We start from the raw sequence: 144,179 nt of genomic DNA on the forward strand, positions 1-144,179 counted from the left end.
AGCCCTAAGGGGCCCCACCCAAGACTTCCTTTCCACATGCATAAAACTTACTGGTGAAGTTTCTGTAAGCCCCTGGTTGGGCATTTATTCTCAACAGAAATAGCTGATGGCAGAAGGGATCTAGCATATGATAAACTCTCTCACTGCTGCTCTATAGTAAGACCTCGCTATAAATTTGACAAGAGCTCTCTCTTCATTTACAATGAAGGACTGTAGGAGGAAAAAAACCTACACTTGTTAAATGCATTTATGTCCCCATGGATTCCTTCAGTTTCCCCGGCCCTGGGCACAGCACCCACGTCCACCTCCGTTAGGTGGGGGCTCCTTACCCAGCTGTTGCCTGAGCACAGCTGAGCTTTCTGCTCCTCACTCATCCTTGGCCTGGCCTGCTCGTTGGACCGGCTACTCAGTTTTGGGTAGCCTATAAAATGGCAAAAACCTCGTTTCACAAAGCGGAAGGGCTGTGTGCGCCATCTTGCCCTTTCCGAGGCTGCCCCTGAACCAGCATTTAGCAAACTTGTTTCTTTCCCTTCCCCAGCTACACCGCACACAGTTTTAAAGTCCTCACACTACATTAGAAAAGTTTCCTTCATTTTTTGTTCTGCTCTGTTCCGCTTTTAACTTACACGGAGTTTCTTCAGAAGCTTTGCACGGAGCATCCCACCCGAGGATGCAGTTCTGGCCTCGCCCTGCACACTTCCCGCCTACGGTGTCCTGAGTGGCCCGAATCAAAGGAAAGCTTCAAATTAGAAATCTCCCGAATCCTCGCCTGACACAGTCCCCCTCTGGTCTCTGGCCTGGGCCCCTTCTCTGCACACCTGGGTGTCGGCGCCCCGGAGTCTGTGCGCATGCATGGGGGGAGGGGCGGAGGCGGGAAGGCCGGAGGCCGCAGGTGCTTTGCCACAAAGTGGAAGTGGCTCCTGCGAGCACAAGGTTTGCTGGGGTGAGTGATGTGAGTGTTAAATTGGGAGAAAATGAGGGAAGAACGGTTATCGAAGCCCTGGCATAGGATGGAAAAATGATGAAACTGGACGATGCACAGTGGCCAGGACCCCCACTTCACATTGTACCCCTCAAGTGTTTGCTTACACCCGCTTATCTGAAGCAGGTTTGTGGGGCTTAGGAGTCATGGAAATATTTCTGTTTGCGTAGTGGGTATCTCAGGCTTTGCATTTTTGCCCAAGGTGACACTGGGAAATCCAGTTCAGTCCCCTCCATCTGCACCTGATGTTCTGGACCAGCCCCCTGCAGCCCCCTCCCTGCCGTACTTCCATCAGAACTCACCCAGCCAGGGGCCACTGCGTTCTGGGGGCCTGGCCAGGGAGCCGTTCCTCAGGCAAACAGCTTCTGTATCAGCCAGCGTGAGCCCCTTCCAAATAAAGGAGAGGAAACAACCATGGAGACAGGAAGCCCCTCCTTCAAATAGTAGAACCTTCAGGAACAGTTAGAGAATATATGAGGAGGAAACCAAGAACCAAAGAGATTAAGTGACTTGCCCAAGGACCTTGCAATTTAGAAGCTGAGTCAGCCCTGACCGTTGGCCTACAGACTCCCAGTGCAATTTGTCTGTATGCAGTCCAGTTTAGCTGTACCCTGTCATGCTCGAAGTCTCTCTGCAGTGATTGTCCCATTTCTTTTTAAGTTGGTCCTAGTTTGAGAGAGTACAGTGGAAAGAGAAAGAGGGATATGCCAGCCATCCCATTCATATCACTACATCTGTCTAATGAGCCAAAAACATATGCCTACATATACCAAAAGACAGTATTAACATAGGACCATTAAAGGGGCCCTAATTAAGAACCACCTCAATTACAGACTCAGAGGACCTGCGATGTCTGTAGTACAAGAAAAAACATAGTAGTTACCTTTTTTTAAAATATGGAATGCTTCACAAATTTGCGTGTCATCCTTACACAGTGGCCATGCTAATCTCTGTATCGTTCCAATTTTAGTTATGTGTTGCTGAAGTGAGCACAGTAGCTACCATTTTTGAGCCAGGTTCTGTGTTGAGATTTCTCATGCATTATCTTATACCCTCATAATATCCCTCCAAGATAACATATTTTCAATTTACCCACAAGAAGCTCAAGTTCAGAGAGGTGAAATAACCTGCCCAATACAGCTGGTCATTGGTTAGGTCAGGAAGCCCACACTCTTTTCCAGAATATCCACTGTCTAGGAAATTTTAGTCCAGTGACAGTCTGTAGGTCTGGGCTTTCTGGCCTCTGGGACTAAAAAGAATATGTGGTCCTCACTATATGACAAAAGAATGCAAGGCAGATTATTAATAAGAAATTATTTCCCAGCAAGAAACCAGAAAAGGGATTATTTCATGAAAGCTAAAACTGACAAAGTCAGTTCATTATATCTATCCAGTTATTCATATGGAAATAAAGGTGAAGTCCCTCTACCCCATCATTTTCCTAATGATCCTCCCAAAACATGCCTGTGATCACATCAGCCTCCCACTCAAAACTTTGAAAAGCTCTCCATTGCCTCCAACAATGCTCTTCAAATTTTGCAAAAATAGAAGGATTTTTTTTTTTCAGATGAAATCTTGCATGGAACACCAAATATGGCAAGAAACAGAAGCAAAACTGTAAGCTTGAGCAGATGGCAAAGTTTGGGAGAGGGAACAGGAAGGGTCAGGGACCCCAAACATTGCTCGCTTCCTCCTTGGCCCTCCTACCCTCTCTCAGGAAGACTTTTAATTTCTTCCCACTGTTTGAGGCTCCTTTTTAAATGTACTGATTGAGCAACAAGAGAATATGCAAAGCTTTCAGCCCCACATTCAAAGGTCCCCATAATCTGGAACTGACTGTCATTTCACTTGTTGTCCCACTACCTCCCTGAGCCCCAGCTGTCTACACAATGCCTGTTTATGCTATTCCACTTCTCTAGCTGCTCTTCAAACACATCCTAAGTTCACCTTTCATCTAACTTCTTCCAGTCCTGCTCTTAACTCCGATACCCACTCACCCATTAAATCCTTGCAATCTTTCAGGGAGCCTCGGCTTGCTCTCTATTTGCAGCCATTGATTCCTCCCCACACCAGCCATCTGACCTCCGGTGTAGCACCTACGTCGCCCTCTTTGGACCTACCCATGTACCTGTCTCCCTTCCTCATCTCTATACGACTGAACTTTCAGAAACAACCCTGGCTCTGCCCTTGCCTCCCGTGTAAGGACAATCAGGTGCTCAATGAATGTTCACGGAGTTGCACCCCTGTGTCTCCTGAAGTCCCAGGGGTAGATTGCCCACAGGTACAAGGACATATGTGGATTTTGTTGTCGCAGGCCCGCCATGTGTACCACTAGAGAGTGTGACCTGGAGGAGATCCCCATGGATGATGACCCAAATAGCCTAGAATTCAAAATCCTGGAGTTCTATGTCAAACAGCATGTCTTCAAGAACAACTCTGCTGTCTTCTCGCCAGAGCGGTTGAGAACAAGAAGCTTGTCCCAGAAAGGACTGGGGAGTTGCTCAACAAATGAGTCAGGGACACAGGTGTCATGGGCTTGCAGAAATTCCCAACACAGTGAGAAGCCCATAATCCTTGCCAAGAAAAAGTCATCTTGGTGAACATTCTTTGGAGTAGTGGAGAAGGAGGAATATTCTCTGAGGTCGTCTACAGAGATCCATTGTTGGGGTCAAAGGACAGTGCACCTTGAGGGTGGACGTCAGCGTCAGTCAGGGTCCAGGTCCCTTTCTAACGTGGAACGGTGCTTAAAGCACAAAGGTAGGTCTCAGATTCTCCTGCAGCAGAATCTCTGCTCTTTGCACGCGTGGTAGTTCCTCTGCTCCTCGCTGGTAATGCGCCCTTTGGCGGGGCTCTCACTGAACTTCAGTTTCCCAACTTACTAATATTCAGTAGCAATTACTCTCCTTCTCTCAAGACTAAGCAGGAAGGAAGAGGGTGGCAGTAAGGGGTGATGGGACTGGATTTCTCTGCTGTCTATAAATAAGCTTGCTGCCCAAATTCCAAATCCTCTATGTCAGAGGCCAATACACAGGAAAGCGCCCTAGAGGGGTTCAGGCTTTTGCTCTTCCTGAGGGAAGCCAGCTCACCTCTCTGGGCCTCTGTTTTTCCATCGGTATGTTGGGGTAGCCCACACTCTCTACCTCTTAGGGTGGATGGAAAGATCAGGTAGCTATATACAAAAATATTCTTCAAAGTATAAGCCACCCAAAGAAAACAACTCAGAAGCATTTTGACAAAATCTTCCCTCAGTGGGACAAAACATATGCTATTGAATAAAACATTTTTCCGAACAGCTTTATCACAGAGTGTTGCACTTCATCCACAAACCTTGGCAAAAGCATCCTCTTCCCTTTCAACAATGCCCAGTGACCAATCTCCAGATGTGAAAAGAAGCCCACCCTCTCCTGCTGGGCTGGTCAGTAATCAGTCAACAGGAGGCAGTAATGTCTCAGTTTTAAACTATGTCCCGGCTTAGCGGGAGAAGCAGCCCAGCTTTAGGTCATTCACTGGGATCAGAGAAACTTCCATTCGTGAGACTTAGCGTTTTTAGAACAGGAGGAGTTGGGGTTGGGATCAGGTGGGGAAGTCCTCCTTGGCCCAGCCTGTTGTGGGACCCCAGGCCCCTCCTGCCAGGGGCGGCAGCTGAGCTCTGGAGCCAGCAGAGCAGTTGGGGGGGCACCTGAAGTGACACCTGCTTCCCTGCTCTGCTACTTTGCCAGGGGACAGAGGAGGCTTGTACAGACCTCAATCTTTTGGTCTCTTGAGATAAAGGATTCTGAATTTCCACACTACTCAAGTATCACTTAGGCTTTTTTTTATTTTCTAAAATTTCAAGCTATTTCTTGAGATATAGATTTCCCTAAAAAAGTAGAAATGGGTGCCTCCTAAAGAGGCTTAGCTTACAACATGTATGTGCAGTTTATCCTCCCTCCTTGCCTTTCTCTTTCCTTGCTTTTGTTTTTCCAATTTCAGAAGTATTATTATATTCATAATTTTGCTGTCTTTATTCTTGTAGATCTGCACTTGATTTTAATGTTTCCATTGTTTTTATTGAAGTATATTTGACCCACTATATCAGTTTCAGGCGTACAACATAGGGATGTGATGGTGATACATGTTATGGAATGCCCACCACAATTAAGTGTGATGATCAGCTGTCACTGTACAAAGTTATTCCAATATTATTGACTATATTCCCTATGCTGTACTTCTCATCCCCGTGGCTTATTTATTTTATTATTGGAAGTTTGTACCTCGCTACCCCCTTCACCTTCCTTTCTTTCTTGTTCGGACAATAATGTGGGCGGTTGTGTTGTGTGTGACTCAAGAGGGCCTTGATTTCTATTTCTACTTTGCCACATGTAAATCAGAGCTTAGCAGCTGTTGTCTTTTAACCAAAGGTCACAATTTAGACTGTGCTACCATTTTCAGGACTCAAGCACCAGGCTTAAGTGAGAACTATGAGGTTATGTCCCAACACCAAAGTCTAGTAGCGAGAGGCTTTAGGATGCAGGAAAATGGGCATCAATACCAATTTTAGAAACTCCGAGCCCAGGTTCTTTTACATGTGCACCTTCTGTTGCCCCACAGCTCTGACTCACTCCATGTGGAATGTTGCAGTTAAGATAGTTCTGCAACACATAGTAGGAAGTTCAAATAACTCTGGCTTAAATAACACAGAGGCTATTTTTGTCTCCCATATAGAAGACCAAAGTGTGGCTGCCCAGGCCCGACAGCAGCTCCACCAGCACTGGGGAATTCTTACTCTGCCACCCCTCAGCTAGTGGCCTCCCACCTGAAAGTTGCCTATTTTGCAAGGTGACTGCTTTGAACCCAAGTTCAGTCACAAAGGCAGAGGAAGCAATGAAGAGACAAAGGGGTGACTTTTTAGATATTTCAGCTCCCCTTGAGAGAGCTTTCTTGAATCTGTACTCAACTGCTTACATCTCGCTGGCCACTCCTTACTGCAAGGGAAGCTGGGAAATGGAGTTTTTTCAGCTCAGTCCATTTCTCTGCTGACATCTCAGGGGTCTGTTGCTAAGGAGGAAGGAAATGGGAACTGGGAAATAGCAGTCTCAATGCTATGGAAATCTCTCAAACTCCCTGCCTCTTCTCTTTGAAGCAATGCCTCAGGAGAAAGGCTGACACACTTTCGAACCCTGCTCTCCTTGGCCCCACACTACCCCCCAAAAACAGGCCTCAAAGGATGGGCAGGCTGTCTGTCCTCTCCCTACCCCCATCCAGTGTCCCTTGCCTACCAACTCTAACAAGAAGGAAATCTTTTATTTTTTCAGTGTCTAGAATTAACGTGTTCAAATGGGAATCTTCCTTAGCGCTAGTTCATCTGAGTGTAAATGAATTTGCTTAGTTTTTCCTGCACAGGTTTCCTTTGCATGCCCACCAATTTGTGTAGATCCATATACTGTACAAGGATAGGCTGACTGTGTACTTCTGGGCCTGCTGGCCTTATGACGGCCCTGCCACACGGTGGGGCTGGAGTATGAGGAGACGCAGCCTCTGGGGCCCTCATCTGCCTGAGTGTGAGCTGGGCGCAGGGCGGCTCCTGAAGGAAGAGCATGTGCTGCTCACCCCGGACAGGCTGTGCAAGGTTACACAGGCAGGGAATACAAGCTCCCCTGTCCTGTCTCCGTGCCACCCTCTGGCTTTGGGACCTAGACTCCTGCCATTTCCTTGCGGAGGCCTTGGGTGACCAGCGTTCAAGCGCAGGCTGGGCCACAGTAAGCTGATTTAAAATGGAAAGTATATTTGATTTGGTTGTTAAAATGGGAAGGAAATGCATCAATCCCTTTCTCTCCTTCTCTAATTCTCTCCTTTTCTATTTTCAAACCCTGTGGATGGAGCATGAAACATATGGCTTTTCAAAGAAGCCATTATGCCTTTTTTTAAAGGAAGGCATTATGGATCAAGCGTTAGTTGCCGTGGCTTTCCAGTGAATGTCCAGAGGGTGAAAGGGGGGCGCCAAGGCCCTGGGGAGGAATCCAGGGCGAGAGAGCCAGAGATCCCTTGGCAGCCCCGCAGGATGGCAGAGTTTGCCTTTCATCGGGCACAGGCCTCTCTTATCTATCCTGATGTACAAAGCCCAACAGTTCCCCCACACACACACCAATCTTTTAACCAAAATTCCACTGTTACTTTATTCTAGTCTGTAAATTAAATTGTTTTTCAAATATTACATGATATGGCCGCTCCGTATGGCTCAAAGACAGAGTTTGTACACGTTTCTACTAGGTAAGAACCTAGTGATGAATCAGCAATGAAAATCTTACTTCCAAATAACTCAGCACTACCACCTGCCTTCTCCACTGGACCCCATCCCTGGCCAGGGGCAAAGCTGACTGGTCTCTCACAGGCTACAACTAAGGGGACCAAAGCCATTTAAGCCTTCAGGTTCCCAAATGCATTGTTCTGTAATTAAGTGTGCAAGTCATGTGAATATTTTTCCTGACTGTAAATTCTCCAAGGCTATGGGTTGTACTTTATGCATCCTTGTTTACCTATCAGCATGAATTGGATGTTTCCCAGCAAACTTGGAGGAGCAGGGAGACACATGACCACATGAGCCACAGGAGTTCAGTGCTTACCTGGTGGTGGCATTAGTGCTGGACATGGTCCAAGAGCAGGGGTATTTCTCTTCCCTTAGTGACCAACCCCCAAAGGCTTGTGGAACTACTGAATGCCCTCCTATGCACAGAGGAGCCAGCTCTCCAAGATATAAAGGATGTCCAAAAAAAAGAGTAAAAATAATGGCATCATGAGTACTCCCTCAAGCTAAGAACTGGGCGCTCCCTTCTGTGTTTCTTCCCATGCAAAGGGGAAAGAGGACTCTAATTTTACAAGACTTCAAAAGGAGGGTGCAGACGGGTGGTTGTTTCAAGGTGGCTATCATTTCTCTGTGTGCTCCTCCATGCGTACCCACCCAGGGCACTTTCCTGGTCTTTTCATTTTGGGTAACTGCATATACCAGTGACCTAGGACAAGTTCTGGGAAGGGCTCTTAGCACCATTTTGTCTTGTTTCAGCTGTGGACCCCAAAGTTGTTTGCATTGCCAATCGAGTTGCTGAAATTGTGTATTCCTGGCCACCACCAGAAGAGCTCCCCTACCAGGAAGGAAGCTTCCAGTCAGAAGGGAGATTAATGCTCTGCCCAGGTGCCCAGCCCGAGAGCCTCCAGCTGAGAGCTGCAAGTTCTAAGAAAGGTAAACTTCCCTTGGAGTATTTGTGCTGGGCTGAGTGTTTGCTGGGCAGAGGTATACGAGCACTTACACATTTCTTCAGCTCAGGACACTGGAACTCCAGAAGCCTGGCTGCCAGGGACTGAGGGCCTGACATTGTCCTGGAGAGAGCAGCCCAAGCCAAAGGGAGTGTGCAGATGGCCAGCTTCACTGCAAAGGCCAAAGAAAAGTCTTCTGCTGAGGGAGAGGAGGAGGTACACAGGGTGCACTCCACCTTGTCCACGGGGAACATGCAGCATCAGATTTAGTCATGTTAGCGATGGCCCAGGACCAGCGTGCTCATGGGAGTGCATTGGTTGTAGGGGGAGCATCAGCCCAGAGCTTTATGCTGTTGCCTTGGCCTCCTGTGAAAAAGCAGGGTGTTGTCAGACACCGGCTCTGGTGCAGAACACGTTCCAGAACTAATGAGCAGCCACCAGCCTGGGTCAGCTGTCAGCAGAACGGTAGCTCCAGCTAGGACTGTAGGTCCCACCCGACGACAGGAATTCTGCAGTTGAGAAGAGCGGGGCCAAGCGCCACAGGAGGAGCAGCTCAGTCCTGCCTTCCCTCTCCAAGGACAGTCCTCTCGGCTCTCTTTCCCCGAACTCCAGTGGGCGGCGGGGGGCAGAGGGACTCCGGGTGGGCACACACTAAAGCACAGGGCAGAAGTTCTGTCTCCAAGTCAGAGTACTGGAGTCTCCCAGCGCCGGAAGCGGAGGGCAGAGTTTGTCCAGGCCGTGCTGTACTGTGGGGACCACCGCTGCTGCAGGAGCAGAAGGTGAGGGGCTAGAGGACAGGAGGGCCTTTCTGAGCCTGCTAAGAAGCAGCGTCTCCATTTCTGCAATCTCATGTGTGTCTGGGAGGTATAAAGCAATACCCCTAAGCCACGCAGAAGCCAGAGCTGTTTTCCGCTCCGGGCCCCTGGGGCAGCAGCTTTCTTTCCCTGAGAGGCATTGGGTAACGGAGACCCATGGGCCGTGCAGGCACGAATGCTCGCCTTTCTCAGGTGACCTGAGTATCATGCATCCTGTGTACCTGCCCTTCACTAGACCTTCTTGGGACATGATGTGCTGGATTCATTTCCTGGCCTCTCTTTCCCTCTTATCTGGGACAAACACGAGGACACCATGACTTCAGAGATTGGCCATAAGTTAAAAATTCTGTTCTCTTCGTAACTGGCTTTCCTCGTTGGGATTCTGTTTCATAGCAATGACCGTCTCCCTCATGTTCAGTTAGTAGCATGTTGTGAGGCAAGAAAAATCCTCCTCCGCTCCCCGTTACAGCACGCACAGCACACACCAGCCACAGCCGTCCCTCTCTGCCTGCCTTTGGGGTGGGAGAATTTATCCGTTTTATGCATTTATTCCCCACCTTGTTGTAAGGAATTAGCATATAGAGTATACACTTTAGTAAGATAAATTAAATTTATGAAAGATAATGTAAAAAAGAAACAATAGCAGGAAAACGAGGTCGGCTTGGGAATGAGTTTAATTCCCAAAATGCAGGCCTTGAAGATCATGTCCTCCCTTAGATGGAGGCCATGAATTTGGCTGTACACTTGCCAGCAGCTCACACAAAGCGGGTATACGATCAAATAGGGGATTTACGGTGTCCATATGGAAAAAGACCGTGTGCTCAGGAGAAGCCTAAAGACCAGAGAGAAATTTCTCCCAAACATCTGCAGTGATAGGATCGTGTGTAGTGGAACTAATGTCTTCAGCAGCATTTGTACAGTAACTAGAGTGATGAAGTTCATGGTGGGAACAGGACTCTAAGGGAAGGAGGAACGGCAGAAAGGAGGGGCCTGGGGGAGAGGGATGACTCGTGCCTGATCAGCAGAGGCGAGGTAAGATTTAATCTGCTGAGAATTACAAAGCACATGTCTTCCTCAATCCCTGACCAGGCCACAAGCCTCATCACTGGAAAAATTTAAGGTTATCTTTTTACTTAAAAAAAAAATAACTGGAATTTCCCTGTGACAGATGATGACCAAATAATAGCCAGAATTGTTGAGCTACTGAAATATTCTGGGGATCATTTGGAAAAGGAGGTATGGAGCTTCTTGAGTTAATGTGGTTTCATTCTGTGCCCGCATACTGGTACATGAGAATGGAATTGGGGTCCAGGTTGTGTTCCTTTTCAAAGTTCTGCTTTCCACTTAGTCCTAAATTTTATTTCCCTTGGAGTCAAAATTCTTCACGCCGGCTGCATCTCAAAAATGAATCATTTTGGAAAACATAAGTAAACCTTCTGGAGCCTTCTTGGAATTTTTGGAAATGAGAACTATAACTTTGTTATTGCAAAAGACACCAATAAATTAAAATTTGCTGAAGAGAAGTATGAATCTAGTTCTCCATGTAGCTGATCCTCAGGGAAGTTTAGACTGACTCTTGCATTTGCCTGCAGCCTGGATATCGGTGTCCCACAGCTGTTCCAAGGCTGGAGTCCTTCCTGAAATCTCCCCTTAGAGTGGCTGGACTCTTCTCTGTTCAAGGTTGCTCTTAGCTATTTGGCCAGGGAGGCTGGCTAGTGTTACTTGGAGAACTTTGCATATCCTGCCATTTAGCAGTTGAGACCCTTCATTCGAGGTGGGGAGACATGGGGGTGCCTTCAGATGGAGCTGGGCAAGCCCCCACTGGAGTCAGGAGGGTTTCTGAGTGTGACCTCTCCCATGTCCACCACCCGCAGACTGCTGAGTAGTCTCTGGGGACTGATGGGCTGGCTAGGAGAGCCATATCCTTGTTTTGCTATGATCCACGGGGAGGAAGTCAGGCTCCGTGGGGCTTCTGCGGGAGGGGGAAGTAGCACTGCCTGGCCGGCCGCCCTTCCCCACTGCAGCGTGCTCACTGCCTCCTGTCATGCCTGTCAGAGGTGTGACCAGAGGTGACCAGGAAGGTGAAGGGCATGTGAGATGGTGCAGAATGAGAAACAGTGAGAAAACCAGGGATATCAGACTAAAGAAAGAGGAGGGGTATGTGAGCTTTGGGGCCACAGTAGAGGTGGACAGGGGTGCAGAGGAAGCAGGAAATAGAACATGGTTTAAGGACACCCCTGTGTTTCTCCAGAACTAGGATCAGTGGATAAGAGATATGGGGCAATTTGTTTCTCCCCATTTTAAGAGTTAACTTTCTAGGACTCGGGGCTGCCCACTGGGGCCAGGAGCCGGCTGCCTTGTGAAGGAATGATCTTCCTGTCACAAGGAGAATTTCTAGCAGATGCCAGCCAACAGTTCAGCCCTTGAATTGGGAGGGGACTATCAGATGTCCTCCAGCGATCTGTGCAGCTGGAAAGTCCATGTCTCTCATGGCAACCTCCTCCCTGGCCTCCCTAAGCAGTGACTTGCAGTAGGGTGGGGAGGCCAGGGACAGGAGGTGGCATGAAGGTGACCCCTCTGGGTATAAAGAAAGACGTTTCCTTTTCACCCCACAAATGACCACTTGTGAATACCTCTCTTTGCCTGATGTGCTCTCTTCATTATTTATGTAGGAAACATGATTTTTCTGGTAGAGGCCTCTAATAGGAACCCACAGGTGTGACTTGCTGTGAGGAGGTGAGTTCCCACCAGAGTGGGACAGTGACACTGAGGAGGGGTTCCCCATGGCCACAGAGTGTCTTCAGGGGGGCTCATCCCACCTCCCTGGAGCTCCAGGGGGCATAGTGGGAGGGGCCAGGTTCCCTGTGGGAGGGGCTTCTTTCCAGCATGGGATTCTTTAACTGTTCTGGCAAAGTCTAGGCTCCTGGCCGCCCACTGAGGTTTTGAGTCTAGCCTCTTCACCTGGGTCACTGGTTAAGAGGAGCCTTTATTGGTGTGGATGACACTGGTCCTCCTGCCTCAGATATGCCTCTTATGGTGCCCAAAAGTTTGGGGGGTGTTGGCTAGGTTCCAATAAAGGACATGGCCCCACCAAAATCTTTATGGAGCATCCGACCCATCCCCAGAATATCCCTTTTAGAAATAATATTTGTTGAAAACCTGTTCAGCTCATCATTCCTCAAGGGTAGAGCTAGAGGATTTCCAAATGAACATTTCCTGGCCCACTAAGAAATTCCTGCTTTCTCCTGACAACCATGTTAACAGACATTCCAAGAATGGCTTTACATGAATGTGATATATGCCTTTATAACACATGTGGCTCTGATTTTTCAAAAGAAGCAGAGGTGGTGTTGGTTTCTCTAAAAGGTATAGCAGTCCAAAGGAGGTAAAGCAGAGATACAAGGTTCAAGAGAGGGGCACAAAGTAAGACAGATCATTTAGAAGAATGGAAAACAGTGGATGGATTAGGTGTTTGTCTTTTTAAAGTAAACACATGCTCCTCGGGGTCTTCACTGTTGTCCTTGTGCTCTTGCAACATCGTTACTAATTTCTAACATTTCCAGAGCACTTCCTCCACATCAGGCACTATGCTAAGTAAGTGTTTTACTCATTTATCCTATAGAGTAGGTACCATCATCACTGGAGTATAGAAATGACAAAAACGGACACTGAGAGGTCAATTCATTTCCCCCAAGATTGCACAGCTGGTAAGAGGCAGAGTGGGGGTCTCAGCCAACACAATCATCTCCAGGCTTCGGATTCTATCCATTTTACAACCTTTAGCAAAGCCCTCGGCACTGTATTGCAGTTGTAGGTAGACGGTGAGCCCTTGCATGAGGGCCTGGGTCTTAATCATCCACGCCACATGCCCATTGTAAATTTGGAGGAAACACTTATGAAATGTTGGATGAACGGGCTGTTCACTTTTATTATTGACTTGTCCCAGTGAAATGAATTCACAGAGCAGGTACGTGCCTGCAGGACAGCGTTCCACGGGTGAAACTACAATTCAGGGTTTTTCTGTTGGGTGTTTAGGGCCCACTGTTGAGCTAAATAATCAATCCCACTGGGTGGGCCAAGCTGCTCTGCTGAATGTTTATCCTCTTGTACACAGTTGAAGAGAGACAAGACTTTGATGAACACCTTCCAGGACAGGTGTCCTACTCTGTTTTCAAGACCATCACAGACCAGTTCCTAAGGGGAGTGGACACCAGGGGAGAATTGGAGGTCAGAGCTCAGAGCTGTAAGGCTGCCCTTGCAATAGACATCGTAGCCAAGCTCACCGCTGTTGACAATCACCCCATGAACAGGGTGCTGGGCTTTGTAACCAAGTACCTGAGAGACAACTTCTCGCCCTGGGTCCAGCAGCATGGAGGATGGGTAAGTGCATCCTGTTTAAAGATGAATGTTCCCAGAATTCAGAGGAGATGGATGGAAAATTGTTTTATTTAAGTGAGGGAACGTGTCTTTGAAGCCACTCTCATGGGGTTAGGACACTTGAGTGGCAAGAGATGTATCCCGTTGATGGGAACATACTTTTCATGATTATCTTCATCATCAATAAATAGTGAGCTCCCAAAGGGTATGTGGAGTGTGTGTGTTGGGGGAGAGGGACTGGTCAGATGTAATAGGAAATGAAGAGTTGTTGAAAATGTAAAATGTTTAGACAGATATAATTTCTGTTTTTCACCAGTTTTTCAGGCAACCAAAGTCTGGCAGTGAAATGAGAAGAGGCAGATGGTTCCCTACCCTCTCAGGTGTTGGCAGTGCACAGGGGTGATCCCCAGGCAGAGACTTGGGGCTTGTGACATTTTATCATTGCTCCTTGGACCCAGCCATTTTGACAGGGAATATCTTGATTTCAGCTAAAAAAAGTAGTTAAATTTTCATTTGTTTTTAATTACATGTCATCAAGCAGAACAGACAGCTTCATCCCCATGCCTTAGTCTCAACCCCTCTCCCATCCCTTATCCTCTTTCCTTGAGATTTCCTCAAAACTGCCATGTTAAGTGGCTGCATAAGGGCAACTTTGTTAAGATGCCTCACCCCAGAGCTTTAAATCTCAATAGGTCTAGAGCACTTTTGTCTGTTCAAGCCCTTCGCCAGAGGACAGGCCTTTGCTCCACACTATCCTTAGTCCTCCTCCCCCTAGAATGGTCCCAGGACCAGCAGCAGGTTTAAGGCTGCCCTAGACATGGCCCGTATGGCCCTGGAGCCTCCAAACAAGCTTGATCTCTTTGCTACCAGAAGGAAAGAACAGGTCCTCTCACCCAAGGGGCTGATGTGCCCATCATGGTCTTCAGCAGCTGCCCATTGCGCTTACCCAGTCTTCCATTCTTTCCTATTTCCCACTTTTGTACCATGCTTCCAAGGATACCAGTGAAGACAACCCACAAAATGGGAAAAAAAAATTTGCAAATTTTATATCTAAAAAGGGACTTAATATTCAGAATATGTAATAAACTCAACAATAAAAAGACAAAACCCAGTTTTCACGATGTTCAATGGATTTGAGTAGACATTTCTCCAATGAAGATATACAAATGAGCAAGGAGCATATGAGCCGTTGCTTGCTTGGCAGCTTCATTTCAGCATCAGGGGAATGTAAATCAAAACCACAATGAGAGACCATTTCACACCTACTAGCGTAGCTAAAATAAAAAGACAGGTGTTGGTGATGATGTGGAGAAATTGGGACCCCCATACTGGTTCAATGCAGCATTGCTGGTAGGTCTAGCAATGGTCTAGCCCCTTTGGAAAGTAATTCAGCAGTTCCCTGAAATGTTAAATATACTTACAACTCCACTCTGAGGTACATGCCCAAGAAAGTCAAAAACAAATGTTCACATAAGAACATCGACATGAATGTTCATAGCAGCACTCATTACTCAGAATAGCCAAAAAATGGGAACAGCCAAAATGTTCATTAATGATGAATGGTGAATGGAGAGACCACAAGTGGTATATCCATACAAGGGAGTATTATTCACCCACAAAAAGGAGGAAAGTACTAACAAATATATGAACCCTGAAAACATTATGCTAAGTGAAAGAAGTCAGAGAGAAGGACCATATATTATATCACTCAATTTATATGATATGCCCAGAAAAGGCAAATCTGTGGAGTCAGATGAGTGGTTTCCTGGGGCTTTGAGGAGAGGGAATGGGTGGTGACTGATAGACGAGGACCTTCTTTTCGTGGTGATGAAAAGTTCTAAAATCAGAGGTGATAGTGGCACTGCTCTGTGAATATACTAAAAGCCACTGAATCATGTACTTTTAAAAGGATGAATTTCATGGTATATTTCAGTAAATCTGTTATTAAAAATGGGAGTTCTAATTCTAGTAAGCCAATAAAAAGAGAAAAGAAAAAAGAATACAGACGTTTTTATTTACTTATTTTTAGATTTGACTGCTGGTACTACAGAGAAAGTTAGTTCAAATTATAGAAAATAGATGGATTTTTCAGTAGAAATGATAAAGGGAATTTGGAATTTTCAAAGGCATTAGAATTTGATGGCAGTAGTTCTTGATTGTTTGTAGTTTCAATTCAAAATTTATTAGTTTACTTTTCCAAGTCATCATAAATCCTAACCTTAAGTCTTGACCACAGTGAGGTTTAATTTGGAGCACGCAGCTGGAAAGTGACGGAGGAAAGAAACAGAATGAGAGCAAGGACTCATTTTTCTGAAGTAAGGGAGAAAGAGTTGCAAAGTGAAGGATGTTGATAAAGGAATATTCATGAGTTGGTGAGCTGTGAAAGGGTGAGAGGGATGTGGATGAGACCTGTGCTCAGTCCCCCTGCAGAGGAAAGGGAGACGACACTGGGCAGCCAGCCTGCAGGAACTTTCACTGGCCCCACGTATCTTGGTGACCCTCTGGGGTGGACTTGCAGTGGTGTGGAAGGAGGAACACTATGCCATGCACAAGTTTTCCAGGAGCTCAGACTTCCCAGCTATCTCAGTATCCTGTGTCTCCTGGGAGTGTGGGACCATGTATTTGATGCCTCTTAGTATCTCTCATAGCTGCCATTACTGTAACATACATCATAGATGTTCAGCCAGTACTTGTAGAATAATAAATGAATCAATTGAATGAATAGCAACTCAATCTGCAAAGCATGCTAAATAAACTACCGTGAGATTTTAATTTACTCCTTGGCCCTATTTCCTCTCTGTGGAACACTGTCACATAGTTACCTGCCTTCCTGCAATCTCACCCATTCCACAGCACTTTGAAAGGAGAGCTTTGCCATAGTCACGAACCTTTCAGTGTCTGCTTTTCTGAATGTTAAGTACAGCATCAAAGCCTTTTCCCATCCAGGCTGTTCCCTCTGGATGTATAACATAAATCCTCAGCCGATGTTTTCCTTTCAGGCATACCAAGAATGCCAGCCACCTTTCCAAACCTCCCCCAACCTCCACAAAGTCTCCGGGCCTCGGGTCAGGCCTGGGATAAGAAAGCAGAGTTAATGGGCATATGCTTTCACTTCTACAGTGAATCAACTTGGAATTTTAAGAATCTATTTCTTTTTTCCTCTCTAGGAAAAAGTGCTTGGGATATCATGTGAAGAGGTAGACTGACACATCTGAAGGTCTGTAATCTGGAACATTCGTGCAGCAGTGGGCCGGTGTGCATCAGCCTCAGCATAGACTACAGGAGAAAATTTAAATGGACAGGCAGATGGGGCCTTGGGTTTTCAAAACCATCATTCCTGTGAGCAAGAGGCAGCAGAAGAGTGTTGCTCCTGTCCCACGGATAGACGGTAGAGGTGTGGCCCTTGACATCCATGTTTTCTAGGCCCTCCTTTGAATGGGTGAGGAAATCTGGAAAGGTAAGTGGAATTTCGCCTTCCAGATATTCACAACAGAAGCCATCATCCTGCCTCTGTTGGCCACTTTAGGGAATGTGTGTTATAGATATTTGCTGTTCCCATGAGAGGAAAATGATAAATTGTGCATGTTTCTACTCTTCAGTTTCCATTACTATTTATTTTTAAAATGAAACGAGGTCATCAACATTTTGATTTTCCTCTTACTTTCTTTATAAGAAATGTGCTGTCATTGGTTCAGATACAACACATATATAGACACATATGTTGTCTTCTATAAAAGTTTATTTGTGCCTTTGTCTTATCCCTCCAGTAGACTGTATTTTTCCATCTAGAAAGGAGAGCTGCATGTATGTAGTTAAAATTTCCAGCATTGCACATTATACACAGTCGTCATTTCTAAATTGGATTCTGTGTGTTTTGGTCTAGATATCAGGGCAGGTGTTCATGGGATGGTCTGGGCTCAAAGTAGTTATAATGAAATGTTTTTACAGTCAAGCACACACATATGCTTGATGTCACACACCTGTGTGCACGTGCACACACACACGCACACACAGACACACGTACTCAATTGCATGTGCACCCAGCCTTTTTTCTTCAGTCTATACCAAATTGCCACAGTCCATGAAGCTTTTGCATCCCAGTAGCTACTCATGATCCAGGAGGAGGCGTGCTGCCTAGGCGGGGCTAAGTGCTCCCTACGAAGGGGCAATGGGAGGGGACACCCCCAGATGATGAGGTCGTGCTTGGCAAGGCTGGAGACTGAACTCAGCTCTTGGCCTTTCCCTCCTGCGATTCAAGTATCATTCTTCTTTACTAAGTGTTGTGTAAAAGTCTCACCATACGTCAGTTGATGGACTGTTCACCACTGACCATGTTTATATTGCTTTTGCCTCACTTTGCCTCTGTTTTTTGAATTTTTTATGTATAGATGTAGTTTCATGTAAAATAAATATAATTCTATCTCACGTATTATGTGTGCTTTAAAAAAGGAAAAGATAGAGATCCAGTGTTTTTCTTTTGCTTCTTGCTTTCCCTTCTCCTACTCCTCCCACAGCAGTATCTGCCAGTGACCCATGTTAAAGACCTATTGTGTGTCATCCATGGTTTCTCCATCTCATATAGTCTCACACATACACGTATTTGTTTCCACATATGGGATGATATGACATAACTCCCTGCTTTTTTATTCTTACTCAACAAAATTCTGTAGAATTTTTTCCAAGATAACTAATATAATTCAAATTCATTCTTCTTAATAGCTCTGTGCCAGACTCGGTTGTGTTAGGGAGCCATCTCGTATTTAATACCTCTTGCAAGAGATAGTTATTAAATAGTCAACAATTTTATAAGCAAGTTATAAACTGTAAGTGGCTTGAAATAATCCACAGTAGAAGAATTTACACCATGGAAATTGGCAAGCACTGCAAATCAGGGCCTTTGTTTTTTCACAAAGCTAGCATGTCATTGGTTTATAATAATTTATACAAGCAATCACCTTGTGACTGGCTGTTCATTTTATTTCTCCTTCTCTTTTTTTCTGTCTTTCTCCCCACTGTGAACAATGCTGTAATAAGTTCAGGAGATCTGAGCAGTGCTCTAATGAAGTTTTGGCAGTTTCCCCAAAGTCATTTTGAGTCCAGGCTGGGTGGGAAATTAGGGTGCTGGAGTCAGACCTGCCTGCAGCTGCCTGTTGTCGGCTGTTGCCTCCAGTTTTGCCCTATGTGGATACTTCCTATGAGGGTCTCCCTGGTATTGGCCTCCCATCCTTCTTGCCATTTCACAGGTCTCACAGTCTTCTCCATCTAGGCCCTTCCTGCCTGCTGCCCTTACCTCCTCCCTTAACATTCTGAGGAAGATCCACATAGAATACTAAAGGCACAGTCCCCTGCATTTTGAAAGCTCTGCATCTGGGAAGGTTGTGGGTGGTGTGGAGGTTGGGTGGGGGTGGCAAGGAGTTGGCTCCTTGGGGCTCAGCCCTTTCAGAAAGTGATGGTACAGCTATGTCACTGGTCCCCAGAACTTTTTCTCCAGCCCGCATCCATTTCCCATGCTCCCACTTTTTGTTTCTGTCTGCTGAGCATCTCCACTCATGGCTCACCAGCACCTCAGCCTCAACAAATATCTCCAAAAAACCCCTCCTCTCTCCATCTCTGCCTTGAGCACTGCCATGACTTTGGGAGGTGCTGCCATTCCTTCATCTGCAAGCATCCTGAGAACATCCATTTCTGTGGGATTTAAATGCCACGTGCAGAAAGCCTTGGTGTTCAGCTTAGTTCCCTCCCCCTCTTCCCCTCTAGGTCCTTTCTTCTCCCTCTTCTGGAGGAAGAGAAAAAATATTTTTCTACAAATTGAATTTTTCTTTTTCATAGAGTTGTCAAAGAGAATGTGCTTACACTTAAAGGTAGAAGATAATACTCTTTAGACAGAGAAGCCAAGCATGAAAGTCTCAAGAGGAAAGTGACACTCAGAGCTGATATATTTACCACGTTTTTATTGATGGAGACACAAGTGAGAGGCAAGATCCCCTGGGTGATGAAGAAGTGGCAGACTGGGCTCCTCCAGGCTCTCCTGTCACCAGCCGCAAGGGACTCCAGTTCACAGCCCGCTGAAGCTGGTTGTGCCCCTTATGACACTGGCCAGGCTGTGGAGGAGGGAGTTATATAGCTGAGGCCATCCAAGTCAAAGAATAAAAAATGTTTCTTTTGAGTTTCAATTTTCCTTCCACTTGAAAATTACTGAAGGCTGGCAGGCGCACCCATCAGCCCTGGACGAACACTACCACATCCATCCACCCACTATCTCCTGAGCTGGGTCGTTGAAAAAGTTTCTAAAACATGCGATGATGGGACATAATTGTGTAATAGGCTGTCAAAAGTCTGAAAGTACCAAGGCCTGGCAGCATTCCAGGAAAACTGAATGATCACTCATGTGCAGAAGTTTGTTTTTTTGAAGCAGAAAAAACAGGGAAAAAATATGGAAGAAATACAGCTAGAATGTGGTTTGCTTTTTACAGTGAGTTAGTGCTATAAGAGGGTGGGTCTAAAAATGTGCTTTAAAACTCAGTACCTACTGTGTGCCAGACACTGTTGTAAATATGGAGATTCAAAGATGTTTAAGACACAGTGCTGGTCCTCTGACACAGCTGTCTGCCTGTGTGGGTCAGATACAGGTGGGTTTGAACCACAGCTCCACCACTTACTTGACTGGTTAAGTCATTTTGTCATACGCCTCCACTTGCTGATCTGCAAAGGGGATGATGATCCCATTTTTGTAAGAATGTGACATAATGTGTAGTTCTTTGCAGAATGGCTGATATACAGTAAATGGTCACAATCCTTAGTTTTCTCCTGCCTTCCCCAACCCACCTTCTCCCACCTCTCATATCAATAAGCCATTCTCTCCACTGCTGTGTTCCCAATGTCTGGAGGAGTGCACACTGGCATGTGGGGAGGGCTGGGGGCTGTCATGACATCATGTGCAAAGCTGTACTTCAGGAGAAATAAAGGAAGATGTTCAGAGGAGATCAAGAAGAAAACAAGAGGAATGGTGGATGGGCACTGGTGAAAGAACCCCACATCTGGTCCGGAGAAGAGAAGATTCAGGTTTGGCTAGGAAGGGGTGGAGGCCTGTATTCCTTTGCTAGGGTTTCTTGTTCTGGAAAGAGAGAGAAGTGAGTGTTGGAAAGCTGGGCCATCATTTAAACTCCCTCTTTCTACTTTAGTCTTTATACTAAAAAAAAAAACAAAAAACAGTTCTCGGTTACCCCATTGCTAAATCATGAAAGGAGATTAATAACAATAATAGTTCATGTAGAGATAATGTTCCATGAAAATAGCCCTCCATTCCATGTCCCAGGGTTCAGAGAAATGGGGCCTGAGAAGCAGTAGAATTATGAGTCATTCACTTAGAGACAGAAATAACCCACCACCTCAGAATAATCCTCTCGCTCTCCTTATCTGGGTTCTCCATTAGATTAAATTTGCTTTTCTCAAATTAAACCAAATTTTTAGTGGTGACTTAAGATAGTCCTGAAATTTAAGCCGTTAGTGCAAAAGTATCTCTACTCACAGGCGCCGGTGCCCCGGCTTATCACCCATATTCAGGCGGAGACGGAGCAGCGGCTCCCGCGCCGTCCCCGCCCCCGGAGCCTGGGCGACCCGGCAGCGCTCCGCCTGCCGCCGCCTCTCCCGGAGCCGAGGCCGCCGCCGCAGTCAGAGCCTCGGGTGCCAGCGGAGACCGAGGTTTTCTCCCTTCGGCCCCTTTTCCTCGCATTCCCTCTAATTGCGAACGTAGGGTTTACTGGGAAATGATCATCCTTCTCATCCTTTGCAGGCGCTGGTCGTGATTCAGCCCCTTAATTTTCAAAGGAGAAATTGAATCCTGCCTTCGAGTATTTTCACTCAGCTCCTCCCCAAAGCTATGACCATGAACTCTTTTGAAGGCAGTCAGAAAAGCTTGATTTGGGGGAAATTATGTGTATGGAGGGATGAATGAAGAACACCTAGTTCCTTCGTTGATCTGCATGTTACGAGATGTATGACCGGGTCAGCTGGATTGTGCGATGGCTGTGCTCTCGGACCACGAGTTGGATCCCAGGGGCGTCGCTTTCATTGAGGAGTCGCTCATAATGAGTTGTTCGCTGCAAGGCGCGGCAGAAGCAAGCCGCCTTGGGCAGTATCCGGCCGCAGCTCTTACGTGGTGTTGTTTAGGACCGTGCCCTGCACCGACGCAGGTCGGTCTCCCAGATGAGGGAACACGCGAGGACTCCTCCTGGCGCCGGCGGCGGTGTTGGCCACAGGGAAAGCAGTGCCAATCCTTTATCTCAAGAGAACAAAAGATTGAGGTCTGTACAAGCCTCCTCTGTCCCCTGGCAAAGTAGCCGAGCAGGGAAGCAGGTGTCACTTCAGGTGCCCCCCCAACTGCTCTGCTGCCTCCAGAGCTCAGCTGCCGCCCCTGGCAGGAGGGGCCTGGGGTCCCACGACAGGCTGGGCCAAGGAGGACTTCCCCACCTGATTCCGACCCCAACTCCTCCTGTTCTAAAAACGCTAAGTCTCACGAATGGAAGTTTCTCTGATCCCAGTGAATGACCTAAAGCTGGGCTGCTTCTCCCGCTAAGCCGGGACATAGTTTAAAACTGAGACATTACTGCCCCCTGCTGACTGATTACTAACCAGCCCAGCAGGAGAGGGTGGGCTTCTTTTCACATCTGGACATTGGTCACTGGGCATTATTGAAAGGGAAGAGGATGCTTTTGCCAAGGTTTGTGGATGAAGCGCAACGCTCTGTGATAAAGCTGTTCGGAAAAATGTTTTATTCAATAGCATATGTTTTGTCCCACTGAGGGAAGAGTTTGTCAAAATGCTTCTGAGTTGTTTTCTTTGGGTGGCTTATATTTTGAAGAGTATTTTTGTATATAGCTACCTAATCTTTCCATCCACCCTAAGAGGTAGGGAGTGTGGGCTACCCCAACGTACAGATGGAAAAACAGAGGCCGAGAGAGGTGAGCTGGCTTCCCTCAGGAAGAGCAAAAGCCTGAACCCGTCTAGGGCACTTTCCTGTGTATTGGCCTCTGACAAGGAGGATTTGGAATTTAGGCAGCAAGCTTATTTATAGACAGCAGAGAAATCCAGTCCCATCACCCTTTACTGCCACCCTCTTCCTTCCTGCTTAGTCTTGAGAGAAGGAGAGTAATTGTTACTGAATATTAGAAAGTTGGGAAACTGAAGTTCAGTGAGCGCCCCGCCAAAGGGCGCATTACCAGCGAGGAGCAGAGGAACTACCACGCGCGCAAAGAGCAGAGATTCTGCTGCGGGAGAATCCGAGACCTACCTTCGTGCTTTAAGCACCGTTTCATGTTAGAAAGGGACCTGGACCCTGACTGACGCTGACGTCCACCCTCAAGGTGCACTGTCCTTTGACCCCGACGATGGATCTCTGTAGACAACCTCAGAGAATCTTCCTCCTTCTCCACTACTCCAAAGAATGTTCTCCAAGATGACTTTTTCTTGGCAAGGATTATGGGCTTCTCACTGGGTTGGGAATTTCTGCAAGCCCATGACACCTGTGTCCCTGACTCGTTTGTGGAGCAACTCCCCAGTCCTTTCTGGGACAAGCTTCTTGTTCTCAACCACTCTGGTGAGAAGACAGCAGAGTTGTTCTTGAAGACATGCTGCTTGACATAGAACTCCAGGATTTTGAATTCTAGGCTATTTGGGTCATCATCATCCATGGGGATCTCCTCCAGGTCACACTCTCTGGTGGTACACATGGCGGGCCTGCAACAACAAAGTCCACATATGTCCTTGTACCTGTGGGCAATCTACCCCTGGGAGTTCAGGAGACACAGGGGTACAACTCCGTGAACATTCATTGAGCACCTGATTGTCCTTACACGGGAAGGCAAGGGCAGAGCCAGGGTTGTTTCTGAAAGTTCAGTCGTATAGAGATGAGGAAGGGAGACAGGTACATGGGTAGGTCCAAAGAGGGCGACGTAGGTGCTACACGGGAGGTCAGATGGCTGGTGTGGGGAGGAATCAACGGCTGCAAATAGAGAGCAAGCCGAGGCTCCCTGAAAGATTGAAGGATTTAATGGGTGAGTGGGTATCGGAGTTAAGAGCAGGACTGGAAGAAGTTAGATGAAAGGTGAACTTAGGATGTGTTTGAAGAGCAGCTAGAGAAGTGGAATAGCATAAACAGGCATTGTGTAGACAGCTGGGGCTCAGGGAGGTAGTGGGACAACAAGTGAAATGGCAGTTGGGGCCAGATTATGGGGACCTTTGAATGTGGGACTGAAAGCTTTGCATATTCTCTTGTTGCTCTATCAGTACATTTAAAAAGGAGCCTCAAACAGTGGGCAGCAATTAAAAGTCTTCTTGGGAGAGGGTAGGTGGGCCAAGGAGGAAGCGAGCAATGTTTGGGTCCCTGACCCTTCCTGTTCCTTCTCCCAAACTTTGCCATCTGCTCAAGCTTACAGTTTTGCTTCTGTTTCTTGCCATATTTGGTGTTCCATGCAAGATTTCATCTGAAAAAAAAATCCTTCTATTTTTGCAAAATTTGAAGAGCATTGTTGGAGGCAATGGAGAGCTTTTCAAAGTTTTGAGTGGGAGGGTGATGTGATCACAGGCATGTTTTGGGAGGATCATTAGGAAAATGATGGGGTAGAAGGACTTCACCTTTATTTCCATATGAATAACTGGATAGATATAATGAACTGACTTTGTCAATTTAAGCTTTCATGAAATAATCCCTTTTCTGGTTTCTTGCTGGGAAATAATTTCTTATTAATAATCTGCCTTGCATTCCTTTGTCATATAGTGAGGACCACGTATTATTTTTAGTCCCAGAGGCCAGAAAGCCCAGACCTACAGACTGTCACTGGACTAAAATTTACTAGACAGTGGATATTCTGGAAAACAGTGTGGGCTTCCTGACCTAACCAATGACCAGCTGTATTGGGCAGGTTATTTCACCTCTCTGAACTTGAGCTTCTTGTGGGTAAATTGAAAATATGTTATCTTGGAGGGATATTATGAGGGTATAAGATAATGCATGAGAAATCTCAACACAGAACCTGGCTCAAAAATGGTAGCTACTGTGCTCGCTTCAGCAACACATAACTAAAATTGGAACGATTCAGAGATTAGCATGGCCACTGTGCAAGGATGACACGCAAATTTGTGAAGCATTCCATATTAAAAAAAAAAAAGGTAACTACTATGTTTTTTCTTGTACTACAGACATCGCAGGTCCTCTGAGTCTGTAATTGAGGTGGCTCTTAATTAGGGCCCCTTCCTTTCATGGTCCTATGTTAATACTGTCTTTTGGTATATGTAGGCATATGTTTTTGGCTCATTAGACAGATGTAGTGATATGAATGGATGGCTGGCATATCCCTCTTTCTCTTTCCACTGTATTCTCTCAAACTAGGACCAACTTAAAAAGAAATGGGACAATCACTGCAGAGAGACTTCGAGCATGACAGGGTACAGCTAAACTGGACTGCATACAGACAAATTGCACTGGGTGTCTGGAGGCCAACGGTCAGGGCTGACTCAGCTTCTAAATTGCAAGGTCCTTGGGCAAGTCACTTAATCTCTCTGGTTCTTGGTTTCCTCCTCATATATTCTCTAACTGTTCCTGAAGGTTCTACTATTTGAAGGAGGGGCTTCCTGTCTCCATGGTTGTTTCCTCTCCTTTATTTGGAAGGGGCTCACGCTGGCTGATACAGAAGCTGTTCACCTGAGGAACGGCTCCCTGGCCAGGCCCCCAGAACGCAGTGGCCCCTGGCTGGGTGAGTTCTGATGGAAGTGCGGCAGGGAGGGGGCTGCAGGGGGCTGGTCCAGAACATCAGGTGCAGATGGAGGGGACTGAACTGGATTTCCCAGTGTCACCTTGGGCAAAAATGCAAAGCCTGAGATACCCACTACGCAAACAGAAATATTTCCACGACTCCTAAGCCCCAAAACCTGCTTCAGGTAAGCGGGTGTAAGCAAACGCTTGAGGGGTACAATGTGAAGTGGGGGTCCTGGCCACTGTGCATCGTCCAGTTTCATCATTTTTCCATCCTATGCCAGGGCTTCGATAACCGTTCTTCCCTCATTTTCTCCCAATTTAACACTCACATCACTCACCCCAGCAAACCTTGTGCTCGCAGGAGCCACTTCCACTTTGCGGCAAAGCACCTGGGGCCTCCGGCCTTCCCGCCTCCACCCCTCCCCCGTCCCTCCCCCCACGCATGCGCACAGACTCTGGGCCGCCGACTCCCAGGTGTGCAGAGAAGGGGCCCAGGCCAGAGACCAGAGCGGGACTGTGTCAGGCGAGGATTCGGGAGATTTCTAATTCGAAGCCTTCCTTTGATTTGGGCCACTCAGGACACCATAGGCCGGAAGTGTGCAGGGCGGGGCCGGAACTGCATCCTCGGATGGGCTGCTACGTGCAAAGCTTCTGAAGAAACTCCGTGTAAGTTAAAAGCGAAATAGAGCAGAACAAAAAATGAACGAAAGTTTTCTAATGTAGTGTGAGGACTTTAAAAGTGTGTGCGGTGTAGCTGGGGAAGAGAAAGAAATAAGTTTGCCAAATGCTGGTTCAGAAGCAGCCTCGGAAAGGGGAAGATGGCGCACACAGCCCTTCCGCTTTGTGAAACGAGGTTTTTGCCGTTTTATAGGCTACCCAAAACTGAGTAGTCGGTCCAACCAGCAGGCCAGGCCAAGGATGAGTGAGGAGCGGAAAGCTCAGCTGTGCTCAAGCAACGGCTGGGTAAGAAGCCCCCACCTAACGGAGGTGGACGTGGGTGCTGTGCCCAGGGCCGGGGAAACTGAAGGAATCCATGGGGACATAAATGCATTTAACACGTGTAGGTTTTTTTCCCCCCTACAGTCCTTCATTGTAAATGAAAGGAGAGCTATTCTTACATTTACATAAAAGTCTTACTATAGAGCAGCAGTGAGCGAGTTTATCATATGTTAGATCCCTTCTGCCATCAACTATTTCTCTTGAGAATAAACGCCCAACCTGGGGCTTACAGAAACTTCACCAGTAAGTTTTATGCTTGTGGAAAGGAAGTCTTGGGTGGGTTCCCTGAGGGCTGATTCAGAGCCCGGAGGGGAGAATTAGCACTAAGCTTATTAGAACTATGAGGCTTATTCTAATTTGATGACACAGTGGATGTAACTCTGCTCTTACTACAGTATTTACATACTCTCGCAAACCAGTCACAGCAAGGTTACAGAGCTGCCTTTGCTGGCGGGTTTTCCCTTCCTTGAGGGTTCCTTTCCGATCACCCCCTAAATGGACAGAGTCCTTCGTGTCTCCCTGTAGCCTGGGTCTCCTGGGCATCAGCAGAGAAGGTGCTGCTTCCCGGGTAGGTCAGCTGGGAAGGCCACAACCACGGGGAAGCACCTAAGGTCCCGTTATTTCCAATCACAGTTTTGGGATTTTTCTAGCTCTGGATTGTTTGTTGAAGTTAGATTTCACTTCCCTTCCTGTGGCAGGTCATGGATAAGCATACAGAGGAAACATGTGCTGCTTGGTTCCATGCACAGAACCTGCTACGTACAACTAGGGCCCAAGTAAGCTGCACAGAACTTACTCTCCACTCCATTCACGCCGCGTCTACCTGTCCCAGTGAGGGGTGTGTAGGACCCCTTGGCAACAGGCTGTTCCGTGGAAGAGATGACTTCCATTGCTCTGGATAGACAGGAGAGGCCCGAGTGTGACTCATGGGTATAGACGCTTATCCAGAGGGAGTTTTGCAGGCCAAATTATGAGTTCAATTTTGTCTGGTTGCCTTGAGCCTGCCCTTCAGCATCCTGTACTTCCTTATGCACTTCAGGAGCAGTCTGACCTTGTCCTGGTTCCCTGAACTTAAGGCTTTAGGGTCTTCATTTCTTGCCTGTTTGTCATCTCTAAGAATGACACGTTCTTTAATCCTGAGTGAAAGGAGGAATGAAGTAAAATGCCTACTTCCTACCATGAAGCTAAACAGGAGGTGGGGAGAGAGCATGAGCAAGTGCCCGAGGTCATATTAATTAAACGAAGGACTAAGTCTCTGAGTGGAAACAGAAGTGGTAGGGGAACCAATGGGGGTGGGGGAAGGAGAGGCGTTTCTCATTGCACGGAGGCCTTGCACTCAAGGAAATCTCTAGAGGGTCTGCAGGACTGGACCTTGTGCCCAGGTTTCTGCAAGGTACTCAGGACTCTAGGCTCAAACCCAGGGGTCCCTGTCCTCAGCCTCCATCCTTGTGCTAGAAAAGGAATCCAGGATCTCCATGGCTCCTCGCCATAGGCTGTCTGTCCTGTCATCGCATACCTTGTCAGAGACTCAATGAGAGACGACTGCATGATGTTAAAAATGATTCTGCCAGGTAAAGATTCTTCACTGACTTACCTCAGACTTTCTGTGGGAATGAAGAAATGAAAGAGAATCCCAAATAGCTTTTGCTTTTGTGGAAACCCCAGTAAACTAGGTTCTTAGCTGTCATCTGCTTCCTGAGACATAATAAGAACTTTAAAATAATGTCAGTAAGTGTTTCCCCTAGTTAGATTGCATTATTAGCAAAACCAAGACTGAAGACCGAGCGGTGTCTTCCCAGGAAGACAGAATGAAGACTGGCGCCTCCTGGTGTTACCTGTTTCTGAAGCTGTGAGTGGTTTCTCTGGCTTCAGATCAGGTGGCAGTAAAGGTATTTCTATACCTGAGACTCCATGGAGTTTAAGAGGGTACTGTCACCTAGTCGTCCTGGCTTCTCAGTTAGGAAGGCTCCTGTGATCTAAGACTCCTCTGGGTGTAGCCTCTTCAGGTTTAGCACTAAGGCTGAAGTAAGGCTTAGGAAAGAATTGCCACTTCCTTGTTAAGCTCCACCCCCTGCTTTTTAACTGAAGGAGGGGCTGAACTTTGCTCATGTAATTTAACTCTAAAAGGAGCTCCATATCCTTTATCAAGGACTCACAGCTCTTTGGGACAGTTTGCTGGGTTTTCCTGAGGGTTCTTTACTTTCTGTATCATCATTTTAACAAATGTTTACTGACCACCCAATATATGACAGGTAATGTACACATATTTAATCTTAACAACATTGAGAGGCAGGTGTTATGACACCCATTTTGCAGATGAGGAAACTGAGGCTCGTAGAGGTAAAGTATTTTTCCAGTGGTCCCTATCAGTTGAGCTGAGATCCAAACTGTGGTCTTTCTGGCTTCACACTCTTATCATGTTACCTCTCCTTTGAAATTCAAAGATTGTATTCAAAAGGAACTACTGGAAAGTATTTAAAAACAAAAGCTAACTGAGTCATCTAGACACCAAAAAACTCAATTAAAGACCATATGTTACAATTTTAGGGCTAGAATTCCCTCTGTATATGAAAGAAGCAGCAGCCACATATGATTTTATGTTCTATTCAGATTCTTAACTGAACTAGACACTTAATGGCCACGCATGTGATTGTGAAGGCATGAGTGCTGAATGGCTGAAATGTGGAGATGAAGTAAGTGTGAATGGTGAAAGAGGAATTAGGCTAATTTCATAAAAGTGAGGAGAACTGTCTGTTTAGATATTAGGCAAACAGGTCTGTGAGATACGAACAGTGGTTATGGGACAGTTAGTTCTTTGGTGACCAAAGTGGATTTTAGCCAGCAAACTAATATTTATTTCACGTAACATGCGCCTGTGTAGTCAACTTAAAGGGTATTAAAGAAATATTAAGAATAGTTTTTCAATTTTAAAAAACTTACAGTCTTTTTGGGAAGATGAGATGTAGTCATTTGAAACAATCCAAGAATCAACAAATGCATAAATCATACGTAAATCGCATAGTGTGGACTACAGGTGTTACTGGCATTCAGAGTTACCTACAATGATAATGGAACAATTTAGAATCCAGTGATGTGTTGGCAAGTTAAGTACACACAAAGGAATGGTTGGCACAAAGAGGCAGGCTCATTGAGGACAGAGAATGTCCCCTTTCTGGAACTTTCTAGGCTTCCTGGATCTGGATGTCTATTTGTTTCCCCAGATAGGGAAGTTTTCAGCCAGTTTCTCTGAAGAAGCTTTCTTCCCCTTTCTCCCCTTCTGGGACTTCTGTCATGAGAGTAGTGGTCCACTTGATGGTGTCCCTTAAGTCCCTTAAGCTGTCTTCACTTTCTTTATTCTTTTTTCTTCTCTGATTCTATGAATTCCGTTACCCTGTCTTTGAGGTTGCTGATCTATTCTCTGGCTTGCTATTGAAATGTTCTGTTCAGTTACTGTATTCTTCAGCTCTGTGATTTCAGTTTGGTACTTTCTTATATATTCTGTCTCTCTGCTGAAATTCTCACTGATTTCATGCCTTGTTCTCCTGAGCTCAGTGAGCATCTTTGTTATCTTGAACTCCTTATCAGGTAAATCACTTATCTCCTTTTCATTAAGGTCTGCTTCTAGAGTTTTATCTTGTTGTTTAGTTTGGAACCTGTTCCTCTGTTTCTTCATTTTTCTTGACTCTGTGTCTTGGTTTTTGTGCGTTTGATAAAGCAAACACCTTTCTCCATCTTGATGGAGGGGTCTCGTCTAGGACATGATCAGCTGGCCTGAGCCCTTGATTGTATCTCAAACCTTAGCGAATGTCACAGCTGCCTTCTTTGTTGTTTGTGGCTCCCTCCTCAGCAGTTGAGGGTGTGCCAAGACCTGTCAGTGTCCCAAAGGTGAGAATCATAGTCAACACCTAGAGGCAGGTTGATTGGAAGCCAGACCCTCAGGCAGCAGCTGGGAAAGTATGTATGTAATTAGGGCCCTCCCAGTAGAAACTGGGAGATGGGCATTTTTGTTCACTCCTTCTGCACTGGAAGTGTATGTATAGCCATGGAGGGGTGTACTTCTGTACCTGTTAAGAACCAGTTCTTTATTTGTTACAGTCTTGTGGGATTTGTGAATGGTTGCCTGGTTGGGTTTCAGAGCCAGGCTTCCAGGGATCTCTCTTCTGACATCATCTGCAGAAGCTTGGGGCCCAGATACGTATACAAGTTCTACATGGGAGATACTGGCAATTCAGAGTGGGCTGTAGGGAGAAGGCAGAGGCAAGCCCTGTTGGCTCTCAGAGCTACGTGATTTGGTGGCCCACCCCTCACGTGGCAGCCATAAAAATTGGAGTGTTAGATGTGTTGTGAAGCTCCTTCTGAAGAAATACTGACAACCTGGTTTTACTGTTGAAGCAAGTAGGAGCAAGAAGGCGCAGGAAGTGCCCACCAGCTGTTAAGGGCTCCAGGAAGGATTGCAGTTAGCACCTATATAGCGTGCTAAATAGAAGCAAGTTTCTTAGGCAGCAGCTTGTAAGTGTAGTCAAACGCCTTCCTGGAAAAGACTGGGAACTGGGCGTTTTTGCCTACTCCCTCTGCTCTGAGCTCTGGGAGAGCCGCAATGAATGTTTTCATGCTTGTTAACATGCTTCTTTGTTTCCTATCATCATGCAAACTTATTATTTTTTATGTTAGATGTTGTATAAGCCCCAAGTTCTAACCACTCCTTCAGGTTACTCATCACTGAGTTTCCCCCACATGTATGCAAGCTGTATGCGTTAATGAACTTCTTTTGTTTTCCTGTTGTTTAATCTATCTTTTATCTGTCTAGTTTTTTTCAGAGTCCCAGCTGGAGAACCTAGGAGGGTCAAGGAAAAAGGTTTTTACTTCCTCCTCTACACCTGTAAGGAAATCCTGTAAGTTGTGGTTAGAATGTTTGAATGAAGACAAAATCATGGAATTAAAGTGATGTTGGGGGTTGCTGCAGCTGGCCTCTCCATGGGGAAGACGGATGATGCTTTTGGTACAGATGTCACACTGGCACAGAGGCAGGATCTAATCATGACAGGAGATTTGCTTGACTTCTGCTAAACACTCTTGATAAGGAGAATCTTGTACTTGAGGCTAATGTCATCTCTTAGGTCAAAAGAAGCAGTGGTGCAAAATGTTATATACACTTGAATCTCACACTTGGCAAAGAGTAACTGGCTAAAGCAATGAGAACCCTGGGAGAAAGAATTAATGTTCATTTTATTTTAGAATTTTGTGGTCATTAAGATAGAATTCTGGCCTGGTCTGCCACAGCCTGTTAGAGTAAAGATAGACATGCTTTCAGAGCCACAGGCTCCAAAGAGGCACAACAATATCTGTAATTTTACTGAGTCTTTCCCAATGACTCACTCAGCTGTGCAATGGGTGCTTTCTCTTACACGCATCTGAGAGATGAGGAAAGTGAGGCACAGGGGAGTTAAGTAAAACTGCAAGGTAATCCAGCCGTGTGTGGCACAGCTGGGATTTGAGGGCCCCAAGGCAATCCGTCTTCAGATTTCAGGAACCTAACCACTAAACCGACCATCTTCTTAATACTGTATAGATATATCCCTGATTATTGAAGGTTTTCGTCTTCTTGATTTTCTGTACTCAACTTTTACTGCTATTTGACCTTGCAGTAGGGAAAAATGGAGATTTTGAAACGCAAAAGAGATTACTGGATATCTTTTCAATGGAATTCAGTGGGATGCTGGAACCTCTGGGGATTATTTGATTTTATAAGATATGCAAATTTGCTTGCTTTCCATGGGGCTATTTTACAACCCTGTAGACAGAAGTTGACTTATAGGAAACTGATGGTAATGCAAATTGTTCCTTCCATTAAAATGGAAATGGTCCCTGTGGAATGCAGTGTTTCCTGTCCTATGGATTTTGGCCTCTTTTTTCCAGTTCTGCCTGCATTTGTCAATTTATTTCACCATCTATTACCTGACTATAAAGGTGTGGTAGTTTGAGCTCTCTGAACTGGTTGTAATATTATACTGGTTCTATCATTAATTCATGAATTAGGTAAAATGTTTGGCACGTGTTCTTTTATATTATGTGAGAGTTGACAAAGATTCTCTCCTTGGCCGAGCTCTAGCTAGGGTCCTCTGAGCCCTTCCTTGAACAGGGCTCCACACTGGCCTATGAAGACTTGAATGAAACACTGACATAATTTCCAACAGCACATGGCCACAGCCCTACAAAGACATTTAAAGTGCCTGCCTGAGAAAAGTCAAGGCTGACAAAAGAACTTACTGTTTGTTCCAGCCAACACCTGAACACAGGCCCCTTGTCTTCCAGTTTTTGTGGGGGATACCTAGTAATCCTAGATGGTTTTACACGGACCAACCCGCTTCCAGCTTTTTGTAATTTATCACTCCACTGACTCTGCCGAACACCTGCTCACCCTCTTCTTATTCCCTCATTCTCCCATTAAAACACTGAGTCACCTCTGTACAAATCAAAGTTGCGTTCCATTTATGCTGGACTATTTTTCCTGTTGCAATTGTATATTGCATATTAAAATCTGCCCTTACCACTTTAACTAGGGTCTGGCTTTGTTTATCTTGATTTGACTTTTGAAACAATTATTTCCTAACATTTATTAAGCCACTTAAATTCTCTGGACCTCATGTCGCCTTCAGGCTCTTCTTTGATTGTCTAATTAATTGAGAGGTGTTTGGATAGAGATCTCAAGGTTCTGTTAGTGGTTTTTTATGTTGTTGGTGTTTTTAATGGCCTGGTTGCTGACACATTTACAGATAATACAAATATAAAATAACATAGTAGTGAGGGGCTCAAACTCCACAGGCAAACATTTTGGAGTTGAATCCTGACTCCCTCTTACCTGGTGAGGTGATGGAGGGAGTGATCTGGAGGAGGACGCAAAGGAAAGACACTTGATGTTGAGGCTGAAAGAAAGTTCTTGGATGAGCTCTTTTTATAAGGACGTATACAAAAGATGCCCAAAGGAGGTGTTAAAAAAGAAAATTATATTGTTATTTGTTAATACGCTAAGGCAGACTATATTCAGGGCTAGGTATAGGGACTCAGTCTGCACTGGTGCTTTGTAGCAGGGGAGAGAGACTGGGCTTAGCTCTGAATACAGCAAGGAAAAGTGGGAATTCACAGCCAAGGAGCAGGGTTGGGGGTGGTCAGTGGATGGAAAATTGCTAAGAGGAAGCATCATGGGTAAGTGGGAATTCTGGCTAAGGTAACTTGATAGGATTCTTGCTGGAGGCAGATCAGAGTCAGCAGGCTTTACCAAGGGGATTTTTGGGAAGAAGGAAGAATTTTACCAGATATCAAATGATCAGCTATCAAGAGTAGGAGATTCTGGCTAGTATTACTTAGCAGGAATCTTGCTAAAGCGGACTTTTTGGAGTACATGAACATCCCGGGAATGGAGCCTAGTTGGGCTTGGGAGGAGCCGGGAAAAGGTTGGTCAAGGAGAGAGTCTTTTTCAGTGGCTACGACAAAAAGCAAATGCAAAAGAGTGAAATGGGCCTGGAGTAAGTGTCAGATGGAGCTGAGGTTCTTGAAAATGTTAATGACAAGAGAAGGGATTTTTCAGATTAATTTGCAACAACAGAAGGCAGAAAGAAAACAGAACCACGGTGATTCAATTTGATGTCTCTCTTCTCTACCAAGGAAAACAGGCTTTTTTGGAACTGACAGAGAGAAATTGAAGTTTCAGATAAAGAGGAGATGGCAGAGGTGTGTTTACCAGTGCTAAATAAATCTTAGGCCTAACATAGGCAGACCTAGGGCCACTGTTGAGTGGTGCTAATGACTGGAGATGACTTGGACAGTTTTTAGGGAGTGGGCATGCCTCAGAAAACCTCACCCCAATGTTAATTCCCTGCAAAATCTACACTGGATGATTTATGAACCATTAGAATGGTTAAGTTTCATGTGTTCACTGAGAGTCAGTCTGGACGAGCTAATCCCACCTCCCATAAATCAGGGCAGTGTCTTTGATGAAGTGCATGTTCTAAGGTTCTCATGAGATGCATGTGAGCAAGTTGGAGAATTGCTGTCTGGCTGGCCCTGTAATTGGCAAATTTTTGGATGGTTTCTCATTTATACTTGGAGTGGTGCTGATGGAATGAAGGGCTTGACCTCTCTGGATTGCTTACTTTTCCTTCTTCTTTCTTCTGTAGGTGTGTGAGCTTGAGCAAATTGCTCAACTTCCCTGGCCTTTCCATATTACGCAAAAAATGCCTCAATCTCTAAGTGTTTATGTCTACATGAGTAATTGGTTTTATATGCCTGGAGGGATATAATTTACCTCTGAGTTCTGACCTTGATTCTATTGACATTTTTTGTGATTGACTTAGTTAATGGCGAGTTTATAGATGATGCCAAGAGGTGGGAGAGGGTATGGATAAGAGTTCAGGCCCCAGAGTCAGACAATCTTAGATCTGAACCTTGGGTCTGTCACTTCCTAATTGGATCTTGGGCTGGTTTCCTAACTCCACTAGCTTTGATTTCCTACTCTCTCAAGTGAGAATAATAATAATAATAGATTTTATGTAAAGGCTAAAACACTACAAGATACTATATGAAAACAATTGGCAGGGTGTCTTGCTCAAAGTTAATGCTCCAACAACTGTTAGCTGTTAATGTTATGTTACTACTAAGCTGGGAGAGATAACATGGGATAACGTATATCAAAATATTTTTAGGGTGAAACTATGAGCTAAAACCTAGAATATAGTAGGGCTAATGGAAAAGCCCAACATTTAGGACCAACTAATCAACTGTACATGAACAGAATGGGACTGCCTGGCTTAAGAGCAGCTCATGTCAAAAGCATTTTAGGAATTTTAGGTGTCTCCTAGATCAGTACGAATCATCAGTTGGTCTGCTTCCCAGAAAGCTGATGTTACCTTAAGCTGAGTTAATGAGAAGGCAAAAGAAGCTATACTGCCACCACACTCGCCCTGTTGAAGCGGAACATGCCTACAGAGCTGTTCAGTTCTGTCCTTGAAGAAGGAAAGCGGGAAGCCAGACTACCTGAGTTCAAATCCCAGCTCTGCCGTAAGATGAGCCTGTGAACTTGGTCATGTTATTTAATCTCTCTCGGCCTCTTCATTCTCATCTGTAAATGGAAATAATAAAACTTGAACCTATCTCATTGGGCTGTTATCAGAATTCAGTGGGATAAAAATAGAAATATGTAAAGTGCTTCCAAAGGTGTTTGACTTACAGTAATGGCTGAAGATGTTGATGTTGCTGGCGGTGTCATCCTCATTCTAAGAGGGACATTGTCAGTGTCCCAAAATGACATAATGGCGATGGGTGCTATATCTGTGCAACAGACAGAATAGTGAACTAATTGTCCTCCCCCTGCCCCTGCCGCCCCAGCACACACCACTGCCTTGACGTGGGCAGGCCTTTGCATGTCTGGACTCTTGCCTGAGTTAGGATGCTCGGATTCACAGCCTTGTGAGTCTCTCTTACTAGACTTTAGAGATCATCTGGTTTCAGGCCCTCATTTAGAATATGCTCAAGGTCAGATAGGAAGTTAAGAACCAAGGTTCTCAAGCCCATGGTGTATAGTCATTGTGCTCGCTGGCTGCCTCCTTCCCCACATCTACAGGCTGAAGTATTGTTGTCTTGGTTATTAAGTTTGTGTAATGTGAACTATTTATTCTAGAAGAGAGAAGATTTAGGGGGAATGGAGTTGACTCTCCTGGAGAGGAAAGACCAGATTTAAACTACTTAGCTCCAGAGAACTGGAAGAGGATCAGGGACTAGAAGTCACCAGAGGACAGATTTGACCTGACTGGTTGGAGAAAATTCTTCACAAGGATAGTCATTTAATAAGGAAATGGATGCCTCAGGAGAAGAGAGGTTCCCTCAGTGCAGGCATTTGCTTAGAGGCTTGATGACCACTGTCAGGGATTAATGTAGGATACATCCCTGAGATTCTGTGTTTAGTAGCGGTGTTTTAATATTAAAGATCATGGTGCCAGTGGGTCCACATGTAGTCATTGACCCAGCAGATGTGAGGCTCGCCTGGTTCACTAACAGGGTTGAGACGGGCCCACACTGTCCAGGTAGACTGGAGTCTCCGCAGGTTCATGCTTGGCGCTTGCCAGTCAGTGTGCAGATGAGATGGTGCCTCACTTTCCTCGCTGTTTCTTGTGGTACCCTTTCCCTCACCTTCTCCCACCTGTTTATTGCTGTCCTGTGCACCCGGAAGGGCAGCTTCAAGCTGAACTTAACTACAGTGGAAACTCCTGAGTGTCTCACAGTACATCCCCAAACCTCTTAGCTTAGCTTTAGGGTACAGTGTTAAGCAAACCTTATCAAGCACTTCTACATAGAGGCCCCAACTCTCTCTAAGCTCTTAGCCTTGGAACTATAGTTTTTATATTTCTTCTTGCCATTCCATTTCATTTTCAAATTATGACTCTAGCTATTCCTTTTCTGTTTGAGTCCCAGATATACTTATATAAGCTTCCAGCTAAAACCTTTCTGCCTTCACAGGCTCTCTACCAACAAGTAGGCACCCGTCTGGCATTGTTCTTGGGGCCCTATTTTCCAAGTTTTGGGGGCTACTTTCCAAGACTTCTCCCCAGCTTCTTCATACCAAGGTATTGATTGTGACTGCCCACTGATTTCCCCCAGCCAATCTAGCTAGTTTTCTTTACAACACAGTTTTGCTTTCTCCCTTTGGCCCTGTGCACCTCTGCCCCATGGCCTCATTCATAAGGTTCTTGCTCAGACAGGTCAGGTCAGTATCTGCCATCCATCAGCCTGATAAATATACAGTCTCCAAAGCATCCTCCTTCATGACATTCAGTTCTAGGCAGTACCAAACATAGATGTGGGTTCTGTTTCAAATGCTCATCTGTGAGGGACTTGTCCAGGACTTACATTTTCCCCTTGCAGTGATACTCTTCATGGTGGTTGGTTTTACCAGGCCAGTGCAGGAGAGCCCATTTAAATCATAGGATTAAGCTGAAGCCCCAGAACCATAGAACCTTTAGGAGTAATAATGGCTGTATAGAATACAATCACAGTGCAGAATGGTGTTTCTGTGGGAAAATATTTTCAGAGTTCCAGCTTGGAATGCTGGGATTCCTTTCATGTCTCCATCATACTAAATGCCCCGACCCACGGGACGAACGTGGAGTGTACCCGGAGACGCCTGCAGAAATGAAACAAGCAGGGGACACAAAGAAAGACCAGCAAGACAGGATGTCTGATCAAGCTGGCACAGTTTATCGTTTGCAGGCTCAATTTATACAGGTTAGCATGTAAGGGGTGGGTCAGGAGATAATTGGACCTTAGGTGGCGCCGGCGGGAATGTGTAGAGGGGTGATTGGACCTTGGTTGGCGCCGGCGGGAGCAGAGGACCCGGAAGAGAAGCAGGGAGTTCGCCATTTTGTGGGTGGGGGCCCTTTTGTCTCCGGCATTTCCTCCCTTTCTCTTCTTTTAGGAGGGGTTGGAGCACTAACTTAGGGTGCTCTGAGCCACTTATCTTCTGGGTAGATGGTGCCTGTCTTAGGTTTAGAGGTCTTATACCTGGCCTGTTTCCAGGAGCTTGCCTCCTTTCGGAGTCGTCCTGGTATTTTCAGGGGAGCTTGCCCTAATACTGGATCGGCCTGTACATAGAGGAGCTTGCCCCAGTATTAGATTGGCCCTTTTAACCAGAGGTCTTATATCTGTCCTGTATCCTTGCAGGTATATCCTCTTAATTACCCGTCATTGACTACCAGTCTTGACTTTAGGTCTTATGATTTACAAGTGTGGGGGGGCCGGGTGCAATTTCAAATAGTGCAGGTCTCTTAAGGCTTGTTGGATGAGTTTCCACATGCTGCAAAGGACATAAGGCCTTAGTAACAGCAATAGAATACATAAAATGCTTAGGGTTAAGAGAGGTGTGACAGTGTACCAGACACTATTCAGGGGTTCTTTGAACATGTCGAAAGACAGACATAACTTGAATATATATATAGGTTTTAACAAACTAGTTAAATTGCATATACACATTAACAATAGGAATATAGATACATAACAAAGGCAGACTTACAATTACTAGTTATATCTAATGAAATTAAGAAAACTATTTTTCTTAGGCATTTGTAAAAACTTATTGACAATATGATGGATATCATCTAATTGATTTTGGGTTGTTTGAGAAAAATCAGACAAATTGAAACAGCACATTTTTGGAAACTGTTCACATCTTACATGCTCTTTTAACAGCAGACTGTCCACAGCAGTGTGATTCTGAAGCACTGCAGCTCACACTTCTCTCAGTTTTTGACTGAGTTCAGATAATACAGAAGCAGTCAAATTTCTTGTTTTGCTGTATGCACAGGCCAGCTTAGATATCTCTTTCTGCATTCTAATGACAAGTCCAGGAACCGGCAGGAGGAATGCAGCTACAACTGCAACAGTGGCAGGATCTCAAAGTTTCAAGTTTTCATGACAATCAGATGGCAGAGCTCGGAGAAGCTTCTTGCGCTTATATTCAGGTGGTCTATTAGAGCAGGAAGAATGCATCCCACTTTACAAACACCTTGATAGTGTGAAGAAAGGGCTTGATATGTTTTGTTATTACAAAAAAAATGTCAACCATTTGGAAGTCTATATCTAGAAGACCATTTTACAATGATTGAAGAATTACAATAAGAGGGCACATGAGTACAATTAATACATACACAATCAGTAATTATAGTAGTATTAACAGGTAAATTTAATTGGGCATCAGGAGCAAGCACTTTAGGGGGAAGTGTGATGTTTTTTGCCTGAGATATTAGTAAACACCATAGGAGAAAGTCTTATTGAAAGGAAAGGAGCGACACATAGCAGCAATTCACCGGAGAGTTCCGCTTTATTAGGGAAAGGTGCTGGGTTATATAGGAGGGGGCATGAATTGATTGAGGTGTCACTTCTACAGGGCTGGTGGCTGTTGGCTAGGTGCTGGGATTGGGAGGGTGGCGAGAGGTGATTGGGCTTCAGGTGGCGCCGGTGGGAACTGAGGACCCCGAAGAGAAGCCGGAAGTTTGCCATCTTACTGGTGGGGACCCTTCATTCCCCCCTTTCTCCTCTATGGGTTTGTGGACGATGCTTTCTCTCTGGCTGCTTCCTGCTGAACAGGGGCGGAGAAGGGAGTGAGGGCTTGAGGATTGGGAGGAAAGGGTTGATAGGACTCCCCGCAGTAAGGACGAGTAGATGTGGACTTCTTCAGGTTTGGAAATCAGTGAAGGTTCCCTGTAACCATAGGTTGGCCAAGAGGATATGGGTGTCAGGAGCCAGGCGTCTGCGGCCATTGTTTCCAGGAACAGTTTACAGTGGAGAGAGGGGTCCATCTCAGCGTGTGGTGAGGAGGTCACATGAGGGTGAGGGATCTTCTGTGGCCAGAAGCTGGTAGTTCCTGAGTAAAAGCTGGTTGAAAGCTTGATTAGAGATTTTTCCGACTTGGGATTTGATGAACTTTATTATACAGGGTAAGAAGAGACAGGCGAGAAGAATGATTATTATGGGGCCTGCAAGGGGCCAGACCCAGGTAAGGAGGGGGTTTGTTAGTATTGAAGAGAATGGGTTGGAATTGGAAGCAGAGTGGAGACTGGAGGCAAGGTCGGTGAGTTTGGTGATGTCAGTTTCTACAATGCTGGATTCGTTGATGTAATAGCAACACTCTTTCCGGAGGAAAACGCAGGTGCCGGCCTCCTCGGCTGTAAGCAGATCTAGGGCCCGCCGGTTTTGAAGGGTGACTTTAGCTAGCGAAGTGACCTGTCTTTGGAGAGAGGCTAGGGAATCGGCAGTGGATGTCAGGGCTCCCTCAAGTTTGGCGTCGAGATCTCTAACTGCCCGTAGAGAGTGACCCAAGGCTCCTCCCAAAAACCCTGCCCCAATGGCTGAGGTGATCAAAGAGATACCGACCATGATGGGAAGGAAAGCAGCCCTTTTTGTGCGTGAGGGCAAGGGAGGTTGGAGCTCAAGGAATTCTGCCATGCTGTAAAGTGTAAGCTGTGGGATTAGGGTGACGAGAATGCAGGGTGTATCAGAGTTGAGAGGCAGTGAGTTGAAAAGACTGCCATTACACCAAAAGAAGTGTCCCGGCTGTGTAAAAGTCTTAGAGCCGGAGGTAGGGGTGTAGATAGAGAGGCAGTGAAGTGCACTGGAGGGGGGTGGAGTTGGGCCTACACAGTGGTGGATGGTGAGATTATCTGCGTATTCTGGTTCCCACAGGGGTATGTCTGGCAGGGGGCAGAGGGGTTGTCTTTCTGCATGGAAGGAGTAGTTAGAAATATTAAGGGGCACGGCGGCCAGCGGTGGGCACTGTAGTGATGCACACAAGAAACAATTGGCGGTGTTAAGGGTGTGGTTGAGAAAGATGGTGGTGTCCTGAATGAGCTGTAATGAAGAGTAGGAGAAATGGGAAGAGGGGCGGGGATAAGAAGATGAAGAGGCGCTATCAAGAGTTTGGATAATGACTTTTTCGGAATGTCTGATATCTGATGCAATGTGAGAGATTTGGGAATGAGAGGGAACATACTCTTGAGAGATATGAAGGGTACCATGTGGGGTCAAGGACCCCCCCATAGTAAACTGAGGCTGTGACTCCGGCGGCCCGTCGAGAGTCCCAGGGATCTGGGATTGATAAGGAGAATGAGCCGTTGGGATATTTCATGAAACGGTTGGAGGAGTAATACTGTGGGTACTGGAAGTTACTCATGTAGTGAATGGCGCAAGACCAGTAGGGACATCTCCTGTAGGTGTCTGGCTATCACCTGCAATAGGCTTGTTTTTGGTCATAGAGGAAGCAGAGGTAGGGATAATAAGGGTAGCTGCTAGTGAACACTTCGGTGGAGGGAGGAAAGTGGAGGTATAAAGGCTCAGAGCAGCTTTTCAAGGGCAGTCTGGTGTGGCAATGAGGGCAGTAACTTTTGTTTGATGCTGTGTGTCTGTCTGACTTTGAATTGCCATACAAAGGAGGCTGGGGTGGTGGGGAAGACAATAGGAATGAGGAAAAAAAGCAAGAGAGCAGTAAAGGAGGAAAAAATCATGATTCGGGTATGGATGGCAAAGGGGGTGAACGGGATTTTGGAGGAAAGAGGACAGTAAGGTCAGGAGTCTGGAGGGAGAGAGAGTCTGTAAACTTTTGTAGGTTAAGAGATCTTTTAGGTGATGTGGGGACAGAATGGTAAGGGGCGCCCTGAATGTCAGTTTATGAGCTGCCTTCTGCAAGAGCTGTCTAGCGGCTAATGCTTGTAGGCAGGGGGCCCATCTCCGAACTGTGGGGTCTAATTTCTTGGAGAGATAAGCTACTGGGGCAAAGGATGGGCCATAATATTGGCTTAGGACTCCTAGAGCTTGACTGGAACTCTCATGAATGTATAATGAGAAGGGATTCGACAAATCAGGAAGATGGAGAGCTGGGGCTTCCACAAGGGCTTGACGGAGCTTAATGAAGGAGTGTCGGGGTGAGGAGGATAATGGTTTCTTAGGGGGGCTCTTGCTGAGGTCGTATAGGGGTCTTGCCAGCAGGGAGAAGTTAGGGATCTACGCTCTAAAATATCTAGCCAGGCTTAGAAAGGAAAGGATTTCTGTCTTGGTTTTGGGAATGGGCAGGTCATAGAGGAGCCATTTTCTGTCTAAGGTAATGGACTTTCTTTGTTGAGATAGAAGGAATCTGAGGTAAGTGACAGGAGGGGAAGAGATTTGAGCTTTGACGGGGGATACTCGGTAACTTCTGGACGCTAGAAGGTTAAGTAGGGAGGCAGTGTCAAGTTGAGACTGTTCTCACGAGAGACTGCAGAGTAGAAGATTGTCCATGTATTATAATAAGGTGGACTTGGAGTGATCATGATGAAACTGTTTGAGGTCTTGAGCTATTACCTGTCTAAAAATATGGGGACTATCTCGGAAGCTTTGTGGCAAAACTGTCCAAGTGAGTTGTTCAGAATGTCTTGTGTATGGGTCCGTCCAGGTGAAGATGAAAAAATCTTGGGAGCAGGGGTCTAGAGGGATAGAAAAATGGGTCCTTGAGATCTAGGACTGAGAAGTGGGATGCTGAGGCTGTATGGATTTGGAACTAAGGGATGGATAGGGACAATGGCTATGTTGATGAGGCGAAGGTCTTGGACAGGGCGGCAAGATCCGTTGGTTTTTTTAACAGCTAATATGGGGGTATTAAATGGGGAGTGAGTGGGTCTGCTTGAATGATGGGTTGAAGGCCTATGAGGGCTGAAGTGGTTAGGGGGTATTGGGCCTGACAGATATACTGAGAGGGGTCACGTAATTTGATAGAGGCAGGGGGACATAGGGCCACGGAGGGGCTTGTAATGTCCCAAACTTTGGGATTTACAGGGTGTATGAGGGCAGAACCGGAGCTTTCATTGGGTAGAGGGGGGTCATCGGCTATGAGGGCCATCAGAAAGGGAGTACTGGGGGCTGTGGGAGTGGATATAGTTATGGAAACGTGGAGGAGGGAAAGGATGTCTCGTCCTAGTAAAGGGATGGGACACTGGGGCATAACCAGGAAGGAGTGGGAGAAAGGTATGGGATTGTCTTGGATTGTGCATAAAAGGGTGGGTGGGGGGTTTAATGGGAAAATCTGTTTACCTCCTACTCTGACTGTAGGAGTAATGGCTGGCGTGGTAGGGCCCCTGTATTCTCACAAGACTGAGAAGGTGGCTCCTGTGTCTAGGAGGAAGGAGATGGGGCGACCGTCTACTGTTAAAGTAACCCTGGGCTCCTGTTTGGTGATGGAAATGGTCGGGCAAGAAGCCCCCGGGCCCCATCAGTCTTCTTCTGCCAGCCCCACTACGGCGGGCTTAGGATGGGGGTTGTTCGTCCAGCCTCCCCTTCGGGTGGTTGGGCAATCAGACCCCCAGTGGCCCTTTTTTGTGGCATCTGGGGCATGGGGTGGTAGGAGATCTGGGGGAGGGGCCCGCCCTTGACCAATGTCCCTCTTTTCTGCACTTGAAACAAGCCCTTGTGGGGGCTTGTTTGTAGAGGGGCGCCCAGGTTGTGGTTTTATCAGCTGGGCCAACATTTGGAAATTGGCCTGATCAGCCTTTTGTTTACGGCGTTCTTTCTCCTCCTCCCACTTATGGAAGACTTTAAAGGCCACTGTTAGGATCTGAGTCTGTGGGGTAGCAGGGCCCTGTTCTAACTTTTTGAGTTTAGCTTTAATATCGGGGTAGCTTTGAGCTAGGAAGTATGTCATAAGGACCTGTCTTCCTTCAGGTGTTTCTGGGTCCAGGCTGGTATACTGTAATAGGGCTTGAGTGAGTCTGTCTAAGAACTCGGAGGGGATTTCATCTCTCTTTTGAATTATGTCTTGGAGCTTTTGAAAATTGACTACTTTACAAGCTGCCCTTTTTCAGACCTGCTATTAAGCAGGAGGCAAAAATATCTCGAGAGCGGAGACTCATGGCCGTGTTATAATTTCAGTGTGGGTCTTGTTCCGGGACAGCAGTGGGGCTAGGGGGATAGGTGGGGTCAGTCCCGTGGGTTTCAGTAGCCTGCATTTGGGCGAAGTCCTAAACTCGTCTACGCTCTTCAGGGAGGAGAGTATTGGCCAGGAGCATGAAAATGTCATGATGTGTGAGGCTGTAAGACTGGAGGGTCTATTGAAACTCCCTGATGTATGTCATGGGATCAGTGGAAAAGGAACTTAGGCAGTTCTCTAGTTAGGCTAAATCTCTTAAGGAGAAAGGGACGTGAACGCGCAGGATGCCTTCGGATCCTGCTACCTCCCGGAGGGGGGCGATAATTTTGGGAGGCTCTCGGGACTGAGTCTGAGGGGGACTGAAGGGTTCTGGCTCAGTCTGTGGGGGATTGACACGGTCTAGCCGTGCCTTGTCGAGCAGGTCCTGAAGTGCAGAAGGGGGGCAAAGAAAATAAAGAAAGATAGAATCGGACCCACATGTCGCCAGCTAGCAGCCCAGCTGCTTGCCTCTGCTGCTTTAGTTGGGCTTGAACTCATGACTCTGAGATTAAGAGTCCCATGCTCTAGTGAGCTACAGCAGGGCTCCAGTTAATTGCTTATGGAATGCGTTGTTTTCTATTCCTGCCACATCGGCAAGTGGGGGAAGGGCATAGCTAGAAGCAGGGGCGGTGTTTCTACACATCTTCAAAGTCTCCCTATTTTCAGAGTGAGGAGTCTTGGCAAGATATGTTTTTGTGGACAGATAACTTCTAAGGACTGCACTGGTTGTTCTCTAGCTTGTGCTTTCCCATGCTGCGTTCAGACATGGGGGGAGGTGCTTTCCCATTCTCTCTACAAACTTGTGAGAAGACAAAGGCGGTCCCTAACAGGGGAGAAACAGGTGGTGAGGGCAAAGACGGAGGAGGCCCCTGGGACCTAGTTAAAGGGGGGGCTGAAAGGCTCAGGCTTAATCTGCAGGGAATGAAGGTGGAGGAGGTGAGATGGGGGAGGAGATGGTTGGGGAGGAAGGGAGAAGGGCTGTTGTAGGAGAAGAAGGGGAAGGGAGTGAACAGGAGGCTTCTGCGGGGGCGGCGGCTTGCAGGCTAGGAGAACTTGGGAGGGGGCGGGGAGAGGAGGAGGCAGAAAGCTTCGATATAGGGAATCTCCTTCCATTTTTTCAGGCGCTGGCAGTAGTTAAAAAGATCGCGAGTGATGTTAGGATCAAGAGTTCCCCCTGCGGGCCATTGCTTGTTATTGTCTAGGGGGGTATGTCGGCCAATCTTGGGAGCAATATTTACGGAGATGTTTTGGTTTTATATCAGGCGTCAGGGAGAGGGTAGCCAGATGCTTAAGCAGGCATTCAAGAGGTGAACTTTCAGGGAGGGATGAGGAGGCTCCCATGGCTAAAGGACAGAGAAGGAGACAAACGGGAAGGCGAACGGAGATCCTCGGACTGGAAGCAGACCACAGGGAGACAAAGGGCGTCCCCGACGATCCTTGGTGGTCTGCGGAAACTCATATACGAGTCGGAATTTCTTGGGAAGTGTGGGTCGTCACCCAGACTTCCCTAAGAAGGCAGAGTGCCGGAGTCATGAGGTACCTAGCGCTAGGCGTTTTCGGCGGACGGAACAGAAGGAGGAGGGGGGGAAAGGGAGCGTTCTCATCCACAAAGGAGTCACCTCGTTTATGGCTGTTGGAGGGGGGTGCCTGAGAGTCAGCCGCAGCCGTGAAGGCCTGAGGCGGGGATTTATGACTGTCAGAGGAGGGGCCTGAGCGTCGGCCGCAGCCGTAAAGGCTTGAGGCGGGGATTTATGGCTGTTTGAGGAGGGGCCTGAGGGTCCTCCGCAGCCGTGAAGGCCTGAGGCGGGGAGAGTTCCCTCCTCATCCCCGAGCGTCAGGACCTTGCCGGACGATCATGGTCAATGGCACTACGATAGCTTGGGGAAGAGTGGCCCACCCCAGGGAAATTTTGCTTAAAAACTTTCAGCACTGATGGAAGGGATGGTGAATGCATTTATGACTGTCGGAGGAGGGGCCTGAGCATCCGCCGCAGCCGTAAAGGCTTGAGGCGGGGATTTATGGCTTTTGGAGGAGGGGCCTGAGGGTCCGCCGCAGCCGTGAAGGCCTGAGGTGGGGAGAGTTCCCTCCTCATCCCCGAGCGTCAGGGCCTTGCCGGACGATCACGGTCAATGGCACTGCGATAGCTCGGGGAAGAGTGGCCCACTCCGGGGGGAAAACTTACCTAAAGGCCAGAGAGGATTGGTGAGTGTGATGAGCCAGCGCCGGAAAAAGAGGACGAGGGCAAGCTGCTGCTGGTGTCGGGGGAAGACGGGGCCCAGTTGGGGTGTCCCGTCTCCCGGGTTTCGGCACCAATGAAAGGAAAGGAGCAACACATAGCAGCAATTCACCGGAGAGTTCCACTTTATTAGGGAAAGGTGCTGGGTTATATAGGAGGGGGCATGAATTGATTGAGGTGTCACTTCTACGGGGCTGTTGGCTGTTGGCTAGGTCCTGGGATTGGGAGGGGGGCGAGAGGTGATTGGGCTTCTGTGGCGCCGGCGGGAACTGAGGACCCCGAAGAGAAGCCGGAAGTTTGCCATCTTACTGGTGGGGACCCTTCACTTATTCCTGTTAAATTCTTCTTCAACAGTTCACTGATAGAGGAATTTCTTGCTACACAAAAAGATGACGTGCAACTTTTGGCTCATGAGTAGTTGTAACTACAAGTTAGGTGAGGAAAAATTATTTTCTGGAATGAGCGATATATTTAAATACACCTAGTTACTCTTATACAATATGACAGGAGTTCTTTTTTGAAGCTTTTCACAAGTATAACTGTCAATATCTTCTCGGGACAAAACTGCTTTATAAATATCATAATGATCACCATCTCTAACAGACCAATCAACAATATCATTCCATCTAAGTTTTCCTCTATCATGTGTCTATACATTTCTTCTGTAGTATGTACATACATAAGTGCCATTATTGCAAATAAAAAAAGATACTATTATTTAGTGGGCTTCAGTTTTCCGTGTTTGACATGCAGACATTAAAACACTCAGTAATAAAATCGAGCATTATTCCTTTTGACAGCACTTTTTAGCTAAGTATATATCAGGTAAATAAGCTAAATTAGTCAAATATTTTCTTTGATGAGAAGAAGAAATTCTACTGATATGTTCCAGGGGCCCTCTGGAAAATATCAGAGTTAATTGAGAGGTAAAATACTTTTTAAATTTGGTCTTGGGAAGTTGTCAAAAGTTTTTAAGGCACTTGCCTAAATAGAATTATAGTTATTAAATAACACTTATTATTTAACCAGAATGATAATAAGAAAGTTTAAAAGCAAATGCAGGTTACATAGTTGTTAACAACACTTAGCTTAGTCTTTTTAATATTAAGATCTTATTTTCTTTAATACTCAGACAATTCATTAAGACTTTAAGCGTAAGAAACTTTTAATAAAACAATTAGAGAAACTCTTTGCAATCTTTCAATATTAAGAGCAGACTAACAGTTAAAGAATACTTTGTCTTTCCAACTGAAAACAAAAGTCCAATTTTGCTGTGTTCTCGATATTAATACTCACTTGCTTTAATTTCACACAGCATGATTATATCTGTAAGAATATAGTAATTTATTCTTCATTTGCCCTATGGTCCCAAGCACACAAGCCGGTGAGAACTATGCCTGGGCTTGCCTGGGGCTTGACTGGGTTTATCCCGCCTTATCTCTAAACATCCCGACCCTCCCCCAAAGCAACAGGCTGAGCTGATCTGCCACAACAAAAGGCACCACACTGCTCTCTCAACCTCTGTCTCTCTGTCTCCCTTTAAATAAATAGCTGTATTTTAGAACAAATAACCTTCTTTTACTCTCAACAAAATGAATTTCCATTCTTTATACTTTCTCTTATTAAAATACACATCTTTAACATATCAAAATATTTTCCTTATTATATTAAGTAGTTTTCATTAGAACTAAAACCATTTGGTACCTTAACCTTCAAGTGAACACTGAAAAACAGGCCACTGTAAACTGTTACACCAGCATTCTTCAGATTGATACATCTATGAACATATTTTATCATTTTTGGAAATGTGCCTTACAGCACAATTTCTCATTAAGTACAAAAGATGTCTATATAACTTGGCAAACTTTAAGAATTTTGGTTACCACAAAAATTCTCAGGCTGTTTGCAGATATATACATTGTTATAGATTAATACAGTATTATTATTAAAAAGTTTATTTGCTACACTTGTTTACTTATTTTTAGCAACCATGCTAAATTACTTATAAAACTTTAACCACACATCAAAGTCAAGCCTTTCTTTAAGTATTTTCTTGGAATATTTAACAGGTAACATCAACTTAAATGACTTTAAGTAAACTATGGCAGCTAATAACTATAAAGACATGTCCATTTCATTTAAGCTTAAATTAGCATTAATGCATAATATTTTTTAATTAGATTTTCTGGAAATTTTAGAATGCCCAATTTCACAAGCGCATGTTTTTAAATCAATTTTATTAATACCCTCCGGAGGAGGTAGAAAATATGTTTCTTTTTTACACACTTAGACACACAAGCATACAGACCGAGACATAATGACTACAGTTAGTAACACTCTTCATACAAATACATATACACAGACAAACTGACATAAAGATTTGAGTTTCTAATACTCAATGGTCTTCTTTCTTCTTAGTTTATTTGATGAAAAGTACTTCAGTTTTCAAGAATACACTCTAAAGGCAAGCAGTTTACATAACTGGGTTAAGGTTTAGACAGCCCCAGACTAACAGGGCCAATGAAGGCTCTGAACTGATAGGGACTATGTGTGTCTAGGGGGCTGGAAATGAAATGCAAGTACAATTCTAGCTCCAGTCATTTAAAGCCAGGCTGTATTGCAGAAGATAAATTTCTTCTATCTCAGGGAGTTTAGTTTAAGACTTCTCAATTCTCAAAGACAATGATAAACTTAATAAATGGAAAAGATGTTCACTAAAAGAATTCAGAAAACTACCTCCACATTGTAGCAGTTCATGGAACTCTTGACTATCCTCTTCCCTTGTGGCAAAATATACTTAGCTGCATAACATTATATTGCATACTTCTTTCAGGGGCCAAGCCTCTCTAATCAGAGTTTGTACTGGGGCCAGGTTTGTGTGCAGAAGATAAGATACTTCTTTTTAGAGTTTAGGGATCGAATTGCTCTCAGTTTTCCTAGTTTTTTCTGCCTGAGCTATTGTCATTCCTCAAGAGGCCCCTGCCTGTCTGATAAATGCAGGGACTGTGTGACTTTTCACTACCAGAGCCCTGATCTGAGTCACAAGCTTGTTTGGCTTCCCTGGGGCTGCTGAGGAGGTTTTGGGATGTAAGTTATGTGAGTCAATTTGGAGAGCTCTTGATCTAAATCATGAATGGCTTGCAGGAGTTGAATCTGCTCTTTTCTGTTTTTGACCATGTGCCTGAGGACTGAGAGGTCATTTGTCATATGCAGACGCTCGCGGCAGAGAGTTGATGAGACAGTAAACACCTGGTCAAGAACAGGGAAATGATAAGGTGGTGGTGGGAGGAAGGGAGGCAGGCTTACAGGCGGGCTTATAGTTGGAGGGCGGGACGTAGCGGCAGGGATCGGCGGGACGGCATGAACAATAGCAGGGCCTTTTGATGGCCAGTGAGAATTATTATGGCGCGCTGCTCCTTCCTCTAGCGTGGCCTCATCAGCGGGACTAAGGGGCTCATCAGGGTTTAAGTCGATCAGAGTAGGGTAAATACTTGGGGGAGAAATAACAGGATCTGCAGAACTATCAAGGGGAGGGGACGGAGAAAGAGACTCTCTTGTTGGCAAGGGCGGGAGCTCGCTTGGGTCCTGGGAGGGGTTTGTAACAGGATCTGAAGGGTGTGTTTTAAAAGAAGGGGAAGCTGGCTGGGAGGCTTCAGAAGGGGGGCAGGAGCGGGATTTCAAGGTTTTTTTCTCCCTCAAAAACAACTTTCTGCAAATCGGGCCATTCGCGATGAACGTGCAGGATATCATTAATGAGATTTCAATAGCTAAATGCTGACACAGGTACTTTTCCTGGACCAAAAACTCTGTAATAGTCTTGAAGGCAATCGCCCACGTGTTGCCATTTCTTTTCACTAATTGCCCCTCCTTGAGGGAGCCAAGGACAGACATCTTCTAGAAAGACAAAAAAACGTTTCAAATCTTTTTTCTTAACCCTTGTTCCTCGTGTCCTGAGGGACTCCTTGAGTCCGGCTATAAATAATTCTGCTTGGGAGGGGGGATTCTTTCCCCATAATCACTTTACTTACCATCCTACTTCGTCGCCGGGGAAATACACACGAGTCTGTCTTACGCTGGGTTCAGAACGTGGCGACTCAGGCGAGGGTCTCGCTACAGACACCTCCTTTCATGGGTGGGCCCACCCACCCCCACCCCCACCCCCACCCTCCTGGGGGCGACGTTCCCTCTTCGGTTGATCACGCTTTCTCACGGACCGTCTGGGGCCCCACGTTGGGCGCCAATTGTCCCGACCTGCAGGACTATCAACGGGGGTCGACGACCTGGAGGAGAGAATTGAAAAATAAAAAAGAATGCGGCAAGGGACACAAAGAATGACCAGAAAGACAGGATGTCTGATCAAGCTGGCACAGTTTATTGTTTGCAGGCTCAATTTATACAGGTTAGCAAGTAAGGGGTGGGTCAGGAGATAATTGGACCTTAGGTGGCGCCAGCGGGGAGCTGTAGAGGGGTGATTGGGTCTTGGTTGGCGCCGGCAGGAACGGAGGACCCGGAAGAAAAGGCCGGGAGTTCGCCATTTTGGGGGTGGGGGCCCTTGGGAGGGAGGTTTTAAGGGAGGGGCATTCCCCTGGGGCAGAGGGTGTTTCTTGCTTAACAAAGGACAGAAAAGGCACATGCTGTGAGGTAGCCTAACCACTAGCTCTAACTTAGAAATGCATATGTTGCTAGGTAACTTAACCCCTAGCTCTAACCTAGGAGTTCACTAAATGCGCTTCTTGGTAATAGAGGAAAACTTGTTTCTAACGCATGGATGGGTTCATTGTTGCTGACTTTACAGGGAAGATTTCTAGCTGATTATACAGGAAAGATTTTTACTCAAAACATTGCTGTTGTCTTAAGGCTTTTGTGACCGAATCTGCTTAAAGGCCCACAGATTTGCTCCCAAAAACAAGCTACTAATAATAGTTCAAGGACAAATATTTGTTGAGGACAAAAGGAAATCTAAACAAAGTAAATTCCAGAAACTTATAAACATGTCCTAGGAGAGAAAAAACTATGGCTGCTTTCATCTCTGGAAGTACAAAGGGGAAGAATTTGCCACAGACAGAGTCAGGGAGAAACCAGCCAAACCGTTCATAACCTTTTACCTGTGTGTTGGCTATCATGAAGATTGGAATACCAGTAAGCTCTGGCCACACAGCAAGGTGGCCACTCTCTGAGTCTTCTGCCACAGCCTTCTCTGCGTGCATGGGGATGGTCAGGGGAAAAGCTAGGAGCAAGGTAAGAGACCTGGGAGACTTTCCACCTCCCATCCCAGCAGAATGCCCAGAGCTTCTCCAAGGGCAAGGCAGCAGCCTGCTAAAGGTTGAGGGCAGGGCAGGAAGGCTGAGAACACGCATCCAAGACCAACTCGGACTTAACCAAGGGCTCCGAGGCATCCTAAGGCTGCAGGAGGGGCTGGGGAGCGGGAAGAAATTCCTCCCAAGTTCTCCAGGCCTTCACTGATTGCTAGGCAGTCTCCCAAAGGTTGGGGACAATAAGAGAGTAGAAAGAAATGTCTCTGAGGCACCTGAGTCTTTACCAAGCCTGCCTCTGTGGCCTTCCAAAGGCGAGGGGAAGCACAAGGGTGATGAGAGGAATCTCCGCAAGACCCCTGGGTCTTCACTGAGTGCACTGCCAGGGGCAGGGAAGCCAGGTGGAGAGAGATGTCCTGAGGAACTGCAAGCCAAAGGAACAGAGAGTAAAGAAAACCCCCAGACTTGCGAAAAGCTTGTAGCAAGCTATAAATTATAAGGAGAACAGGAGACTACCATTGCTCAAAACCTAAGCACTTCTGAAAGAGAAGTCCCACTCCTGCTGTGATCCTGAAGGTAATGGTGAATTGAATCTAAGATGAGTACAAAGCCCAGACCCAGTACAGCTCTGACCCAGTTCGAGCAGATCAACTCAGCCACCTCTCTAGTGGTAAGGAAAATAAAGGAGTATACCGTTCTCTGTTGATAAATGTTATTTATCTTAATCTACTGCTCTTTGATGCACAGAGTTCAGCATACAATCAAAGTTTATAAGTGAAGAAACAAGAGAAATGTTTTTATAAACATTCTTATGAAATATGTGAAGAAAGCAGCTCATGGTCAAGAGAGAAAATAGTCAACAGAAACAGACCCAGACCCAGAGATGGCCTTGGAATTATCGGATATGGACTTCACACAATTGTGACAAGTATATTAAAGGATACTGCAGAAAAGGTGGACAAGAGTGAACAGTGGGAAATTTTAGCAGAGAGATGAAACATTTTTAGGACAACCAAATGAAATAATGCAAATAAATAAATACATATCAGAAATTAAAGTTTCATTCAGTGGGCTTAAAAATGACCCCAGGATTGCTTGAATGGAGAGAATATGCTCTACGGCAGCAGTGTATAAAACTAACTTAAGTACCAGAAGGGAAATGCTTCTAAATGCCTTGCCTCTATTTTTCTTTTTTGGTAAATAAAAGCTGAGAAAAGTACTAAGGTATAGCTTTAACTCAGCCAGCCACTTTAGGAAAATTTGTCCTGGCAAGTACTTAATGAAGCCAGAAAAAAATTACAGTCTTAACATGAAACTACACACAGGGGTGAAAATAAGGGTGTTCATATTCTATTTTTCTTAAAGAAAAGCTCAAGTCCCATTAGATGGCCAGGAAAGCTATGTTGTTAGATGGTAGATAAGGTTACAAAGGATGGTTGTTCATGTCGATTCCTTATTCTACCTGTCTACCTACCAACAAACATCCCCCCTCCAATATGGGCAGGTTCGCTCCTCCTTGGCTGAATTAAGAGGCAGGAAGAGCAAATAAGCAATGGGCTTCCACTCACAGAAGCTAGCAACTGATGAAAATCCCCAGGAAAATGATTACTGCCGTCTACCAGGACCAGGACGGCTGCCAAGCTGCTATGCTAACAGGCAGAACAGATGGAGTAACGCTGATTTATGGATTATTTATGCTGCTTCATCTATACTAACAAGATAAATAACTGCATACACCATGTCCAAGAAGCTCTTGAGTTTTCATGATCAATGCAACATCTCCTTTTATACATCAGTTGAACACTTTCCCGAACAATCCAAGTCACTGACTTCAACACAAAATTCTTCCTTAGTCCAGTCAGTACTTCCATTCCTCTAGGGTCACAAGCATGTCTGAACTATGTCTTCTTTCTCCTCTTTAACACCTCTGTCTCTCCATGCATCTTGTTGAATGTTATTACTGAGCAAGTCATGTTTACCTAATTTCACTCTGCATCTTATTTGTACCAAGAACATAATATATATACTATTCCCAAATGGGCATATTCACCTCGTAAAAAATCTCTTGAGAAACATATATTTCCTTCTATACTACTTGCCATATACAGTATTTAACCAACAATTTAATAGCATATTTCATCAAATGTAAGAAGTTAGAAGATGCACCATTATTTCAGGACCACAACATATATATAATGTATTAAGTAAGGATAGTCACATATAATACATGAAATAGACACACAGCCTCTTGTTATCTCAAAATCTGGGACTTGCCTATTTCTCCTGCCTTAAGTTGTACTGCTTAGTATGTAATACTGTAATTACAGTGTAATCTTTCTGGAGTTATTTCACATAGCAATTAAATTGAAAATTTGTACGACTAACAGGGAGCATAACCCAAGAGAAGTATAGACATTGTAAAAGGTGTGAACAAGATCACACATGTGCGGACAATGACCACGTTGTGACTTCTGCCTAGCCCACAATGTTTGTCAGACATCACTGACTCTACGACACTTCCTGATTTCACAGATGTTAGGATGAGGAGAAAAATGTGCTTTTTAGAATCCTTTCAATGTGAACGACAAATCTGCCTCCTGATCAACAGTAACAGCATTTCTCCATCTGTGTCTTCCTAAATGCTTTATATAGCTATGGAAAGATCCCACATTTGCATTTTCCTTTCTCTTCTGAAAGGTATACCCATTCACAGTTCTCTCCTTTGATGGTGGTATTTTAAGCCACGGAGTGAAATGCATGTAGAAGACTGTCAGGGGGTCTATCCCCCAAAACATAAGCTGTTATCTGTGGGTGGTTATCTATGGGTTGTGTGCCCAGCGGGTGGTTTATGTTTCCTTCTTTGGTTTCTTCTGTTTAATAATTTTCTATTTAAAAAATAAAAACAACAGTATTGCCTGGGTAAAATTTAAATTTACCCAATTTTTACCAAGGTTTAAAGGGACAAACCTAGTCCATATGCTTTTTTTAAAAATACAAAATCAAAATGCTAGCTGGACAAAAAAATACTGGCAACACATGAAGAATAATATTAAGCTCAGTACAACAGAACAGCAATTCACAGAGGAGGAAATCCACACAGCCATAAACATATGAAAAGGTGCTCGTCCTCAACCGGGAGGCAGAGAAACCCAAAACAAACCAGTAAGGAGATGCCATTTTCCCCACCCCTTGGACTGACAAAACATTTTTAGAATTTTTAAAGGAAAAACCTATTGTATGCTATGCTAGCCAGCACTTTCTCACACTTCTGTCGGAATGAGAATTGCTGTAGCAAGTTTTTCCCAAAAAACCTTTCTGGAAAGCAAACTAGACACAGGTACTAAAAATTCTAATACATATAACCTTTGGCCCAGCAACCCGCCTTTAGGAATAAGTCCTTTGGGGGGAAAAGTACAAGTCCATAACAATCTATTTAAAAGAGTATTCATTGCAGCATTAATTCTAAAGGTGAAAATCCAGAAACTTCCTGAATATCCATCAAATGGAGATTAAATAAATTTTGGTGCGTCTATACCATGGATTACTATAAAGCTACTAAGTAGAAGGGCTTAGCTGTTTTGATTTGGAGGGACATCCATAGCACACTGTTATGTGAGGAAAGCTGCATACAACTGCACATAGTGTGATCTCAGTTTTAAAAAGTCAAAATAATACATGTCTGTATTAACTTGGGAAAGGTGTAAAAAAACATTATCATTGATTACCTTAGTGGAGCAGAGGTAGAAAGGCAGAAATGATGAGAAAGATGCTTAATTTGTTTCCTTCTTTCTTCATATTATTTTACTAGTTATAGAGAACATATGTGAATTCTCTAATTTTGGAAATGGACTTTAATAGAAGATTTTTTTAAACTGAGCAGTCTATGCCATGCATTCTTATCTCTCTGGAACGACACTGACTCACAAGATGAAGTCTCCCTCCAGATGACAGAATGAATTCACCCCTGCTGGGTTGATTATCAGCGAATGCAGTTCCTCAGCTAGCCTGCTTCATTGGCTACCGGTTATATTGATTGTATATTGTATTGATATATGAATACTTTCACTTTTTTATCTTGTAAGAAGTTACAGTGTAGCCATTCCATCACGAGGCTAACTGAACATAGCACCTCTGAGTCACGCCATGCCATCACATGTATCCCAACAATTCCAGAAAGAGTGTGTTATGGCTCCATGAGAACGAGCTGTCTATAATTGGTGTGGGACACTGGGGGAGGGGTAGGCTGGGGAGGGGAGATGTTCTCTAAACCGAACATGGGACGAAGATTTGAGAACCATCTGAGTAAGACCTTTCCAGAGTCTCTCATTCTTGCGCTATTCCCCACGTCTACATGAGCCAGCACCGCAGCTCAGTCAGATCACAAAGCTGTACACCTGACAGGGATTCAAAGTGTCACCACGCTTGCCTCCTGCGCTTCCCTCAAGCTCTTCTGAAGATGCTAACAGCTGCCGTATGCTCATTAGTTAGAAATGCCCTTACAGCTGCCAGAACCATCCAGCAGAACTTGGCGTCAAGAACCTAACTGAGAGATAATCAGTCAAGAGAAACTAGTGGAAGTCTGCTGAAAATTTATGTGAGAAAACATGTGGCTTAACAATGGTCAAACCTCCCTAAAAACTACAGAATCTGGAAGAAAAACACATCGTTCTATTTCTTCCATTCCAAGGAATAGGGAGCAAAAATTGTTTTCCTCTGCTTTTCAGTAATTTGATTTCAAAACTAAATCAAATGGCCTGAGGCTTTCTTATTAGCCAACCAGGAAGCAGAACCACTGCCAGATTCCTACTTGATAACGTCATTTGCCACACACCGCACTGTGGCTCCTACGCCTGTCATCTGGGTCCAGAGATTGGAAGGAAAGAAAAGACATAGACCTTTACTGGTCTGGGAATGGTGCTAAGATGGGGGTCTCTAATGGGTCACCAAGCACCTGCTAGGAAGCAAAGATAATTTAAACACTAATTTTTTTATATGCCTGCTAGTTTAGGAAAACCCATATGCCCAGATTTCTACTCACATTCCAGCAAACAAATAAGATTGCTGTTTATACCAACCTTCTCCTCCAGTCAGGGTCTAGGAAGAGAGGAGCAGGAGTTTGGAGTTAGCCCAGCTGCCAACCAGCTTTCCGGAAGGAGCCCACACATCCTCTTCTACCCCGTGTTCTGAATTTATCCCGGATGAGAAAGTCAGAGGATCCCAGAGAACAAGGGCCTAGAACTGGTGGCCACTGGTTCACACATAGAGTCGACAGCTGTGATTTGCCTCCTTAACATTTATTAACCCTATTTCTGCCAAAAGCCCGAAATTTTGGTGAATGGCCCATCTTTCCTTCACTTCCAGTCAATCAAAGTACTGCATGCTCTGGCCACAAATCCAGAAGCACCAATGAGATGAAGTGGGGACCTTACTGGGACTTCTGGAGAAGTGACCTGTTCTCTTTTCCTCTGAGATTTGAAGGTGAGAAGAGGTGAGACCTAGTGACGTGCAGCCATTACAGCCCCAGAGGGAGGGCCCCTGAGAACAGGACCTGAGGAAGGAGGGCAGAGCCAGGGTGCGACAACAGGGAGCACTGGAGCCTGCTGACTGTCACATCAGTAATAAACTCTCTTTTCACTTAAGTAGGATTGTGTTTGTCACCTGCATTAGAAAGCATCCTGAATGATAAGACAGAAGATGGCAAAAAGCCACAGGTGAATATGAGGACAGCCACGTGTTCTCTTTCTTCCATTTAAAGGTTCTATGCATTGTGCTTACTGTTCACCTGCCTGAAGAAGGTGTCCCAGTCTCACCTGGGGAGCGGCTCCTTCTAGTCTGGTTAGACCTTCTGTAGGAAACATTTATTTTCCTGAAGAAGAAATTGTGGTGGGAAGACAAATGTGTTGTTTACTTTCCTTTTACTTTTATTCCTATTAATTAAAATGCATCTCTCCATATTCTGAGACTATTCAGTTGACTCCTCATTGGCAGGAGGTTTGCTCTCCCTGGCTGTAGACAGTTTTGCTGTGAGTCATTCACAGTCTCATATGGCCCCATGGCGACAATGACACCCTACTGCACAATGTCTTATCCAAATCCGCCTTCAGTGTCCTGTGGAGTTTTATTAAATTGGCCACTGTACAGTAGCCACTTAAAAATGGTAGGGTATTGAATGCTCTCAACAAAACGGGAAAATATAAAATGACATTGCCATATTCTTGCACACCAGGTCCCAGGGCAGGGTCTCCTTCCTATCTGGTATGCCTCACTCAGGATACATGAGACATGAAGAGGCTAATGACCCCTCTCAAAAGATGACTTGGCTATCAATGAGCCTCTATTTTTCTATCTTTATTTTCTTGCTTGCCTTCTTTTCATGGGAGATATAAACACCACAAGGGCCTTAATGTATTGCCCAACGAAACAAGACGTGCACCAAAGCATTCACCCTGCTCAGGGCTCACAACCTTCAGGGTGCCCCCACACCGCCCTGTCAGCCAGGAGAGGGCAGTTTCTGAATGGTCCCCCTCTCCATACCCATGATATCAGTACAGGGGCTGGCCTTTCATTGGCTATTTTCTTCTAAAGATCCAGTCAGAGGAATTGAGAACTAATTGCTACTGGCTTCACTAGTTTACTACACACAGTTCCTGCCCCTTCAGGAAGAGAACTTTTGAGGGAGCTGGGTCTCAGTAAGTAGGACAAAATAACTGTTAGATGAGTCATCATTAATTTCCAAACTAAACCATGTTTGAAATTGACACCAAACACAATAAAGGGGCTTTTCCTTCACCTTTTTCTGGGCAAAAGTCAAATAACAAAATTCTGTAGGAAGTTCCCAGTCTACTACAACAACTTTCTGAAACTAATATTTGTTCCATTTTCACTTCTTTCTCAAGGTAATGGCCATCATAAAGAGAACTTAAAGAAATCACACACTGGCAGGGTGAACGGTGAGGATAGGTGCACAATGAGACAAAGCAAAGAGGTATGAGGTTCTCTCCTACGTGGTCCCAATGTATCTTACCAACATTAACTCCAGTAGACATGCTCCGGATGAGTACAACTCACCTCTTATACTGAGAAGGATGGGACATAATAAAGATTGAAGCAGAAATAAATAAAATAGAGAAGAATAAAACAATAGAAACAATTAGTGAAACCAGGAGCTGCTTCCTTGAGAAAATAAACAAAATAGATAAACCCTTAGCCAGACTTATCAAGAAGAAAAGAGAGTGTACACACATAAAGAAAATCAGAAATGAAGAAGGAATAATCAGAACGGACACCACAGAAATGCAAAGAATTATTAGAGAATTCTGTGAAAAATTATATGCCAACAAATTGGACAACCTAGAATAAATGGGCAACTTCCTGGAAAAATACAAGCTTCCAAGATTGACCCAATTTGACCCAGGAAGAAACAGAAAACCTGAACAGCCCAATTACCAGCAATGAAATTGAACTCGTAATCAAAATACTCCCAAAAAGCAAAATTCCAGGACCAGTGGCTTCAAGCTGAATTCTACCAAACATTTAGAGAAGAGCTAAGAGCTAATACCCATCCTTCTAAAAGTATTCCAAAAAGTAGAAGAGGAGGAAATACTTCGAAATTCATTCTATGAGGCCAGCGTCACTCTAATAACAAAACCAGCAAAGACACCACAGAAAAGGAAAGACCAATGTCCCTAATGAACATAGAAGCAAAAATACTCAACAAAATATTAACAAACTGAATTCAAAAGTATATTAAAAAGACCATCCACCATGACCAAGTGGGATTTGTTCCAGGGATGCAAGAATGGTACAATATTTGTAAATCAATCAATATCATGCACATTAACAAAAAGAAGGATAAAAACCACATGATCATCTCAATAGATGCTGAAAAAGCATTTGACCAATTTAACATCCATTCACGATAAAAACTCTCAACAAAATGGGTTTAGAGGGTTGTATGTCAACATAATAAAGGCCACATATGACAAAACTACAGCCAACATCATACTTAATAGCAAAAGCTAAAAGCTTTTCCTCTAAGATCAGGAACAAGACAATGATCCACTCTCACCACTTTTATTCCAAATAGGGCCTAGCCACAGCTATGAGACAACACAAAGAGATAAAAGGCATCCAAACTGGTAAGGAAGAAATTAAACTGTCACTATCTGCAGACATGAGGTTATACATAAAAAACCCTAAAGACTCCACCAAAAAACTGTTAGAACTAATAACTGGATTCAGCAAAGTGGCAGGATACAAAATTAATACACAGAAATCCGTTGCATACTTATATATTAACAACTAACGGAAAGACAAATCAGGAAAACAACTTCATTTACAATTGCATCAAAAAGAATAAAATACCTAGGAATAAACCTAACCAAAGAAGTGAAACACCTAAACCCTGAAAACTGCAAGACACTCATGAGAGAAATTAAAGAAAATGACACTAAATGGAAATCTATCCCATGCTCATGAACAGTAAGAATTAATATTGTCAAACGGCCATCCAGTGTAAAGCATTTTTAAAGATTCAGTGCCATTCCTATCAACATACCAACAGCATTTATCAATGAACTAGGACAAATAGTTTTAAAATTCATATGGAACCAGAAAAGACTCCAAATAGCCAAAGCAATCCTAAGAAAGAAGAACAAATCTGGGGATATTACACTCCCTGACTTCAAGCTATATTACAAGCTACAGTGATCAAAAGAGAATGGTAATGGCACAGACCCACAGATCAATAGAACAGAATAGAGAACTCAGACGTAAACCCATGCATATTTGATCAATTAATATATAATAAAGCAGCCATGAATATACAATGGAGAAAAAAACAACCTCTTCAACAAGTGGTGCTGGCAAAACTGGACAGCTACATGCAAGAGAATGAAACTGGATTATTGTCTAACCCCATACACAAAAGTAAACTTGAAATGGATCAAAGATGTAAATGTAAGACATGAAACCATAAAACTCTTAGAAGAAAACATAGGCAAAAATCTCTTCAAGATAAATATAAATTTTTTCCTGGACACATCTCCTCGGTCAAGGGAAAGAAAAACAAAAATGAACCAGTGGGACTACATCAAATTAAAAAGCTTCCGTACAGCGGACACCATCAGCAGAACACAAAGGCAACCTACCATATGGGAGGATATACTCATAAATGATTTATCTGAAATGGGGTTAACATTCAAAATATATAAAGAACTCACATGCCTCAACACTGAAAAAACAAATAACTCAATTAAAAAATGGGCAGAGAACCTGAACACATTTCTCCAAAGAAAGAATTCAAATGATCAACAGGCACATGAAAAGATGCTCCACATCACTAATTATCAGGGAAATGCAAATAAAACCACAATGAGATATCACCTCACACCAGTTAGAGTGGCCATTATCCAAAAGACAAAAAATAGCAAATGCTGGCGAGGATGTAGAGAAATGGGAACCCTCTCTACACTGTTGGTGGGAATGTAAATTGGTGCAACCACTGTGGAAAGCAGTTCAGAGGTTCCTCAAAAAACTACAAGTAGAAATACCATTCAATCCAGTAATTCTACTTCTAGGAATTTACTCAATTAAAAGAAAATCCCCTGACTCGAAAAGATAAATGCACCCCTATGTTTATCACTGCATTATTTCCAATAGCCAAGATATGGAAGCAACCTAAGTGTCCATCAACAGATGAATGGATAAATAAGATGTGGTACATACACATAATGGAATATCATTCAGCCTTGAAAAGAAAAGAAATCATGCCATTTGCAACAACATGGATGGATCTACAGGGTATTATACTCAGTAAAATAAGCCAGGTGGAGAAAGACAAATACCATATGATTTCACTTATTTGTGGAATATACAAACAAAGCAAAACAGAAGGAACAAAACAGCACTAAATTCATAGACACTGAGAAGTGACTAGTGATTACCAACGGGGAGGGGTTGGGGTGAGGGTATAGAGGGAGGGGGATAAAGGAACCCCATCATTCATAATCACAATATAAGTTGGTCACGGGGATAGCAGTACAACTTGGAAAATATAGTCAGTGATTCTGTAGCATCTTTCTATGTTGACAGTTAGTGACTGCACTAGTGGGGGTGAGGAATTACTAATATGGGTAGGTGTAGAACCACTGTGTTGTACATTTGAAACCAATATAAGATTATATATCAAAGATACTTCAATGCAAAAAGAACCATAAGAACATGCAGATTAAAACAACAATGAAATGTAAAATACAAAAATAAAGTTGAGTAATAAAGTCAATAGATATCCAACATCATGAAGCAAATTGTAATAATAAAATAAAATTAGATCATAACAAAGGCAGTAATTAATTAAGAGGAAGAAAAGGGATACATTTCAAATAGAAGTAATGATAAGTAATAAGCTCTTGGATCATTTGATAATCCAATTAATGAGAAATGATTCATAGGAATATATTGAGAAAATATTTAAATTTCTTGCTGATTTGACACAAAATACTGGCATGGATGAAGATAACATAAAATTTGTAATATGTCAGAAGACATGGCTGACATCAATTCAAAGGATACTTAAAATAGAAGCTCACAAGAAAATCTTGAATGCCTTAAAACCTTACAGCTCCTGTATGAAAGAAGTCTGTCATATCCTATATGATAGCAGTCTGCCCAAACTTGACAATTCTAAACATTTTCTTGGCATTACAAATCACAAGTTGTGAAGCTGGAAGATATTTTTCTAAACTGTCAGTAATAAAAATAAATAGTTTTTTCATCAACCATATTAAATAAAAGACTGAATCATTTATTCTCTATAGAAAATATCACAAAATTGCTTGTATGAAAATACAGAAAGTATATAGCTAAAATAGCTTCAAAAGTAACATTATAAACATATATACAGTAGTTAATAAAATGTTCCACTATGAGTTCTGTTCTCATTCTAAATAAGCACTCCATTTTCATACCTAATTTTGCATTCTTTTACCTAAAGAGGGCTCCAAAAATTGTGTTAAGTTTCACCCCTACAGACGTGAGGTTCAGCCTCACAATGGGATCTTGGGTTTGTCCCTCCCTCCCTCTTCATCCTAACTCAGGGCTGACCCTCTTCCAGACAGACAGACAATGGCCAGGACAGAACTAGAGCAGAATGAATGGAAATTCCACCTGCTGTGTTCTCCTTAAAAGTGAGACCGATCTGTATGAAGCCCATGGAAGTGAGGAGGGCTCAGAGACTCCCGGGGCTGTTTTCACCAGTCGCTCCACACAGATGTAACGGCTATGGAGAATGTGCTCATGTTTGTTTGGTTGTTTTTAATTATTGCATTTTTTTCACAAGTAAATATTCCGCTGGCATAAGTTAGCAGAGTAAACACAGGGCTTTCCTTCCCTACCTGATGAAAACACTGGTGACTGAATAGATTTATATATTTGAGGAAGAAGGTCTGGCGATCTTCTCACTCTAATTTGGAGGATGTTATTTATTAGGACTGTGGTCTCCTTTCTAAGAAAATGATCTCTGTGTCTTGAGTAAGCATTTGTTGGTACATTAGACAGACTAAAACTAAAATCGCTTCACTATAGAAAGTTATTTTAGTTCATTACTTCCTATATTCTTATTTGCCCATAGTCAGGTCTCAGGAATTGTCTGCTATATTTCATTAAATTTAAAATGCAAAGCTCTGACAAAAAATGTAATTCTCTAGTTACCTCATTGATGTGTTTTTCACGTCAATTCAGTTCAACCCAGCAAACACCGTGATAGAATCTTCCAGGCAGACAGGCACTGTGCTGGGTACTGGAAAATACAGAGATAAAAATTAAGGATGCTTTCTGCAAACATGTGTCAAGGTGATAAATGCTGCGCTGGTGATACGATCAAACTGTTAAGAGAACAGAGAGTAAGAAGGAATTAATTCTGCCTGGGCCAACTGGGAAAAGAGTACTGGGTTCAAAGTGCAGTTTGTGGCTCCGAAGGGCTCCAGAGGAGTCCTGGGTGTCTGCCTGGGACTGGGCTCCAGGGCCCCCGTTTCTGTTTTAAGCAAAGTGTGTCTCCCTCCATCTGTTTTATTGGTTGGAATTCTGCATTAGACTTTTTTTGACAAAAAGCTTCTGCTTTGGAAAGGTAACTTTTTAAATCTAAATCAAAATGTCTTTTGATCTGAGCTTTGAAGGTTATAGAATTTACCCAAGTAGAGCTCAATCCAGGGGCTCCAGCTCCCTTCAGATGTTAAAATTCCCACACCTACATTTTAACCCTAACCTTTCCCTAGTGGTGGTATTCTCCTTCTCCAATCCCCCTCTATCCTCCATACCATGTTTTAGAACCTTTGACAGCTCCCCTCTGGCTACCAGATAAAGTCTAATCTCCCTAACATGCTATAAAATCCTTCCCAATTGGGCTCCAAATACCTTCCAGCATTCACTTTCCTCCACTTACCCAAAGATACTGTTGGAAGACAATCTCTCTGGGTCTCTCACATTTCTGCACTTCTTGCAAACAAAACACTGACAAATTTGGTTCCTGAGTATCTTTTCAAGAATGTTTGTGTAGTGACCAGATTTGGGAAATAGAGACAGGGACCCCGCTCCAGAGCAGAGGGAAAGTTCGTCTTCTTTCCAGTATAATAAAGATAGTATCTCCCTCAGACAAAAGTTGCTCAGCTTGGCTTGTAACCCTATGGATGAGGAGGGTTCCTAATCTCCACGGTCCTGTGCTGTGACACGAGCCCACTGGCCCTCTCTGCACTGCCACAGAGGGACTTGGGGGACAGGGAAATCACTGCAACAAAGCAGCTGAAGATTCTTGCTGGTGGGGAAGAAAAAAAATCCTTATTCTCTCACTTGGGGATCTCGTGTCTTCTGCCAGCCCCTCGGTAACTCTGGCAGGCTAGCTGTTAGCTTACAGGTGATATAAAATCTCAAAGCCTTCATGGTTCTGGAAAGGCCCTTGTATCAGCCAGAGTCAATTAAGTTTCCCTGCAGTAGCCAACAATCCCAAATCCCAGGGGCTTACAATAGAGTTTTGTATCTTGCTTATCCCCTCGTCCTTTGCAGGTCAGCTGGTGGCTCTGCCTCCATCACCACTGGCCTCATTCCAGAACAACGAAGGCGAACAAAGCAACCACCCTCCAGAACATTGCAAGTAGCCAAAAGAAAACAGGAAGTAGCAAAAATACAGGCATCAGCTTTTAAATCTTCCTCCTGGAAGTAACAGACATCCCCTCTGCTTACTTTCACTGGCCACATCCTCAAGCCTGGTGGGAAGTGCAAAGCTGCCACATGCCCAGAGGCAAACAGAGATGGGATATTCCTAAGCATACCTAATGACCAGCAGAGCACCCCGGCTCCAGCCTCACCAAGTGACTGGGTACTATGCAAACCTGCCATATGCTCTCTCATGCCTATGTAACTGGACACGCAATTCCTCCTTCCCAAAATGTGCTGCTGCTCCTGGCTTCTTCACCCAATCCCACACTTCTTATCACTTCAAGCTGGGTGGATTATCCTCCATAACTTCAAGCTCTTCTACAAAGTCATTCTAATCAAAACTATTTGGTACTGGCGCAAGAAAAGATCCAATAGATAAAAGGAACAGAATAGATAGCCCAGATATAAACCCACACATATATGGCCAATTAATATAGAATAAAGGAGACATGTATATACAATGGGGAAATGACACCCCTGTCAACAAATGGTGTTGGCAAAACTGGACAGCCACATGTAAGAGAATGAAATTGAATTATTATATAACTGCATACACAAAAGTAAACTTGAAATAGATCAAAGACCTGAATGTAAGTCATGAAACATAAACTCACAGAAGAAAAAATAGGTAAAAATCTCTTGAATATAAATATGAGCAATTTTTCCTGAACACATGTTCTCAGGCAAGGGGAACAAAAGCCAAAACAAACAAATGTGACTACATCAAGCTAAAAACCTTCTGTACAGCAAAGGACACCATCAGCAGAACCAAAGGGCATCTTACAGTATGGGAGAATATATTTGTAAATGACTTACAACAAGGGGTTCACATCCAAAATGTATAAAGAACTCACATGCCTCAACATCCAAAAAGCAAATAACCCAATTAAAAAACGGGCCGAGGATATGAACAGACACTTCTCCGAAGAAGAAATTCAGATGGCCAACATGCACATGAAAAGATGTTACATATCACTAATTATCAGGGAAATGAAAATTAAAACCACATAGAGCTATCACTTCACAACAGTTAGGATGGCCAACAACCAAAAGACAAGGAACAACAAGTGCTGGAGAGGATGTGGAGAAAGGGGAACCCTACTACACTGCTGGTGAGAATGTAAATTAGTCCAAACATTGTGGAAAGCAGTATGGAGGTTCCTCAAAAAACTAAAAATAGAAATACCATTTGACCCGGGAATTCCACTCATAGGAATTCACCCAAAGATGACAAGTTCTCAGATACAAAAAGACAAATGCACCCCAATATTTATTGCAGCATTATTTACAATAGCCAAGATATGGAAGCGACCTAAGAGTCCATCAGCAGATGAATGGCGAAAGAAGATGTGGTACATATATACAATGGAACACAGCCGTAAGAAAGAAACAAATCCTATCATTGGCTACAACATGGACGGGGATAGAGGGTATCATACTCAGTGAAATAAGTCAGGCAGAGAAAGACAAATAGCAAATGATTTCCCTCATTTGTGGAGTATAACAACAAAGCAAAACTGAAAGAACAAAACAGCAGCAGACTCAGACACCCAAGAAGGGACTAGTTGTTAGCAAAGGGGAGTGGGGGGAGGGAGGGAGAAGGAGACTAAGGGGTATTATGATTAGTACACGTGGTGTGGGGGGTCACGGAGAAGACAGTGTAGCAGAGAGAACACAAGTAGTCACCCTGTGGCACCTTACTACACTGATGGACAGTGACTGCAATGGGGTATGGAGTGGGGACTCGATAACATGGGTGAATGTAGTAAACACATTGTTTTTCATGTGAAACCTTCATAAGAGTGTGTATCAATGATACCTTAATAAAAAAAAAGTAATGTGGGGACCAGATAATGTCTGGATGACAGTAAAAGTGGCTAAGGTCTCCCTGACAGAGTGAATAGAGTTGGAAAGAAGGAACCTACAAGGCCCAGTAGGGTGCAGAGCCCTGTGGGACTGGATGGTGGGGGAGGGGCTGTGGTTCCGCCTGCTCCTCCTCTGTCCCCTCCCCCGCCCTCAGGAACCGTTTGTGACAAGGCCACTGCTCTGTGATGTGGGCCTGCTGTGCTGTGCCCAAGCACAGGCCCAGAGGTCAGTTGCCTGAGGGCAGCAGTGCGATTCAGATGATGGAGAGTCCTCTCCTGTGTCTGGAAACCATTCTAGCTACCTGGCTGAGCTCCAGCTCCACTTCCTGGGTGCCTACGACCATCGTAGGCATCCTGTGGGGACTCGGGCTCTTTCTTCTATTACTCCCCTTCTTCGCAAGTGATCCATCCTCATCACTACCATCTAAAAAACATGGAAACATCAGGAAGGTAAGAAAACCTTGGCCAGACCCAACAGAATGTGGTTCTCTCTTTTCTGTCTTTACTTCTGCTTTTTGGAGTCAGCTGTAGAGGCTCCTGGGATGGGAAAGAAGAGATCATCTCTTCTCAGGAAAGAATACAAGATCCTCCTCCTAGGCATAAGCCAGGCCAGGCACGAGTTCTGGCAGGAGGATCTAGCCAAAGTTCCTAGACAGGGGCCAGGTGGCTGAAGGGCTCCAGGCTCAAATCCCAAACCCAGTGGCCAGCGGCTGAAGCCCAGATGCTAAGAATCTGATGTCTGCAGGAGGACAGGCCCCTGAGCACTGATTTACCAGCTGCCTTCCTGGGGCAGGGATCCAGGGAGAAGCTTCATCCAGGCTGACCTGAGGGCCGTGCTGAGCCCGCAGTGCCTCTGAGCAGGGGCTGCAGTGGGGTGTTGGCCTCAGGAGGCAGAGTGCGGCCTGACTGAGCTCAGAGGGGCCTGTAGGTCTGAGCACGTGTGTGTTTCTTGAGCAGAGAAATACACTGATGCAAGAAAGCCAGGGCGGGTCCCACACAGAAAATCCTTTACATTCTCCAAGGAAGGAAAAGGGAAAATGTTCTCATCTGTGTTAAAAATGAGTACAAGGACAGGACACCTCGGGGCCTGTGAAGTAAATGTAGGAAGTCCTGTGCATAGACACCGAGCCTCTGCAGCTTGTCTATGGAGGTGAATGAGACTTGGTCCCAGCCTGTCATGTTTTTGGTCCCTCAGCATCACTTGGAGCCAAATGGAAAGAAAAAGTATAAAAAAAGAAGTGGATCTCTGAAAGGTGAGCTTCTGTCAGCTGGCCCTGCACACCTGAGTCAGCCTGGCTCTCCGGCTGGAGGGCCCAACTCCACGACGCCCCTGAGGATGCTGTCACCCAGAACGGACGCGGTGGGCTGGAGTGGACCAAGAGTGTCCGGATTGGGAAGAGGGGACTCCAGGTCCACGTGTAGGTGTTTAAATTACGCCAGGTGCCTCTGTGAGGTGGCCCTTGCCATGTCTCCCCCCTGAGCGTGGCTGTGAGGCTGCAGCAGGCTATGGATGTCGAATCACTTTGCAAACGGCAAAGCGTTCCCGGTCACGAGTCTTGCCATCGCCATCAGGGACCCTGTGGCCTTGGACACTGAGGCTTGGGCTCCAGACTCTAAGCTCCCCAATGTCTCCCCTAAAGGGATGTAGCCCTCAGTCTCCTATAAGACCCCTAGGTCCCTGCCTTCCCCAACATGATCATATCTTCCGCTTTCCAGCTTGCAGAGAATTCCTTCATGACCTGGGAGAGTTTAAGTAACTGTTACTTCTTCTGAGAAGGTAAAGAATCTTCCCTTCTCCTCTGGGTCCTCCTTCCTCCCAGAGCCTTATGACGGGACTCCAGGGCTGCAGGCAGCCTGGGACTGATGTGGTGGGGGAGACATGTGGACAGGTGTGACTGCAGACCTGGGGGACAGCAGTACTGTGCAGTCAGCATGGGGACCTGCAGGGCCATGGGCCTCAGGCGCTCAGCCCTGCCTGGCCTGCTCGGCCCCCCTGGCCCTGGCTGCTCCTGGCTGCAGCTCTTGCCTCCTGTCTTCTGCAGCCGCGTGAGGAGGCTCCCTGACAACGGTGACTCTCAGATGTCATCTCCAGAGCAGCCCAGTGAGGTGTCCAAAGCAGAGCCTGCGGGAGCCCAGTGGCCGTGCAGAGAGCCTGAGGACAGCACTGCTCCTGCTGTGGGCCCTTCGGCTTCCTTGGCTCCTCCAGCCACACGCTCTCCACGTTTGGCCTCCAGCTGCTCTCCAGGCCTGCTAACGTCCAAAGTTTGTGTCCATTCAGACTCGTCCCAGAGTGACTCTCAGCCGCCAGAGCCTTTCACACGTAGTCCTTCCCCTTCCCCACCAAATTCCTTGAATTCACAGCCTTGGCCTCCACCTCCGATGACCTCCTTTGTCCCACCACCAAGCTCCACTCCGACTCACACTCAGCGTGACTCAATGGCAGTCCGCCTAGCACCATCCCAAGGAGCTCGGCCCCATATGCCCACTGGCTGGCTTCGCACACCTGAGTCATCTCAGGTGTTGGTCCTGCACCTCTCCCATGCCAGCCCCTTCCAGGTGTCAGGCAGATGCCAAAGCCTGGAGCCCCTCGACCTCCTCACGATGCAAGTCGCAGCAAGAACACCTGCCCCAACACCCACTAGACGTCTCATTCTGGGAACACCCCACAGACAAACAACTAGAGGCTTGTAGCCCCTCATTTGTGAACCCTGACACCCAGAAGATGCAGGAGACACTAATCAGCAGGAGAACAAAGCAGAAGATGTGGAAGGAGAACGAAAAGGGAGATGGGTCAGACCACCGCCTGAATTCTATGGGAACTGTGAAGTCCCTGGGTGAGAGCACAAAAGGTGAACCAGAGCAGCTGGCCAGTCCTGGAAAGTCCCCAGCTTCTAAGGATTTGGGGGACCACTTACAGCAGAAATGCGAACAGTTCTTCTGGGGTATCCCCTTTATACACAGCGAGTCGCTGGAGGCTAATACCAAGGAATCTGGTTCCCAGCAAGAGATTCGCTCTGTCTCTTTCAATGGACACTCTCCTGCCTTCCAATTACAATTTCAGGCTATAGTAGGGCCACACATTTCACCAACCCAACCCCTGCCTCAGCCTGAGGCCCCATCCCAGCACAATCTGGAATGTCATTCTGTGTAGAAGCAGCGAGAAAGTGAGCAGAATACCTTACCTCCTGTGGTTAAAAAAGCTCAAGTCTTCAGCCCAGTGAGTCCCCTCCCTGCCCCCTCAACTACGTATGAGGAAATCCAGAAGACCCTGGGTGATACCCCACCTGGTGAAGGCCATGTGGCCTCAGAGGCCCCTCTGACAACACAGTTGAGCAGGCCGCCTGCTCAGACCTCCACGTGCATATCTGTGGGCCGAATATTGCACACCGAAATGGCCGTGATGGCCCACAGAACCAGCCTGGAGATGAGCCCAGGTGCAGCCACAGCCAGCAGTTAGTCAGGTGGGGAGAGTGGAGGCTGGGCCGGAGGAGACCCCCACTGCAGGTTCACCATGTTGGAGGGCAGCACTGGGTCCGCTTCTTCAAGTGCTGATGAGGACGGGGGGTCGGTGGCAGCTGAGGAGGCCTCTGCTTGGAAAGTCACCTTGAAATCCAGTGTGCCTGCCAACTCCCAAATTCCTAATGTGGATCTGAGGAGATCAGGGACTCCAGGGACAAATAAAATCCCAACACTGCCAAGTGAAAAGGGTGTGATTTCAGGATCCGGAAGAGCCACACTTTGATGCACAGCACAGTGACTCTGAGCTCCACGAGAAGGTAGATTCTGGGAAGCAGCCAGCGGACAGCGGCCCTGGTGAGCTTCTTCAGGACTGCGACGCTCACGCCCTCCATCAACACTCCCGGGCGTTTCTTCCCACAGACAGTTCGGATTCTCAGAGCTCTCTGTGCAGCTCGCAGAGCACATCAATTGGGGACACATCAGCTGCACATGTGTCAGGTGACATCACGTTGAGTAGATGGGCCTCACATCAGAGCACCCAGGGGCTGAAGGGATCCTGGAGTCCAGAGGAGCAAGATCAGAGCCAGTGCAAGATGTCTGTCCCTGCTGGTGAGGAAAAGCACTATACATACTCAGCTACCTGTGTAGCTGGGGCCCAGCTAAATATGTTATACCAGCTCTTGGAAAAACCTCAGTGCCCCCTGGGAGAGGAGGCAGTAAAGAAAGAGGCGATTCCCAGCCCAGTGAGTCCACTCCCTGCCCCCTCACGTACATATGAGGAAATCCAGAACACCCTGGGAGAGACCCCACGTTGTGATGGCCACGCATCCTCAGAGGCCCCTCTGACCACACAGGTGAGCAGGCCGCCTGCTCAGACCTCCACGTGCAGGTCTGTGTGCAGAATGTGGCACAGCGAGATGGCCGTGAGGGTCCACATAGCCTGGAGATGAGCCCAGGTTCAGCTACGGCCAGGAGTGAGTCAGGTGGGGAGAGCGGAGGCTGGGCCGCAGGACACCCCCACTGCAGGATCACCATGTTGGAGGGCAGCAGTGACTCCCCTTCTTCAAGTGCTGATGAGGACAGGGGGTTGGTGGCAGCTGAGGAGGCCTCTGCTTGAAAAGTCACCTTGAAATCCAGTGTGCCGGCCAACTCCCAAATTCCTAATGTAGATCTCAGGAGATCAGGGACTCCAGGGACAAATAAAATCCCTACACTGCCAAGTGTAAAGGGTGTGATTCAGGATCTGGAAGAGCCACGCCTTGATGCACAGCACAGTGACTCTGAGCTCCGCGAGAAGGTAGAGTCTGGGAAGCAGACAGCGGCCCTGGTGAGCTTCTTCAGGACTGCGACGCTCACGCGCTCCGTCAGCACTCCCAGGCATTTCTTTCTGCAGATGGCTCAGATTCTCAGAGCTCTCTGTGCAGCTTGCAGAGCACATCAACTGGGGACACATCAGCTGCGCATGTGTCAGGTGACATCATGTTGAGTAGATGGGCCTCATATCAGAGCAGCCAGGGGCTGAAGTGGTCCTGGAGACCGGATGAGCCAGATCAGAGCCAGAGCAAGATGGCAGTACCTGCTGGTGAGGAAAAGCACTGTAGGAGGTCCGAACAAGGAGAACATCAAAAAAGGTATGCAGAACCGAGGGCCTCCCAAGACAATGGGAAGTTAAATAAGGATAAGGAAACAGTGAAATCCTTAAGAAGCAAGTCCTGCCAGCTCGGACAGAAGGAGGAACAGGCTCCTCCAGAAAGCCACCTCACAAAAAAGAGACAGCACTTTCCACAGGGGATTTTCTGCAGTGAACTTCCCCAGCAAAAAGGCAGGTCTCCGTCAGCCACTGCCCAGAGCCAGGGACAAGACAACAGCAGATCTGTTTCAGACAGCGGGGCTGCTGAGGCTCAGGGGATTGCGACAGCCTAGTCCCCTTTGGGATGGATCCTAGGCGAGAAAATCAAACTTCAACATGGATGTCCTCCCTTGGAGTTAAATTGGCACAAAGGGCAATTCCAGGCTCCAGCAGGAGATCATGGTGCCACAGACTTCTGGTACCACAGGTTCTCTCCTATGAAGAGCAAGGGAGGGCGACGAGAGAGAAAGCCTGCAATCTCCAGGCCACCCTGAAGGGCCACACAGTCCTGGTGAGAGCAGGCTGGCCAGAGACAAGGACGGCAACAGGGCCTTCCCACCCCGTGAGCTGGGGTGCCCAGCCAGGCCCTGCCAGCACGTGCCAAGGGTGGCAGATGCCTCAGCCTGCACCCTCCACTGCCTAAGGCATCCTACGATTCAGAGAGATGTGCCATCTGTTCAGCGGGAGCGGGGTTTCCTGTGTTTCCTGGGACAAATTTTCTTCAAGAAAAGATCCATATAGTGCGAAGAACACTTGGTTTTCCTCACATCAGCACATCCCCTTAGTGCTGATGGTTTCTTCCTACCGCAACTTCCTTCATTTCCCAAAATACATGCTTTTCTCTCAGGAGAGGTGGTGGCTTCTGTCTGTGCCCTGCTGGGGGAAGGGAAGGAGTCAGGGTCCGCTCTTCCCACGCAGCCAACGTGGCTTCCCGAGTTGGAAAGGGAGGTTGAGGATGCCTGTGGTGTGGCATGCCCACCTGCACCCCTTGCCCTCGATGCACCTTAGTTTCCATGAGAGCCTCATTACAAAACAAAAGCATCTGGACTTGACAAGATGAGGAAAACCTGTAAGACGCCCCCCAACCCCAGGATCTGGCTCAGCCGGCCCCGCTGCTTGCTCTTGGGCAGCTGTGAGGGAGACGTTTACAGAGGCTGAAGTTCCCCTCAGGCTCCAGAAAGTATCTGAAAAGTTCCCTGCAGGGGTGTCCGGGGCAGTGCTTGCCTGAGAGCAGAGGCGCAGGATACTACCCCCACCCAGAGCTCTGGGTGGGGAGTAGCTGACACCTGCCGGGCAGCCCCTTCTGTCCTGATGAAGCCGAGGTTGCGGAGGGCTGGGGTCCCTCTAGCTGAGCATCCCCTCCCTCCACCCTTCTCCCACTCAGGAGCAGCAGAAAGAGGATGCACTCCTGGCTCTGAGGGTGTGCGGGTGGGGTGCACAGAGGTCCTGAGGGCTGGGCCACACCTTCCCTTCTGGGGAATCAGGGATCAAGGCTGTTGTGGCTTGTGCGCAGTCACCATCTGAAGGTGGACCCTGAACCTTTGGGGGACAGGGGAGGATGGTGGCAAAATGGCACGCTGCACCCCACAATGGTGAAGGGACTGAGGATCCCTGGAGACTCACCACCATCACAAGCGCAGAGGGGAGGAGCTGCTCAGGGCCCATGGCTCCCGCATGGTGGCCCGCCCTGGGGTCTCCACCCACACCAGCCCACGAAACCCAAGAGCTGCCACGGGGACCTGTGACAGAGGACCAGGCTCACACAGGCAGGGAAGCTTGACTTTCCCACAATATACTGAATAAACCTGCACAGGGCTGGGGTCCTTGAGACTCACTCAGGGTCTGTGACCTTTACTTCCACACGTGGTTCAAAGAAGGCTCTCAGGGGGACAATAAAGGGTAAGGGATGGGCCTGGGGTCCCAGAGCAACACTCACCTGGCTCCCAAAGCTGCCCAGCCCAGGGCTCGGAGGGGGAAGAGGTCATCACACAGGATCTGTCATACAACTGGCTGGAAGTGACCTGTCCAGAATGAGAGTGCAGTCCAAGATTGCCCACGGTGTGCTCTGCTCCAGCCTACACCCCTCCACCCTGGCCGGTTCCCATGGGAAAGCCGGAGCGATGTCAACGTTGTGCCACATGCAGCGCACACAGTGGGCCAGCTACAGGGCCGCCCCTGGGGGTGAGTCCTGCTCCGGGAGCCCTGATGCAAGGACCATGGATGGCCCTGCCCCGTGCCTGTCAGGACCCCCCACCCCAAGGTATGCCGTGGTGGAGGAGTCAAATGGGTGCAGACACTGGTGCTGCATTGTCCCCTGGAGCCGCATCTGCCTATGCGTGCAGCTCCCCGCCTCCTCCAGGGGCCCCCGTGAGAGCCCAGACAGGGCCTGTGGGACTGGGATCCCGGCCAGAGAGACCCCACCTCGGGTCAGGGGAGGGGCACAGAGGGGACCCCAAGGCTCGGGACAGCTGGGCCCTCTCACGGGCCCCTAGAGGTGAGTTCTGGGAATGGGGGTATAGGCGACAAACACCCTTGCAGGTCAAGTGCCACAGGTGGGGCTGAAGGGACAACAGGAAACAGGGCAGACAAGCCCCTGTGCTCTTCTCCTGCCATGACTGCGGTAAGGTCAACAATGGGGTCCCCCACCGACACCATTTCTAGCCCTCCCAGACACTCCCAGACCATTAGAGATCCTCCTTACCAGACCCACACAGGGCATGCCCCAGCCCCTCACATGACGTCAAAGGGCCCTTCACAGTCCTACACACAGAACCTCTAAGGAATAATCACAGATCCCTGCGTACCCTCCCAGAACCACACAGGCCCTCACAGAGACCCTCACAGACCCAAACAGAACCTCACAGAGACCCCCAAAGCACTCACAGGTATCCTCAGAGACCTTCACAAACCCTGGAAGACCACAGAAGACCAACACAGACCCTCATAGGGACCCTCACAGTGACACCAACTGACCCGCACAGAACCTCAGAGACCCTCACTGGGACCCTCTCAGAGACCCTCACAGAACATCAAGCCCTTCACAGACACCAAGACAGACCCACCCATACATTGGCCCTCACAGACCTTCACAGGGACACTCACAGACCCACGCAGATCCTCACAGAAACAAACACATTCACATGGACACAGAAAGACCTCTCAGACCCTCAAGGACCCACACAGACCATCAAAGACTGTCACACTCACTGAGGAAACCTCAAATACCCCCACAGTCCCTCACGGAGTCCCTAACTGACACTAACAGAACCTCAGAGAGTCTTGCGCACCCTTCCGAGGAACCTCAAAGTCCCTCACAGAGTCCGTTACACACACGCTCAGACTCTCAGCGGGATCCAAATGTACCCTCCCCAAACCTGACACACCCTCACAGGGACCCTCACACAGCCTCACAGAGATTCTGACTGAGCTCCACACACCTTCACAGGCCCCCCCCACCCCCATAGAGCCTCACAGAAACTCAGGGACCCTTCCACACCCTCCACAGACCTTCAGAGATGCTCACAGGCACACTACTCACAGTAACTTACAAAGAGCCTCTCTGACACACACAGGGAACCTCCCAGACCGTCCCCGACCCCAAAACCCTCACAGAGACCCTCACACACCTTCACAATGAACCCCACACGACTCCACAGGGACCCTTATCCAACAGCACGGACCCTCACAGAGACCCTCACTCACTGTCACAGAGCCCCTCGCAGAACCTCACAGGGAGGCTCACAGACCCTCGCAGAACATCACAGACCCTCCTACAGACCTTCACAACCCTCACAGTCACTCATGGACCCACATGGAGACCCTGACAGACCCTCACAGACCTTCACACAACTTCAGAGACCCTGACAGACCCTCACAAACACACCCTGGAACCCTCAATACCCTCAGGCACACTCACAGACACTCACAGACACACACAGGCACTTATAGACCCACCCAGACCATCCCAGGAACCACCACACACCCTCAGAAACCACAAACACCAACACACACCCTCTCAGTGACCCTGACAGACCCTCACAGAGGCCTTCTACGGGACCATCACAGTCCCACACAGAGGCCCTCACAGACCTAATCACCCTCACAGGGACCCTCCCACAACCTCACATCTTCTATCCCAGGCCATCCCAGATACGCAAAGACCCTCACAGACTAACACAGACCCGTACAGTCCCACACAGAACCAAGCAGACCCGCACAGGGATGCTTGCAGGCCCTCAAGACACACAAACACCAGCACAGATCCCCACAGACCCTCAGAGAAACCCGAACAGTCACACTAACAGACCCCCACAGACTCACGCAGGTCCTCACAGAAACCCTCACAGACCCAAACACAGACTCACACACACTCACATTGAGCCTCACAGACCCTTACAGACATGTACATGAACACACAGCAAACCCACATGGGGACCTCTGCAGACTGTCACAGACACATATAGGGACTTTTATAGACACTGAGAGACCCTCACCGAACCTCTAAGACCCTCAAAGAGACTCTCACAGGCCCTCATTGAGACCCTGAAAGACCCTAACAGAGCCCCTGAAAGACCCTCACAGGGACCTACAAACACCCTCACACACACACACAGAGGGATACTCATGGACTCTCACCCTCAAAAAGACACTCACAGTGATACTAAGAGAACCTCAAACACACTCATGCGGGTCCTGACGTACCCACACAAGCCCCAAGACAGACTCTCACAGAGCCACATAGCACCTCACACGGACCCTCACAGAAAACTTGACGGAACCTCACAGGGTAACTCTGAGACCTTCAGAAACCCTCACAGGGTCTGTCAAAGCGGCTCTCACAGACCTTCACAGAACCTCACAGAGACACTCACATACCCGCAAACACACCCTGAAAGACCGAGGGACACTAACCGGGACCCAGACAGACCCTCACAGGGACCCTCACAGAGACCATGACAGATCCTCACAACCCTCAACAACCCTCACCGAGAATGTGAGACCATATCTCACAGACCGTCACAGACACGTGCAGCCCCCAGCGGCATCCAAACTTACCTCCCAGCACCTCGGACCTCCCCTGGGTCCCTCACACTGCCTCACTCTGCACTCTTCAGATACACCAGAACCCCATTACCCTCCCAGAGACCCTCTCAGACCCTCAGAGGGACCCTCACCGACCCTCCCAGACCCTAAGGGGGACCCTCACAGAGACCCTCCTGGGCTCTCCCTGGGTCCCTCACTGACCCTCAGAGACCCACACAGACATGCTCACACAGCACTCACAGTCCCACCCAGACCCTCAGTGACAATCTAATATTCCCCAAGGTTTAATTTATACACTCCAGTGGGTCATTCATTATTGGGAGACAAAGGTCATTCTTCCTTCCCTGCCTTGAATATTCATCTAGCTTGAGTGTCACCATTATGCCTGATAACAAGATCAGTGGAGTCTAGTGTAGCCCAAGTGGAATTTTCTTGATTTCTTAGGGGACCCCTTCGGGTTCTCTCAGAAGCAGAGGCCAACATGGAATCAGACACGTGAGTGATTTGCCAGGGAAATACCTGTGGAGGAGAAAGAAATGAAGGCACAGCAGCAGGCGCGGAAGCGTTCTCACTCAGCGCAGGCCTGACACCCGAAAGGAGAACAGGGAAGAATGAGGATGGTGGAATACGGGACGCAGACTTTAGGGCAAATCTGACAAAGTCTCATCCAGGCCTATGGGGAGCGCCCAGCACGGGCTGCCAGCAAGGGGAGCCACACACTGGGCAGGAGAGCCCTGCTTGTCCGTCAGCCCATCACTGGCTGCGAGTGGCCTGGGGAGAGCACGACCTCAGCACAAAGGCCGTGGACGGCCCTAAAGACCCCAGAGGGGCAGTGCAAATATGCCCGCTCCTAAAACTCACAGCCCTAATTGCCCGCCACAGTCTTTGGATTCATACCAGTGTTATACAAATCTGTGCTCTAACACAAAGCCTTCACATCTCTTCAAATTTTCTAAGCTACTGGGCTATTTCTCTACAATTGTACACCGCACATGACCACTTACCACTCTAACAAGAAGCCAAAACTCAGCATCCCTACTACTAGACTTGACAAGAAGGCGTCAAAGTCCATTCACATTTTTACCTAAAAGTCTCACAGCTGGTATCAAACCAGAAAGGCCTTAGCTAACTATACTGCGTTATCCTTCCAATAACAATTATTCCACCCCAATAATACTGAATTCCCTCAAGTAACCTACATGATTACCACAACAGAGATCAGCAGAGTCCACCCTGTCACAGTCACAAGCCAAGTACCATAACTACACAAAGCAGCAGTCCCCATGGCCTCCTCACTGGAAAACCCAGAATCCCTAGTATCTAATAAATAACCCAATGCCCCGGACCATGAAACTCAAACACAACCTTTCATTCCTTATTTTTCAACACAAAATATACCAATAGAATCTCCTTCAACACCCCCATACAAGTGTCCCCAGTAGAGCCATATTAGCAATGCAAACCTCAGGGTACTCCTCAGCAGCTAGGGCTGCCGTGTATTCAAAACCAGCCAACATCCCCGCAAGATAAATGAAAAATACTATTAAAGCTACGAAAGAGTCACTAAATTAATTACAATCCTGTAGACAAACCTGCCACTTAAAATCAACCCAAGCCTACCACAAACAGAAGGTTTTGAAGAAAAATCTGAAAAACTCATTTCAAAGATCGTACTGGAAATAAACACAATGTATACCATCATGATTCCTACATCGTGTTGAACCATGGACAACAGCATAAAAAATTATCATTGTAATTCAACTCTAAGAACTTAATGACCAACATGTGAAAATTTCACCCCTAGTCCAAACTATCAACAATTCATTCACTGACCTACCCTCCCCATCTATTACCTCAGCATGATGAAATGTCGGCTCACTCTTAGGGATCTGCTTGATTCCACAAATTTTACCAGGCCTCTTTCTGGCAATGCCCTATACAGCAGATACACTCAATACATTCTCGTCGGTAACACACATCAGCCGTGGCGTCCAGTAATGGGTGAATCGCTAGATACATGCATGCTTACGGGGCACATGTAGTTTTCATTGGCTTGTTTATGCACATTGGGCGAGGCTTAGATTATGGATCCTATGCACATAATAGCACTTCAAACATTGGGAGCATCTTATTATTTACAATAATAGGAACAGCATTCCTGAGAATAAATGTTGTACCTGATCAACAGCATACGGCAAGAACACATGTCTTTCTGAGGGCAAACAGCCATTAGCAGCATCCTTTCAGCTGTCTCGCATGTTGGCATAAACCTACTAGAATGGCTCTGGGGCGGCTTTGCAGCAGACAAGGCTGCCCTCACCTGAACCTTGGCCTTCATTTTATCCTTCCCGTTATCATTCTGGGCATAGTAACATTGCTTCTATTTCTACATGAATCCAGATCCGACAATCCAACAGGAATCACACTGAACTCAGATGAAATTCCTTCCTCAATCATGTCCCTCTGCTCACTGTGGGCCCACTGATAGTGGGGCAGCTAAATCGACTTAGACACCCAGTTCTCACTTCAGGACCATCTCTTTCAGAATCACTCATTAATTCCTCTTAAGTAAGATATCTCAGTGGATTAGTGACTAATCGACCCAGGCTCACACAAAACCATGCTGTCATTTCTCTGGTATTTTTTAGTTTGGGGGATGCTTGGACTCACTGTCTGTCTGAGGCCCAAACTCAAGCAAATAACTTGTAGCTAAACTTTAATTGAACTGTGAATTGTACATATAAACCTTCAGGTGTTATTCAGTCAATGTCTACAGGACATATAGACTTTATAAAAAAATACGGATATTCTAGACATAGACGTAAATGTAGCTGTATGTATATGAGCAAGCATAGGAATAGATGTAGACATACATGTACTGTTAATTGTGGTAGCCACCACACAGTTGTAATACTTATTCTAATAGCTATAGCTGTGCTCATTAACTTAGTTAATCTAATAAACACCAATATAGTTAGCTTGAAACCTCCTACCCTCCAAATACACCCCATATGTATTAAATATCTTGTCAAACTCCCCAAACAAGGATGAGTACATGGAACCATTAAACATGCTGTTAGTAACCAGTATCAAGCCCAAAAACCCTGAGATTCAACTCCCAGGCCTACTCTCTGCCAACCTGCAAAATGCTTAGGGATCCAGATACATATGAGTAAGGAAGGGCCTTTATAACAAGCTGCACTTAAGTATGAAATTCAACTAGAATGGTGTGATTAAAGTGAATAAGACTGTTAGATCAAATCACTATGGCTTGACTTTTATATAGCTTCTTAATATAAACTGGTTTCCCCCTATATGCCCCACAAAACTCAGGTTCATGCAGTTTTCCAACAAAGCAAGCCACAGAAAATGCCTAGACTAGCAGACCTGCTCCATGAACAAATAGATTTGGTCCCAGCTTTTCTATTAGTTTTTAACAAAATTACACTTGCAAGTATCTGCCCTCCGGTGAGAAAAGACTAAATCAACTAGCCTGAAGACTGAAAGGAGTGGGTAGCCAATACGCTTTCTAAGGCAGCTCACGACACCTTGCTTAACACCCCCCTATGGGAAACAGCACTGAGAAGAATTAAGCCATCAACAATAGTTCGACTTAGTTATCAAGTTTTCATAAATTTCATGCCAACCACCACAGTCATACGATTAATCCAAGTTAATAGAAAAGCAGCATAAAGACTGTTAAAGTGAATTTTAATTAAATAAAGTTAAACACTAAAAAGTCATAACCAAGGTAAAAATTCACAACAGAAGTACCCTTAGTAAACTGATACAAGATAGCAAAGATCCAAACTGGGATTAGATGCCCCACTGTGATTAGCCCTAAACCTAAATACTTCTGTATAACACAATTATTCACCAGAGTACAACTATCAACAGCTTAAAAGTCAAAGGACTTGGCAGTGCTTTATATCCTCCTAGAGGAACCTGTTCTGAAGTCAAGAAGGCTGATTGAGCCTCACCAGCCCCTGCTCTGCTAACACAGCCTGTATCCTGCCATCTCAGCAAACCCCAAAGGAAAGCACAGTAAGCCCACACATATGAGTCATAAATACATTAGGGCAACATGTAGCCTATGGGACCAGAAGCAGTGGGCTACATTTTCTTGCAGAAGAACATAATAAAACATATGTCCTTGTGAAAGTTAAGAACCAAAGGAGTGCAGATATGATATTGTACATGAAAAACCCTAAAGAGCCGTCTCCAAAACTACTAGATCTAATATCTGAATTTAGCAAAGTTGTAGGATATAAAATTAATACACAGAAATCTGTTGCATTCCTATACTCTAAAGATGAACTAGCAGAAAGAGAAATCTGGAAAACAATTCCATTCACAATTGCATCAAAAGAATAAAATACCTGGGAATAAACCTAACCAAGGAAGTGAAAGACCTATATATACCCTGAAAACTACAAGACACTCATGAGAAATTAAAGAAGATAACAATAAATGGAAACACATCCTGTGCTCATGGGTAGGAAGAATTAATACTGTCAAAATGTCCATCCTACCTAAAGCAATCTACAGATTCAATGCAATCCCTACCAAAATACCAACAATATTCTTCAACAAGCTAGAGCAAATAGTTCTAAAATTCATATGGAGCCACAAAAGACCCCGAATAGCCAAAGCAATCCTGAGGAGGAAGGATACAGTAGGGGGGATTATGTTCCCCGACTTCAAGCTCTACTACAAAGCCACGGTAATCAAGACAATTTGGTACTGGCACAAGAACAGACCCACAGACCAATGGAACAGACTAGAGAGCCCAGATATAAACCCAAGAATATATATATATGGTCAGTTAATATACGATGAAGGAGCCATGGATATACAATGGCAAAATGACAGTCTCTTCAACAATTAGTGTTGGCAGAAACTGGACAACTGCAAGCAATAGAATGAAACCAGATTATTGTCTAACCACATATACGAAAGTAAACTCGAAATGGATCAAAGACCTGAATGTAAGTCATGAAACCATAAAACTCTTAGAAGAAAACATAGGCAAAAATCTCGTGAATATAATCATGGGCAACTTTTTCCCGAAAGCATCTCCTTGGGCATGGGAAACAAAAAATGAACAAATGGGACTACAGCAAGCTAAAAAGCTTCTGTACAGCAAAGGACACCACTCAGGCAAACAAAAAAGCGTCCTACACTATGGGAGAATATATTTTTAAGTGACATATGTGACAATGGGTTAACATCCAAAATACATAAAGAACTCACATGTCTTAACACCCATAAAGCAAATAATCCAAATAACAAATGGGTGGCGGATACGAACAGACACTTCTCCGAAGAAGAAATTCATATGGCCAACATGCACTTGAAAAGATGCTCCACATTGCTAATTGTCAGGGAAACTCAAATTAAAACCACAATGAGATATCACCTCACACCAGTTAGGATGGCCAATATCGAAAAGACTAGAAACAACAAATGCTGGTGAGGATGCGGGCAAAGGGGAACCCTCCTGCATTGCTGGTGGGAATGTAAACTTGTTAAACCATTATGGAAAGCAGTATGGAGGTTCCTCAAAAAACTAAAAATAGGAACATCATTTGACCGAGGAATTCTACTCCTTAGAATTTACCCAAAGAAAACAACTTCTTAGATTCAAAAAGACATATGCACCCCTATGTTTATTGCAGCACTATTTACAACAGCCAAGCTATGGAAGCAACCTAAGTGTCTATCAGTAGATGAATGGATAAAGAAGATGTGGTACATATACACAATGGAATACTATTCAGCTATAAGAAAGAAGCAAATCATACCACATGCAACAACATGGATGGAGCTACAGGGTACTATGCTCAGTGAAATAAGTCAGGCAGAGTAACACTAATACCAAATGATTTCCCTCATTTGTGGAGGATAACAACAAAGCAAAACTGAAGGAACAAAATAGCAGCAGACTCACAGACTCCAAAAAGGGACTGGCGGTTACCAAATGGGAGAGGTGGGGAGATTGGGTATGGAGGGAGGGAGCAGCGGATTGGGGGGTATTATGATTAGTGCACATAGTGTGTGTGGGGTCACAGGGAAGACAGTTTAGCACAGAGAAGACAAGCAGGGACTCTGTGGCATCTTACTATGCCGAATGACACTGACTACAATTGGGTATGGGGTGGGGACGTGATCATATGGGTGAACGTAGTAACCAGATTGTTTTTCTTGTGAAACCTTCGTAAGAGTGTATTTCAATGACACCTTAATAAGAAAAGAAAAAAAGACATACTTGCTGAGAACATCAGAATGCCTTATCCACTTGAGAAAATAAAAGAAAATGGAAATACATAAGATCCGTTTATGTACTTACTTTAAAAAAAAGTCTACCTTTCGTTTGTGCTTAATTAGACAATTCATAAATTTATTCTGATTCAAGAGTATCCATTATCAATGAAATTTATTTGTCATTTTGCTTTTTATTATTTTGGAAGGAAAGGTGGGAAAAATACTGCCATAGTAATTTTGCATTGAATTCTTGGGACATTTTTCAGCGATCTTTGTAAACTTCTTACAATAAATACAAATATTTTCTGAATCTGAATTTTTCTTCCTGTTCATTCAGAAGTTTGGTTAATAAAGCTCTCGCTGGAGTGTGGCACAATAGCTCCCTAAGGCTCTCTTTCCACTGCTCAAGTAATTTTTCTCCTTCCTACAAAAAGAATGACATTATGTCTTTAAAATCTTAGGGCTCTGAAAGAAAGACAAGCCATTTGATTTTAATAATTAACTACTACATTAAGGAATACAAAATAAGAGATGGAGTTCATATTTTAGAAAATGTTTCCATTGCAGAATGCAAATCAAATCTGATTTTTCCTCAATTATTTCTGTTTTTTTCTCATGCTCACCGTTACTTCAGAACTAGTGTCCTGACACTTGGATATTTTCTAAAGTATGGTCTGCTGTAGTACCCAAAGGTTCCTCCCCAAGGACATTTATGAAAGGAGCACTGGCCTATATGCTGGCGTAAACACAGGGTTTTCCACAAGGCCGACTTGGAGGGAGCACAGAGAATCGGAAATATGCATGAAGGTGCAGTTTGCATGATTCAGGTCCTGCTACTTAAAAAGAAGAGCTTTTCTTGTAAATATACAACATGTCACAGGGAAGTACATGTTGCTTTATAAACTGAAACCCCAGCAATCTAATCCAGGAATGACATGACTAGTTATAACATTCTGTTTTATCTGTGGTCACTAAGAATAGAGTAGTATCAATATTTACTCCTATCCATGTCATCAAAAGGGACATATTAGGAAATTATACACTGTGGAAATGATTCAAAATTCTATCCATACAAAAAAAATCTATGACAACAAACCCATCTCTTAGGAATTCACAATCCGAAATAAGCATGCATATGTTTAATAAAATGATAACATAAATAATGTATCTTTTAGTCAATAGTTTATATTAGATTGGAATTAAGTTACATCAAAGGTATAATCTGTGGGGAAAAGTCAGCATAGAAATATTGTGAAATAGAAAGAAAAATAGATGAGCTTCAAATACTGGCAGGGAAGGACTGGGCAGACTGTTGTAGTTTCGGGTAACTCAGAAATGGCATCTAGAAGTGGAACTATGTCAGAAGCCATTTACGCAACTCAGGAGAAATGATTTAGTGAATAGTTTTGAGGTCAAGGAGGCCACTTGGGAAACCCATGGTTTCTACTATTGGCCAAAGGACCCAATTCAGAGGTGAACAGATGAAAAACATTGGTTCAAGACCAAAGGAAAGCAAATCATGGAGAAGTTGTCCTGGGGGTAAAGATGTATAACCCTAGCAACTGACTGGAGCAGAAACTGAGAAACCGAGTCAGGAGCTGATGTCAAAGAAAGCCATCCTCCAGAGCGCCAGGATTAACATGGTGGACAGAGCCTCCGCTCCAGCAGCCAAGCCATGCACTGCTACCAGAACACAGCACTGTGCTGCCTCTGTTCTCACGGTCTCTGCGGCACACCCAGCCAAATGAAGACAAACTTCTGTCTAGGCATTCCTTTCCCTTTCAGATGGATTGTCTATAACTTTGGAAGTGCATCACAGGAGAGGTTGGTGAGGATGTGGAGGACATGCTAACTGAGCTCTACCCATTGGCTTTCAAACAGAAGAGATTTCAATGGCTAAAAGGAATGAAGTTAAAATCAGTCTTTATTAAAAAACGGAAGGAAAAAACAGCAGCAGAATCACAGAACCCAAGAACGGACTAACAGTTACCAAAGGAAAAGGACTGGGGAGGATCGGTGGGAAGGGAGGGATAAAGGGGGGGAGATGAAAGGGGGCCTTACGATTAGCATGTATAATATGGGGGGAGGCACGGGGAGTGCTGTGCAACACAGAGAAGACAAGTAGTGATTCTACAGCATCTTACTACGCTGATGGACAGTGACTGTAGTGGCGTTTGTTGGGAGGACTTGGTGAAGGGGGAGTCTAGTAAACATAATGTTCCCCATGTAATTGTAGATTAAGGATACAAAAAATAAAAATCACTTTATTGTTTTAAAAAATCTTTCAACTACTTAGTATTTAACTGAAAAGCTATACATTCATGTACTTTAAACCATTCCTCTTAAATTTTTACTCCTGGGTACCTTACCCAGAGGGGGAAAACGCTATAATGGTTTTTCTGTTGTATCCTTCTAAATATATATTCTACATTTCACATGCACATATATGTATTATTCCTCTTGAGAATCTCAAATGAGAAAATATTATGTTTATCAATTGATTGCCTGTAAAAAAGTCCTGAAGTTCATTATCATCAAATACTATTACTTCATTCTTTGTAAAGACTGTGTGTGCAATTCCATAGTATAAAGTTTATTTGTCAGGCACCAACAGATAGAGAACTGTGTCAATATATTACCTTACTATAAAAAATAGTACAGCTGATCTCTTTATGCACATTTACATATGCCTAAATTAGACTACAACTACGGGGTAGATTTCAAGAAGTACAATTGCTACCTACTAAATTGTACACTGTGAAGACCAAAAAGCCTCACTCTTCTTGTATCTTTTTTGTAAACTTGTTGTTGTCCAGCTAGTACCAAATTGCCCTCCTAGGAATCACGTCAGTGTATATCCCACCGAGCACCTAAGGCAGTGTTAAATGAGGTTGAATCATTCGGACTCTACCTTTTCAGTTCATCTGCAGACATAAGCAGTTTGTCTATCTGCTTTGTGCAAACTGCTTATTACAGACCTGCAACAGGTGAGGGTTGTGAGGTGTGCAGCCAGGCTGCTTGGGTTCAAATCCTTGTGTCAGCACTAACCAGCTCTCTGATGTGAGCAAATAACACCTGTGGTTTTTTTGCTTGTTTTCTTATTATTTGAGCGGAATATCATTACCTCCTGTAAAGCTTTGTGAGGATGTAAACACACACAAAGCACAAAGAATTCTGTCTGCCACACACTAACCACTCAGGATATGTAATGAACAATACATACTTAATTTCTTTAAACTGATTTTTTTTAAACCCAAGTCTTATGCTAAGCAAGAACATCTCTGGTGTCATAGGTGAGGTGTACTAATTATTTTAAGAGACTTTAAATTTAATACGTAACTGTGAAAGGAAAAGAATGTAAGTTTTTACTATGATATACTTTGCAAAGTATTGTCCTAAACAATGGAGCACTTTTACCAAATACTTAACTCTGTTCCTATCTAATGGGCTAAGTAGTACCCTCTGCTGTTTCAACTTTCCTCTCTTCAACTTGCATGAGGTTGAACATTATTTCATTTATTTATAAGTCATCTTTTCTTTGTGCAAACTGCTTATTAATGTCTTTCAATCTGTACACTTTTTATCTTTATCCACTGATGTGTAATATAGCTTTATAGATAAGGAAATTAACTCTGTGTCATGTATATGTGACTGCCTGTGGGGCAACTGTCTCTCTTCCTTAAAGGCATTCCACAGGTTATTTGCTCACCTCCCCCAAGGGATGCTGAAGGGTGTCTCTCTCCAGCCTAAGTCCCTCTCTCTCCTCACTAACCCTCTGGATAATCCCATCTTTCTCCTCAATAATATTTTCAATATCTTGATGAAAAGAGACCCTATAATGCCAGCTGCTACATGGCCACTTAGTGTATGTAAGCAGCCCTCTAACTCACAGAGGGCTAATTCTGCAGCTTCTGGAGTCTCCACCCTTCCCCAGTTCTGAGGAAGGTCCCACCCCTCTAGGAGGTACTTTACCCTAGACCAATTCCCCACTAGGGGCTCCCAAATTGGAAGCCCACAGATGGGGGGACAGTAACAGGTGAAGCTGCATCCTCTGCTGCTGCATCCATTGGGGCCTCCCTACCATCCACAGGGGGTTCCAGGCATCTCCCCACCATCTCCAGGGACAGCCCTCCCAGAAGTCACACCCACTAGATTTTGGGTTCAGCGGTCCTGTCGACTACTGCCACTTGTAACTCTGAGGAGAGGAAATCCTGGGGCAAAATACCTCTAAAACCAAAATCAGTCAAAGGTAGAAATAAAGTTTAAAACCCGTTTATTGCTTACAAACTGTGGTCCAGGGCCATTTCTCTCTCCTGCTCTGGCAGAAACAAGTAAGACCTCCCCCCAACCTCTTAGGTTCAGATAAGCCCTAGGTTGCCCAGGTAATTACCTATTGATATGGAGATGAACTACTTCTGTCCATCCAGTAGGAACTTCTGTTGATATGGAGATGCACTAAAGCTAGGTGAGAGATTCTGGAAATCCTTCTATTTTACCCACACCCCTCAAAGCCCTTTCACTGATGGAGACTGTTTCTTCACAGTGTTGGAAACTGTAGCCCTAGTGAGAACTGTGCGAGGATTAACTGTGAATGTGCTGGATGGCCCAGAGCATGCAGTCAGCACCTGATGTATAGAGGACTTTTCACAAATGGTGCATGGCATTAGTTCCAGATCAGCCAAAATGTTTGCTTTTCTCCTCACTCCTTTGTCAGGAAAAAGCTCATTTGTCTCAAAGGAAAAGAGTATCACCTAAGCTCCCCAGGACATTCTATGATCCAAGTCCCTAACTTCAAGCTATACTACAAAGCACAAGTTGTCAAAACAGGGTGGTAATGGCACAAGAACAGACCCATAGATCAACAGAACAGAATAGAGAGCCCAGAAATAAACACATACATTGATGGTTAATGTTAACATATGATAAAGGAGCCATGAATACACCATGGGGAAAAACAGTCACTTCAATAAATGGCATTGGGAAAACTGGATGGCTACATGCAGAAGAATGAAACTGGATCATGGTCTTAACTCTATACACAAAAGTAAACTCGAAATGGGTCAAAGACCTAAATGTAAAACATGAAACCATAAAATGTTTAAAAGAAAACACAGGCAAAAATCTTAGAACATAAGCATGAGCAAACTTTTTCTGAACATGTCTTTCCAGGAAAGGGACACAAAATCAAAAATGAACAAGTGGGATTGCATCAAACCGAAAATCTTCTGTACAGCAAAGGCACCATCTGCAGAACAAAAAGGCAACCTACGGTAGGGGAGAATATATTCATAAATGATTTGTCTGATAAGGGGTTAACATCCAAAATATATAAAGGACCTGTATGACTCAACACCAAGAAAAAAAATATTAAAAGACACACAGAGGACTTGAACAGACATTTTTCCAGTCAAGAAGTACAGATGGCCAACAGGCACATGAAATGATGCTCCACACTGTTAATGATTGGGGGAATGCAAGTCAGAACCACAGTGAGATATCAGCTCACACCAGTTAGGATGGCCACTATTCAAAAGACAAGAAATAGCAAGTGTTGGTGGGGATGTGGGGAAATAGGAACACTCCCACACTCTTTGTGGGAATGTAAACTGGTGCAGCCATTGCGTAAAGCAGTATGGCGGTTCCTCAAAAAGCTAACAATAGAAATACCATTGACCCAGTAACTCCACTTCAAGGAACTTACCCAAAAAAAACAAAATATCTGATTTGAAAAGATATATGCACACCTATTTTACTGCTGCATTATTTACAATAGCCAAGATATGTAAGCAACAAAAATGTCCATCAACACATGAATGGATAAAGAAGAGGTGGTACGTATAAACAACGGAATATTATTCAGCCATAAAAATGTAAGAAATCTTGCCATTGTGACAATATGGATGGACCTAGAGGATACTATGTTGAGCGAAATAAGCAAGGCAGAGAAAAAATATACCATATGATTTCACTTATTTATGGAATCTAAACACAACTAAACAAAATGAACAAAACAGCAGTAGACTCATAGACACTGGGAAGGGACTGGTGGTTACCATGGGGGAGGGGCTGGGGTGGAAACACAGTCTGTTCTGTTGGAACAAGGTTAACGCAATGAGCCTGAGGCCAGTGACGAAGCTATAGTCTGAATCTGTGCTGGGAAAGATGGTAATAAGCTTACAAAAGCAGATTATTCCTTAGTCAAGAGTGTTGCTATTTTAGGCATCAAAATCAGTTTCTTAAGCTAGACTTATCTTAAGTTCATCCACTCATATCTAAAGTGAATGCCTGGATGAAGGGCAGAAGCTCTACTAGGATTTAATGTTACAGCAACAATGATAACCTAAAGAACAGCCAGTATGAACACATCCTTTTAAAAATGATAATATGAGGCAATCATCCATTAGTGAACTTTGTTTTTGAAAAGTAGCTCTTACAGGAAAAATGCTGGACAAAGGGGACACACTTTGTCAAGAATATGATCATTATGACTTATCTCCCAGTTTCCAAGAGTGTACAACTAGCTCCATCATAATTTGCATATTTACTGAAGAAAGAATGAATATGAATGAGGAAAAGGTCCCTGGGATGCTGATGCTGCATTACAAGAAACTCAGATATCTGCATAGGTATTTGATAATCCAAACTTGTCACCCTGGTCTTTGAAATTTCTTAATTTCCATCAAATTCTTCATATTGTCTCTCCATTTCAGTCTGGATAGCCATCTCACATCTCACTGGCTTTTGTGGGTCTATCCATCATCCATGCTTTTGCTCACATTATTTCCCCTTCCTGAACATCCCCCTTACTTGTTTTCCAATAAGCCACATCACAGCACATTTCTTTTCAAGCCCTAAGTTCCCCCTCACTCCCAAGTCTCTGAGGTTCTGTGGCTGAGAGATAAATAAACATGCACTATTATTTTCTCCGGTTTATTCTGTGGCTTCTATCTCTTTAGTAGCATCAACATTTTATCTACCATAGAAAATTCTGTACATTTGTTTGCAGAGTAGGAAATGAATTCACTTAATGATTGCTATCTGTCTACCAGAGACAGAGGATGAACGACATGAAAAGATAGAGCCCTCCCCTCAATACCAATTTAGCTCATAATGGTGGAAGGGAGAGTCAAGAACCCTCACAGCATCACATTTAGTTCAAAACAAGTCCTGGAGATGTGCAGCGTTAGAGGGATCGCTTTCAAGGGTGGGTGTTCAAGAAAGGCATTTTGGGAGAGGATGAATTTCACTCATTCGTTCAGCATTTACTGGCATTCTCTGTTAAATTCATAAATAAGATAGGGCTGTCAACTATCACCACTTCTACTTTTATTAAACATTATTCTGTAAGTATTATTCTAATCAATTAGACAAGAAGAAAAAATGGCATGTGTAACATTTGGTGATATGATATTTGCCATAAAAATTCCCTAAAAATTATAAATAATAAGCAATTCAAGTTGACTAATTTACAAAACTAATGTTCAAAAATAAAAATTCCTCATGTATATAAAAAACATCTGCTTAGAATTTATCATGGAAGAAAAGATAAAACACACAGGTTTTGGAGTAACTCTTAAAAAACACATTAAAATCAATCCCCCCAAAATCTTACACAAATGAAAAAATAGTGTTTGTTCTTACACAGGAAGATTACACATCATAAAGATGTTACTTCTTCCAAAATTAATCTAAAATACATGTCATCCTTGTGAAATATTAATAGTACTATTTTTGGAACTAGACAAAGTGATTCTAAAGTTCATTTAGAATGAGAAAAAAGAGGCAAGAGATGCCAGGGTAATTCTGGGGAGAAAACAGTGTTAGAAGTCTACTCTACCTAGCTAAATTTTAGCTAATTAAAAGAGTATGGTACTGGTGCATAAATATAGCAACACAATAGGATACAAAACAGAGAGATTCAAATTCATATAAGAATTTTGTATAAGATAAAAGTAGAATTTTAAATCAGTGAGGACGAGATGGATTATTCAATAAATAACATTAAGACAGCTGGGTTGTCATCTCAAGATAAAATTATATTTGTATTCCAAAATTAAGTAAATCACACATTGAAATGTGAAAAATTAAGCCATAGAAGTATTTAAAGAAACCATGGGGAGATTGTTTTTATAATAATATTATAGTGGGAAAGCCCTTCTAATGTGCCAAACACTGCGAATTTTCTGTCCATCATATCCATTACTTACTTCCCCACCTCTTCCCAGCTGAATAAAACCCCAATTCTGTTCAGAGTGACAATAGGCCCATACCCAAAAAGTGGGTCACGAAGGCAGTCTTGTTCTCTACTTTAGCAGCCTCCCTTGCAGCTAGGTAACTATGTGACTTCATTTTGGTTGAGACTTGAGTGGGAATCTGCTGGGGATTTCTTGCTTTCCTAATAAAAATGGACAAGCACTCTGGCACTTCCTCTCCTTTGGAAGACTAGACCTGAAGAAATCAGAGGGGAAAGGCCAACACAGTAGAATAAGAGACACTGGTCGTGACATGGTGAATAGCTGAACCAGTGCTGGCAACCACCTACACCTAGACATCTCACTTTGAGACAAAAAAAAATTCTATTTCCTTGAGCCACCGTGTCTTAGCTTTGTCCTCTTATAGTTATATGTGACTCACAATCCTAACTGGCATGCTGAGAATACCATAAAACTCAGAAACCTTAAAGAAAAGACTGACCAAATTTACATGAAAATCTTTTAATTTTTTGCAAAAAAAAAGATACCAAAAAGAAAAGAAAATGAGGTATTTTAAAATTTACATTACAGCCAAAGCATTAGTATCTTTACTATACAAAGAGCTCCACAAATAAAAGGTAACAAATACCACAGCCCAGTAAGAAAATGGGTAAGGGACAGTTATTATCAAAACAAAGGAATACAGATGGCTCTTAATCATAGGAAGAGATGTCCAAATTCACTCTAAATAATAAGAAAATAATTTAAACTATATAACATGTTCCTATCAATTTGGTATCAATGTAAAACAAAGTTTGACAGAACACTGTATTTTTAAGGAAACTCATACTCTTGGCATTTCTACTAGGAGAGAAAACTGGAATAGCATTCATGGAGAGCAACATGTCAGTGTCACAAAAATTATAAATGCCACTGCAGCAATTGCTACCTGCTTATAAAACCAAAGGATTGGAAACAGTTCAAATGCCCATCAAGGTAGGACTTGTTATTTAAAGTATGAAACATCTATGTAATAAAATATAATGTATTTATAAAAAGGAATGAAGAACCTCTATGTGTAGTTGTAGAATCTTCAAGACATACTGTTAGATGAAAAAAAAATCAAAGTGCAGAACAAAGTGTATGGTAAGCAACCATCTGCACTAAAAATACATTGAAAGGAAAAATATGATTTTATGTTCATAGAGTACTTTTGATGGAGTACACAAGAAACTGGTAATGGTGGTTTTCTCTGAGAAGAGGAACTGAATAGTTGTGTTCCAGTTATCCATAAGCACATAATGAACCATCCATCCCAAGCCTGGCGACACAAAGCCACATCCATTTTATCATGCCCACACATTCTGTGGGTCAAGAGTTTGGCCAGGGCACAGGGCAGGGGGTGAGGGATGACTTATCTCTGGTCACTGATGTCTGCAGCTCCGGCTGTTGAAGAGCTGACTGCCAGCATGTGACTCACGTGGCTGGAGCTGCAAAACATCTGAAGGCTTCTTCACTCTCCAGTCTGGCCCTTAGGCTGGGCGGACTCAGCTGCCATTGTTATATAGTGTCTACAAGCACCCTCTCCGTGTGGCTGGGCTTTCTCACAGCACGGCAGTCTCAGAGTAGCCAGACTTCAAGACGCAACCCAGGGCTCCAAGAGCAAGTGTTCCAACGAGCAAGGCAGACATGCATGGCCTTGTATGACCAGTTCCAGAAATCACATGGCATCACTTCCACCACAGCCTAATCGCTGAAACAGTCACAGCCTGCTCGGATCCAAGGAGCCGGGAAATCGAAACTCAAGTCCATCAGTTTGGTACAGTGGTTATCTCCAGGTTATCTGTATAGTGCAGGATTTAGGGAGATTTTAATTTTCTCCTTTTGCCTACCTTCATTTCCTAATCTCTTTACATAAGCAAGTACATCCTGTTTAATAAAATAAATATTTTAGAAAAATCATGGATCTCTTTTAAGACCATCTTTGCGGAGTGAAAGCAAAACCATGTTTCCCATGCATTTTCCTTGTGGGTTTGAAATGGTGACAGAGTTCAGAGATAAAACCATACATATTTTTCATAAACTCTCTCTACACAAGAACGCATCATAGCGGGAGCGTTGCGCGGCCACCTGAGCGGCAGCACACCTCACTCTTTCGCGGGGTCAGGCTCTGCAGGCAGAGAAATAGTGCCCCAAGTGGCTCTCTCTGAACTGTGTCCAGCTGCGTGGCATAGCTCTGCGGACCCTACATCCCAAGTCTTTGTCACAGGGTGTGAAGCAAGTCTGAGACAGTGAGGGGCTGGCCTGCCTGTGTCCTTTCGCCTGGCTGTGACACCTTTAAAAGAAGCTTTTCTCCCTCTATTCTTTGTCCCTCCTTCTACCTTTATTCTTCCGTCTCCCCAGCCCCTTCACCCTCCCCAGATGTTTCTTCTTTAACCAACCCTCCAGCTCTCACTACTTGCACCTTTTATTTTCTCTCTATAGCACACCCACTGCCACAAGGACTCAACTAGAACACTGTATGAGAGGGCGGAAGAGCTACCCTAAGTCAGCAAAACAGGCTTACAAGGCCCCATTGCCTTTGCTCAGCTCCCAGTTTGGGGGTTTTCATGCCGCTTTGTTTTACTTCATTATTGGCCTTAGCATCCCCTGACACTTTCTGACTTCTTTCTTTTTTACTGTGGTCAACTATACATGAAGTGAAATTCCCATTTCCACCATTTTAAAGTGCACAGTTCAGTGGCATCAGGAATATTCACAGCGCTGTGCAGCCATCCCCACCACCCATCCGCAGAACTTTTCTTGTCCCCAAACTGAAACTGTGTCCCAAAACTGAACCTCGTGGCCCCCAGCAACTACCACCTGTACTTTCAGCACCCATGAGTTTCACTGTGCCATGAGTTTGAGTGTTTCATGTATGTGGAATCATACAGTAATTCTCTTTGCGAAGGCTTATTTTATCTAGCACAACATCTTCAAGTTCATCCATGGTGCCATGTGCATCAGAATTTCTTTCCATTTCAAGACGGAAGGATATTCCATTGTTTATACATACCGCGTGTGGTTTACCCATTCATCTTGTCACTGGACATGCGTTCTCTGCTCTCAATTTTTCCCGTGGAACAAAGCGACGTGGGCCCTTCCCTCCCCTCCCGCAGTTCCTTCCATCCTGTGGGCCCACTGCTCCGCCGGAGTGAATCACGGTCAGGTCCTGCGCTCTCATCACACCTCTAACCACACTCTCCCGAGTAATGGCACCTACTTCATGGCCTTCAATACCCCCAAGTGATGATGGCTCCAGGCTTGTGGCAAGACTTCTGCTCAGAACCCCAAATCTCACACCCACCTACACACTTCTCAGCTCTACTTACGAACAGTTCATACCTTGTTCAAAACCAGATTTCTAGATTTTTTTCTCCATCCTTTCACCTTCAGCATAAAAGAGACCAGAACCCTTCCCAAAACTAGCCAGGAGACTAGAAGTTTAATCTTCAGAGAAATTGAAGCTTTCCCTCCATCTCTGGACACCAGCCTCAGAGGAGGGTGAGAGTGATACACAGAGCAGAAAATAAGGGAACTAATAGAAAGTCTGTATGCTCCTTGGTAGGAAGCAGTGCCCTGTGCCTGCCATGCTCCCAGAACAAAAGGAGTCAAAGGTAAGTTCCTAGGCAGGAGACTGGAGTTTTCTTCTCTGGAGAAACTGAGTGGCCCCACTGAAAGGACCTTTGTACAGGGGTATTTGGCCAGTTCACTGCCTGTTCCTCTCCTGAAAGGCCTCCTAGCTCCCAAAATAGAAATCCAGCCACACACACAGCTTCAACCCATGCACTAGGGTCTCTGCCTTGAATGTCAAAAAACAGCCAAGGATCAACAGGCATTTCAGGAAAGTAGTAAGGTGTCCACATTATCTAGAAACTTAGAGATAAATACCAAGAAAAGAGCTGAAAGAGCTGAAGATGGTTTCCTCTGGGGAGAAAAACTGTAGGATAGTAGGGGACTGGTATCTTTAGTTATACCTTTTTTTAGTGTTACAATTTGTTAAATGTGTGTGTATGTACATAAAAAGCATTTTAAAAGAGCAAATATGAGCACCACCATCAATGTGGTTGCTCAAGACTGAAGAAATTTGGAAATTACCTCTGCTTCCTCCTTTTTTCTCATCCAACAGTATCTATTTTCTCTCTCAGGCCCATCAGCTTCCCATCCAAAATGGTTTTGATCCACCCATTTCTTTCCACTTTGCTACCACCATCCTCAAGCCACCAGCACCGCTTTCCGGTTACACACAGCCACTCACTGGTCTCCTTTCCACCCCTGCTCTCCTCCAAGTTACTCTCCTCAGGGCACTAAAGGTGATCTTCCTAGAAGGTCACTCAGGTCACGTGACACCCTCCAATGTCTTCTCGTTACCCTCAGACAGGAACACACGCTCCCGCGGTCACACTAAGGTCCTGCCACATCTTGCTTTGCTCACTCCCTTCCTTTATCAGTAGACTCCAGCCTCGCTGTTCTCCTTTCCCTCACTTCCTGCCAAAAAGCCAAGGCCTTTGCTGCTCTAGGTCTTTACGTTTGCTCTTCCATATCCACAAAGTCTTTGCCCTGCTCCTCGTCTGGCTGGTCCATTCACATCTCAGCATAAATATCACCTCCCCAGAGGGAGCCTTCTCCACTAGCCTATCAAAAGTCACCCCAATAATTCTCTATTTTGTCCTCTTATTTGCTTCCTTCATAACATTAAAAAATCGTTCTTATTTCTTATTTGTTCATTTGCTGTACTTTTCTGCAGCGTGGGTAGAAAATAAGCTCCAAGCAGGGAAGGACCTTGCCTTGGTTCTGGAACTGCACACAGTACTTGTCTGAATAAATTACATCCCAAACTGAGTGCAAATCTCAGTTGGCATCTCTCTGGGCAGTTTTCCAGGTTGTACTATTCTTCAGAATGAGAACAACCAACTTGGTTCAAGATCAAACATGTATGACAACAGATGCTCCCTAACATGTGACACGACATCAGCCCCACTCCAAGCTGCTAAGACATCTCCCTTCTGGGGTTTGTGTAATGAGCGGTTTATCTATTTGTATTGGAGGGAGCAGAGAACAGGAAAAACTCACATACACATTGATGGTGGGGTTTGGGAAGCGCTATTTTTCAAATGGCTCAATGAATCATCCTTAGACAATAAGGTGAAAGCCCTATCTTGATGGACTTTGGGGAGTGGGAGTTCAATGTCAGCTTTCATTTGAATCACATTAGTATGAGTGACATAACAACTTAGAACTGAAAAGCTATGATGACTTTTAAAATAGCAATAATGCGAGAGGGCGTAAAATCAGATGACAAAACAGGATAGGCAGGTAAAATACCCTCAACCGTGTTCTCCAAACATTTTAGTTATACCTAAATCATCTCTTCATCAAAAAGATGTTAAGACAGTACTGGTGACAAGGTGTTTGCAGTGTTTGACCTAGAAAGAAGTATCTACTTTCTTACCTTCAAATTCAACCCATGTCACCCCCAAACCCATCTTGTCCAAAATCATGGTGACTCAATTTCAAGCAGTGTTAGACACATATTTGAAAGGAAAGGTGTGTATTCTGCTGATGCTGACATCTTAAATCACACAATCTTCTCTCCTTCTTACCATGGAGCAGAAGTTCAAGTCCCTCTTTGAGGAAAAGGAAGAATCAAATGATTCCTCAACACCCTTTCCAGGTCTAAGAGTCATTAATTGGCTGGCTCATTATCTGCTGAAGGCACCTGGCTAAGCAGACTGGGCGGTGGTAAGCTGTGAACCTCTCCTGAGCCTGGTCCTAATGACTGAGCTGCTCAATCTGTACATTAGCATCCCAGAAAAACATCGAATTTTATATCAGCAGAAACCAGGAGGGATGAAATCCTTCTCATCATTTATTTGCTTATTAAGCAACATTCACTTAGCTCTCACTATGTCACCAGCACGGTGCTTGACGTGGGAGACAGATTTACCTGCTCCTCCATCCAGTCCTCACCACTTCCACTTCTAGGACATGAGGCCAATGATCTGGCTTGGTGGGTAAAAGCACAGGATTAGTTTGTTTTCTTATTTTCCTCCTTAACTTCTCTCAGCACACTGATAGCTTGTCCTGGAAACTAGGGAAAGAAAGACACAACTACGATCAGATACCTCAGCCTCACCCATGTACGGGGCCTGGGGATTGCATAAAGCTCCTGTGTGTGCGGTAATGAAGAAAGAAGCTCATTTAAATATCTGGGACATCGGAGGAACAGACATCAATTAAATGGACAATGGCATTTGTAGTGTAATAATGCCCTTTAAGCCTGCAGATACCCACAGTGATGCTGGTGACTCAGGGGTATTCATAGTGACAATTCATAACTCTACTGAGAATACAGCCCATTTCTGCTTATCCACCACTTATTACTCTGCTAAGTATTTGCATGGCAATCTGTTCCGGCATCAGCTACCACAGTAGGCCCCAGTCTGGGTGGGATCAGGGCTGTAGAAGGGAATGTGGAGGGCAGGAGCAGGGGTAGAATGCAGACTGAAAGGTGAGGGAGAATTTCCCCCCTGCACATGTCTGATTAAATTCTGAGGCGACACGATACTCATCTATGTCACCAAATATTTGCTGAGCCTCTATTGTAATTAGAACACTGTGCAAAAGAGTTTCAGAGCTATAAAATAGGATTCCTGCCTCAGGAACCTTCCACTAGAGTTTACGATACAAACCATAAACATCAATACATATGCATCAATATTCACCAGCAACTAATGCTCAAGGGTGTGAAGCAGCGAGGAGCTCCACTGCGCAGCTGTGATAGATGAATCAGAGAACTGAGTGAATTCTCCAGGGAGAAAGGAGAAAGCGACAGGAGCAAGAAATATTTATTAAGCATCTACTGATGATTCTACTAACAGCTTCCATTTGGACGTGTTTAATAAATACCATGTTCTTTACCTGTGCCTCCCCATTTTTGCAACCCCATGTGACAGCGTTACAGCTAACCAAGTATACAGTCTCCAGTAAATGGTTACTCCAAGGTCACACAATGTCAACGACTGAGCAGAACTCACTCGTGGGCTGGTCTGACTCAGAGTTCACACTCTTTTCTTCATAGCTGGGCTCACTCTTCTGCATCTTTCCATATTAGAAACACCTGAGAAATGCTGGTCTGCTGAACAGAGCCACAAAGGCCAAATCTAACTCCTTTCCCACAGGATTGCCCCTCAAGTTTGCAGAAGATCTCACAGTTGGAAAGAGACTGAGAAGTTGTCCCAATCGATCTCCCTTCTGTCGCAGTCCTAATGGTTGGTCACCCGGCTGCTACTAGACCAGGCTCAGAGCAGAGCAGAGACCACATGATAATCCTTCCCAGTCCATCACTGGCCAGCCTTAATTGCTAGAATATTCTTTTCTTAGGCTGAGCAACACGCACATTGCCCTGGAATAAGGCCCATCTGAGATGGACTCTAGGACTAGTCCCTTGACCTCACTGGACCTCAGTTTCCTCAGCTGTAAAACGGGATGAATGGTGTTCGCACATCACAGAGATAGAGGAGAAAATGCGTATAAATCACTCAGAATTCTGCCCAGCATATCAAAGGATTCAATAAGTGTGCACTGTCATCATCACTATTTCCCTACATAGCTTCCATGAGCTGCAGTTCCAGAGCCTATGTGTAGTGCCTCTCTAAAATCATGTTTGAGATATTTGGTAGTGGTTCACATACTCTCCACCATCTGTGCCTAAAAAACATTTTTCCCTAAACTAAATATGCCTCTACCCTCCTCAGCAGAATAATATTGAGACCTTCAGTTAATGTGTCCTTTTTCAGAAAGCCATTTGAAAGTGTATTAAAAGGTTCTTACAGAAGAACCGGAGGAATGCTACAGGATGGAAAGTGCTACGGAGAAAAGAAAAGCAGCCAAGCAAAGGAGATTGGAAAGGCTTGGATGGGTGGGGGGGATTAAGTGGAGTGGTCAGGCAGCTCAGAGGCCCCAAGGACTGGGATTTCGCATGAAATCTGGTCGGAGGACGTGGCTCGGACCCAAGCTGAGGGCGGCATTCCTTCTCCTTCTTGGACTTGCAGACGGACAGTCTGCCCTGCAGCACTAGCTTGTTTTGCCCAACAGCAGGCCGAAAGCAGGAAGAGGCTGAGCGGAGGTCTGGCTGGGGCAGCCTGAGTCTGCTCACTGTCCCGATCACCGCGTGTGGCCCAGAAGCACAACACTGAGTGTTGTGAGCCTCAAGGAGAGGGCCAGAGGAGCAGGAGGTGGGGCAGAAGGAGCCCCCCATCTTCACATCATGCCCCAGCCCCTAAAAATCAGCCCGATGGGTGTGTCAGGCTCTCAGCTACCCAATCAGCTCCTCCTCCACTTGGAGAAAGGAGCCGCCAAGGTGTTCGGCCTGATCTGTGTCCCCCTGACATGCCTGCGGTGAGACCCCCAACCCCGGGGGAACTATATTTGGAGACTGGGCCTTTATGGAGATAAGGTTAAGTGAGATATAAAGGTGGAGCCCTAATCTGATAGCAAGGATATCCTTTTAAGAAGAGGAAGGGACGCCAGAGCGCACTGTCTCCCCCGTACACGACAGAGGACGGGCAACAAGCAGGCAGCCATCTGCGGGCGAGGGAGAGAGTTCTCGTCAGGGACCACCTGGGCCGGCACCTCCAACAAGAGCTTCCAGCCTCCGGACCTGTAGGCAAATACATTTCTGCTGCAGGAGCCACCCAGTCTCCAGGATTTGTTCCCGCAGCCGAGCTGACAGACACACAAGGTGCAGCAGTTCCCGGGAAAGTGGTATGGCTAGAGGGAGATTTCTCCTTCACGGGTGAGGCAGAACGTGGGGGGGGAAGAGTTCCCCACTATAAGTAGATTGCAACAATAACTCAGTGCTATAGTTATAAGACGTAAGAATGTAAAACAAAGCAAAATTTAAATAGAAAGTTATTTATTATGCCTCTGGCTATATGTTCAATGAATTAATTTATTCTTAGAAAAGGAGGAAATGAAATAGAGCCTTGAGCAGGTGAAAGAGTAAAGAAAGTATTCATAGAGGGAAAGGAGAAAATGAAAAGAAGAAGCTGTGAAGTACTCTAAGCCCAAATGCACATGGTGCAGATCCTAACAGGTCAGGAATGTTTGTGAAGTAGTTACTGAATGTCTGATGTATTCAGGGTGCTAAATATGGAAGATAACAATTAAAGAGTAGGATATGTAGCCTGCCTGCCTTTTACAAACTTGTACGTTTTAAAATGTAAGTCCTTCCTCCCGCTTCCCTTCGTCCCTTCCTCTGTAATTTACCAAACATTTATTAAGCTAGTCTTTTGCCAGACAGCATGAAAGGTATACAAAGGTAAGTTCCAAGTCCTGCTTTGCAGGGGCTCACCCTCTCAAAAATAAACACAAAAACTAGAGATGAGTTTAAAATGCCATCAGTGAAGGGCCCGCGAGCTTCACAGAAATGAAGGACCATAAAGAATGACTACAAGTTCCACAGAGGGGCCTACGGAAAAGGAGATTCTGAGCAGAGAGACGCCTGAGCCCCGGCGCAGAGGCCTGGATGCCAAGAGTTCTTCTGAGAGGCTGAGCCCAGTCCTGCGAGCTCTGGATAAGAGGGGGCGTCACCTAAGTGGAGTTTCCTCTCTGCCTTCAAAGTATTTCTAAGATGTGATTTTTGCCTTCAGTTACTAGGCTGGAAAGCCATCCAGAAACATCGAATTTGCTAAAAACAGCCACGTCCCCCTCCCTCAACCCAGGTTCTCCCAAGCTGGTTTTGGTGCTTGTGCCTCACGCGCACTCCCATCCCTTCCGCACGCGGGACTGACGGCAGAAGCAGAGCAGCTAAGAGGGAAAACAGCCTGGTTTCCCTGCCTTGCTTCTTAGCACCCTTTTAAGTACAGTTTTTTCCAGCTCTACTCTTGGTAAGTTACTAATATCTGCTCATTAAGGTCACTTTTTTAAGTGCTAGGTGCTTTTCATATATATTTTTAACTGATACTCAAAACAAGTCCAAGAAGTATTACTATTCTATTTACAGATGGGAAAACTGAAGCTCACAGAAGTTTTATAAGTCGCCTAAGGTTATAGAAGTAGTTAATGATGGAATTTAAAACCAAGTCCATCTGCCTCTATAGATGTGGTTCTCAAAATGTGGTCAGGGTAGAGTATTCGCAAATCATCATGCTACCTCTCTGATGCTCCTCTGGAGTTAGGCATATGCTAGGCCCTAGATACACATCTCCTGAATTAATTCATGGAGGTTTATACTCCTGCTACATTTCAAGAGACAAGAAATGGTCACATTCAGCATCTTGAGGAAATTCTTGAAACCTCCCACTAGCTTTGTGCAATAGTAGCTTGAATGCAGTAGAGATGAAGTTCTCATGACCTCTTTTAGTTATAGTTCAATGAATGAAATAGACTCAATATGTTGCAATCCTAAAGTAACTTTACTTTCTCCCACTGTCCCTCCAAACCTATTCTGTAAGCAGGGTCTTCCTCTGGCAGTGCTTGTGATTTCAGGGAGGTCTAGTGGCTTTTCTGGCCATCATAAGCATATGGGTCATTTTCAGTCCCCAAAGCCACCTCATTTCAGCATTTTAAATACCCAGGCCAAATTATCAAAACTCTGAACTTTTTTCTAGATTAGAGTCTCTCCTCTTCTGGCAGGGCAGTACTTTCAGACTACCACCACCTGGTGTTGGTACCTACAGGGCCAGGCAGGTATGCAAAGCTGACCCTGCTGCGGAAGGCACTTGCAGGGGGAACCTCCATCTCAGTTACTTGAACACCAGGGTGACCACATGCCCTCTTTGCAGGGACAGTTCCAGTTTAATCCTGCTGCCCCAGCATATTGGTTAACAGCATCCCCTTTCTTTGTCACACGTGCCCCCACTTAGATGATAAAGGAGAGTCATCCTACCTAACACAGTGAGACCTTCTTTGGATGGCCAAATTTCATTTCCCTTTTCATTTCTCCCCTTTCTCAGACCTATCTGACTATCACTTCCAAACAAGTCCTCACTCTAGAGAACAGATGGAAGCTACCCTGAAGTCCCTCTCTCTTGGCTTAAAATGAGAGGGAAGTCCCCTCACTCCAGGGCACAGCATTTTAACAGCTGCCTCCAAAGGAATCCTCATCCCCAGCTCTACATTTCAACTCTTTTGAAGGTTTGCAGGTAGGTGAGTATTAATGCTACCAGATCTGGTTTTCACCATTTTTTCATATGTTTTGAACTGTGGTCCAATTTCATATTCTTTTATAATGTGGAGTTCCTTGCACCTATTGTAATATTCTCAGACTTGAAGGGCTCTACCTATCTCCTAAGCAACAAAAAGAGTTGAATTTAACATCTCTTTATGTATGGTTTAATGAAGAAGGGAGGGAAAAAAAACCCAACCACTCTGGGTCTACTAAATCCTACAAAAAAGGTAATTCTTGTAGCAGGCTGTCACCCAAAGCCACATCAACTTCCAGAAATGCAATGTCAACAATGTGGGAAGGTTCTGAACAAGCGCAGCTTTACCCAGGATGTCCCTGGAAAAGAGGGGACCAATTCCATCAGGGGTGCCTCGGTCGGTTTCCTTGCATCCCTTCTTGAAGATGCCAATGGATGTAGGTTCTGAAAATCTGAAACATGCCCATGGCATTCCATGCCCTGGTAAAAAAAAAGCTCTGTCCCAACTCTGTCTCAGTTACAAACATGGGAACAGAAAACCCATCCTAGAATCAGCCCTCTGACAGGGGACACCTGGCCACATTGCTAATGAAGCGTGCGCAGAAGTGTCAGCCTCGCTGGTCCCAGTTTGCAGTCCTCCATCCATCCCAAAGATAAACAGTAGGGTAGATTCCTCCTCTCTGTGTCTGCAGGGGGCTCATGGAGGTACCCTTGAAAGCTAAAGGTTAGAAAGCCAAGAGTGTGGTCTTGCAGAGGAAGCACTGTGCTTGTCTCCGCCTCTCCTATGTGTAACCTAAGAAGACTTCTGGGTTTGCCCAAGCCACAGGCTGGGTCAGCAGCTTAGCCAGGAACAATCTACGTGGCCTGACTTTTAGTCTGTGTCCTGTTTGCTACATAACTCAAGCTCTGTCGAGCAGTGTCCACAGAAACAAAGACAAGCTTTTTAGGGTAATCCCACCTTTTCCCACAAGCCATGTTTTTACAGGGAGTTTTTGTGTTTTCCCCAGCAGCAAGGCAAAGCAAGCAGCTGCACGGACTTGCTCTCGGATCAGTGGGTCCACTGTGCGCCTCAGGGAGCAAAAGGGGTTTTTGTTGTCACTCTTTTTTTTCTCCTTCAAATGATGGTTTGGAGCAGGAAGTAAACTTGGCCACATGCTATGAGGAAAAAGAAGTGGACTGACAAAGCTTTTCTTTCTTTGGCTGGGGTTCGGAGTTCCATAGCAATCCATAGGTTTATAACTAAAATTGTTACAAATATGTATTTAAATAAATAGAAATACTAAATACGCATTACTACATATGTAAAGAGCACACATGTACTCTTCTGGTTCTCCTCCTGCTTCCCTCCCCTTACTCCTCATAGTAGCACCAGCTGAGCTCCAGGACACTGTAAAGGAGTGCAGAGAGCATCAAGAGTCAGGAAAAAGAACTAATAAAACTTAGCTAAACCCTAACAGCAGACCATTCCGGAATAGTAAGAGATTCAATGTCTAAACTTAGAGAGAGACCAGATCAAAGGAAGAGAGAGCGAGAGGCCAGCCAAGGGCTATTTGAATCCTGGTTTACTAAATCCCCATGGTTTACAACCCTGATATCCACCCTGGCAGGGCCCTTGCTTATTTTCATACTGCTTCTCACTTTAAGTCCTTGTATCTTAAACCGGCTAATAGCCTTTGTTATGGAAAGAGTGAGTGCTGTTCAGGTGCTAATGCTGAGACACAGTATCATTCACTCACACAGCAGGAAGAAACAAACATTCCATGATTGGAATGGTCAAAAGAAAGTGGGGAAATGTAGAATCTAAGCATTAGTAAGATTAGTAAATTAGCATGAGCTTAGCCATTTTAGAAACCTAGAAACCATTTTCTGAGGGTGTGACTCAGGAAGAAAAAAAAAAAACCTGGGCCTGGGTAAGGCCTTGAAAAACAAGTTAATCATGAGCACTGGGTGGTGGGCAGCTGTGACCCTTGGTCAGCTAACCTTGGTCAGTTAATCTTACATACCAAGCTTATCGTGCAGAACCTCCCTAACCATTGAGGAGTGGTCTTATCCTGCCCTTGCTTAACCCCAGGATGTATGTCTTGCAAGAATAATGTGCAGCTGTGGAAAATTACTATGAGTTAAGTGCTTTGAAAATGCTATATAAACCCTTGGCTCTGAGTGCTCGGGGTCCTTGTTGAGACCCGCTGCGTCGGGCTGACACTTGGACCCCAGCTAGCTGGCTGAATAAAGACTTTGCTTGAATTTACATCTCTATGCCTGTGTAGTTTGTTCTCTGAAGAAGCCTTGGAAGCCCGGACCCTAACAGACACCAGAATCTGAAGTCCTCTGTGCCTGTTGTCACTGGTCAGCTTGCCAATAGAAACAGATGCAAGGTTACTGACTGTGGGTAGAATTGCAGTATTTCTAGAATCTCTTGCCTGGCCTTAGTTCATCTCCGTATCAATAGGTGTTTCACAGGGGTGGAGACAGGTAGCCATCTCCATATCAATAGGTGACTGAGGGGGAATGAGGGCTTATCTGGACCAGAGAGGTTGGTTAGGGTCCCTTTTTGCAACCACGTCATGAGAGAGCCCCAAGAGACATGGGTGAGCAGAAGTGGATGACTGCTTGTAAAAAATACACGGATTTCTCCCACTTAATTTCCTCCTTTGACTGACTTTGGTTTCAGAAGTAATTTGCCCTGGACTGGGAACTTATCCCCCTCCCACCCACCCCTGAGGTACAGTGATGTACTACCAAATGCTGGCAAAGAAAGGGAGATTCAGAAGTTCATGCCTAGCATGGACAAAGCTTCAGATCAAAATTCTAGAATGTCCTGATCTACTTACGAATTAAGGAAGGGAATGGTGTTATTTATTTCACTGTTACTCCTCTGCTCATCAAAATTTGGGGAGATTCTATTCTCGGTCCTGAGCTAGTTTTAGAGTAACTGGAACTAAGACAATTCAGCACATAGAATAGTCTTTTCTCCAAATGGTACTGGGACAACTGGTATCCACAAACAGAAGCATGAAGTTGGACCCCTTATTAGCAGCTCAAACCACCATAACAAAATACCACAGAATGGGTGGCTTAAGCCACAGGAATTTTTTTTCTGCCCCAGAGGTTGGAAGTCCAAGGGCAGGGAGCCAACATGGCCAGAGCTCTCTGCCCGGCTCGGCTCGCAGGCAGCTGCCTTCTCATTGAGTCCCCTGGGCTGGGGGTAGTCTCTCTCTCTCTCCCTCTTCTTATAAGGCCAGAGTCCTATCAGATGAGGGCCCCACCCTTACAACTTCATTTATTCTTAATTACCTTCTAAAGACCCAATAATCTTCAGACACAGTCACACTGGGGGTTAGAGCTTTAACATACAAATTTTGGTTCACAATTCAGCATAAAGCAACCTCTCCTCTTACCATACACAAAAATTAACTCAAAATGGATCTGAGATCTCAATGCAAGAGCTTAACTATAAAACTTTCAGGAGAAAATCTTCCGTAAAACCAGAGAGTAAATCTTCAAAACAAAGCCTTCTTAGAAATGACACCAACATCCCAAGGAAAAAAGGAAAAAACAGATAAACTGAACTTCATCAAAATTAAAAACCTTCATGCAATGGACACCCTCAAGAAGTGAAAAACAACCCACAGAATGAGAAATAATATTTGCAAATTAAATGACTGATAATGGACTTGTATCTAGAATATATAAAGAGCTCCTACAATAAATAAGACAAATAACCTAATTAACTCATAGGCAAAGAATCTGAATAGACATTCCTCCAAAGAAAGTATAAAATTGGCCAATAAGCACATGAAAAGCTGTTCATCATTAGCTGTCAGAACCATGCATATTAAAACCACAATGAGAAACCATTTCACATCTACTAAGATGTTATACTTGAAAAGATAGATAACAATAAGCATTGGCAACACTATGGAGAAATCAGAACCTTCATACATTGCTGGCAGGGGTAAAAAATGGTACAGCTACTTTGGAAAACAGCATAACAGTTCCTCAAAAGGTTAAACATAAAGTTATCATATGAACCAGCAATTTCACTCCTGAGAATATACCCAAGAGCAATGAAAACAGATGTTCACACAGAAAGTACTATACAATGTTCGCAGCAACATTACTCATAGTAGCCAAAAAGTGAAAACAATCCAGAAGTCCATCAGCTGGTGAATAAGTTAAAATGTGATAAATCTGCACAGTAGAATATTATTTGGCAGTAGAAAGGAATGAAGGACTGATACATGCTACAACACGGATGGATCTGAAAATCATTACACTGTGCTAAAGATGCCAGTCACAAAAGTTACATACTGTATGATTTGATTTATATGAAATGTCCAGAGTAGGCAAATCTATAGAGACAGAAAGTAGATTAGTGGGTTACTTAGGGTGACCTGGGGTGAATGCACTGGAGAAAATGGGGAATGACTGCTGAGAGGGACAGGGTTTTTCTTTTCCGGGTGATGGAAATGTTCCAAAATTGATTGTCACGATGGTTGCATATCCTATGAATATACTGAAAACCACTGGGTTTTACATTTTAAAATGGGTGAGTTGTATGGTATGTTAATTATATCTCCACAGAGTTGTACACACACACACACACACACACACACACACACACACACACACACACACAACACACAAACTTGGAAAATTACCTGAGATTTGAAACAAAAACAAAATTAAGAGAAAAACTGAGGGGTTAGACCAAACATGTGTGCTTTTATTCATTCTGGAGAAGGCATCAAAATGTCTGAGAGCTAGAAAAATTGAATTAAGAGAAAATGCACTCGGGAAAACCAAACCGGAAGTCAGATTATGTTAAACCAAACGAAATAAGGCATTTATCTTGTTTAAAGGGGTGGGAGCACTGGGATGGGACTTCGGCCGGCTCTGAATGTTTCTTGTTCAGAAGGAAATGAAGCCCACACAGAACAGTCACACCTTCCTTCCCTAGAACTGACCTCATCTCTAATACATGGGCATTAAGAACAACAACACACTCTTTTTCCTGATTATAAATGTGATATATTTAAGATAATATAAAAGTACTAAGAAAAGGAAAAAAAATCACAGTCTTGCACTGATATCTGGTAGAAATGTTCGGAAGTGTTCTTTCTCGAGCATCCTGCTTCACAGGGTGAAGCTCATAAAACACAATTTTGTTTCTTCTTTTATATTTACGATCAACACTTTCTGTTACTATTTAAAAGTCTGATAAGTTATTTTCAATCACAAGAATAGACCATCATTATTTCACTAATTTCTTGATAATGGAACTTTATCTTTTCAAACTTTCACTATTATTAAAAACAAAATGTTGCAAAGAATATTCTGAGCATAGATTTTTGGCCTTATTTCAAATTATTCCCTTGGGATATAATTAATTTTACAGTTAAAATGTGTGGAAGTGTTTAATGATCACCTACAGTGCTTATCAAAAATATAACACAAACTTGTCTATTACTAGCAGTGTACTGATAGGCCCATCTCATCACATGCTCATCTTTTCAAAGTAACTCCCATTCCCCTTCTAGAAAAGAATTCTCATCACAGCATTCTTTATGATGGCAAAAACTGGAGGAAAAAAACACACACCCCGCCCCCATCGACAGTGGAAAAGTGAAACAGATTATGATGGATGATTTTTCAGTAACTAAAATTAAATGTTTTCAAATGAAGTGGCAGGGAAAAATGACTTCTACAAAATTCTTAATTGAAACGACCTGTATGCCAAACACCAAACTGTTGGCATGGTCGTAATACAAAAGCCTACAGCAGCAGTGACATTTGAGCTGTGGGATCACAGGTGGTTTTGTTTTATTTGCACCTTTCTGTACTTTACAAACTACCTACATGACAATTCATTCCTTTTATCAATTTTTGAAGCTCAGTGATTTTAAAAATTAGCCCCACAAGGAAATTCACTGTCAGAGAGTATCCGGCATAGAAAAGACAGGAAAGGATGAAACCTACAGGCACCTTTGAAAGCCAGTGTGGGGACATCTTGCTGCTCTGGCTTCCAGCTCCGGCTCTCCTGCTACTGGATGTGCCTTGACTGGACCTCCTGTCCTCACTGTTACAGGAAGCCGTCAGACGCCTGGGTGTGCTAATGTCCTTCAGTTCTGTGTTCCTCAAAAGCACCACCTCAGGACTGTGTTGCAGCCAATTAATAGGCATTAACAATTGATTGCACATGAGGCAAGCATCCAAGAAGAATTCCACGCTTCTCGCCAAGCACAGAATGAGAAGGTGACTCTGCATAAGGCTTACACTTGGGAATCTAAAAACAATCCTGGCTTCAAGCAAATCCCCCAGCTTGCAAAGTTTGACAGAAAGCAAAATACATTCAGTATTCCTACCACTCTGTCTGTGAGTTTTCCACCACCACTCTCTACCACGAACTCTGACTTTCCAGCAGCCTGTTGGATTTCACACGAAGAGCACAGCTAAAATGGGAGGAAAGGGTTCCTTGCAAAGCAGTAGGGCTGACAGAAAATACAGATTCAAAAGTATAATCTGGGCTTCCTGACTTGTAAACTGTTCATAATGACTCACTCACTGCTCAGACATTAACAGCAAACTAAATTACTGTGAACCTAGGGCTAGAATGTCAGCAATGTAGTCCTTAGAGTGAAGAACTCAGATGATGCTGGAATGCATTTATAATCGGGTGGAGAAAGCCACATTAGACCTGGATGAAAAACTAGTGGTAGTTGGTTAGCAGGGATGGGACATCAGGCTGACCACATTCTTCTCCTTCCCAGGTTTATCATTGTAACAGCTCTGGAAAGTTTTTGCATGCCTATCATGCAAAAGCAACAAGAAAATCCCTTTTTAGCCAGCAGGGAGTCGGGAGGGTCTGTTTAGCAGAGCAGTGTATCAGTAGGCTATTGCCTCAGTCAGGCCACATAATAAACCACCCTAAAACTCAGCAGCTTAAAAGAACAAGGATTTAATCTCACACTTACAAGTCGGCAAGACTGCCTGTGGATCAGCTGGCGCAGGCTGGGCTGGGCTCGGCGGGAGCTCTGCCTCACACTGCCCTTCAGCTAGACTTGGCTCCAGACTATGGACTGGGCTGCAGGCATGTAGGCCGACTACGGAGCCCAGAGGGAAGGGCCAACAGCTGCCTGCAGGAAGTCTCCTCATGGTGGATCGCTGATGTACGGAAAGAGCAGCCCGAAGGCAGAGGCTCTTGTCCAAGGCTTGGTCATGTCCCATCCGCTAACATCCTCTTTGACCAAACCCAAAGTGAAGGGGCAGGAAGCACGCCCCACCCACCATGGGGCCGTGGCAAGGGCACTGGTGAATAATTCTCTTTGAATGCTGTTAAGAATTGAGAACAGTAAGCAGTTTTCCACAGTGACAATTAAATCTCCACGCCATCAACCAACTCCTCCTCTCTGGCCACTTCTGCCTTTCTCCTCTGGCTTCCCAGTGTCTGCACCCCTCCAAGTGGGCCAAACTGCCAAGCTGTTGGTATTATTCCCCCAAAGAGAGAAGGAACAGCTTTTCCTTGGAAGATTCTGCCCAGTCTGCCATGTCACGACAGCTCCATTGTATGCAAAGGGACATCTTTATATTCCATATAAAGAACCTAGAGCCAAAAAGGAGTAAGGGGAGGAAGCGGACCCAGCAGTCTGAACTAGAAATAAAGTTCACACTGTCCCCTATCAACAGCCACTGCTCAAATTTTTTATACATGGGCATCTACGCAACATCGGAAATCAAGCTGATGAGACCTAAAAAATGCAGTGGATACATCAAAGCCTGGGATCCAGGCCATGTCTCATCCCTTCGCCATAAATGCCTAGGTGAGTCGTCTCTTACACATGTTTTTCAGTGCTTACAGCATACACACACACACACACACACACACACACACACACACAAATATATATATATATATATATATATATATTTGCAATTGGGATAATCTATTACATATAGTTTTAACCTACTAGTTCCACATTTCAGAAGTTTTCCTTATGAAGAAAGATAGGCTATATCATCATGTTAAATGCTGCCTTGTATTTCATGTATGAATTACCACAAATTGTCAGTGCTCCTTTGGTGATAGTTTAGGGTATTTTCCAATTTTCAACATTACTTTCTGTATGCACTTCATATATAAAGTGAGGCATTTATTTTCATTTCCAGATCTAAGAAATCTAAGAGGTGCCTTTATTGACAATAAACAGAACCACTTCTGTGGTGCCAGAATGTGAGCAGCAAGAAAGGAAATATTGTGGCTGAGCGGAGATTAGTCACTTTTGAAAGTGCATCTACGTGCCTTTCAAATATTGACTGCAATCCACTCAAAAGTCTACAGAGGCTGCGTTCCCGCGGGCGGAGTCTGGAGGCATTCAGAAGGGTCCCGTGTTTGGGCTTTCCTACAATACAGCCTGTAACAAAAGTAGGCTGTCCCAAACTCCTGGTGATAGAACTATTTACCTTTATACCAAGAAGGAAGGGAAGGCACCCAAACCCACAGGTGGCATGTGCCAGGCTGGCTTTGAAGAGTTTATGCTGTGGAACCTGAAGTCCTTGTGAGGTTGTATAAAATGCAAAACTATGTGAGCAGCTTAGGGTGGTGGTTCTGTGCATGCTGAATGTGTCTGTGGTAGGATCAAGTGTGCTTTCCTTACTGAGGGGCGGAAAGTGGGGTGACAGTACTGTAGCCAAGACCCAGGCACAAAGTCAGAAAGCTAAATATAAAAATGAAGCTTTTTTTGAGTATTAAAACAAAAAAGCCTATAGATGCAGATTAGTTTCAAAATGCAGCTTAAGTTTTGAGTCAGCATTAAGCACTCCTAAATTCAGTGTTCATTTCAGCTTCTCAGATCCACCAACCAGTCTGGAGACAAAATAAGGCCAGACTCCCTGGGGGCCTCTTGGCAATCCTACCCTCAGAGTCATTTCTGGAAGGGCAAAGGCGCCCCAGAGACTCTTGCCCCACCAGGACAGAAACGTCACCCAGCTCCTCAGCCTACCTCCATCACCATGGCAGGGGACAGCAGCCCAGTCCTTAGCAGGGTGCTCAGGAATAGCTCAAAGCCAGTACCACGCTGGCTGATCACAAACTAAGCCAAGCATCCAAAGGAAGGCGCAGGAAGGAAATAAGCCAACAGAACAGCACCAGAACTGAGGGGCTACTCCTTCTCCAGCTCTCCTCCTCAACAGACAGCAGGGTGACACAGCCTAAAGTAGGGGTTGGCGTTTTACTGCTATAGCACAGAGTCATTCTGGCACCAGAAGGACTAACTCTGTTCCCACAGATTTATTTTCACTCCTCCCCATGGTAAACCAAGATCATCCGGGCATGTTCACAGGGATAAAGATGTTCATCCAAAAGACTGCAGAGCCGTTCAGAAACCAGTAAGCTCCACTCTCTCATTTTATTAGTCTCGTTTATAACCTCCGATCAGTCCTCTGACCTCCTTACTTTGGATAAGGGGTCAGAGTAACAGATTCACAGAATGCCAGAGCCTATGAGGATCACGGAGATTTTGTCCAATACCCTCACCCTATGATAAGCAAATGGAGGCCTTGGAGAGAGTGAGTGACCTGACCAGGGTCCCAGAGAGTTGGTGGCAGAGCCCAAGACTCTTGGCCCCCAACCACTCTGCCTAGACTCCACACTGACCCTCTTGCCAGCGCTACAGGGCTAACAGGCTTTCTGCCTGAATGCCTCCTGGGGAATGTCATGAAGACAGATTACTCTCTAGCTGTATGGTTCTTGGGTCCTTTGGATAAAACCTGCTGCATGTCAGTGTGCCTGGTAGGTCCCCATGGAAACTAAAACTAGAAAGAAATAAAACAGCCCACCTTGGCTGAAACTATTGCCAGAACACTCATCCCCGACCCTCAGCTCTTCAGATATCCCAGCAGGTTAACGGGAGACATCACAGAGAGTTAAACCTTCAGTATCAGTTAGGCTAAAAGAATAGTTAATTTCATACCCATAAACTTTACAGAAATAGAACCCAAGCTACAAGGCAGCAAGAACAAAGCAACAGACGAGACACATAGACTTTTCAGAAAGTTTAAGCCCTAGAAGAAGAAAACAATTTTTTTCTTAAGAGAAAATTTGTGGGCAAGGGATTGAAATACATGCAAAGCTTATTTTTAGTGCCCTTTACAGATATAAAGTCATGCTGTTCGTTTAGGAAAGTAAAAATGCATTAGGTATAACTCGTTTCACTCATAAAATTACCATGTTTTTGTATATTGATATATTCAGACATTGGGAGAACTGAAAGAAGAGATTCTATGATTCCTTTCCTGGTTATTTTCTCAGGAAAAAGGGAGTTGTTGTTTTTTAAGTCCTCAGTGGGAAATTTTTACAGTTTTCAGAAACTTTTCTGAAAATGTATGCATTTTAGAGAGGGTCTTTATTCCCCCCAAACTATTTCAAGTCTTCAGGTTCTCAAGTTATCAAATTCACATGTGTTCAACCAACCTCTTCTATCTAGGCAAGAAATTAGCATGACCTGGTTCAGTTACAGTGACCTATTGTGGAACTTCAGAAACTCCATTTCAGAAGTCCCCCAAATTTGCAATTCACCTTGCCCTCCAAGGCAGATCTCTTCTATTCTTCCCACTGCAGGACTATATAAAACACATTTCTAGAAATGAACCAGGAGAGATCATGAGTCATTTAGCTTAGAACCTGCATGAGGAAAAAGCCTCTCTCTATGAGGTCTACAAATGGTTGACTATCCCTTGCTTCTCCCAAAGTCAACAGCCTAAGACCTAGTTGTTACACTTGATCATTTGTTACACATTTATGTATGTGTGATTATCTGATAAGTTTCTGTCTTCCTCACTGGACTATAGCTGCCATCAGGGAAGGGACCAAACTTTCTTTACTGACCATCTAGTCCTCAGCGCCTATCAATGCGAGGAAGATAGCAGTGAATGTGCACTCACAACCTTCTGACACAGCTCTTATTATCTGAATTTCCCTCTGTATAGTGAACTCACATTGTTCTTCCTGTAACTTCTCCCCACTGGCTGGATTCTGCCCTTCTGGTCCATCCAGACTTTCACAAGGAAGCATGTCAAATATGTGAAAACACTGTCGCACCAACTTTCATTTCCTCTAAGCTACAGATCCTCAGTCTCTTTAGCTGTTCTGCACATGGCATGGTTTTTTAGTTCCTTCATTATGTTCGATGCTTTTCTCTGAGTATCTCATCGCTCTGGCTTCACAGACCCCACAGCTCATAGGGAAGGGGGACTTACTGGAGCAGAGGGTACTGACATTTTCAGTGCCTCAGAAATGGCTTCAAAGTCAGGATTAAACTGGAACTATGCAGTTTTTCTCCCAGAAATGTGACTGGTGACCTAGACTGCCAGTTGACCCTAAAATACATTCTCCTTTTCTTCTACAGCAATAGAACCCCTGATTTTTAGCTGGACAAATAGCTATGTATAAGAAATGCTAACTTTGTCATACTTTTATGGAGCTAACTGCTATCATGCAGAAAAGTTCTTGTTAATGGAATGAGTAGGAATACATTAGACATACCTGCACCATTTGCCCAGCTGTCTAGTATTTCTTATATTCACTTTCCTAGAGTATGAATACCACAATTTTAGACTACAAGCCCAATTTACACATCACTGAGCAATAAGGTACAGAGATGCTGGCTCCGTGACATCAGGGAGTATCCTAGACAAAGACTTTTACATCTAAAAGAGTAATAAACTATAGTGTTTAAACCACTGTTATTCCGGTTTTTTGTCAGACACAGCCAAAGCTAATCCTCACTGACAGTCTATTGCTCTGTCTTCAGTTTTACTCAAGTAGTTTTCTACTGAAGCAGAACATAGTGTAATTAAACATGACCTTGCAAGCGATAAGTTTCACAACAATTGCTACTTTGCCAAGGGGGAGAGTGGAGAGGGAGGTACAGGGTATGACACCCTCTGACACAGTGTGTCTGTGGCTCGACTGGAAAGAGCTTCCAGGAGCTCACTCCCTGCCCAGTAGAAAAAGAAGGCAAAAACAAATTTAAAAATCCAAAGAGGTCCCTTCATATATAAAGGCATAAATGATATTTGTAGAAGAGGATATATTATTTTTCTTCTTCTTCTTCCATTAAATTATTTCAAAATTACTTAATGAGCCAATAACACGGCCTTCAGATAGAGAAGACAATCCACGGGGACTGGAGGGCCGACAGATGCTCACAGAGGCCACTGAGGAGGCGAGCTGCAGGAACACCACACTGCCGCCCATGCCACTGAGGCCAGGGTAAGTACCAGGTCATGGCGCCCTCCACCGTCATGGGTAGTGGGGATGGACCCCCCAGTGACTGGAATTTCAGCTTCCATGAGCCATTTCCTGATTTAGTATCAGTCATTTAGTAGTTCTGGTTAAAATCAAACTTCGATAACAAAACCATAAACATGGTAAGAGTATTAGTAAGAGACAAGTATGGCAGCACCATATTTTTTTAATATTTCCAGGTATTATGCTTCCATTTAGAATGTAGAAATCACAAGAGACCATCATTCCCCACTAATATTAAGAAAAAGATAGAGAAGCGACTAATAATAGTTTTAGGACAAATAATAGTTGAGGACAAAAGGAAATCTAAACAAAGTAAATTCCAGAAAGTAATAAACATGTCCTAGGAGAGAAAAAACTATGGCTACTTTCATCTCTGGAAGTTCAAAGGGGAAGAATTTGCCACAGAACGAGACAGGGAGAAACCAGCCAAACCGTTCCTAACCTTTTAGCTGTGTGTTGGCTATCATGAAGACTGGAATACCAGTGAGCTCTGGCCACACAGCAAGGGGGCCCCTCTCCAAGTCTTCTGCCACAGCCCTCTCTGCGCACATGGGGATGGTCAGGGGAAAAGCTAGGGGCAAGGCAAGAGACCTGAGAGACTTTCCACACGTACCTACCCCACCTCCCGTCCCAGAAGAATGCCCAGAGCTTCTCCAAGGGCAAGGCAGCAGCCTGCTAAAGGCTGAGGGCAGGGCAGGAAGGCTGAGAACACGCATTCAAGACCGACTCAGACTTAACCAAGGGCTCCGAGGCATCCTAAGGCTGCAGGAGGGGCTGGGGAGTGGGAAGAAATTCCTCCCAAGTTCTCCAGGCCTTCACTGATTGCTAGGTAGTATCCCAAAGGTTGGGGACAGTAACAGAGTAGAAAGAAATGTCTCTGAGGTGCCTGAGTCTTTACCAAGCCTGCCTTTGTGGCCTTCCAAAGGCGAGGGGAAGCACAAGGGTGACGAGAGGAATCTCCGCAAGACACCTGGGTCTTCACTGAGTGCACTGCCAGGGGCAGGGAAGCCAGGTGGAGAGAGATGTCCTGAGAAACTGCAACCCAGAGGAACAGAGAGTAAAGAAAACCCCCAGACTTGCAAAAAGATTGTAGCAAGCTATAAATTATAAGGAGAACAGGAGCCTACCAATGCTCAAAACCTAAGCACTTCTGAAAGAGAAGTCCCACTCCTGCTGTGATCCTGAAGGCAATGGTGAATTGACTAAAATGACTACAAAGCCCAGACCCAGTACAGCTCTGACCCAGTTCAAGCAGATCAACTCAGCCACCTCTCTAGTGGTAAGGAAAATAAAGGAGTATACCGTTCTCTGTTGATAAATGTTATTTATCTTAATCTACTGCTCTTTGACGCACAGAGTTCAGCATACAATCAGTTTATAAGTGAAGAAACAAGAGAAATGTTTTTATAAACATTTTTATAAAATATGTGAAGAAAGCAGCTCATGGTCAAGAGAGAAAATAGTCAACAGGAACAGACCCAGACCCAGAGATGGCCTTGGAATTACCGGATATGGACTTCACACAATTGTGACAAGTATATTAAAGGACACTGCAGAAAAGTTGGACAAGAGTGAACAGTTGGGAAATTTTAGCAGAGAGATGAAGTATTTTTAGGACAACCAAATGAAATGATGCAAGTAAATAAATACATATCAGAAATTAAAGTTTCATTCAGTGGGCTTAAAAATGACCCCAGGATTGCTTGAATGGAGAGAATATGCTCTACAGCAGCAGTGTATAAAACTAACTTATGTCTACCAGAAGGAAGATGCTTCTAAATGCCTTGCCTCTATTTTTCTTTTTTGGTAAATAAAAGCTGAGAAAAGTACTAAGGTATAGGTTTAATTCAGCCAGCCACTTTAGGAAAATTTGTCCTGGCAAGTACTTAATGAAGCCAGAAAAAAATTAGAGTCTTACTATGAAACTACACACAGGGGTGAAAATAAGGGTGTTCACATTCTATTTTTCTTAAAGAAAAGCTCAAGTCCCATTAGATGGCCAGGAAAGCTATGTTGTCAGATGCTAGATTAGGTTACAAAGGATGGTTGTTCATGTCGATTCCTTATTCTACCTGTCTACCTACCAACAAACATCCCCCCTCCAATTTGGGCAGGTTCGCTCCTCCTGGGCTGAATTAAGAGGCAGGAAGAGCAGGTAAGCAATGGGCTTCCACTCACAGAAGCTAGCAACTGATGAAAACCCCCAGGAAAATGATTACTGCCGTCTACCAGGACCAGGACGGCTGCCAAGCTGCTATGCTAACAGGCAGAACAGATGGAGTAACACTGATTTATGGATTATTTATGCTGCTTCATCTATACTAACAAGATAAATAACTGCATACACCATGTCCAAGAAGCTCTTGAGTTTTCATGATCAATGCAACATCTCCTTTTATACATAACTTGAACACTTTCCCAAGCAATCCAAGTCACTGACTTCAACACAAAATTCTTCCTAAGTCCAGTCAGTACTTCCCTTCCTCTAGGATCACAAGCATGTCTGAACTATGTCTTCTTTCTCCTCTTTAACACCTCTGTCTCTCCACGCATCTTGTTGAATGTTATTACTGAGCAAGTCATGTTTACCTAATTTCACTCTTGCATCTTATTTGTACCAAGAACATAATATATGAACTATTTCCAAATGGGCATATTCACCTTGTAAAAAGTCTCTTGAAAAAAATATATTTCCTTCTATAGTACTTGCTATATGCAGTATTTAACCAACAATTTAATAGCATATTTCATCAAATGTAAGAAATTATAAGATACACCATTATTTCAGCACCACAACATATATATAATGTATTAAGTAAGGATAGTCACATATAATACATGAAATAGACACACAGCCTCTTGTTATCTCAAAATCTGGGACTTGCCTATTTCTCCTGCCTTAAGTTGTACTGCTTAGTATGTAATATTGTAATTACAGTGTAATCTTTCTGGAGTTATTTCACATAGCAAATTAAATTGAAAATTTGTACGACTAACAGGGAGCATAACCCAGGAGAAGTATAGACATTGTAAAAGGTATGAACAAGATCACACATGTGCGGACAACAATGACCATGTTCTGACTTCTGCCTAGCGCACAATGTTTGTCAGACATCACTGACTCTACGACACTTCCTGATTTCACAGATGTTAGGATGAGGAGAAAAAATGTGCTTTTTAGAATCCTTTCAATGTGAACGACAAATCTGCCTCCTGATCAACAGTAACAGCATTTCTCCATCTGTATCTTCCTAAATGCTTTATGTAGCTATGAAAAGGATCCCACGTTTGCATTGTCCTTTCTCTTCTGAAAGGTATACCCGTTCACAGTTCTCTCCTTTGATGGTGGTATTTTAAGCCACGGAGTGAAATGCGTGTAGAAGACTGTCAGGGGGTCTATCCCCCCAAACATAAACTGTTATCTGTTGGTGGTTATCTATGGGTTGTGTGCCCAGTGGGTGGTTTATGTTTCCTCCTTTGGTTTCTTGTGTTTAATAATTTTCTATTTAAAAAATAAAAACAACAGTATTGCCTGGGTAAAATTTAAATCTACCCAATTTTTACCAAGGTTTAAAGGGATAAACCTAGTCCATATGCTTTTTTTTTTTTTTTTTTGAGAGGGCATCTCTCATACTTATTTATCAAATGGTTGTTAACAACAATAAAATTCAGTATAGGGGGGTCAATGCTCAATGTACAATCATTAATCCATCTCAATCCTAATTCTCGTCAGTCTCCAATCTTCTGAAGCATAACGAACAAGTTCTTACATGGTGAACGAATTCTTACATAGTGAATAAACTCTTACATGGTGAACAGTACAAGGGCATTCCTCACAGAAACTTTCGGTTTTGATCACACATTATGAACTATAAACAATCAGGTCAAATATGAATATTCGTTCGATTTTTATACTTGATTTATATGTTGATCCCACATTTCTCCCTTTATTATTATTATTATTATTATTTTTAATAAACTGCTGAAGTGGTAGGTAGATGCAAGATAAAGGTAGAAAACATAGTTTAGTGCTGTAAGAGGGCAAACGCAGATGATCAGGTGTGTGCCTATGGACTAAGTATTAATCCAAGCTAGACAAGGGCAGCAAAACATCCACGGATGCAGATTTCTCTCAAAGCAGGGGGGATGAGGTTCTGAGCCTCACCTCTGTTGATCCCTAATTTCTCACCTGATGGCCCCCCTGCGACTCTGCCTGTTTTAGGTTGTTCCTCCCTTGAGGAATCTTACCCGTCTCTGGCTAACCAGTCATCTTCCGGGGCCATACAGGGAAATGTAAAGTTGGTAAGTGAGAGAGAAGCCATATTGTTTGAAAAGGTTAGCTTTTTACCTCTTTGCAGATTTATGCCCTGTGGCTTCTATGCCCAGCACTTGTCTCAAGGTATCTTTACCACCTGGAGGAATTATGATACTCGGTAAATTCGATATGAGGCACGAATTCTACTTAAGCGTTGTAATTAGGAAGGAAGAAGAAAAGCTATAGAGGTAGCAGATGGAAGAAAACATGGGAGGATTGATTATTTCTTTGACATATCTTCTTGTAGAGTACCTTAAGCATGTATAGGTTTTAAACTACTAATTTGCACACACATATTAACATAATAGGAATACGGTGACATAAACTTAGCAAATCTATAATTACCATCCATCTCCAGTGAAGCCAAGAAAACCATTTAGGCACCCTAGGCATTTGTGAAAACTTATCTATGATATGATGGATATTGTCCAACTGTACTTGAACAGTCTGAGAAAAATCAGACAGATTAGAGCAGCCCATTTCTGGGATCTGTTCACATCCCATATGTTCTTTTAACTGTAGATAGTCTATAGTCATTAAGATTTTGGAGTGCTACAACTTGCACCCCTCCCAACTCCTGGTTGAGTTCCAACAGTACAGATCCGGTCAAATTCGTTGTCTCACTGTATGCACATGCCAGCCTAGACATCTCACTTCTCATTCCAATGGCAAGTCCAGGAAACGGTGGGGTGGACGCAGCCACAACCGCAGCATCACCCAGATCCCTGTGGAGGCTTTTTGATGCTCATCCCCCAGCACGAGTCCTCCAGAGAGTGCTGATGCCGGAAGCTCCTCCTCATATCGTATCTTAGTTCATTTTCTGGGTATCCAAGCTAGGCCTTGATCATCTGCATGGAAACAAACAGACCCTTTGCCCACACTGTGACATGCCCTCTATACCACTGTGCAGAACTCATTGGAGGTCAGCACACAGGGACTGCTTTTCTTTTTGTTTTTTTTATTAAGAGAAAGGAATATTATCAGAAAAGAGTACCTCCATAGCTGATCATCTGACACCCTTTAAGTGATCAACATTAAGGATATATAAAGCATGTGTTGATCTTTGATTTAACAATAGTTTTATCCTATCAAGAAGTAATCCCTCTTTTCCTTCTTTTTTTTTTTAATCTTTAATCTACACTTACATGAAGAGTACTATGTTTACTATGCTCTCCCCTATATCAGGTCCCCCCTATCAACCACATTACGGTTACTGTCCATCAGCTTAGCAAAATGTTGTAGAATCACTACTTGTCCTCTCTGTGTTGTGCAGCCCACCCTCCCCTTTCTCCCTTCCCCCCATGCATGCTAATCTTAATACCCCCCTTCTTCTCCCCACCCCTTATCCCTCCCTGCCCACCCATCCTCCCCAGTTCCTTTCCCTTTGGTACCTGTTAGTCCATTTTTGGGTTCTGTAATTCCGCTGCTGTTTTGTTCCTTCAGTTTTTCCTTTGTTCTTCTACTCCTCAGATGAGTGAAATCATTTGGTATTTCTCTTTCTCCGCTTGGCTTATTTCACTGAGCATAATATCCTCCAGGTCAATCCATGTTGCTGCACATGGTAGGATTTGCCCTCTTCTTATGGCTGAGTACTATTCCATTGCGTATATGTACCACATCTTCTTAATCCATTCATCTACTGATGGACATTTAGGTTGTTTCCAATTCTTGGCTATTGTAAATAGTGCTGCGATAAACATAGGGGTGCATCTGTCTTTCTCAAACTTGATTGCTGCGTTCTTAGGGTAAATTCCTAGGAGTGGATTTCCTGGGTCAAATGGTAGGTCTGTTTTGAGCATTTTGATGAACCTCCATACTGCTTTCCACAATGGTTGAACTAATTTACATTCCCACCAGCAGTGTAGGAGGGTTCCCCTTTCTCCACAGCCTCGCCAACATTTGTTGTTGTTTGTCATTTGGATGGCAGCTATCCTTACTGGTGTGAGCTGATACCTCATTGTACTTTTAATTTGCATTTCTCTGATAATTAGCGATGTGGAGCATCTTTTCATGTGTCTCTTGGCCATCTGTATTTCTTTTTTAGAGAACTGTCTAATCAGTTCCTCTGCCCATTTTTTAATTGGATTATTTGTTTTTTGTTTGTTGAGGTGTGTGAGCTCTTTATATATTCTGGACATCAAGTCTTTATTGGATCTGTCATTTTCAAATACATTCTCCCATACTATAGGGTTCCTTTTTGTTCTATTGATGGTGTCTTTCGCTGTACAGAAGCTTTTCAGCTTAATGTAGTCCCACTTGCTCATTTTTGCTGTTGTTTTCCTTGCCCGGGGAGATATGTTCAAGAAGAGGTCACTCATGTTTATGTCTAAGAGGTTTTTGCCTATGTTTTTTGCCAAGAGTTTAATGGTTTCATGACTTACATTCAGGTCTTTGATCCATTTTGAGTCTCCCTTTGTATATGGGGTAAGCCAATTTCACTCTCCTACATGTAGCTGTCCAGTTTTCCCAGCACCATCTGTTGAAGAGACTGTCATTTCACCATTGTATGTCCACGGCTCCTTTATCAAATATTAATTGACCATATATGTTTGGGTTAATGTCTGGAGTCTCTAATCTGTTCCACTGGTCTGTGGCTCTGTTCTTGTGCTAGTACCAAATTGTCTTGATTACTATGGCTTTGTAGTAGAGCTTGAAGTTGGGGAGTGAGATCCCCCCTACTTTATTCTTCTTTCTCAGGATTGCTTTGGCTATTCGGGGTCTTTGGTGTTTCCATATGAATTTTTGAATTATTTGTTCCAATTCATTGAAGAATGTTGCTGGTAATTTGAGAGGGATTGCATCAAATCTGTATATTGCTTTGGGCAGGATGGTCATTTTGACGATATTAATTCTTCCTAGCCATGAGCATGGGATGAGTTTCCATTTATTAGTGTCCCCTTTAATTTCTCTTAAGAGTGACTTGTAGTTTTCAGAGTATAAGTCTTTCAGTTCTTTGTTTAGGTTTATTCCCAGGTATTTTATTCTTTGTGATGCAATGGTAAATGGAATTGTTTTCCTGATTTCTCTTTCTATTGATTCATTGTTAGTGTATAGGAAAGCTACAGATTTCTGTGTGTTAATTTTGTATTCTGCAACTTTGCTGTATTCCGATATCAGTTCTAGTAGTTTTGGAGTGGAGTCTTTAGGGTTTTTTATGTACAGTATCATATCATCTGCAAATAGTGACAGTTTAACTTCTTCTTTACCAATCTGGATTCCTTGTAGTTCTTTGTTTTGTCTGATTGCCGTGGCTAGGACCTCCAGTACGATGTTAAATAACAGTGGGGAGAGTGGGCATCCCTGTCTTGTTCCCGATCTCAGAGGAAATGCTTTCAGCTTTTCGCTGTTCAGTATAATGCTGGCTGTGGGTTTATCATATATGGCCTTTATTATGTTGAGGTACTTGCCCTCTATTCCCATTTTGCTGAGAGTTTTTATCATGAATGGATGTTGAATTTTGTCAAATGCTTTTTCAGCCTCTATGGAGATGATCATGTGGTTTTTGTCTTTGTTTTTGTTGATGTGGTGGATGATGTTGATGGATTTTCGAATGTTGTACCATCCTTGCATCCCTGGGATGAACCCCACTTGGTCATGGTGTATGATCCTTTTGATATACTGTTGAATTCTGTTTGTTAATATTTTATTGAGTATTTTTGCATCTACATTCATCGGGGATATTGATGTGTAATTTTCTTTTTTGGTGGGGTCTTTGCCTGGTTTTGGTATTAGAGTGATGTTGGCTTTGTAGAATGAATTTGGGAGTGTTCCCTCTTCTTCTATTTTTTGGAACACTTTAAGGAGAATGGGTATTATGTCTTCTCTGTGTGTCTGATAAAATTCGAGGTAAATCCATCCGGCCCCGGGGTGTTGTTCTTGGGTAGTTTTTTGATTACTGTTTCAATTTCTTTGCTCGTAATTGGTTTGTTTAACTTTTGTGTTTCTTCCTTGGTCAGTCTTGGGAGGTTGTATTTTTCTAGGAAGTTGTCCATTTCTTCTAGGTTTTCCAGCTTTTTGGTATATAGGTTTTCATAGTAGTCTTTAATAATTCTTTGTATTTCTGTGGAGTCTGTCATGATTTTTCCATTCTCATTTCTGATTATGTTAATTTGTGTTGATTCTCTTTTTCTCTTAATAAGTTTGGCTAGAGGCTTATCTATTTTATTTTCTCAAAGAACCAGCTCTTGGTTTCGTTGATTTTTGCTATTGTTTTATTCTTCTCAATTTTGTTTTTTCTTCTCTGATCTTTATTATGTCCCTCCTTCTGCTGACTTTAGGCCTCATTTGTTCTTCTTTTTCCAGTTTCAATAATTGTGATGTTAGACTATTCATTTGGGATTGTTCTTCCTTCTTCAAGTGTGCCTGGATTGCTATATACTTTCCTCTTAAGACTGCTTTCGCTGTGTCCCACAGAAGTTGGGGCTTAGTGTTGTTTTTGTCATTTGTTTCTATATATTCCTTGATCTCTATTTTGATTTGTTCATTGATCCATTGATTATTTAGTAGCATGTTGTTAAGCCTCCATGTGTTTGTGAGCCTTTTTGTTTTCTTTGTAGAATTTATTTCTACTTTTATACCTTTGTGGTCTGAAAAATTGGTTGGTAGAATTTCAATATTTTGGAATTTACTGAGGCTCTTTTTGTGAGCTAGTATGTGGTCTATTCTGGAGAATGTTCCATGTGCCCTTGAGAAGAATGTATATCCTGTGTCTTTTGGATGTAGAGTTCTATAGATGTCTATTAGGTCCATCTGTTCTAGTGTATTGTTCAGTGCCTGTGTGTCCTTGCTTATTTTCTGCCCAGTGGATCTATCCTTTGGGGTGAGTGGTGTGTTGAAGTCTCCTAAAATGAATGCATAGCAGTCTATTTCCCTCTGTAGTTCTGTTAGTATTTGCTTCACATATGCTGGTGCTCCTGTATTGGGTGCATATATATTTAGAATGGTTATATCCTCTTGTTGGACTGAGCCCTTTATCATTATGTAGTATCCTTCTTTATCTCTTCTTACTTTCTTTGTTTTGAAGTCTATTTTGTCTGATATTAGTACTGCAACCCCTGCTTTCTTCTAGCTGTTGTTTGCCTGAAATATGTTTTTCCATCCCTTGACTTTTAGTCTATGCTTGTCTTTGGGTTTAAGGTGAGTTTCTTGTAAGCAGCATATAGATGGGTCTTGCTTTTTTATCCATTCTATTACTCTGTGTCTTTTTATTGGTGCATTAAGTCCATTTACATTTAGGGTGACTATTGAGAGATATGTACTTATTGCCATTGCAGGCTTTAGATTCTTGGTTACCAAAGGTTCAAGGTTAGCTCCTTTAGTATCTTACTGCCTAACTTAGCTCACTTACTGAGCTGTTATATACACTGTCTGGAGATTCTTTTCTTCTCTCTCTTCTTATTCCTCCTCCTCCATTCTTCATATGTTGTGTGTTTTCTTCTGTGCTCTTTTTAGGAGTGCTCCCATCTAGAGCAGTCCCTGTAGGATGCCCTGTAGGGGTGGTTTGTGGGAAGCAAAATCCCTCAGCTTTTGCTTGTCTGGGAATTGTTTAATCCCACCATGATATTTAAATGATAGTCGTGCTGGATACAGTATCCTTGGTTCAAGGCCCTTCTGTTTCATTGCATTAAGTATATCATGCCATTCTCTTCTGGCCTGTAGGGTTTCTGTCGAGAAGTCTGATGTTAGCCTGATGGGTTTTCCTTTATAGGTGACCTTTTTCTCTCTAGCTGCCTTTAAATCTCTTTCCTTGTCCTTGATCCTTGCCATTTTAATTACTATGTGTCTTGGTGTTGTCCTCCTTGGATCCTTTCTGTTGGGGGTTCTGTGTAATTCCATGGTCTGTTCGATTATTTCCTCCCCCAGTTTGGGGAAGTTTTCAGCAATTATTTCTTCAAAGAGACTTTCTATCCCTTTTCCTCTTTCTTCTTCTTCTGGTATCCCTATAATACGAATATTATTCCTTTTGGATTGGTCACATAGTTCTCTTAGTGTTGTTTCATTCCTGGAGATCCTTTTATCTCTCTCTATGTCAGCTTCTATACGTTCCTGTTCTCTGGCTTCTATTCCTTCAATGGCCTCTTGCATCTTATCCATTCTGCTTATAAATCCTTCCACAGATTGTTTCACTTCAGTGATCTCCTTCCTGACATCTGTGATCTCCCTCCGGACTTCATCCCATTGCTCTTGCATTTTTCTCTGCATCTCATCCCATTGCTCTTGCATTTTTCTCTGCATCTCTGTCAGCATGTTCATGATTTTTATTTTGAATTCTTTTTCAGGAGGACTGGTTAGGTCTGTCTCCTCAGGTGTTGTCTCTGTGATCTTTGTCTGCATGTAGTTTTGCCTTTTCATGGTAATAGAGATAGTTTGCAGACCTGGTACGAGTGACCGCTGGAAGAGCTTCCCTTCTTGTTGGTTTGTGGCCTTCCTCTCCTGGGAGAATAGCGACCCCTAGTGGCTTATGCTTGTCAGCTGTGTGCAGACAGGGCTTCTGCTACCTGCCCGTTTGCTATGGAGTTTATCTCCACTGTTGCTGTGGGCGTAGCCTGGCTGGGGCTGCTCCTCCAAAGTGGTGGAGCCCCATTGGAGGGGGAGCGTCCGGGAGGCTATTCATCTCCATAAGGGGCCTCTGTGCTCCCTGTTGCCCAGGGGGTTAGAGTGCCCAGAGATCCCCAGATTCCCTGCCTCTGGTCTAAGTGTCCTGTCCTGCCCCTTTAAGACTTCCAAAAAGCACTCTCCAAACCAAAACAACAACAGCAACAATGAGAGAGGGAAGAGGGAAAAAAAAAAAAAAAGGAAAAAACACACGATTTTTTTTTTTTTCCCTCAGGCGCCGGTCCCAGGCACCCACTCACCAGTCCTGCTGCTCTATCTCCCTAGCACCAGGTTCCCTGTCCCTTTAAGGCTTCCATAAAGCACTCGCCAAAAAGAGAAAAAAAAGGGGGGAAAACAAGTAATTTCCTCCGTCCTCAGGCACCGGTCTCAGGCACCCGCCCTCCGGTCCCGCAGGGAAAAACACGGGATATTCTTTGTCCTCAGGTGCCAGTCCCAGGCACCTGCTCACCGGTCCCACCGCCCTGCCTCCCTAGCACCAGGGTCCCTGTCCCTTTAAGGCTTCCAAAAAGCACTCGCCAAAAAGAGAAAAAAAAAGGGGAAAAATGTGCGATTTCCTCTGTCCTCAGGGGCCGGTCTCAGGCACCCGCCCACCGGTCCTGTAGGGAAAAACGCGCAATAATCTTTGTCCTCAGGTGCCGGTACCAGGCACCTGCTCACCGGTCCCACCACCCTGCCTCCCCAGCAACGGAGTCCCTGTCCCTTTAAGGCTTCCAAAAAGCACTTGCCAAAAAAAAAAAAAAAAAAAACCACTCCGGTTTCTTTCCACCCGCCAGGAGCTGGGAGGAGAGGCGCTCGGGTCCCGACGGGCTGGGGCTTGTATCTCACCACCTTTGCAAGGCGCTGGGCTCTTGCAGGTGTGGATGTGGTCTGGATGTTGTCCTGTGTCCTCTGGTCTCTATTTTAGGAAGAATTTTCTTTGTTATATTTTCATAGCTCTATGTGTTTTTGGGAGGAGATTTCCACTGCTCTACTCATGCTGCCATCCTGGCTCCACCCCTGCTTTTTTCTTTAAATACAAAATCAAAATGCTAGCTGGGCAAAAAAATACTGGCAACACATGAAGACTAATATTAAGCTCAGTACAACACAACAGCAATTCACAGAGGAGGAAATCCAAACAGCCATAAACATATGAAAAGGTGCTCATCCTCAACCGGGAGGCAGAGAAACCCAAAACAAACCAGTAAGGCGATGCCATTTTCCCCACCCCTTGGACTGACAAAACATTTTTAGAATTTTTAAAGGAAAAACCTATTGTATTCTATGCTAGCCAGCACTTTCTCACACTTCTGTCGGAATGAGAATTGCTGTAGCAAGTTTTTTCCCAAAAAACCTTTCTGGAAGGCAAACTAGACACAGGTACTAAAAATTCAAATACATATAACCTTTGACCCAGCAACCAGCCTTTAGGAATAAGTCCTTTGGAGGGAAAAGTACAAGTCCATCACAATCTATTTAAAAGAGTATTCATTGCAGCATTAATTCTAAAGGTGAAAATCCAGAAACTTCCTGAATATCCATCAAATGGAGATTAAATAAATTTTGGTGAGTCTATACCATGGATTACTATAAAGCTACTAAGTAGAAGGGCTTAGCTGTTTTGATTTGGAGGGACATCCATAGCACACTGTTATGTGAGGAAAGCTGCATACAACTGCAAGTAGTATGATCTCAGTTTTAAAAAGTCAAAATAATACATGTCTGTATTAACTTGGGAAAGGTGTAAAAAAACATTATCATTGAGTACCTTAGTGAAGCAGAGGTAGAAAGGCAGAAATGATGAGAAAGATGCTTAATTTGTTTCCTTCTTTCTTCATATTATTTTACTAGTTATAGAGAACATATGTGAATTCTCTAATTTTGGAAATGGAATTTAATAGAAGATTTTTTAAACTGAACAGTCCATGCCATGCATTCTTATCTCTCTGGAACGACACTGACTCACAAGATGAAGTCTCCCTCCAGATGACAGAATGAATTCACCCCTGCTGGGATGATTATCAGCGAATACAGTTCCTCAGCTAGCCTGCTTCATTGGCTACCGGTTATATTGATTGTATATTGTATTGATATATGAATACTTTCACTTTTTTATCTTGTAAGAAGTTACAGTGTAGCCATTCCATCATGAGGCTAACTGAACATAGCACCTCTGAGTCACGCCATGCCATCACATGTATCCCAACAATTCCAGAAAGAGTGTGTATGGCTCCATGAGAATGAGCTGTCTATAATTGGTGTGGGACACTGGGGGAGGGGCAGGCTGGGGAGGGGAGATGTTCTCCAAAGTGAACGTGGGACGAAGATTTGAGAACCATCTGAGTAAGACCTTTCCAGTGTCTCTCATTCTTGTGCCATTCCCCTCATCTACATGAGCCACCACCGCAGCTCAGTCAGATCACATAGCTGTACACCTGACAAGGATTCAAAGTGTCACCACGCTTGCCTCCTGCGCTTCCCTCAAGCTCTTCTGAAGATGCTAACAGCTGCCATATGCTCATTAGTTAGAAATGCCCTTACAGCTGCCAGAACCATCCAGCAGAACTTGGCGTCAAGAACCTAACTGAGAGATAATCAGTCAAGAGAAACTAGTGGAAGTCTGCTGAAAATTTATGTGAGAAAACATGTGGCTTAACAATGGTCAAACCTCCCTAAAAACTACAGAATCTGGAAGAAAAACACATCGTTCTATTTCTTCCATTCCAAGGAATAGGGAGCAAAAATTGTTTTCCTCTGCTTTTCAGTAATTTGATTTCAAAACTAAATCAAATGGCCTGAGGCTTTCTTATTAGCCAACCAGGAAGCAGAACCACTGCCAGATTCCTACTTGATAACGTCATTCGCCACACACTGCACTGTGGCTCCTACGCCTGTCATCTGGGTCCAGAGATTGGAAGGAAAGAAAAGACATAGACCTTTACTGGTCTGGGAATGGTGCTAAGATGGGGGTCTCTAATGGGTCACCAAGCACCTGCTAGGAAGCAAAGATAATTTAAACACTAATTTTTTTATATGCCTGCTAGTTTAGGAAGACCCATATGCCCAGATTTCTACTCACATTCCAGCAAACAAATAAGATTGCTGTTATACCAACCTTCTCCTCCAGTCAGGGTCTAGGAAGAGAGGAGCAGGAGTTTGGAGTTAGCCCAGCTGCCAACCAGCTTTCCGGAAGGAGCCCACACATCCTCTTATACCCCGTGTTCTGAATTTATCCCGGATGAGAAAGTCAGAGGATCCCAGAGAACAAGGGCCTAGAACTGGTGGCCACTGGTTCACACATAGAGTTGACAGCTGTGATTTGCCTCCTTAACATTTATTCCCCCTATTTCTGCCAAAAGCCCCAAATTTTGGTGAATGGCCCATCTTTCCTTCACTTCCAGTCAATCAAAGTACTGCATGCTCTGGCCACAAATCCAACAGCACCAATGAGATGAAGTGGGGACCTTACTGGGACTTCTGGAGAAGTGACCTGTTCTCTTTTCCTCTGAGATTTGAAGGTGAGAAGAGGTGAGACCTAGTGACGTGCAGCCATTACAGCCCCAAAGGGAGGGCCCCTGAGAACAGGACCTGAGGAAGGTGGGCAGAGCCAGGGTGTGACAACAGGGAGCACTGGAGCCTGCGGACTGTCACATCAGTAATAAACTCTCTTTTCACTTAAGTAGGATTGTGTTTGTCACCTGCAATAGAAAGCATCCTGAATGATAAGACAGAAGATGGCAAAAAGCCACAGGTGAATATGAGGACAGCCACGTGTTCTCTTTCTTCCATTTAAAGGTTCTATGCACTGTGCTTACTGTTCACCTGCCTGAACAAGGTGTCTCAGTCTCACCTGGGGAGCGGCTCCTTCTAGTCTGTTTAGACCGTCTGTAGGAAACATTTATTTTCCTGAACAAGAAATCATGGTGGGAAGACAAATGCGTTGTTTATTGTCATTTTACTTTTATTCCTATTAATTAAAATGCATCTCTCAATATTCTGAGACTATTCAGTTGACTCATCATTGGCAGGAGGTTTGCTCTCCCTGGCTGTAGACAGTTTTGCTGTGAGTCACCCACAGTCTCATAAGGCCCCATGGCGACAATGACACCCTACTGCACAATGACTTATTCAAATCCACCTTCAGTGTCCTGTGGGGTTTTATTAAATTGGCCACTGTACACTAGCCACGTAGAAAAGGTAGGTTATTATTTGCAACAACATGGATGGAGCTTGAGGGTATTATGCTCAGTGAAATAAGCCAGGCAGAGAAAGACAAGTACCAAATGATTTCACTCATATGTGGAGCGAAAGAACAAAGAAAAACTGAGGGAACAAAACAGCAGCAGAATCACAGAACCCAAGAATAGACTTACAGTTACCAAAGGGAAAGGGACTGGCGAGGATGGGTGGGAAGGGATGGATAAGGGCAGAGAAAAAGAAAGGGGGCCTTACGATTAGCATGTATCATGCTAAATTCTACAGCATCTTACTATGCTGATGGACACTGACTGTAATGGGGATTGTGGGGGGGACTTGGTGAAAGGGGGAGGCTAGTAACCATAATGTTCCTCATGTAATTGTAGATCAATGATAACAACAACAATAAAAAAAGGTAGGGTATTGAGTGCTTTAAGCAAAATGGAAAAATATAAAAGGGCATTGCCATATTCTTGCACACCAGGTCCCAGGGCAGGGTCTCCTTCCTATCTGGTATGCCTTGCTGAGGATACAAGGGGCATGAAGAGGCTAATGACCCCTCTCAAATGATGACTTGGCTATCAATGGGCCTCTGTTTCTCTTTCTTTACTTTTTTGCTTGCTTTCTTTTCATGGGAGACATAAACACCAGGTAGGGCCTTAATGTATCGCCCAATGAAACAAGATGTGCACCAAAGCATTTGCCCTGCTCAGGGCTCACAACCTTCAGGGTGCCCCATACCGCCCTGTCAGCTAGGAGAGGGCAGTTTCTGAATGGTCCCCCTCTCCATGCCCATGATATCAGTACAGGGGCTGGCCTTTCATTGGCTATTTTCTTCCTAAGATCCAGTCAGAGGAATTGAGAACTAATTGATACTGGCTGCACTAGTTTACTACATACAGTTCCTGCCCCTTCAGGAAGAGAACTTTTGAGGGAGCTGGGTCTAAGTTAGTAGGACAAAATAACTGTTAGATGAGTCATCATTAATTTCAAAACTAAACCATGTTTGAAATTGACACCAAACACAATAAAGGGGCTTTTCCTTCACCTTTTTCTGGGAAAAATTGTAATAATGAAACTGTAATAAGTTCCCAGTCTAATACAACAAATTTTGAAACTAATATTTGTTCCATTTTCACTACTTTCTCAAGGAAATGGCCATCATAAACAGAACTTAAAGAAATCACACACTGGTAGGGTGGAAGGTGAGGATAGCTGCACAATGAGACAAAGCAAAGAGGTATGAGGTTCTCTCCTACATGGTCCCAATGTGTCTTACCAACATTAACTCCAGGAGACATGCTCCAGATGAGTACAACTCACCTCTTATACTGAGAAGGATGGGACATAATAAAGATTGAAGCAGAAATAAATAAAATAGAGAAGAATAAAACAATAAAAAAAATTAGTGAAACCAGGAGCTGCTTCCTTGAGAAAATAAACAAAATAGATAAACCCCTAGCCAGACTTATCAAGAAAAAAAGAGAGTGTACACACATAAAGAAAATCAGAAATGAAGAAGGAATAAACAGAACGGACACCACAGAAATGCAAAGAATTATTAGAGAATTCTGTGAAAAATTATATGCCAACAAATTGGACAACCTAGAATAAATGGGCAACTTCCTGGAAAAATATAAGCTTCCAAGATTGACCCAATTTGACCCAGGAAGAAACAGAAAACCTGAACAGCCCAATTACCAGCAATGAAATTGAACTCGTAATCAAAATACTCCCAAAAAGCAAAATTCCAGGACCAGTGGCTTCAAGCTGAATTCTACCAAACATTTAGAGAAGAGCTAAGAGCTAATACCCATCCTTCTAAAAGTATTCCAAAAAGTAGAAGAGGAGGGAATACTTCCAAATTCATTCTATGAGGCCAGCGTCACTCTAATAACAAAACCAGCAAAGACACCACAGAAAAGGAAAGACCAATGTCCCTAATGAACATAGAAGCAAAAATACTCAACAAAATATTAACAAACTGAATTCAAAAGTATATTAAAAAGACCATCCACCATGACCAAGTGGGATTTATTCCAGGGATGCAAGGATGGTACAATATTTGTAAATCAATCAATATCATACACATTAACAAAAAGAAGGATAAAAACCACATGATCATCTCAATAGATGCTGAAAAAGCATTTGACCAATTTAACATCCATTCACGATAAAAACTCTCAACAAAATGGGTTTAGAGGGTTGTATATCAACATAATAAAGGCCACATATGACAAAACTACAGCCAACATCATACTTAATAGCAAAAGCTAAAAGCTTTTCCTCTAAGATCAGGAACAAGACAATGATCCACTCTCACCACTTTTATTCCAAATAGGGCCTAACCACAGCTATGAGACAACACAAAGAGATAAAAGGCATCCAAACTGGTAAGGAAGAAATTAAACTGTCACTATCTGCAGACATGAGTTTATACATAAAAAACCCTAAAGACTCCACCAAAAAACTATTAGAACTAATAACTGGATTCAGCAAAGTGGTAGGATACAAAATTAATACACAGAAATCTGTTGCATTCCTATATATTAACAACAAACTAACAGAAAGACAAATCAGGAAAACAACTTCATTTACAATTGCATCAAAAAGAATAAAATACCTAGGAATAAACCTAACCAAGGAGTTGAAAGACCTAAACTCTGAAAACTGCAAGACACTCATGAGAGAAATTAAAGAAGATGACACTAAATGGAAATCTATCCCATGCTCATGAACAGTAAGAATTAATATTGTCAAACGGCCATCCAGCGCAAAGCATTTTTAAAGATTCAGTGCCATCGTATCAAAATACCAACAGCATTTATCAATGAAGTAGGACAAATAGTTTTAAAGTTCATATGGAACCAGAAAAGACTCCAAATAGCCAAAGCAATCCTGAGAAAGAAGAACAAAGCTGGGGGTGTTACACTCCCTGACTTCAAGCTATATTACAAGCTTCAGTGATCAAAAGAGTATGGTAATGGCACAGACCCACAGATGAACAGAACAGAATAGAGAACTCAGATGTAAACCCATGCATATATGATCAATTAATATATAATAAAGGAGCCATGAATATACAATGGAGATAAAAACAACCTCTTCAACAACTGGTGCTGGCAAAACTGGACAGCTACATGCAAGAGAATGAAACTTGATTATTGTCTAACCCCATACACAAAAGTAAGCTTGAAATGGATCAAAGATGTACATGTAAGACATGAAACCATAAAACTCTTAGAAGAAAACATAGGCAAAAATCTCTTCAAGATAAATACAAACAATTTTTTTCTGGACACATCTCCTTGGGCATGGGAAACAAAAGCAAAAATGACCAAGTGGGACTACATCAAATTAAAAAGCTTCTGTACAGCGAAGAACACCATCAGCAGAACACAAAGGCAACCTACAATATGGGAGGATATACTCATAAATGATTTATCTGAAACAGGGCTAACATTCAAAATATATAAAGAACTCACATGCCTCAACACTGAAAAAACAAATAACTCAATTAAAAAATGGGCAGAGAACCTGAACACATTTCTCCAAAGAAAGAATTCAAATGGTCAACAGGCACATGAAAAGATGCTCCACATCACTAATCATCAGGGAAATGCAAATCAAAACCACAATGAGATATCACCTCACACCAGTTAGAATGGCCATTATCCAAAAGACAAAAAATAGCAAATGCTGGCGAGGATGTAGAGAAATGGGAACCCTCTCTACACTGTTGGTGGGAATGTAAATTGGTGCAACCACTGTGGAAAGCAGTTCAGAGGTTCCTCAAAAAACTACAAGTAGAAATACCATTCAATCCAGTAATTCTACTTCTAGGAATTTACTCAATTAAAAGAAAATCCCCTGACTCGAAAAGATAAATGCATCCCTATGTTTATCACTGCATTATTTCCAATAGCCAAGATATGGAAGCAACTTAAGTGTCCATCAACAGATGAATGGATAAAGAAGATGTGGTACATATACATAATGGAATATCATTCAGCCTTGAAAAGAAAAGAAATCATGCCATTTGCAACAACATGGATGGATCTACAGGGTATTATACTCAGTAAAATAAGCCAGGTGGAGAAAGACAAATACCATATGATTTCACTTATTTGTGGAATATACAAACAAAGCAAAACAGAAGGAACAAAACAGCACTAAATTCATAGACACTGAGAAGTGACTAGTGATTACCAACGGGGAGGGGTTGGAGGGAGGGTTGAGAGGGAGGGGGATAAAGGGACTCAATCATTCATAATCACAATATAAGTTGGTCTCGGGGATAGCAGTACAACTTGGAAAATATAGTCAGTGATTCTGTAGCATCTTTCTATGTTGACAGATAGTGACTGCACTAGTGGGGGTGAGGATTTAATAGTATGGGTAGGTGTAGAACCACTGTGTTGTACATTTGAAACCAATATAAGATTATATATCAAAGATACTTCAATGCAAAAAGAACCATAAGAACATGCAGATTAAAACAACAATGAAATGTAAAATACAAAAAATAAAGTTGAGTAATAAAGTCAATAGATATCCAACATCATGAAGCAAATTGTAATAATAAAATAAAATTAGATCATACCAAAGGCAGTAATTAATTAAGAGGAAGAGAAGGGATACATTTCAAATAGAAGTAATGATAAGTAATAAGCTCTTGGATCATTTGATAATCCAGTTAATGAGAAATGAATCATAGGGATATATTGAGAAAATATTTAAATTTCTTGCTGATTTGATACAAAATACTGGCATGGATAAAGATAACATAAAATTTGTAATATGCCAGAAGACATGGCTGACATCAATTCAAAGGATATTTAAGATAGAAGCTCACAAGAAAATCTTGAATGCCTTAAAACCTTACAGCTCCTGTATGAAAGAAGTCTGTCATATCCTATATGATAGCAGTCTGCCCAAACTTGACAATTCTAAACATTTTCTTGGCATTACAAATCACAAGTTGTGAAGCTGGAAGATATTTTTCTAAACTGTCAGTAATAAAAATAAATATTTTTTTCATCAACCATACTAAATAAAAGACTGAATCATTTATTCTCTCTATAGAAAATATCACAAAATTGCTTGTATGAAAATACAGAAAGTATATAGTTAAAATAGCTTCAAAAATAACATTATAAACATACATACAGTAGTTAATAAAATGTTCCACTATGATTTCTGTTCTCATTCTAAATAAGCACTCCATTTTCATACCTAATTTTGCATTCTTTTACCTAAAGAGGGCTCCAAAAATTGTGTTAAGTTTCACCCCTACAGACGTGAGGTTCAGCCTCACAATGGGATCTTGGGTTTGTCCCTTCCTCCCTCTTCACCCTAACTCAAGGCTGACCCTCTTCCAGACAGACAGACAGTGGCCAGGACAGATCTAGAGCAGAATGAATGGAAATTCCACCTGCTGGGTTCTCCTTAAAAGTCGGACCGATCTGTATGAAGCCCATGGAAGTGAGGAGGGCTCAGAGACTCCCGGGGCTGTTTTCACCAGTCGCTCCACACAGATGTAACGGCTATGGAGAATGTGCTCGCGTTTGTTTGGTTGTTTTTAATTATTGCATTTTTTCACAAGTAAATATTCCGCTGGCATAAGTTAGCAGAGTAAACACAGGGCTTTCCTTCCCTACCTGATGAAAACACAGGTGACTGAATGGATTTATATATTTGAGGAAGAAGGTCTGGCGATCTTCTCACTCTAATTTGGAGGATGTTATTTATTAGGACTGTGGTCTCCTTTCTAAGAAAATGATCTCTGTGTCTTGAATAAGCATTTGTTGGGACATTAGACAGACTAAAACTAAAATTGCTTCACTATAGAAAGTTATTTTAGTTCATTACTTCCTATATTCTTATTTGCCCATGGTCAGGTCTCAGGAATTGTCTGTTATATTTCATTAAATTTAAAATGCAAAGCTCTGACAAAAAATGTAATTCTCTAGTTACCTCATTGATGTGTTTTTCACGTCAATTCAATTCAACCCAGCAAACACCGGGATAGAGCCTTCCAGGCAGACAGGCACTGTGCTGGGTACTGGAAAATACAGAGATAAAAATTAAGGATGCTTTCTGCAAACATGTGTCAAGGTGATAAATGCTGCGCTGGTGATACGATCAAACTGTTAAGAGAACAGAGAGGAAGAAGCAATTAGTTCTGCCTGGGCCAACTGGGAAAAGAGTACTGGCTTCAAAGTGCAGTTTGTGGCTCCCAAGGGCTCCAGAGGAGTCCTGGGGTGTCTGCTGGGACTGGTGAGCTGAATCTGGTCCCCACGGCTCCTGTTTCTGCTTCAACCAAAATGTGTCTCCTTCCATTGTTTTATTGGTTGGAAGTCTGCATTAGACTTTTATTGACAAAAAGCTTCTGCTTTGGAAAGGTAACTTTTAAAAACTAAAACAAAATGTCTTTTGATCTGAGCTTTGAAGGTTATAGAATTTACCCAAGTAGAGCTCAATCCAGGGGCTCCAGCTCCCTTCAGATGTTAAAATTCCCACAACTACATTTTAACCCTAACCTTTCCCTAGTGGTGGTATTCTCCTTCTCCAATCCCCCTCTGTCCTCCATACCATGTTTTAGAACCTTTGATGGCTCCCCTCTGCCTACCAGATAAAGTCTAATCTCCCTAACATGCTATAAAATCCTTCCCAATTGGGCTCCAAATGCCTTCCTGCATTCACTTTCCTCCACTTACCCAAAGATACTGTTGGAAGACAATCTCTGTGGGTCTCTCACATTTCTGCATTTCATGCAAACAAAACACTGACAAATTTGGTTCCTGAGTATCTTTTCAAGAATATTTGTGTAGTGACCAGATTTGGGAAATAGACACAGTGACCCCGCTCCAGAGCAGAGGGAAAGTTCGTCTTCTTTCCAGTATAATAAAGATAGTATCTCCCTCAGACAAAAGTTGCTCAGCTTGGCTTGTAACCCTATGAATGATGAGGGTTCCTAATCTCCACGGTCCTCTGCTGTGACACGAGCCCACTGGCCCTCTCTGCACTGCCACAGAGGGACTTGGGGGACAAAAGAAATCACTGCAACAAAGCAGCTCAAGATTCTTGCTGGTAGTGAAAAATAAAATCCTTATTCTCTCACTTGGGGATCTTGTGTCTTCTGCCAGCCCCTAGGTAACTCTGGCAGGCTAGCTGTTCGCTTACATGTGACATAAAATCTCAAACCCTTCATGGTTCTGGAAAGGCCCCTGTATCAGCCAGAGTAAACTAAGTTATGCTGCAGTAGCCAACGACCCCAAATCCCAGGGGCTTACAACAGAGGTTTGTGTCTTGCTTATCCCCATGTCCTTTGCAGGTCAGCTGGTGGCTCTGCCTCCATCACCACTGGCCTCATTCCAGAACAACGAAGGCGAACAAAGCAACCACCCTCCAGAACATTGCAAGTAGCCAAAAGAAAACAGGAAGTAGCAAAAATACAGGCATCAGCTTTTAAATCTTCCACCTGGAAGTAACAGACATCCCCTCTGCTTACTTTCACTGGCCACATCCTCAAGCCTGGTGGGAAGTGCAAAGCTGCCACGTGCCCAGAGGCAAACAGAGATGGGCTATTCCTAAGCATACCTAATGACCAGCAGAGCCCTCTGGCTCCAGCCTCACCAAGTGACTGGGTACTATGCAAACCTGCCATATGCTCTCTCACGCCTACGTATCTGGACATGCAATTCCTCCTTCCCAAAATGTGCTGCTGCTCCTGGCTTCTTCACCCATTCCCACACTTCCTATGACTTTTTATTACCTGCTATTTTTCAGCAGCCAGATCAAACTTTACCTCATTTTTGGAGCCTTCCCTGACTACTGCTTGCCCTGAAAAATATCTTGCTTCCTATGCTTCCCTGGCACTCCGTACATAGTTCGACCGAGGTAATAACACACTGTTTCATACTTGTGCCTGAATTTGATCCTTTCCAGAAACCAAGATCTCTTGGAGATAGAGGATGGGCCCATGATTTTTTATTTACCTTTATGCAAACCTAACACCATTTTGATTAAAATATTTCAGAGGACTTTCACTAAGATTGAAGACAAAAACAAAATCCTTAACACACCTGCAAAGCCCACACAGTGTGGCCAGCTCCAGCCACTTCTGCCATGCTTACTACTTCCTTCTGCCTTCAAATGCCACATGTTTAACTCTGCCTGAAACCTGTTGTTCCCCACCCACTGCCTCACCTAATTAACCCCTCCTTATCCTTCAGATCTGAGCAGAAGCACCACTTACTCAGGGAAGTCTTCCTGCAACCTACCCCCAGCCTAGGTGAACTCCCCCAACTCTATGTTCTCATAGCACTGGGGACTTTATGGCACAACTAGCATTTTAGTTATTGGCATGACTATTTCACTGTGTTTTTCCCCACACTCAACCTTCAGATATAAGTTCATGAGGGCGTGAATCCCATCTATTTTTGCCCACTGCTGGATCTCTAGTACTTGACATACTGTCTGCCATGCAGTAGGACTCAATAAACATAGGGTGAGCAGATAAATGAATGAATGACTGAATATGAGATACTCAATGCATGTGTGTGGGGGTAAAGAATTCCAAGTAGAGGGGGCAACAGTTAAAAAGAAAAGGCACAAAAATTTTCATGTCTGAGGGACAAAATTTTTTATGAATGACAAGAATATAGGTGGGCAAACCATAAACTTCCAGTGTTTCCTCTCAGTTTAGAATCTGAATTATGAATGATCAGCTCAGCAGATGCTGGATTTCCAGGAGCTCTTAAGAAAATCATCTTATTTTCAACCTTTGTGTCTAAGTATAATTTATACCTAATTCTTTAAGTAAGCAGAGAGCATCCCAAGCCTCTCACTGGTATCATTACCCAACACATATATGGTGACTTACCATGTACAAAGCATTTTCCCTTACGCTGTCATATTTAACACTAAACAACCATAAGAATCATGATTAAAGTCATAGGATCTGACTTTGACATCTTTGCAGAACTTTTTAATATATTTTGAGAATAACAAGATAGCGGGTAAGGCAGCATAGAAACCTCCAAAAGGCAAGAAATGTGAATGGCAGAGGCACAGGGAGGGAGATGAGAAGATAAAGAATCAGAAGGAGTGGTACCAGGAGGGAGGGAATCACCTACATACAATGAAGGACAGCCCACACAGAGGACAGAACGCTGTGCCACCCCAGAGTCTTATGTTGAAGTCCTAACCCCCACTGTGATGGAATCAGGAGGTGGGGGCCTATGGGAGGTGACTGGGTTACAGGGTGGAGCCTTTACAAAAGGGATTAGCGCCCTTATAAAATGAACTCCAGAGAGCTCCCTCACACTCCTCCTGCCATGTAAGGGCACAGTGAGAAGCTGGCAGTTTGGAAGAGGGTCCTCAGAACCCAACCATGCTGGCACCCTGATCTTGGACTTCTAGCCTCCAGAACCATGGGAGATCATGTCCATTGGGTAAGCCACCCAGTCTATGGTAATTTGTTATATTTATATTAGCAGCCTGAGCTGACTAGGAGCCCACAAAAAAGAGAGCAGTGATCTTAGAACTTGGCTTCGATGGGCTGTAGGGAGTGGAGACACATAACTATGTAGGCTAGGAAATGAGTGGGAGTCTTTACAGGGGACGAGGCTCTGGGGCAAGGAAGGCATAGAGTCTATAGAGAGCCTATAGGGACCTGAACTGTCAACAGAACATAAAGGATATTTTCAGGTTTGTGTCATTAAAAGATTTAATATATGGGTAGATGAGAGTCAGACAGTTTTACTTACAGTAGTAAAATGGAGATTAGGTTAATAGGTCACAAAAAATGAAAATTAATTATTGTTTGCCTTTGCGATTCCATCAGTATCTGGGGTTGGTCTAGTTGGGGAAAGAAGCATCTTGAGCGTGGCATGGGTGGGGAGGGGTGAAAAGGAGAGGGTATGCCAGGATCTGAACAGGCCGCAAGCTGCAAAGAATGCAATAAATGCCCTACTCATTTCACTAAGATGCACGCCCTCCTCTCACGCTCCCGGGAGCTCGGAGCCACCTGTGGGGTCTTGAGTAGCCCCCGCAGAGGTCCACCCAGTCCTGGCTAGCTTCCAGGACTCGGTGTGCGCAGTCAGCAGGCCACCCTACTCATTTGCATTGCCAGCCCAGAGGACACCACCACTATCCACCTCATTGCCTGTGACAAAAATCTGGAAACTATTCTTGACTTTGTCTCTCTTTACTCCCCAAATCAAATTGATTCTGTGTTCTGATATGTCTCAAATCCACCTACCTCTTGCTACCCCCGAAACCACTGATGTAGCTCAGGATGCCCCCACTGAGGCACGGTCTAACTTCCTCCCTGCTCTGTCGGGCTCCCTTCCTATCTGGTTCTTGTTCCGCAAAACTGATCAAAGTCCCTCCGCTTCATTAACTCCCTTTCACCCTCAGGACAAAGTCCAAAGTTCCTAATATTACCGCCCTCAATACCCTTGATGAACCAGCCAGTGGTCACATCTCTGGCTTTGTCAAGGGCTTCCCACTGGGCATTTTCCAGCTCTGCTGAACTACTTGCAGTCCCCCGTGAGCACCCTGCTCTTTCTCACTCCTGGACTCAGAGAGAATGCTTCCCGCTTTTCCTTGGAATCCTCTTACTCTCACCTCTACTCACCCCCAGACCTCTCAGTCCTGATTAACTTGGTTAATTCCTATTCTTAAAATCTCAGCTGTGATTTCTCCTACTTCACAAAAACTTCCCCAACTCTTTCTAGGCTAGATAAGTGGCTCCAGCTATGAGCTCCCATAGCAACTTGTATTTGCCCCAATCAGCATATAATAATGTGTTGTAGATTTTGGTCTTTGTTTAGCTTATCTGCATCTCCTTCTAGACCAGTGGTTCTCTACTCTTTAAATTAGAATCACCAAGGGACCTTAAATAAATACAAATGTTAATTAAACAAGAACCTCTTGAGGTGGGTCTGGACATGAGTGTTTTGTATTCTCCCAAATAATTCTAGGATGTGACCACAAATGGGCACCACTGAGAAGACCATAATTCACTGAGCTCAGACAACATACAGGATTGGTCTTGGCTGCCCAGTGCCCTGCCCTGGAAATACCACCCAGTTTTCGTTACCTGTTCAAGTTCTGATCTCTCCACGTTGGTCTGCAGGGTGAAAGCTCTGCACGGTCGGCAAGGAGAAGAAGAGACGGGTCTTAGAGAGGAACCTTGCCCTGGGGAGGGCCCATGTCTGCCCCTAAGTGAGCATTAGTGGAAATCCATCTATTCAGTTCATTCTGGTACAAAATCACACAGCTGGAGTTGTGGGTACAGCCACAGGGGGTGAAACACCCATACACAACTCTGTCTTTGTAGGAAGGCTTTGATGTCAAACAGCAACTTATTTCCCTACAAGACAGGAGAGCAAATTTGGAAGGACAAATTGACTTTTCAGATCTCTTGAGGTTTCATTGTCTCTTCAGAGCAAGTACACAGATGGATAAACGGAGGGTCCCAAAGTCTGTGAGGGGCCCTCTCCTCAACCCACTCTAGAACAATGCGGAACAGAAATCAGTAGGTGACTTGCCAAGCACCATCAGCTTCATAGTGGAAGGCAGAGACCTAGGCCCTAAACTTACTGCCCCCTAGAGCAGGGGTCCCCCCACTCTCCCACCCTATTTCCTCGTGTTGATGGAGATGCATTTACAGGGAGGAATCTGTGCAGGAAGACTGCAGAGGATGATTTTGCACCTGAGTGACTCTTTTCATTAAAACGGGCTCATGTTAATTCCCATTAAGAGAAGGAAGGGCCCTGCGGAATTCTGTCAGAGAATCTGGGGCCCTCGTTAGCAAAGGGAGACAGACATCTATGCCCACAAGGCACTGACTGATCTGGCCCATCCACTCCGCTGGGTGCCATGGTGAGAAACCTCAGGCCAGCGGTTTTGACAGAGGCTGGGCGAGGAGGTGGGGCCCAAGGCTGTACTTACTACCAGATGTTAGAGGGCAGAACGGCTTTGGCAACACGCAGACCTACGTTCATACCTGGCTGGCTGTACCACTCAGCAGCTCTGGACCATGAGCCTGTAAAGATGAATCCAGACTATTTACCACTCGACGATATTAGCGCAGACTATTGTGCTTATGAGGAATCCACTTGGCAGCTGCACTGAAAAGCCCTCATCCTAAAGGGCAACAAGAATCGGAGAAGAACCCAGTGACCGGGGGAAACTGCAAGTGAAGCTGAATTTAATTTCTCTCTCTCTGTTGTTTGCGGTGCTCAACAGTCCTGCTTTGCTGATGTCTCAGAGCAGGTTAATGACCCTCTGCGGACTGTTCCCTGCCTAGCGACAGGCAGGGGCTCTATCCAAAGTCTCCTGCCGACTAGGTGGCCCCCAGGCTGTTGCTGTGGTTCGTGGCGCCCACATGCAGGGACCAGGGCATCCACACTCATTTCCGGCCCGCCTGCCCCCACAGGCAACGGCTCCTGGCAAAGGGGAACCCACTGCTGCTGAGAATCACCTCAAGAGCCGACTACATTTGGATTCCCATTCTGAGCAGGAAGGCCCTGAGTGTTCCGCCCCTCCTGCTCCACTGCTGACAGTGAGGCTGGCAGGCGCGGGGCGGGGATTGAGCCCCGAATCCCGAAGCCATCAGAAAAGAGGTGGTGCCTTTAAGATTAAGATGGTGGGCAACCATCCATCTTCCCTAAACACAGACTTGCCTTGTTCTTCCATTTCTGGCTGAGTGATAAAAACGTTAAATGTCATTTCCTGTATCAGTGGTTAACCACTAGACGCTGGATCAGAGATTTACCAGAAGTGCTGAAGTTAAGGGAAAAAAAAAAAACCTGCTGTTTTCAATAACCCTTTCTTGTACCCTGTGGGAACTATTTAACCTTTCTTGGGGGAGAGGCGTGAGGGGGCTGCTGGATTTGGCCTGAGCAATAAACTGAGGCTTAGATTTGCCAGAGACTTTCTTATGCTTCATACAGGAAGGGAAGAGAGGCGAATCCAACCGTCCCGCTTCCCGCCCCAGTGAGTGAGCATGTGTGCAGGGGAGGCGGAAGTGAACACCTCCCACACGCTCTTTGCCCACCACTCTCTAGGATAACCGCGGCGGTAAGGTTTTATTGGCCCAGCGTTGTCCCAGGGGGCTGTGGCTCTGGCCGTTTTACTCCCCTGCTTCCTGCAGCACTCAGCGTCCCGCAGGGACAAGGGGCACCCTGGGGAAGCGCAGTGCCCCCGGAGCTTCTGCGTAGGAGTAGTTGTGTCTACTTGGATTTCTCCATTAATTAATTAAACGCTCAGGACAGTAAAGTCAGGGAGGCTTGGCTCAGCCCTGCTGAGATCTGGCCAGACTGACTGCAGCCTTTGCACAGAACGTTGCCGGTGGCCCCGCTCCTCTGCCATGTACTTTCTGCTCTGAGGTGACCTCCACGGGACAATGCCACACAAAGCTTCCCTGGGCCCCTCCCTGCTGCCTCCAGGCCCCACACACCTCTCTCAGGCTGGGCAGATAAGACTTGAGAACTACACTTTGTTCCAGCAATTGCATTTCCTACCTAACCGCTTAGAATGCTGTGTGCATACACCCAGCTCTCCCAGCACCTCATGCACACCTAGAATGAAGAACAGTCCCGGTGTGCCTGGGACTACAGGGGTGCACAGGAGGCAGAAACTGGGAAAGTCCCTGGCAAACTGCAGTGAGCCAGTCACCCCAACAGAACTGTGTGACAGGCGAATATGCGCTTCTACCTTGAATGTGAACCTAAATGTTTATAAAGGATCCAGCCAGGTCAAAGTAAGGAGGGCACCTCATGGTGCAAGTGTTCCTTGGGGAGAATGGAAATCATCACTGTGTCCTGCTACTCGTAGCACATCCCTAGAAGTCATCCTCTCCTAATTCAGCAGTTAGCAATGGAAATCTGAAATCAGTGTCAAAACTGGAAAGGAAAAGATTGTGGGGGAAATATATCCCACCAAGTTTCTTGCAGTTCCGCCGATGAACTCAAACCCATGTTCCTCCTTGCATTCCTGGTAACACCCCCATCAGCCCCCGAGGACCCCGACAGAAGCAAAGCACTGTTGCCTCGCTCTGCCTGTCCCACTCTCCAATTGATCAGCCGGCCCGGCCACACCTTCCTGCCACCAGTTGTCTCTCCTCTCCACTCTCCCTGCTCCTGCCTAGCACAGCGCCCCAGGCCCTCAGCGAACACCTCCATCCTCTCCAACCTTGATTTCATCTGCTCCCTGACCTGGTCAATGCCTCCTCCCCTTTTTTAAAACTAAATTTAAGAAACACGTATTGAGTACCTGCATCAGAAGGATGCCATCAGTGCCACTCACCTAGATTTCATATGACTCTGGACATTCCTCATGGTCCCCTTTTGAATAAGAACATCCCTGATGTCTTCTTGACTGAGAAAATCTCCCTGACATTGGCTGGCAGAGCCGAGGACTTCCTCCCAGCGTCCTGCTTCACACTAACCTTTAGCTGTCACCACTGCTAGGGTAATTGGTTTGTATTTCCATCTTGCCTACTCGCTGTGAATTCCTGGTGCCTCATTCATCTTATTTCCCCAGCATTGATCCTAGACCTTGACAGATAATTAAATAAGTATGGAAAATGAGATGGCATGGAGATAAGAAGAAAATATTGACTGGGTGCTATGGTACTTAGATGGGTCTATAGCCATTTGAACATATAAAATTCAAAGGCTATTGACCGTGGCTAGATCAACCTGGTAGTCTCCATTACAGAACTGAAGTTTTCTGCCTTGGGCCCCATCATGACAAACATTTTTATAATCATCCTAGATGAAGATA

At 44.4% G+C, this 144,179-nt stretch overlaps 1 protein-coding gene, 4 long non-coding RNA genes, 2 other non-coding genes and 1 pseudogene across 8 annotated transcripts in view; 4 read left to right on the forward strand and 4 right to left on the reverse strand.

Annotated features, from left to right (window-relative positions):
• Nucleotides 1-1,872: 1,872 nt before the first annotated feature.
• Nucleotides 1,873-1,975, reverse strand: LOC140846642 (U6 spliceosomal RNA). The gene has a single exon (XR_012125977.1). It is a non-coding gene; the product is annotated as a U6 spliceosomal RNA (small nuclear RNA).
• Nucleotides 1,976-2,831: 856 nt separating this feature from the next.
• Nucleotides 2,832-17,818, forward strand: LOC108392096 (apoptosis facilitator Bcl-2-like protein 14). Its single transcript, XM_073223199.1, is given in 6 exon segments — nt 2,832-3,739; nt 8,022-8,198; nt 10,196-10,263; nt 13,142-13,178; nt 13,181-13,407; nt 16,572-17,818. Coding segments are annotated over 6 exon segments (984 nt in total). The 5' UTR covers nt 2,832-3,303; the 3' UTR covers nt 16,611-17,818.
• Nucleotides 17,819-19,337: 1,519 nt separating this feature from the next.
• On the reverse strand, nt 19,338-22,645 carry LOC140846363 (uncharacterized). The gene is made up of 2 exons (XR_012125381.1): nt 20,933-22,645; nt 19,338-20,518 (listed from the first exon to the last, which is right to left on the reverse strand). It is a non-coding gene; the product is annotated as an uncharacterized lncRNA (long non-coding RNA).
• A 1,812-nt stretch (nt 22,646-24,457) lies between these two features.
• Nucleotides 24,458-24,560, forward strand: LOC140846644 (U6 spliceosomal RNA). Its single transcript, XR_012125979.1, has one exon. It is a non-coding gene; the product is annotated as a U6 spliceosomal RNA (small nuclear RNA).
• Nucleotides 24,561-25,607: 1,047 nt separating this feature from the next.
• On the forward strand, nt 25,608-68,364 carry LOC140846364 (uncharacterized). Its single transcript, XR_012125382.1, has 5 exons — nt 25,608-25,822; nt 30,963-31,047; nt 64,173-67,443; nt 67,907-67,967; nt 68,233-68,364. It is a non-coding gene; the product is annotated as an uncharacterized lncRNA (long non-coding RNA).
• Nucleotides 47,005-109,190, reverse strand: LOC140846362 (uncharacterized). 2 transcript variants are annotated; one of them, XR_012125380.1, is made up of 5 exons: nt 108,939-109,190; nt 73,216-73,300; nt 66,493-72,152; nt 62,826-62,913; nt 47,005-50,144 (listed from the first exon to the last, which is right to left on the reverse strand). It is a non-coding gene; the product is annotated as an uncharacterized lncRNA (long non-coding RNA). The 2 variants fall into 2 exon arrangements; XR_012125379.1 differs by having other exon boundaries at nt 62,826-72,152.
• LOC140846578 (cytochrome b-like) lies at nt 73,400-79,067 on the forward strand (annotated as a pseudogene).
• Nucleotides 109,191-140,655: 31,465 nt separating the features above from the next.
• The window catches only part of LOC140846365 (uncharacterized), a 10,064-nt gene continuing 6,540 nt past the window's right edge, over nt 140,656-144,179 (reverse strand). Inside the window, exons 3-4 of the long non-coding RNA XR_012125383.1 lie at nt 141,397-141,536; nt 140,656-140,760 (exon numbers count right to left, since the gene is read on the reverse strand). This is a non-coding gene — a long non-coding RNA (uncharacterized lncRNA). The remainder of the gene's footprint in view (nt 140,761-141,396; nt 141,537-144,179) is intronic.

Source organism: Manis javanica, chromosome 15 (assembly GCF_040802235.1).
Source record: "Manis javanica isolate MJ-LG chromosome 15, MJ_LKY, whole genome shotgun sequence".
NCBI lineage: Eukaryota > Metazoa > Chordata > Mammalia > Pholidota > Manidae > Manis > Manis javanica.